Here is a 125,784-nt window from a genome sequence, read left to right as displayed (position 1 = left end):
TTTCGTGTGCATTTGCATTTTCCTGTGAATATCTTTCAAGCTGTTTTTTTACGAATAAAAATAAAATAAGTAGTGGGAAATTTGTAAATCTGTAAAAATTGTGACTTCACGAAAGTAATTCAACTCTGTAAGGAGCCTTAAAAAACACATCTTTTATTTACAAAAATAAACCAAAGATATAAACAGATTGTAAATGATTCGCATAGAAAGAAAATGCATGCATGGAGCGGCATAATTAATAGAATATCGATCTTCATAAAAGTATTGATAACGAGTACTTTGTTCAGCACTTTATTTAAAGGAGATGTCTTCTTAAGAAATAAAAAATTAGTGCTAAGTATGGAGTCTCATGCATTTATTAGAATGCTTAGAATACCAATAAATATAGTAATAAAATGTCACTCATTCAGTCCACTAGAATAAATTTTATAGCAGACTAACAGAATGGGTTTCCGTTTTCGTGTATAAATAATTGGCTAGGCTCAGAAGAACCGTCGACTTACTAAAGATACACATACCTGCCAATAAAATAGACGAAATAGTTTCATTTTAATTTTGAATTTTGTGATATAAAGTGCAGTAAGTGTCTTGAGTTGACTAATTGCTTGATAGTTTCATACGAATATTCCTTTTGCCCCTGACAGTACTAGGTCATAAACAGAAATAGCATGGGGAAACTGCAATACACAAAACGTATTTATGGCCCTTACTTTTATTATTATAATTACAAACAATTAAAACAAAAAGATAAGTGAAACGATATACATTTTTATTATCAGACGATTATAAATTTATCTGCTTTGCATGTAAGAGGTGGACAATTCCTAAATAGGTTAACGGAAAATCAAATTTCAAATGACAAATAAGTAACCAGCTTGACTGTACTATTTTAGGAGTAAAACTTATTATTTGGGAAATTTAAAATCGAAGATGCATAGATAAAGCGTTGCCTGAATATTTGTTGAATTTGAAGTACTTACTAATGACTACTTAGACTGAAAATAGGAACACTCATAATTAAAACAAAGCATAGCGGTGTGTTTAATTACAAAGACTTAATATTGACCAGAACTGAAGTAGTCCAGGAGATTTATGGGCTTACAGGCTTGATTTTCTCTACCAGGAATAAATATCTACATGATTGGTTTGACTATTTCCGTAAGTCTTGTCTTGGTCAGCGTTAATTGGGAGCTAATGAAGTTCCCGATTGTCACCAATGTTTCTAAGCACTTCTGTTCTACATCTGTAATTTAGAGTCTGTATTCTATCTTAATCTAATAATAAATAATGAAGTAGAAACGAAAGTAATATTTATGTCTTGTATATTGTAGAAGCTTCAACTCACCAATATTTATAAGTCAAGTGATTAAGTCTTAAGTATACTCTACGCGACTGGCCATCGAGTATGAATTACATTTAATGAATTGAAAAAAAAAGATTTACATACATCAATTTTAGGCTAACATTTTCAATTTGGCTGCCTAAAGTAATGTACTTTCTATCGAATCTTATATAAATCTTTTAAGCGATACTAGATATATTAAACCTAAGTAATAGATCTTTCATTGTGTCAAAAATGAATTGATAAAATAAAATAATTTGAAAGTAATGAAGGAGGCAAGAACTATATGCATGTGCCATGAGTAACGGTAATTCTTTGTCTTTACTCATCCCGAATGTAAAACAAATGATCTGACGAAGATATCCATAACGAACAGGTCTGTTCAACCTTCATTTGGTAAATCAAACACTTTAAAATTACTAGATGGTACCCTTTTGGAAAACTTTGGAGTTATCTCTTGATTGTACCCTAAACGATAGTCTGCTCGAAACATCAAACCCCTTTCAAGCAGAGATACATTGTTAGCCGGAAATCTCCATTCAGCATATTTCTAAATTAGACCCAATTAAAATCCATCACCGAGAAGATGATTTTTCTCTATATACATACATTTGTATCACAATCAGAGGTTGGTGACATTTTGAACTAAATTATTTTTAAACTTAAGGTTAATTCGTTCGCCTTTAAGTTGTGGTCACAGTTGGAGATAACACTTGTGTCATTTATCAAAGACAATTAAAGTGTACATTTCTAAGCATTTAACTCACGGGGACAATATTACTCGTGCTAATGTGAAACAATAGGATAATAGCATGGCGTTTTCCTTAATCGTACAATCAATACAGCCAATGAGATTTAAATTTGAAATCTCAGAACGTCCGTTGCTGTTGTTAGATTGTTCTATTGTCCCACTGGTTTATAGATAGGACCATCCATCGATAATCAATGACTGCATTGCGATGAATGGTGTCGTCTAGTTTATTACATGGTGTTAACATACAACTTTAAGAATTCACATCGTTTCTCATACATAAAATAATGTAGATAATCTGTTTAATGATTAGCTGTTTTGTTTGTTTTGATTTGGTTCTCTGCTAATGGATCTCTTTTTAATTATTAAAACGCTCTCTATTTTTTTCCTTGATACATTTATTTACTTTTTCTATATCTTAAGTCCAAGCAAAGTCAGTTAGTGCAAGACAAAGAATTTGAAATCGCATTGAAATATTAAGTAATATGTTTAAATGTGCGTATAACATTGTTTGTTTTTAACTTGGAAATACATGCATAGATAAGTGTTAAATAGAAAAAATCAATATGTAAAATTCTTTGATAATGGGTTTTTTATTAACAGCTACCACCTGCAAGTTAAGCCAAATATAAGTTCAAACATTTTCAATCGGATTATAATAGTCAGAAATAAAATCAAAAGTACAGCAAATTGTTGATTTTGGCATTTTTTTATTACAGCGCCGAATCCAACCTACCAAGATAGAGCAGGATTTCAGCCGCATTTCGACACATCACCAGTGAATATGACTGTTATTCAAGGAAAAACCGCCTATCTTAATTGTTCTGTCTATTTAGACGATATGTTTATGGTGAGGAAGAATAATCAAGAATACCAAGAATCTAGCGGAAATCATAAAAATGTAATCCAGGGACAAACACCAGACTTGAAAAAAGACACATACAACAAAGAACATAAAATAACAAAAATAAATGAGCAACTTGGACTCCATTAAAAGCTGGGTGCATGAACCAGGTGCACCGGTAGCGTAAGCGTCCTCTGCTTTTCTAGTAACACTCGCCGATAGGCTCATAAAAACTTAAGTCCTGGGTAGATGAAAGAGGAAAGGAGATCTATGACACGTTGAACAAATCAGTATCTATGATGCAAATGGATACATCGTTGCGATCTACGAGTTCATGATGACGACCTTTAAACTTCTGTAGTGATGAAACTCTGATCCAGAAGCCTTATTTTAAGAGTCTAGCGCGATACAAAAGTCTGCGTAGTTACGCATATTTAACATCCCACCTTCAATAACGGTTTATGCTAGCAGAGTTATTATATGGGATGATGGACCCTTGATAATCCAACAATTTAGTTCCAAGCGTTGTGAAACGCACACTTTAGAATACTTATACTTAGCCGTTATAATCAAAGATCCTATTTAAAAACCTTGATTTTTATTTTCTCTTATAATCCTGGAGCACAAAATTGAAAACCTTTAAAAGAGCTTTGCATGAGGACCTTGAAACTTTTTCACGCCTCTGTTTCTGTTGCCATGTCGAGGCATTTACCCAGTTGAACAGGTGAAATGTATTTTACATTTCAAGAAAGAATGCGGATCAGAACTAATAATTTCCGCATCCAACAAAAAATGACAAATTAGTTTTTACATAATTTCTATATCAAAACTTAACATTTTCTTTTGTTTTCTACGGTTACGACGACTTGATCAGATATTCTTATGACATCCTAGATAATAAGGATAATGTTTCATTTAAAATTTAATGAACTACAGAACAAATAAAAAAATAAAAACAGTATGCAATTAAAAAGTCCTGGTCAGGCAGAGAGCTGAGTCTCTTTGATTTTGTCTTATATCTTTACAAGTCTTCGTGGTAATTAAGTTTAATTACAGAGAAAACAAACATTTGCAACGAAAGAAATTTCAATTTAACGAAATTTACTTTTTCTACTTTCGTATATTTATGGTATAAATACCAATGTTCTTTCTCACGTTTTTACCATTCAGTAAGTCCAAAATTAAAACGATAGGTTACACACAATACAAACATCTAAGAGTTACTGAGGTAGTTTCTCTCAGATTTGTGATGTTTTATTAATGTGCTCTGTTAATCGGGGTCATTAGAAGAAAAAAATGCATTTTTCGTTTGAGTACGACAAAGCTGGACAAGGTTTCATTCACTTTCAATATACAAACAAATATGCCACGATGAGTACTGAACAGATTTCTCGATAATTTTTTTTAAATACGATCAAAAAAGAGACTCAACTTGGTTCAAATGGCTTTACAGTAAACATTCGCTGATGATATAACGCGAATACCATCGTCCTCGCTAATCTAAACATGATTAGAACTTGTCATTTATAATCCAAAAGATGATATGCATTTCTCTTACATAATCCTTTACAATGTTAATATGCATTCAACATAACAAAGGCAATGAAAACCTTAAATGGGGATTAAAGAAAACCCATTATTTTCTTATGTTTATATCATGCACATAATATGATTTGAATTTAAATACTTACTTTTTATCAAAGGCTGTTTATTCTTACACAAAATTTAATTAAACAGATTTTAAAATTTCCCGATGATTTTGTGTGTATGTTTTTCCTTTTTTTTTTTGTAAATTGGCTCATCAAAAAAACTGTTTTGGTCTTAATTTTTTCGATATTTTCGATGGATCCAACCACCAATTTGTAAATTATCTTGTTAAACTGACACTGTGGGATGTTCATTATGTACTTTTATTGTATGCATGGAACCACTAAATAAAACAAAAGGAGTAGACCTTTCTTGTGCTTTAACTAAAAAGGTCATTAAACTTTTAGACGTTTTAATTCGCAAATTAGGAAAAGCAGTCAGGTTTCTAGTAATTCGTTTTATTACTGACAATATCTTTACACTTTTACATCCAAAAACATCAAATTTCCGTTCGCGATTGGATGCACAATGCGAAGAAATAACACGTCATATAAGACACAATCATATTAACTAATATTTCAAGGCACAAAATCGAAGCCTTTAGAATTATTTGTTTTTATTGCCCTTTTTGAAAGACACGTCCTTCTTAAGCAGTAACACCTAACATGAAACAATTATAGCAAGAAAAGACGTTTTATTATATTATAGCCAAACTTAATGGCCCATTTTAATTAACATTCACTGAATGTTTGAGAGTGCTCTATCAAAATTTTGTACGCTAGTTTTACATTTTGTAGGTGTTAACCCGTTTTACTTATTGAGCATGTTTGTCGAATGCAATTAAGAGATTGAGGGGAGACAGAATCCATGCAAGGAACATCCTAGTGGAAGGAAATCGCTTAGTACATAAAAAGCTAATTCAGTTAGGTTTTATTAGCATCCATGTGAAAGGATTTAATTGCGTAAAATACATTATTTAACAGACATAATAGCTAATGAACTTACTGAAAATTGCATGTCTTCAAGTCACAACAAAATAGATATTGTGTCTAATGTTGCATTTGTAACGGTTAGACAAAAATGTATTTTGTGACATTAGATGACCTATTGGACTTTCAACACCTGCGTATAGAGTTTTTATATCACAACTCATACCTTATGCAGAGCTTGCGGTAACTACGCAGACTTTTTGTATCGCGCAAAACTCTTTTCAATTAGGCTTCTAGGACAGGGTTATGTTGCTACAGAAATTTTATGGTCCTCATCATGAATTCGTGGATTGTTACGGTCTATCCATCTGCAACGTGAAAACTGATTTGTTCAACGTGATTACGAATTACGACTTAGTTACTGACGCTACTTTTACATAAAAGTGATTTATTATCTTATTTAAAATACCAAAAAGTATAGATTTGTACATTAAACAAACAGTTACACAAAATTTCTTATGTCTTTTGAATAAAAATATGATTTGTGTTTAAAAGTAAGAAAAAGTGTATTTGTCTTATAAACTTTTATGCACTAATGTATAGTTTATTAAGCTTACTTTAGATAAATGAATATTTTTACGTTGTGAACAGTCCACAAATGTATGATACAAAAACTACATGTATAGGAAAATTCAATAATTGTTATCATATTCAAGCTGCATTGTTGATCGGAATGATAAATATGAATTACATTGAAAATAGGGACCTTAAACCCTTAAAATCGTAAAAAAATATTTTTTAATTAATATTCTGTTTCATTTGTTTTGTGATATAAAGGTTCTAACATACATGTAAGAACTGGAAAGGGTTCTTACTCTTTTTACACATAATTACGACATATGCATTTTTACGTATAGAATCTAACAATAATTTAAATTGTTATACCAGACCGGATATAACAGTTCACCAAATACTTAAACTTCTGATAGTGAATTCTTCTTCTAATAGGATCATTCAAAAGTGACTCGTTTCCGTTCCTGAAAATAAATAGTTATACATATTTTAGGTTGCATGGTTAAATCCGGAATTTAAAGTACTGACTAATAATGAGAGAAGAATAATTGATGACATTCGAATAACAATGGACCACACAACATTAAGCGACTGGAACCTTCATATAAGAAATATCCAACACTTCGATGAAGGGATATACTCATGTTCAATTAATACAGAACCTGTTCAAACCAAAAAGGTGTACTTGAAAGTGTTAGGTACGTAGAAAATAATTTACTACCTATAAAGGACTAAATGATCTTATATAACTGATATAAGTAAAGGGGAAAAGTACTTATTAAACAAAACCTTTGCAGTATTTCAATTATTGGTGTATTCATATTTATTCAAGATATCACATTCATTGGGCAAAAAGTATGCATACAATAAACTTAAATTTAAATGTAGGATATAATAAAAGCCCTTACATTATAGTGGGCATATTTTTTTTCTACAGTGCCTGCGCGAATTATGAAAGAAGGAACCAGTGGTGATGTTGAAGCTACCGAGGGAACAACTGTTCAGTTAGTTTGTAATGTAACTGGTATTCCTCCACCTACTGTTCAATGGTTCCGCTATTTTTCTAAAATAGATCACAATAAATCGACCAAAGAAGGTAAAGGTAAATTTGTTGCCATTAGAACATTCCCGTATTCCGACATCACTTCAACAATCAAATCTGCATTACGTTTATCAAATTTCAATTTAATTCGAATTTAATTGTTGTTTGGTGAATCGGAACCTTATACACGGTTAATTGTTAATTACTTGAGAACATGTCCACTATCTTAAACAGTAGAATTAACATGTTCACAAAACCATGAATATAAGTATGTTGTTTAACTTTAAATTAAATGTTTAAAATTTAATTTAAAAATTGAAAGAAAACAAATAAAACATGATTTACCATAAACGAGTTTATTAACTTACGCAGTTCTACTTATGTACCATCTTCATGAAAAATTACGAATTTATGCAAATTAATAGAAAACAGATACGTAGAATAACTTATATGGTACGCTGAACCTTCCAATAATATTTTTTTTTTATTTCAGCTGTTGTAGAGCCTGGAGAAGTACTGATTATCCACAATATATCCAGATATTGTGGAGGAACATATGAGTGTGTAGCATTCAATAGAGTAGATAAAGCTGATTCACACATGATTGATGTCGAAGTTGTTTGTAAGTTGTATGTTAGCAAAATATTCAGGATACTGCTGAATGTTAAGGGAACTGAAACAATGTTAAATTTCACAGCTATTCTAGTGTAACAAAAGAAAATATACGGGAAATACCACCACCCCCCTCCAAAACAGTAACTAACCGACGAAGTAAAGGAATCAAAGTACCCTACTTTAAGACAAAGACAAAAAACAAGAAAAAAACACAGAAAAGGTTCTCAATTTAGTAGATAACATTCCCAGTGAACAATACCCAAGTTATAAAATTAATAGTTTGTGTGTGTATTCATCATATTTTAATTTCATTAAAGAAATGCTTCTTTTGTTTAAGCGTTATGAAAGAATTCATAGTAGTTTATAGTGCAAGTGTTTTTTAATAAAGGGTGGGTTTAATTTCATTGTACATATGTATGTCCTTATTCAGATTTCAGTAATTATACGATCGAAGAACCGTTATTGTCACGTAAATGTTAAGTTTATAGACGGATAATCCACAAAGTGGCCACAAAATTTGAAAACGCATATTATTTTTTCTATAAAATGACATGATCCTACATCCCTGGTTTTACAAATGATTGTTTGATACTCCTATTTTATATTGCAGTATCTTGAGAGTGGCATATAACCGAGTGCAAACATATTTGCCGCAGTTAAACTTAGAACATGTGTGTTAATGTCATTACAAACAATCATAAAATGGCATTATCGTCACACTAAAACAATTCTATTTCCCAGGAAAATAAAACTGCAATAACTAATATGACGGGCGTGCAATTAATGTCCAACCATTTATGGCATATATCCAAATTTTCCTTTAAATTTTTGCAAGCTGTAAGAAACAGTAAAACGCACTTTTCACTCGAGAACATAATGCCTTCCATTTTTAATATGGTCAAGTTGGTATATTAAAGTAATAAATAAAAACATAGCTCTGTATTTTGATTTTATTCAAATCAAATTAGATTCTAGGTTTGCAGATTTTTTTCACTATATATATCTACTTTTTCTGCAAGCGCGCAAGTGAAATATATGTTTTACAAAGCTTAAAATACTATTTCTCAATCTTGATAAAACGCCTTTCTGTTTTGTTGAACAAAGAACAAAAAAAGATGTTTCTGTATCTGTAACGATAAGAATAGTAAACCAAATACACTTAATTTACAGAAAAAACAAGAAAAACTGATATTGCTAAATTCTGAAATAAATTTTAATCAAAATCTAGAAATTCGTTTCAATATACACGCACAATATCAAAATAACCAATTGAAACATAAATATTTTGGAAGTCAATGATTTATTTGTACATTTTTAAAAAATTTTAGTTAGACCAGAAATTGAGTTACCAACAAAGCGAATAGCGCAGTATCTGCATAAAGAAACGATCCTACAATGCATCATTCGAGCAAACCCACTACTATCAATGGAATGGCAAAAGAAAGGAATCCCGATAAAAGATCAGTATGGGAAATATCAAATAGATTTTTATAAAGAAAATGAAGAATACACAAATGTTCTTAATCTCCATATATTCTTAGTTGAGAGGGCTGACTATGGCAACTACACCTGTGTTGCATCAAATAGTCTTGGACAAGATGAAGAAACGATGACTTTATATGGTATGCGTATAGTTACTTTTTAAAATTGTTTTATACTATCTATTTTAATGTAAAATTAAAGATGTGGGTATCTCAGACATTAAATTTGTGTGACTCAATATAATATTGATGTATAGTGATTTACTATCTAATGTCTGCGTAATATCCTTTCTAAAGGTTCCAAGTATCGTGAACCACGCTTCATAAATTGGAATTATAACTTTAAAGTTCTTATGGATGCCGTCAATGCAAGACTATGCAAGAAAATGGATAAAACGAGAACAAAAAGACATTGATTCTCTGTCAGAGTGGTTAAAGGCCGTGAGGTCTTTAATTTTGAAACGAACGAAAATTTTTAAGTAAGTCAATAAGTGCCAAGGCTAAATCGGTTTTCAAAGACCCCAATGTAGCAAAAACATTGTCTACTATGCATGAAAAAATATGTTGTCGTATCAGCAGACAAAGCCCAAGACAACATTGTTTTTGTCTGCAAAAAGTTTTACATCCAATGTTTATTATCAGCAGTGATAAGACCTATACTGCTACCACACTCTCCATAGAAGAGATTGTGGAAAACCATAAATCTGTGATATCCTCTTTTGGTCTTTCTACCAAGGACGATGATTGTGATTTACCGTCTATGTACTGGATTCCTAAACTCCACAAGAATCTATACAAACAACCTTTCATGGCTGGATCTGCAAATTGTACCACCAAACCTCTTTCAAAACTTTTAACTTCTATACTCACAACTGTCAAAGAGGGTCTACAGTCCTACCACAATACTTGTTACTCCCGTAGTGGTATTAATTCAATGTGGATACTGAAAAATTCGAAAAATCTTTTGGAGACAATCAGTTCAAGACTATTATCTGAATATAATAGCATTAAAACCTATGATTGTTCAACACTGTATACTTCTATTCCCCATACTCAGTTAGAATCCCGACTTAAAAACATTATACATCGTTGTTTTTCCAAAAAAAGATGGTACATCTAGATACAAATATATAGTTCTTGGTAGAGATTCCTCATACTTTGAAATAATTCCAAATTATCTTCCAAATATACAGAGGAAGATGTTTACAAAATGCTCGAACTTTTAATCGACAACATATTTGTCCAGTGTGGTCGACGTGTTTTTCAACAAACGGTCGGCATTCCAATGGGAACAAATTGTGCTCCTTTACTTGCTGACCTTTTCCTTCACTCTTATGAGGCCGACTTTATAGCTGATCTGATCCGAAAAAATGGATATCGTTTGGCTAGATCCTTTAGTCTCAGTTTCCGCTATATAGATGACGTATTATCTTTATACAATCCTAATTTTGAGGATTTGATACATCGCATCTACCCCAAAGAACTTGAGATATTGGATACTACAGACACTGTGAAGGCAGCCTCATATCTTGACCTACACTTAGAAATCGATGGTAAAGGAAAAAATATTGACCAAACTTTACGACAAACGTGATGACTTTTTATTCAGAATTGTCAACTTTCCTTTTATCTGTGGTAACATTCCTTCAGCACCTGCATATGGAGTGTTCATATCACAACTCATACGTTATGCCAGAGCTTGCCGAAACTATGCAGACTTTTTTGTATCGCGCTAGAAGAACTCTAACAAATAGGCTTCTGAAACAGAGTTATGTTGTTACAAGATTGAAGTCATTACTACAGAAATTTGATGGTCGTCTTCATGAGCTCGTGGGTTGTTAAGGTGTATCCATCTGAACCATGAAAACTGATTTATTCAACAGGTCATAGTTTTCCTTTCCTCGTTTGTCTATCCCGGACTTGACTTTTATGAGCAACTCGGCGGGTGTTTCTAGAAAAGCAGAGGACGCTTACCTTACCGGTGCACCTGGTTCATGCTCCCAGTTTTTAGTGGAGTCCGAGTTGCTCCTTTCCTCGTTTGTCTATCCCGGACTTGACTTTTTATGAGCAACTCGGTGGGTATTTCTAGAAAAGCAGAGGACGCTTACCCTACCGGTGCACCTGGTTCATGCTCCCAGTTTTTAGTGGAGTCCGAGTTGCTCATTTACTTTTGTTACCTTGTATGTATGATATTTTAGTTACTTTATGTTTTTTGTTGTGTATGTCTGTTTTCCATGTCTGGTCTTTGTTCCTGGATTGTATTCTTTTGATTACCGCTATAACCTTGGTTCCTTGATTACCCTTTAAGTTAAATTAATTAACAAATTTCTATTTTTGAGAAAAATCAACATATAATATTCAATATTTAAGTTGAGAGAATAAAGATATGTCTGAGTTTATGATAATCTCATTGACTATTGGTTTGATATAAAATGTAGAGTTCTTTCCCTTCGCGTACGTTTCTAATCGTAAGTGACATTTGGTTGAAGAAGTGTTTTACCAATATCTCAACATACGTTTTGCATGTTTATTAAGTTGAACTATACCTTAAAAAATAATCAATTGCTTGTTTTATAATTAATATCCTTAATTAATGAATTGATTAATAATAAACATCGATTAATAAAAAAACATTTACTTGAACTTTTCCTTTAGAATTGCTTGAGGTCACGAAACCGCAACCAACAGTAAAGACAATCAAACCCTCAACACCTAGACCATCTGACAACAGACCGCCTTATACAATTCACGAACCCAGAAAACGACCGCTACGCCCTAACAACGTTGATGGAAATAGAGGTATGACGTACATACATGAAAGTCGAAACTTAAGGTCATGTAAACATATTTGAATAAATGGAAACAATAATATTTGTCCAATTTTTACACAATTAGTTAAAAAAAAGTATTTTTTTATGCCATATAAAAACATTTAGGATAAGCGCCGGATCAATGATCGTTGGAGACTATACGATTCAGTGTATAACTGTAAACAACTTCAATGGTATATAGAAATTTTATTTTAAGTAAAATGCCAAAATATTTCGTATACTTTTGTAGCATATTAGAATATGATTTTATTTTTTGGCTATTTAAGATTATGTTCATGTATGTACCTGTATATGGATCTGTTTCAGGAACTTACAGACCACGTAATATCGGGAAAAGAACAACTATGAACTATGTAGCAATGATCTTTATCTTTATTGTCTTGTCATCGTGCATATCGAAGTAAAATGAAGTACATGTATTACCCGTTGAGTGGATTATACATGGACATGTATTTAAACTGAATATCGGTTTCTCCTGTAGAAGAGGAGACATATAAGTGATACTTTTTGTACATTGTGATAGATTTAAGTACTTTAAATACCAAAGATCATATAAAGGGCGTGAGATAACAAATACTTCCTTGTAATACACTGAAAGGCACAAAAAGGTATCAGTATGCATAAGAAATAACTTTGAATCTGAAAAAAAAGATACAATGAACGTGCTTGTAACTGATTTAATATAATAACCGAATCCTTTAACGGAGTTATGGATTATAGTTAGGAAGGAGAATATGAAAATTTTTTTACGTTTGTCCAGATAGCCTATATATCAGAGTTGTGACGGATGGTTAAAAGTCTATTTATCAAGAAAATAATGGAACACATTGTTTTTAATTGCAAAGGTTTGAGACGGAATTAAGTATTAGACAATGTCATTTACATGTAGTTTTAATATGATATCACATTATCTTCTCTCTGACTTGTACTGCTATGAACATTGCAATTCATGATCTGAGATACAGGCAACCCTTATCGGCTAATTATTTTATCCCATGTATTGCTTATTTGCGCCATCGAGATATGGACATTGATATAAAGTCTTATTTATTATATAGGAATTTTTATATGTCCTAGGGCAGATTATATGAACCATCAGAAAACATATGTTGAGTTCTGTAAATTGAAGGTTATTCCCACCTTTGAGTAGATGATAATCACAATTTTAGACTAGATGTTCTCATCTCACCCAAACTCGAATATTGGCATGTGATGCATTGATTAAAGCTTGCTGTTTGCCAATAATAAGTATATATTAAATATATTATACTTCATACAAAAATCAGAAATTTCTATTGGGTAAGGATTTTGTGTATTTTAGGCTATTCCTTTCTTGCTCCGCCCCCTAAAAATTCATTGGTAGTTACGGTATATAACCACGATATATCACCCTCATCACGACATATCTCCCTGTGTATTATCTTTAAATAATCCTAATTTCGGGGATTTGATACATCGCATCTACCCCAAAGAACTTGAGATAAAGGATACTACAGACAATGTAAGATCAGCCTCATATCTTGACCTACACTTAGAAATCGATGGTAAAGGAAAACTGTTGACCAAACTTTACGACAAACGTGATGACTTTTCATTCAGAATTGTCAGCTTTCCTTTCATCTGTGGCAACATCCCTTCAGCACCTGCATATGGAGTGTTCATATCACAACTCATACGTTATGTCAGAGCTTGCCGAAACTACGCAGACTTTTTGTATCGCGCTAAAACTCTAACAAATAGGCTTCTGGAACAGGGGTATGTTGCTACAAGACTGAAGTCATCACTACAGAAGTTTTATGGTCGTCATCATGAGCTCGTGGGTTGTTAAGGTGTATCCATCTGAACCATGAAAACTGATTTATTCAACGGTTCATAATTTTCATTTCCTCGTTTGTCTATCCCGGACTTGACTTTTATGAGCAACTCGGCGGTTGTTTCTAGAAAAGCAGAGGACGCTTACCCTACCGGTGCACCTGGTTCATGCTCCTATTTTTTAGTGGAGTCCGAGTTGCTCATTTGCTTTTGTTACTTTGTATGTGTGATTTTAGTTACTTTATGTTCTTTGTTGTGTATGTCTGTTTCCCATGTCTGGTCTTTGTCATTGGATTGTCACTTGGTTCCCTTGATTACTCCTTGACAGGAAATACCTTTCCTTGTCCGTACGCGCATCCTTTTCGTTTTCATTTCAGATTCCTTTAATAAGAAAGTGTTTGTTTTTATTATTTTACTATTGTTGATTCATTTAAATGTTAATATACTTGTAAATTTCATTCTAGTTATTTGAGGTATTGCAACAATTACATTTGAGTTTCTTAAAGGTTAAGCACATGTGCATAAAAGTTGGATGTGTCAATAAGGGTATTCAGTATAATATAACACATATTGCCTGAAGCAGAGGGTGATACATCGATTAACACACTCAGAAAATATATCATCCTCGACTACGTCTGGGATGACATATCTACTTCGTGAGGTATGTGTATAATAGCTCATGATATTTTGAACTCTATATTATAGTACTGTAACTATGCTAATTTGAAACAAAACTTTATCTCACTTAATTTGTTTTCAGCTTAATTCAACTAATGCATATAGGAAATGGGTAAGATTGATATGAAATATATGCAATATGTTTTTGGTTTCTTCCTGATATATTGCATTTTAAACGTAAAGACAGTTCGTATAGGTTTCATCAACGACCGATTTTTTTTTTTTTTTTTTGCAATATTTTTAAAGATATTTTAGGGGGGTCTAGAAAACAATGATTTCACACGTTATTATCAAAAAAGCTTTACAAGTCCATCGTGAAGTTCTTTTTGTTTCACACAAACATTTATAAATATACTTTTTTTTATTTATTGCATTAATATCGATTGGTTGCTGCGTCATTGATTACTGTCATTAGAAAGGCAATTTGTAGTTTCAATGCAATTTTTTTTCTCTGTACACTTAATGTCTGTAAAATTTATAGTTTTATGATTGATGTTTCCAGTTTCGGACAATATAACATTCCTTTGTTGTCATATTCATAAGATAAAAACTGTCATTTTAAAACTGTTCAATAACTGTGGGTGAAATACATTATGTTATGTTAGAACCAGTTAGCTGTCTGTGTTCTTGGCTAAAATTAAAAGACGGCAGATAAAAATCAGCTATGTATTAAAAGGTAAATAATATGATATAAAATGTTGCATTATAATTAAACATTTTAAATAATCGGTGGTCATCAAGATTAATTTAAATACGTATGAAATGGTATCTGGATATATTCTGATACATGAGATTTGTATTTATTGTTTAGAAATAATCAAAATAATTTGAAATGTATATCAAGTTTTGTTTGAAATGTTGTTGAATGGGTGTGTTTTGATACAGTAAGAATTGTTTGAGATTGATTACCAGGGATATACAGAATTGTTTGGTGCAAATTTCTACAATGTAAAAAGGTATGCTGTTATGTATTGTTAAAATAATTTATATTGCACATATTTCTAATGATTTTTTGTTAACTTTGTCAACATGAGTGACTATTTTCAAGTTTCATATATTTTTACCATCGCTATCTCGTATATGTATGTCGTTCTATTACTAAAAATCTTTGAAACGGCGTATCGTTTTAATTCACCGATTCAATACTGTTAAAAAAATCTTTTGCGGGTTGATTTTTCTTAGTGTTGGTGACGGTTGACTTAGGCCCATCCTGAAACACAACACAAAATGACCCGCACTAAAGAAACTGTACATGTATAGAAACTCATTTAAATTATATTACATTGTAAACTGTGTAAAGGTCTAACTATTATTTGGAAATAAAAACTTCATTTTATTTAGACCTATTTCAATGATACATTTGAAACTAGACAATATCTTATTGACAAATAAAAAAAGCAGAACTCAATGACTACTAACGTGGTGAAGTAGTTCAACCGTTTTGGGCAAAGTTTTATTATTTATAATTTTAACATTTTTTTTACGGTAACCTGGGTCTGCTATCCTTTCATCATAATTGTGCTTAATACATTAATTAAATTACATCTAGTTTGAAAGTTCATTTAAATATATATATATATATATATATATATATAGGTCTGAAAAATTCCCAACGATGTTAGAACTGTCAAATTTGTGATGCAAATTTTTGGTCCTTCCCTCCGCGGGACTCGAACTCCTGTGAAATCTATGGCAACACCGCCTGCACTAAGTCCAGCGCTCTAGACCACTCAGCCAGCTAGGCTTTATAAAAATATAGCTTTCTCTGGCCGGGTCATTCCTCCTCGTAGGATTAATCTAGGGCTGTAACTTAGTACACGATGTATGGTAGTACGGGACAGTTCATCTAGGTGTTATTATGTAGGATAGAGGATCAAATTAATAATGCATGTCACAACAAGTGGTCTAGGGCGCTGGACTGTATCAATTTGATCCAATGGAGCAGTGTAGCAAATAGAGTCGTCACATTCTGAGACGTTTGTATGTATATATATATATATATATATATACAATAAATTAAATAAACGTCTAAATACGTTTAACATCACCAGAAGATGTATCCTTCTTCGGCATAAAACTCATATATATAGTAAGGATTTGATTTTGGTTGAAACCCGTTTTTGTAGCGAAATGCATTCATTTTAGTGCTCTTGACTCAATACCCTGTCTGACCAAAACTGGTTTATATTTTTAATCTGGACCAAAGTCAAGGTCGTTTGGTCAGATTGTTTTTACACTTTTTTATTGAGCACTCAAAATACATATAGCTTATTTTTTACCTACTAAAGTATTCTTTATTTGCATATAAACACTGTTACCTACTATGTTTCCCTTAATTAATTTGTTTTATCCTTGACCTTTCGAGTTTCGATTACGTTCAATATGCCGTAACCTGTTACATCCTAAACTAAAATATTTCAGATAGTATTCCTTTAGCCTTCAAATGTTGAAGAGACGTTCTCAGTTGAATGTGGGCATTAGGTGTAGCCACAAGTGGCACTCATGTATGATTACAAGCATGCAATAAAGTGCACACATTATACACAAACGATGACTTTAAGTCTTATTTTTACAATACTGTCTTCATTAGGCCACTTCCAGTGCCCCATGCTAGGTGCAAACTTCAGATATTGATGACGTCATTGCAATGACCATTCGAGAAGTCGGGAAACGCAATAATTTGCGGGATATTTCTCCGTTGTTATTAATATGCTTTCAAAAACGATTCTTGTTACAAAAGTAAAAGTACAAAAAAAATCAAATTAAAGATATTATAAATGTTGCAATTGTAATAAGATGACAAACGACAATGAAACTTGTGTCGCACAATTTTCGTAATTTACGGAATACTTTTTACCTAATACCAAATTGACCATCATTGAAAAAAAAATGCATCACGGATATCTCGGATTTTAGGCGCTTATATCCATTTTTCTGAAGATAATTCTCTTTGCAGTAACGCATTTCTCTGAATTGTCGGGAATTAATCCTTTATAACTAAAAAAATAGACATTTCATAGAGCAATGTAATTTACGTCACAAAATCCTGTGAAATAGTGTTTTACTCAATTTTTTTTTTATCATCGATATATGTTAAAAAATCTCAAGTTTAAATTTACCAGATTGAATCGCACGTGAAAAAAGAAAATGACAAAACACAATAACGATTCGACAGCATCTGTGTAATTTGTTCCTGTTCGAAGTTGATTCTGACCTGTAACAGGACGAACGAAAGGGAAGCATGATCATTTTACACCTTCCTCTTGGCATGCGAGGAATAAACAAACTTCGTGTACTCAAACAAACGATGTAGTTTTGAACTTATTTTCGTTAGGCGATTGGATAAGGTCACTGGAAGGCATGAGAAATCAGCCCCCCCTTTTTTTCTTTTTTTTTCATGAAATCTTGATTTCCCCCAATATTACTTCAATTGAATTCACCTCATTTCACCAGGCCTTTAAGTCGCCCCCCACTGCATAACCGGAAAAATCTGGATACGCCACTTAAACTAATCGGCCACTAGATCGATGAAACTTGTTTCTTTTTTAATCTGCTGGTAAACTAGAAATATACTTAAATGGCCAACTGCTCAAGATAAACAGAAATTGTCGATTTAGAATTTCCTTTGCATTCGTCTATAAGTAAATATTTAAATTAACATTTTTATTAATGAATGACACTTCGTTGTTTGAAACAGTCAGGATACGGTGTTATCGTCAATGAGACAGTTAAAGCCTTTGACAACTATCTATGATCTCAATGTTAGTGCACTCAATCTACTTATTATTTCGTCTATTCGGAACCATAATCAGTTCTCTAGCGCATGTATATATTTCTCAAGTTATGAAAATGTATACAGAGTATGCAACTTGAGAAAACTAAAAAAAAAATAATAAAACACTTTTTTAAATTTCGCTGAAATATTGCTGATAACGTTGCAATTTCTTTATTTTTCACGGCATTTACCATAAGAAAATTAATAACAAAATTGTCACATATGTTCATTTTTTTATTTGGGTTGATTTTAAATGGTTGATTTATTGCCAATATTTCTGTTTTGATTGAAATTTGTTCAGGGTGACGATAATGTGCTGATATTTGGCACGATTAGATATATTAATAAATAGACATGTTGTTGTATTAACCTTCCAGCACTTGCCAGTAAGATTATTATATCAAGTGTAAAACAAATATAATTGGAAAATGTTTTGAAGAGATTAGATATCTATGAGGTAAGTAAAGTGAGTATCAAATGATCGAACCATCATAATATAAACGGTAACCTAGAATTAACGAACAAGAAAAAAAGAGCATAGGAAATAAGAAGATTAAACTTTTTGCATTGATAAGAGAATAGTAAAATGATATTATGACCAAAATAATACTGCAAATTTCTATAAAAGTATTAGTATGGACTACCTTGATTTTCAGTTTCTTGATTAAGTCATTCCATTAAAATATCATATTAATAAAAATTATTACTGTAATGCAATCAAAACGAATTATTTGTATATCACCAAGTCGTATTCATGAACGAACTCTACTAAAAACTTGAAGTATAGACCAGATGCACCGGTCGGGTAAGAATCACTGTTTTGCGAAAATAACCACCGATTTACTAATATTTATAAATCATGTTAAAACGAGGGAGGAAAACTACTACATTGTGAATAAATCTATTTAGACGAAAGTTTTGCACTGTAAAAATGCGGTGTATCTCCTGCATGATGTTAATCCCTATCGCGATTCGGCGATGAATTTTTTTTACCACCACCGTCCATCGCAAAAAGGATTAGCAAAAAAGTACGAGTTGTAATATAAAAACTCCATACGCAGGGTCGAAGAAATATGTTGTGTTTTTTTCTTTTTCTTCTTCAATCTTCACTTTCTAAGACTGCAATAATCTGTATTGGATGTGCAATGGCTGCATATGTTGCATGCTTATCAATTTCACAATTCGTGTTCCAACAAAAAAAAAATGAAAAAAATGATATACAAGTTGTGTATCATGACACGTTTGATACCTGATTCTGATTTTAAAAGACTTTTTAAATTGTGTTAGTTCTGATTACCACTGAGCAAATCATACACACACACACATACATATATATATAAGGTCTGAAAAATTCCCAACGATGTTACAACTGTCAAATTTGCTATGCAAATTTTTGGTCGTTCCCACCGCGGGACTCGAACTCGTACCGCTGTGACATCAATGGCGACACCGCTTGCACAAAGTCCAGCGCCATAGACCACTCGGCCAGCTCGGCTATAAAAATATAGCTTTCACTGGCAGTTCATCTGGGTGTTATCATGTAGGATAGAGGATAAAATTAATGATGTATGTCACAACAAATCAATATTTATCTGAATTTATCAGGTCAAACTATATAATTACGTATTATAAAGAAAATCAAATGATTCGTCATCGACATGGATGTCGAATTTAAAAACAGTTTTAAAACAAGAAACGAAACTATTATTTCGTAAAGCTTGAAAAATAATGGGTATTACTACTTTTTAAACATGCTTGCCGATCTTGAACTTCAGATTAAAAGGGTTATCTTTCTAGATAACGTAAGAACAGCATGTGCAAGACTTAAGGAAATCTATGATCTTATTTATACACAGGCAGTCTACTGCAATGAACCATTTAAATAAATAGAATTTAATTGTGAATAACGATCGACGGTTTGATTAAGAGAGTCTGCATACAAGTCATTTCAATAAACCATGAAACTATTATGTTTCCATTGTTGGAATTTTTTTTAAAATACGTTTAATTGATTTCATAACAGTTGTATAACCTTAGAATACTTGACATTTTAAATCATGATATATGCATGCTTCTTTCTTGCTCTTTCATCTTAAAATCTATAATCACTTGATTGACAGTTTAAAATATAAGATTTACAGAAGGGTGTCAAAATATAAACAAATCTGACTGTAATAACAAACAAACCAAATATTTCTAAATTCGAATAACCTGTTACATTTTAATCTACAGTATTTAGTAAGGGCAAACATTTACAGTCATCTGCCGTGTTAGTTTACTTTGAAAAAATACAAGAAGTAATAATAGCTACTACGATTATTTATCATTTATAGTACCATATAACTCTGTTGGGGATGTATGTGTCATATAGTGTAGTATTACGAGACATTAAATATTTCTTAAGGAGAGAATATATGGTTATTGCATTTTTATTGGTGAATGTAGGCCCGAGTAGATGTCACATTGCCCTTTGCGTGGAATAAAGTTTGCCATTGTTAAATAATGAATATTTCGGACAACCTTACGTGTTTGTAGATACAATGCATTTTTCTTTTACAAGTTTATTTGATATTGAACTTGTTCTAATATCGTTCAAAACTTCATATTTTAACAACCGGTAGGTAACTATATTTTTGACAAGCCACTAATTCCAAAAGTACTTTTGCTCGACATCAATCTCATCTATTTTATATCCACTTGCACTTTCAACATTAAAAAATCATTTTGGATTGACAACGGCATTTTGAATGTAATTTCAATTCAATTTCGAAACGCACTTCGGTTCTTTCCCGAAGATAACATTGATATTACTGCAAGGGTTTTTGACTTATAATCCAAAAACATAAAATCACTTCATTTTAAAACCATTTAAGTACCATAATTCAAAAACAAAAAACCAAAATTTATAAACAACGAAAGAGAACGCACATCATGTGAAAGAAATTCACAAATGTTTCACAAAAAATAGTATCAGCAATATCAGGTTATTGTGCGAAGTTCAAACGAACAGACTGGCAGATACCTGTGAACCACCATAATATGCATCATTTTTAAATAGACGGGCGTATAAAAAGTGGCCACACACACACACACACATATATATATATATATATATATATATACAACGTCTCAGAATGTGACGACTCTATTCGCTACACTGCTCCATCGGATCAAATTGATACAGGGAAGATATATAAACGTATAGAAAGGTCTGAAAAATTCCCAACGATGTTAGAACTGTCAAATTTGCGATGCAAATTTTTGGTCGTTCCCTCCGCGGGACTCGAACTCGTACTGCTGTGACATCTATGGCAACACCGCCTGCACAAAGTCCAGCGCCCTAGACCACTCGGACAGCTAGGCTTCTAAGACTCTATTTGCTTCACTGCTCCATCGGATCAAGTTGATACAAAGAAGATAACTACCATATAAGTTACAACATTTGATTTATGGTACTGAATTTGATAATTGCCTTAACCATAAGTCTTTCCTGCACACATAACACTGCTGGACACATCACTTGGAAGTGTTATATAATGTAGTATTATGTATATGAGTGATGATCAATTGCAGTCATAAGTGGTAATAAACGGAATGTATAGATCTGAAAGCAACTCATATCTTTCACACGTCCTTCAAACAAAACAATATTATAATAAGAATATATAAACAGGAATGGCAGTGTTGCTTTTTCTGGTTCTGGCTACGACAACTTCTGAAAAAAACCGTAAAATTTCTATTTAAATTTGATGATCCGAATAAATGTTCACCGAATCGAATTTCCATGAAGTTATGTATATGTACGATTCACGAAAATTGGTATTTAAATAAAAATATGAATTCACAAAACAAGAACAAACGCCGTTGCAGAATGTTATCGTTAATTGATGAAAAGTAAACATGATACATATAAAATATTAGATGTTTCATAGGACAAAAGATGGAGGCAAACACATTATTTTAAACCAGTTTATTTTTATGTTACTTTTAGTAATACAATATTCGCAGTATTTGCTATACTTTCGGTGAAATAAAATCATTTTATACAACCTAACTTGACGTAAAATGAACAATCTGAATAAAAGCCAAACAGATTTTGGCAATATAGAAAAAAAGGTGTATTCTTAATATCTTTCACGTTATTTAGTATTCTCATTAAATTGCAGCAACTGTGTTTTATATTAACACGGAAGTAATATCACAGTAATGGGTGGAAGTAATTCTAAGAAACCAAAAACAGAAGAGGAGGACAGTTCTGATTTCGTTGATATTGAACAAGAAAATGGCAGTGATGAGGTATATACACCGATTAGAATTTAAACAGGGATTAATTTATCGATGTCGCATGTTATATTCAAACATTTTATTTTTTACGTTTACGTTTTACAATTTAACGAAAGAATAGCAATTACTATAGATTATTTCTAAAGAACCAGAAAAAAACATTTCTTGGAATGTCGCTTAACACCTCTACTTTTGATTGGTTGGTTTGGACTACTTAAGTACATATTTATGAAGTTTGCAAATTCCATTATAAATTTATGTTTACACTTATATAATTCATGACTACAGACGAACATTCAACAGCTTGGTTTTCTTGATGCTATCAATTACACAGTATATATAGTATATGTATGTAATGAAAAGATGAATACAGAACAATTCAGATTTCGGATCACAAATATCATAGACATATTTTTAAAGCATTCATAGAGTTTCCTAACTGTAAAAGATTTATTGATATAATGTAAATGCGTTGTATATCTACAACCACGTAAGTCTGTTTCGGAATTTTTTGCAGTTGGAGATTGAGTCTGAAGAGGACAACTACCCGCCAGCACCTTGCGAAACTTCTACACGAAACGGTTTTATCACCAAAAAAGGAGCACAGGCACCAAAGTCAAGGAAACCCTCAATTAAATCTGACGTCACGGCTAGAAGTACTCAGTCACTTCAAATTCACAGAAAAAAGCCAGCAGTTAACTTTGCAAACGCAATAGCTGCAGCAATGACAGTAAATATCAAATGATTCCATTATCTCATCAGTTTTTAAAGCATGTCATTTGAAAATGGTTTTAAACTTCATAATTGTTTAGATTTCTTTTAGTGCTATTATTTCTGAGATAACTGACATGTTATCATTTGAAAAAAAACTAGGAAGCGAAACCTATGAGAAATAAATATTTTCAAGGAATTTTAAAGATAAGAAAATAACCAAACAAAGCATCGCTATTCACGAATTAAGTTGTCCCAACGTATTTTAATAAACAGAAATAAGCTTATAAGCTTACCATATTTTGACATTGTTTATTTTCAGAATATTACACATAAAGCGGATACATACGAGTCGTTACTCGACGATCTCCTGAGTAGTCTAGAGACCGAAAAAGAAAAGGTATATGCAATAACACTTTGGTTGAGTCAACAAGACATAGAAACAGGTGATTTCAAAAAGCATAAAGCGGACACGCCACGTGGCTATATGCACCTTATTCAGAATCATCGTGGAACATTCCCATCATTTTTTGCCCAGTTATGCAGACAGGCAGGAATGCCATGTGTCATTGTTCAGGGATATTCAAAAAGTGCTTCTTATGATGTTGGTGAAATGGATGATTCAGTTCTTAAACAGAATACAAATTCTTGGAACGTTGCTTATGCTGACAAGGAATGGCACATAGTTCATCCATTTTGGGTTTGTCGCGGGCTGGTAGGACACCGTTTAGGTGGATATGTAAAAATTGAAAAAGGTGGACAATCTGTAATGCAAAAAGAAACTGCCAGTGCTGGGCAGTTGACGAAGTGTTTCAATGAATATTACATTTTTACTGACCCGAACGAGTTCGTCTATCGAAATGTTCCGATAGAGGATCAGTCAAGATGGCAGTTATTGCATGAACCACTCACTTTCGATGATTACAAACATAAACCATATTTTCGTCCAGAATTTTTCAAGCAAAAATTGAAACTTAAAAGTACAAATGACTGCATCCTTAATGCTGAAAATGGTATATGCATTATTGATTTTGAAATTTCGAACAAGGAAACTTCAAATTTTAACTTTACATACGAGTTAGATATGAAAATTGAAGAGCCACCGGAAGTAAAAGGTTCCCAAAGTTCTTTAAAAGATGCAAATCAGAACACAAGCGGTCAAAATCAGACACCACGAGGGACAGACACCCAACAAAATCAAAACAACACAGGAGGTGACGAAAATGTTCAGAACGGATTGAGTTCATCACAAAAACAGCTACAAGACATGAATAATAATATTAGAGCAAACATTGCCCGGTATGTCATAATGATGAGGAGTGGAATGAGACAAGAAAAAGTGTCATATGAAGTTCGTTTACCAAAAGAAGGAATTTACAAAATCACTATTTTTGCGGGAAGAGAGGATGACTGGGGAAATGATCCTCCACTAGTGGCTTCGTTTCGATTACTTTGTAATAACTTGCTTCCAGATGTCATACCTGAAATGGCTCCTATAGACCCTGGAATAGTAGGGTGGGGACCAGGACCAAAAACGATGAAATCCGGCCTTCATTTGCCGTCTCATGAGGAAGGAAAGATTGTTGCCTCAGTAAAAGAGGAGGTTGTGATACAATTTCAGGTTGTCACAACCAAAAAGATCACAGTCAGTATGGTTCACAATTCATTTTCTCCTGAAGAATTAAGGCAATATTATTCATACGAAGAAGTTCATTCTCAACATACTGAGACACGCGAGTTGAATATAAGAGCATGCGTGCCTAATGTGGACGAATATGCCATCCGCATTGGAACCCATGATAAAAAGACAAAGAACAACCCAGATTATATTTGTAATTATCTTCTTACAACAAAGGATTCATCGAAAGAAGAAAAGCGCATAAGAGCTAGGAGAGAGGTAAGTATTAATCTTTCAATTGATACACTAATTTTGCTCGATTGCATTGTATATATTCGGCTTCATTAAACAGATCAATATCACTCGGTTTGTTATTACGAATTGTGCTTAACTATAAACAATTCTTTAAATACACATTTTCTTTATTTTCACAAACAAAAAGAAAATTTCTGCAAAGATTTCAGTACTTTGTAGTAAGCTTGTTTTTTAGTTTTTTTTTTGTTTTTTTTGTTTTTTTTTTGTTTTTGTTTTTGTTTTTGTTTTTTGTTTTTGTTTTTGTTTTTGTTTTTGTTTTTGTTTTTGGTTTACTTTCATTACTAAATATTTAAAAGAAAACTAAAAAATGTTGCATTAATTAGCTTTACTAACAGATCATAAAACTCTTTGTACGGTTTCCATTTTTTTCCATGTGTCTTTTTAAAAATACGTTTCATAAAACTATTTGCATAGATCCGTATCCATCCTAATAAATAAAGAAAACAACTATAGCACCAATTCATTCTTTTCCTCATATAATATTTCTGTAGGTGCTATCAAGTACCATCCAAACTACTCATTAACAATCATCCAAGTTTCTTAAAGGAAAGTATAACCAACTGACATTCATAGTTCTAAACAAATTATTTGTAAACGCTTGGATATTATATGATTATCTTCTTTCGTGTTAAAAGGCTCCCGTAGTCAAGGATCTGAGAAAACAAATTCAACAAAGTGTCACAAGTAACAGTTTGGAGGAGGTGAATTATTTATTGTCGAGAGCAGAGAAGTTCCATCTTCATGCAGAAGAGGAAGTCACCGTGCGGAGACTGCTGAAAAGAAGGGAGTTTCTTGAGATGAAGAAGAGTAAGTTGTCTTAAGAAAAAGATTCACATCTAAAACACAGGGAGAGACAAAGCAAATTATTACACAGAAACAACAAGCAACATACAGAAACCAACAGCAAACACTTTAAATTATGTGGCATCCACAATAATCTTTTTTTTTTAATTTCAAAGATGCTTTTTTTTTATTTTGCAAGAAAAGGTATTTGCAAACAAGGAGTTTATACTGCAACCTATAAAAATCAAAACAATGTTCATGGAACACATTTAATCAAGCTCCAACTTGGAGGAAAAAACAATAATCATTAAAAAAAAACATTGATTCTCGAGTTGGTTTGGGTGGGGGTGTAAACAAACATAAAACAAAGACAATATTTTCGTAACTTATACAGATTTACACATACATGTAAATCCAACTGTATTAGAACGCAATAGAAAACTGTTGATGAGCTTGATGATGAATTTTCAGTGCATTATGATCATTTTTTGTACTATAGTATTGAATAAAAAAAAAAACAGTTCATGTAGCATTAATCACTATTTAAATTTATTCAGTGTTTCACGACACCCACCAACGTAATAATATCGATGCATGTGAAAGGGCAATCGACAAGGCAGAAGGATCTCAATATTCCATAGTGTTCAAGAACGACATTAGTAAAGTCAGAAGACTGATGGAAAAACTGCAGTCCAATAACAGATGGCCGCATGACATACCCGATAAAAATAGATGTACTTTGACTGAAATTAGCCATTTACAATCTCCTCCAAAACAGGCACAGGACGTTATGAAAGCAATTTGTTTCTTGGTGTTCAATTTTGACGACGAATATACGGTACGCAATCTACTTTTAGAGTCTTTACTCTGATTTTCTCACTTTAAACAGGTTTTTTTGCGATCTTGATTCTTATGAATGGTCGGCTGCACAAAATGCGTCTACTTCAAATGATATGTAATATGTAGTTCTGGTATCACATGTCAAACAATTCGGTATGCTGTACATATGTTTCAGAGAGTCAGCATCAAAACCAAATACAAAATTTAAAAATATAATACAAGGAGTACTCAAGACTAAATGTATCGAAATGGGAAGCCAAAATCAAGCACCGAGAGGTTCTATCATGTGTAAAATAAGGAATAAAGTCTCAAACGAACTTTATAGTTTGTTCATTCGATGTGACGGTGTGTGGTTTATATCGCATTTCGTGGCTTTGATTGGACTTTCTCAGTGAGTAATTCACTGTTGACTTCATAGACGACAAAATACTGTAAATAGTTATTTCAATACACTAAGAAAACAAATTATTATGCAGAGATGTATCTTATTAAATAACACTATAACAATACAGTTGAAAACGATAGCACTTTCCGTATATCCGTTACATCCTTCATTTCGCGCATTATAAAGCTAAGACATCGTTGCTTATAGCAGATAATTCGACTGTCTTTGTGGATATAAACCACTAAAATCCCAAAAATCTTTCGTAATACAGTGTTAGCCAATCATTTGCACGATACGAGTGACGCTGACCATCAGCTGACTGTTCCTATATTTGGTTTAATTTTGGTTTTCGTGCTAACATATATACTCAATACTGATAGATCCGGTTTGCACTTATATGTAGTGTTTGTCATACATTGTAATGAGGGGTTTCTTAATGCCCTTGGCTGTCATTTGGGGTCTCTCACGGACGGTGTAAAGTATCGAAGCGTTTATACAGTCCCCGGCATAGTCATGCCCGTGAATGTGGGTCATGGTGTATTCGGGGAAATAAGTTGTTATGTGACCACATTCATTCATTAAATTCATTACATGCATTGTCATGACATTTAATGTCGATCCGTGACCTAGTGATCCAATTTGTGATCTGCATGTTATATGTTGTACAGCCTACAGCATTAGCTGAATGTTTGACCCAGCAAAATACTTTTCGGATAAAGTCAACACTTTCCGGTGCATGCAAGACAGAGATAGCTACGTCAACTTATTTGTGCGTGCCAGTCAATTGAAGAGAAATCTCCAAGGCCGAAAAAATAATGTTATGTTTCAGATCACCATTCTCAAATTTTATAGGGTCTGTAGGCAGGGATTTATTTTTATTTAAAATTTTTGAAATGAAATAAGTCATAGTGACGCCAAACTCAGAACACAATAAAAACCAAATATGCAAAGACTAAACATGTAATAGACTAAGTCCATGGCCTAATCCCCTTTGGAATTCGGAGCTTGAGATATTTTTTTTCTTTTGATATAGTTATAATAAACTCAAAATTCAAATAAAAAACGACGGAAGCACTAAAATCAATGATTGATTGAGAAATAGTCATTTTCGTATCAAAGCATGATATGTGAAATATGAATTGATGTCTCTTTTCAGTATAATTCCCTTATGAGAATAGACTTACATACCAAAATATAGTTGTTGTATTATCCATCGTTGTTAATCCTATTTATTGTCCAGAAATCCTCTTCTGTGGTCGTCATCTCCAGGACCGACAAATGGTATCGTAATCAATCTAAATAAAGATGTAATAAAGAATTTAACAAAAATTAAAATTAATAATAGTTCTAATTGAGTGCGTCACCAAAAAGATCGAATATGTAAATCGTGTAAGTTAGATGTTGAAAATGAGTTCTTTCTCTCAATTATTTGTTAAAAATATAAGATAAAAAAAATGAAATGAAGAGATCCATGGTATTATTCTGAAATTCCAAAATTTGAAAAATGAAGACAAGTTTATTTTTGTTTTGTACAGTTGAAGAAACAGACTTTTGTTGTTGAAAATTACAGTTAAAAAGGATGAATGAAATGTACCTACATCAGGAAACTGATATCACCCGCTTACTTTTTGATAATACCTAATTTACCTTATCATTCTAGCATTACCAGTACACATAGTTGATGCCGATGTGAAATTAAATGCAAACATCCTTTTTGCAAATAATTTATAAAAGCGTTATGCTTGATTTGGAATAGTATGTTTGTGTGTAATAAATTATATCGGTAATAATAAAAAATCTGTTCTGTTCAGGACAATACATTATTCCATGTTCAGCATATGCGACTTTTTCTAACAACCAAGTTCGTAATAATACTTTAAACGAGTGCCCCCTGTACTTTCTCGCTTCATTATGTTTTTTTTTCCATTTTTGTAAGAGAAACGGATTACCTTTTAGCCAATTCTCAATTTACATGTTTCCACTTTCGATAGGAATATTTGATTTTTAAATAGTCTACCTGACAACCCATGAAAAAATATTGTCAAGTAACACATTTTTATTATGATTCTAATTTCTGTTCATTTATACAAGCTTACAAAAGTTGCAATTTATTACCATTGTATAGTTGTAGTCTCTTTTGCATTGTACTTTAGAAGTTCCTCTAAGGTATAACTGCTTGCAGTACCAATTATATGGTTACAGGCTCGTCCCTTCTGATTTTCTTTCCAACATACAGTGTCTTCATCCAACATGTATTATTACAGGACTGGACAGACACAAAAGCATATCTGAAAAACAAACAAAAGATTCTCAGACGAATGAAAGAAATTCAAGAGGACGAAACAAAATTGCCAAACAGAAAAACATTGCTCACTGTTAAGAAATTGATGGAGAGTATATCAGAAGAAATGGTTCGGAATATAGATAATTCATTGACTCCCTTCTATTTGTGGGTTGGTATTTTGTGTGTTTAAAAAAAACGATGTTTATATATAAGTGTAGAGAAGAAATTGGGAACGGGAAATCTTTCAAAGGAACAACACTACACAACAACAAAAACAAACAACACTGTAAATTTCCGTATCACATGCACTTGTTTCAATACTTTTTACCAAATATACTATTTGGCATTTTCGTTCCGGTGGAGTTGTTGTCACTTTGACATATACATCATACCTATTCCAGTTATATTTATACATTAAGTAAATCGTAAATCTTAAATCTGTATAACAAAATCAAATTGCACAGAACTTAAAAAAGAGACTCCGAGAGGCCTTAATCGCTCACCTGGTTAAATTTTTGCCTTTCAGGGGCAATAACTTTCAAGGAGTTCGACAATTTTGACTCAAAGGAGACTTCGTAACATGTATCATTTTAAGGATCATTTCATCAATTGAAAGTTTTATTCTGTCAATTATATTTTTTTCAAGACATTTGGCTGAAAACTGCTAAAAACGTATTTTTTTGCCTTTCAAGTGCAATGACTCTAACACGGAGTCGTTCAAAAACTTTGATACCCATAAAGTACTGTGGGCCTTATTATAAGGATAATGTCAGTAATTGACGGTTTCATTCTATATATCATAGTTTTCAAGATATTGGCTGAAAACTGTAAAAAAAAGTCATTTTCACATTTCAAGGACAATAACTCTTACATGGAGTCGTCAAACAATTTTGATCCCTTGGATATTTCTGTGGGCCTTATAATAATGACAATTTCAGTAATTGAAAGAAATTGGCTAAACCATAACGCTTTTGGAGATATATACGAATAATTTCTGACTGATCCCTTTGTTTTAATTTTAGTAACAGCAGCCGTGTTTTTCCACGGATAAAAAATCCCTACGTCAGTTCTATGAAAAATACCCTAAGAAACATTCTTACCAAATTTGGTTCTAATTTGTCAAGTAGTGTCAGAGGAGATTTTTGAAAGAAATAACATAAAAAATAACATAAAAAAAACAATAAAACAGGAGGAAAAAAACGTTGAAAAAGGGCACTAACTCCAACAATGCTTCACACGTGAAAACAAAAATTATAACGCAGATTGTTCTCATTATGCTGAATTTAACACATTACTCCCTTATCAGAATTGGCTGAACCTTACGGTTTCGGAGATATATGCGAAAGAATACTGTCTAACCCCTATGTTCTATTTTTAGTAACGGTGGCCATGTTTTTTTTTTTTTTGGAGGATCAAAAATTGGTTCCAACAGCAAAAAAAAAAACTTCGAAAAAGAGCAATAACTCCAACATGGCTTAACAGAGTAAAGGGAAAATTTCACCACTGATTAATCTCGTCATACTAAATACTTTTACAGCTGTCAAAATTTGGCTAAACCTAACGGTTTTTCGAGATATTTGGGGAAAACTACTGTCTATTTTTAGTTACGGTGGTCATGTTTTTTGGCGGATCAAAAATGTTCACATCTGTTCTATCCAAGGAACATTCATACCAATTTGGTTCCAATTGGTCTAGTATTGTCAGAAGAGAAGAGTTTTGAAAATTTGTTAACGACGATGGGCGACGACGACGGACGCCAAGTGATGGCAATAGCTCACCTGGCCTTCGGCTTATTGCTGTAAGAACGGTTTTTTTCGCAAACAAATATGTATGTGACATTGTATGAAAAGATTTAAATCTAACCTAAGATAAAATCCTTTCGCACCCTAGTTTGAACAGTCAATGTTTTTCACTCGGTCTGTTAACTACTTAAATATTAAGTGAAAGCGCCTTTAAAAATCTTTTTTTTTAAATTCTTCTTTCTATTTTAGGTCAAAAACATACTAGATATGAACGATGACATTGAATCAAGGAAGTCCATGAGAACCAGTGTAGTATCAAACCCAGCTATAACACAGTAGAGTTAATAGTCATACTCCAGTAATATTCTGAAGAGATATTACATTGTAGTTTTTCAAAGTCATTGCTATTGCGGAATATAACTTCATCTGGCGCTGATCAAGTTAGAACATTGACATGAAATATGTATTTCGCTAAAACATAATTCTGTGCAACATCGTGTCTTTTTTTTACATTTGTACATGATACGTATTTTTTATGATTATTCAGTCTATTTTTTTTTTTTTTTTTTTTTTTTTTGCAGATTTGATATTAGAAGTGAAAGCAGACATTCCTGTGATGGCAATAATAGAACATTTGTTTATATTTATCATTGTAATAAAAATATGGACGTAAATCAAGTCAATGTTTCGTTATTTAAACCTAGTAATTGATTAAAGCGAACATCTGAGTGGACTATAATGCATTACTTAGTACAAAATATGTAACAGTTTAACACTTTAAAAGATTTAGTAACCTTTACTTACATTGTCCGAGATAAGGAGCAATATATATAAAAAACTGTTTCAAATATAAATCAGGCATATTTGTTTAAAGAAGCAAACATCTTACCATTGAATTTATTCAAATAGAAAAAAAACACAATCTCTCTTGATGATATAGTCGTCATCAACTTTAGTTAGAAGTACATTATTGAGTGAATGTGGGAAATTTTACTAGCCATCTAGATTAATGACTGAGTGAAACATTAGCATATCCTTTCTTGAAGCTCTTGTCTTCACTTTACTACTGAATTAAACAGTACACATTATGTTTGCCGACTAAGTACGTCATATACATCATCATTTGAAATTGTGTATGTCTGCAACCAAACACCAACCTACGCTTACTGGACCTCCAAACGTAACTCTTGTGACATCCAGATCTATAATTCTCCATGTCCATGGCTAACTGGAATGGTATAGCCAATATTATTACATGCATTTCATATTTAAACGTTTAATCAATTGAACTGGCTCAGCTCTGTATTGATTTAACAATACAACTTTGGCTTTACTCTTCTTGCATAAAGGGTATTAACTGAAAACTTGATCAAGCAAAAATTTATATCTATTGAACGTATCCAAAGGCTCTATCCAATGGCACTTTCAATATCAGATTTAAGTGTGCTTGCTCACAAGAGCACCAATCCGACAAAAGGCATATAATTTCACTCAGTCCCACTATCAAATATGCAGTACTGCTCGCTCCAACTCATTTTTTTTTTTCAAATCACTTGACAAGTGATGACTTTAATAAATAAATACAAGTATCACCATCAAATACTTCTAATCAAATCAATACAAGGATTTGTACATCCAAACTCCATATTTCTACAATCGCTTGGACCGAACGTGAAACTACTGCGACCTTTGACATCGCTAGACAAACCGGGTTTGCCTGGTACTAACCTTGTGATATACAATGACGCTAGAAAGTGTGGGAAAATTTAATTGAGTGTGTACCTAGTGTTATGAGAAGTGCCAAGTATCCATTTTAATTGATACAAAAAATTGAGTTGAAGCGCGGCACCCCCACATCTGGGATCACCCTTCTAGTCGGGCTGCATATTTGATAGTGGGAGCAAGTACCTGTGGTCTATCAATCGATTCATATATGCTACGTGCTTGGTGAAACAGCAGTGACTACATTTTTCAAATATTTCAGGTGACCCGGCAAAGGTCGAACCGATTACATCCTACACTTCGCGATGGAGACAATGGAGACGATGGCTGATTTTTAAGTTTTCGAATCTAGGGACTTTTTAATTTAGAAATGGTGTGTCCAGATTTATATTCCTTTGTATAGGATTCCACTACGTACACCAAATTAAACTTACTTTTTTAAAAAGAAGTCTTTTTTCGATCTTTTATTATAATCAATCCGAATTAAGTTCAGCCCAATAGGCATGATTAAATGAGCAAGAGCCTTGAATTATTGCTTAAGTTATAAGGTATGACAACGGTGCATGCTCTTTGGGAAAATGATAAAAGGAGCAAATGTTCGATCAAAATACAAAAATTCAACGATTTTATCAGAAAGAACTGAACTAAAAGCCCACTACAGAACAGCCACCGTACAAAAACTGCTAGTTATATGACAGACACAGTCTGTAGACAAAGTAGGAAAAGAAGTAGATTTAAATTCGTCTACGTGATTCTTATCGTGTGAAATAAAAGTGTCTACTAAGCGATTTTATTGTAAATATTACATGAGACCAAAATAATGAGGAAATATTATTGAAGTCTTACATAAATAATATGTGAATTGTTAATATTTGCATACGAAATGTAAAATTATATTTTTAAAAAGAGTGTTTTGTTGCAGCAGTATGAATTTTAAAAGTTATCTGTACAAGTCGAAATTATTATTGACTTACTCACTGTGAAAAAAAAAATTACAACCGAAAATCGTTTATTTCCTGTCGGAAAGTACACATTTTATTCTTCAAATTATAATAGATGATTATTTTCTCTAAACTTTACGTTAGAAATCAAATACAGAATAATAATACAGTTTCTCTCTTTTATACTATCTAAATTATATTATTGTTAACATAGAGCTCCCCGACCATTTTAGAGTTGCAGTCATGGAAGATCTGCAAACTTACTTGCTGTCTGTTATACCAATTTTTCTGGTTATTTGTTGGTACCGTTCACGACGACCAACCAAGTACCCACCAGGACCATTGAAGCTTCCCTTGATTGGAAATCTGTACAACGTCGCTGGCAGCGATCTACTCCAAACTTTTAGAGATCTTCGTCAACGTTACGGCGACGTTTTCTCCTTGTATTTAGGAAGTCATTTTGTCATAGTTGCAAATGGAGCGTCCACCTTGAGGGAAATTTTGACCAAGAATGCGGAATTTACGTCGGACAGACCCGATATTTCGCTCTTTCGTATTTTTAAAAAGCGAGGTAAATAATTTAAATAATTTCACTGCTTAAATATAAATTTTATTGTTTTTACGGATGACTTCATTTCTACAAAACTATGTGTGTTATATGTAGATTGATGTCCTCTAGAAATTCACTTGTACTGCAAACAAAAAAATATTGCATCATGTCTTTACTGCATTACTTTAGAACTATTTTGCTTAAGTATATCCACCAGATATAACTATATCTCCTCACCGTTTTACCATGCGTTGATTGATCCACAATGAATATGTGACCATTAAAGTACTCATTTGCCGTTTATATATATTAATTACTTGTATGTACTGTGTATCGTTCATCTAACCCAGTTCGCCAATGCTTTGTATATGTTATTGTCTGCCTCTTGTGCAGCGTGTGCTGTTTGAGTGTAAATAAAAATCTTGAACTCTTGTCCCATACTTGTGCGTATGTGTTTGGTTGTTGGTCTTCTAAATTTCAAAGTAAGATAGTACTTGAAAGTTGGAATCAAGTCCCATATATCGTTATAGGTAATATTTTTAGGTAGCATTTAACAAAACTCAATTTTGACTGTGCTCATTTCTGTTTTATTATAAGGTATAATTTCAACCAACGGTGTAACTTGGCATAACCAAAGGAACTTAATATCGTCAAAGTTACAGGAGCCAGGGTTCGGAAAAAGGACTTTCGAAGATACTATTCAAGGGGAGATTGTTGAATTGATTAAATACCTGGGGAGCAACACAGACAATGTGGATTTAGGTTCATCATTGTATGCAAGTCTATCCAACACAGTATTATCTCTGATAATCGGTAGGCGATTTGAGTACGACGATTCGGAGCTGAAATATCTCACGGATCGTGCAAGTGAGAATGCCAAACAGTTTTCTATTATCGGTGCTTGCGATTTTCTCCCATTTTCCGAATATCTACCAGGAGATATGCTTGGTACACAACGATTTAAGAAGAATGCTGGTCAAAGCATGGATTTTTTCCGAAGAAAGATTGCTGAACATAGGCGATCATTTGATGAAGCTAATTTACGAGACTTTATTGATATTTACCTCAGTGAAGTAAGAAAGCATGATGACGATGACTACAAACCATACACAGGTAAGTTGATAGAGAGGACAGCAAGGGCAGCTTAATAATCCATAGTAACGATATAGGATGGACAACATGGACAGCTTATTCGGTCACGATACACAGGTAAGCAGACAGGGGGCAACAGGGGGGTAGGCTTATCCGGTCACGGTACACAGGTTTGCGTATATGATGGACAGCAGGGACAGCTTATCTGATCACAGTTCACAGGTAAGCACATATGATGGACAACAAGGGCAGCTCTTCCGGTCACGATCAACACTAATTAATTATGCTGTTTTTAGGGTAAAGATGTATTTTGTGTTAAGTTGATAGGCATGCTCAGTGTATACTTCCGCGAGGTATGGCTTAGGTAGAACACAAGAATTTGTGTACATTGAGCATGCTCAACGCATTCTCATCGACTATCCCACAGTTAGCACAAAGGGCTCTATCAGAACTAATAATTTCATTAATAAATTTAGTTAACTAACACACTTTTATAATTTGTTCAATTTGAATCTATTTCTTCTTCTCAATATTTTAAATTTATTGCGTAAATAACTAGAGAAATTTATTTTGTAAACAATTCGTTACAATAGTATTTGAAGAAAAGATGGTATATAACTTCATTTTACTGGTAATGACCTGATACTGTTTTCACATTAATTTTGACGTTTTTTTTTCGAAACTACTTTTAGAGGAACATTTGAACTCCCTGTTGTTTGAACTGTTTACTGCTGGAAATCAAACCATTTCTACAACACTGAAATGGGCAATATTGTTTTTGGTGAAGAAGGTGGAAGCTCAGAAAAAGATGCGAAGAGAAGTCCTTATGGTGGTGGGCAAAGACCGATTGCCTTCTATGGATGATAGGTCACAGATGCCCTACTCGGAAGCCATCATTTTAGAGTCTCTCAGGCTAGGTAACACAGTTGCTTTAGGTATGCCCCATGTCATTACTGAAGACTTTGAGTTCAGAGGATTAACGATGCCAAAGGATGCTATTTTGATTCCCAATCTCGACTCGGTCATGCAAGACGAGTATGACTTTCCGGACAGTAACGTTTTCAACCCAGACAGATTTATTGGTACTGAAAATAAAATTGTTGATGATGAAAATGTTCTGGTGTTTTCAATGGGCAAGTATCATTTTGCTCCAGTGCAGACAGAATCATTATTTCAATATGTGCGTTTTTTAATATTTAAATTCAAATTCATTATTGGCTCTTGCATAATCATAATAATGGGCCCAAGTTTCATTAAATTATCACTGAAGGACATTACTAATACAAAATATACAATCATACGACAATGTAGTAAATTGTACTACAGTTAAGGTATTACAGTATTTCTAATAGTAAGGCAATCATTAATATAAGAACAGGTCAATTCATCTTATATTTCGGCACTAGAGTTAAAAATCTTGGAAAATTTTGTTCGACTCTTTTCAATTTCTAAGTTATGAACACTAATTCGAATTTCAGTATGGATCTCTCAGGTTTTCCCTGTATAAATTGATAAAAAAATTCGCTTGATACAAGATAAAAGTGGTTTGAAGGAGCACTCATATAAATATAGTGAAAGAGATGAGTACGAATCAAGTATCAAGTTTCTGTTTTTGTTTTGCTTACCTTATACATTCATACATATAAATATGAAAATCGTAGACATGTAGACTAAAGACGAAAGGATTCATCACGTTATCGATGCGTCATGATACTTTGGACACCATATATACGATACGATGCATTTGACTGAAGTTTTGATACGATACGATACAGGTCAAAATAAACAATCGTTAAAATTACTATGCAAATAGTATAGTAGGACATGTCTTGTTAGGAAAAATCCATTAGTCTTTGTTAAGATCAAAGTTATAGACTCTAAGAATGAAAGCTGACTTCAACAGAATTCGTCATTTTTATTTTTTTAAATACTTTTTTATTCCAAATTGAACAACATGTTGTGCATTGTATTGAAATGTATCGTATCGTCACCCTTGTATACGTATCGTGAGGTGTATTGTTACAGCTATAGACTGTAGACATATTTCAAATTAAATGGCCGCGCTGAAATTCCGTATTTGAGAGAGTTATATCAAAAATAGTAAAAAATTAGACAGAAACAGCAACCACACAAAACAAGACATTAAGATTTTTTTCTTTTCGCTTGTACTTTTCTTAAAAGACAAATGTGAAATTTTCTGTTTTGCAGGGAAACGTGGCTGTCCGGGGGAGGAACTGGTCAGGATGGAGCTGTTCCTTTACCTAACATCACTGGTCCAACGATTTGAGTTTTGCCCTGCAGATGGAAGATATTCGCCTTCACTGAAAGCAAAGTTTGGCTTGAATAATAGCCCTGCTGACTTCAAAGTAAAAATAAAGAAACTATGAGACTAAAATAAAAGTCCTTATTTTCACTTTTCAGTGCCATTATGTAGATGAAAAAGGTTTCTAAACATCAAATTCTGTAAGAGTTGTAAAATGATATTCAATATTATAGTTAATCAATGGAACAATTTGATAGCAATACATAATGTAGAACATGACTTGTCTGTATTGTAATTTGACTACTAGCATTAAAATAAATTGTTAATTTCACCGTTTTTCATGATGTAGGGAGTATTTCTATCATACAAACATAAAAACAAGAACAAAATAGAATAAAAGAAGAAAAACTTTAAAGGAACAATTAATCCACTCACTAAATACGCACATGTACGTCTCCGATTGTGACAACTCTATTCGCTATATACTGGTCATGCTGATCATGGTCGTAACAGAGAAGACAACGTAAGAAATTCAGGGTCTGAAAATGTCAAACGATGTTAGATTAGCTCATTTAGGTGGTGTTATGTAGGGTAATCAATTGTGCTTAAATGGTATAATGTACACGCAAATTACACGGGAAATGTAATTAAAGAATAATCAAGGGAACTAAGATTCTAGCAGTAATCAAAAGAATGTAATCCAGGGACAAACACAAGACATACACAGCAAAAAACATTAAGTAACTAAAATCATACATACAAAGTAACAAAAGCAAATGAGCAACTCGGACTCCACTAAAAACTGGAAGCATGGACTAGGTGCACCGGTAGGGTAAGCGTCCTCTGCATTTCTAGAAACACCCGCCGAGTTGCTGATAAAAAAGTAAAGTCCGTGGTAGACGAAAGAGGAAAGGAAAACCACGACACGTTGAACAAATCAGTTTTCATGGGCCAGATGGATACACCGTAAGGATCCACGAGTTCATGATGACGACCGTAAAACTTCTTTAGTGATGACTTCAATCTTGTAGCAACATAATCCTATTCCAGAAGCCTATTTGTTAGAATTCTAGCACGATACAAAAAGTCTGCGTAGTTTCGGCAAGTTCTGGCATAACGCATGAGTTGTGATATGAACACTCCATACGCAGGTGCTGAAGGGATATTGCCACAGATGAAAGGAAAGTTGACAATTCTGAATGAAAAGTCATCACGTTTGTCGTAAAGTGTGGTCAATAGTTTTCCTTTACTATCGATTTCTAAGTGTAGGTCAAGATATTAGGCTGACTTCACAGTGTCTGTAGTATCCTTTATCTCCAGTTCTTTGGGGTAGATGCGATGTATCAAATCCACAAAATTAGGATTGTTTGAAGATAATACGTTATCTAAACAGCGGATACTGAGATTAAAGGATCTAGCTAAACGAGACTCTTTCTTTCGCATCAGATCAGCTATAAAGTCAGTCTCATAAGAGTGAAGGAATAGGTCATCAAGTAGAGAAGCACAATTTGATCCCATTGGAATGCCGATCATTTGTTGAAAAACGCGTCCATCACACTGGACAAATATGTTGTCGATTAAAACTTCCAGCATTTTGTAAAACATTTTCTTCTGTATATCTGGAAGATGATTTGGAATTATTTCTTACAAAGTTTGAGGAATCTCTACCAAAATCATACACACTGAATAATTAACAAGAAACTGAGGAAATCAAATCAAACTGATAAAACGAAAGAAACGTTAAAATTACAAATGCGATATGCTCTAAAATCGTGTGACTTCCGCTAAAATTTTGGTTCCCTTGATATAATTATTGCGTACTCTTTCGTAACCGTTATGACCCGAATGTTTTCAATAATCCGGAACAAAATTAAACAACTGGCAATGGCTATATATATATATGCCTGAATATAATCAATTATATCGGACGCCTGTGTTTGAATCGAAAACTGGGAAATATTATATAAATTCAATGCTAACCAATCATTTTATTTTTTAATGTAAACTCCCTGTCCTAATACAAGCAAAAAACACGTATAGACATGTACATATGATATGTTTTAAAACGGGTACGTTGTACGTTGTAGCAATCTTTTGGTCGCTTATAATATTGACCAAGGAACCAGTTAAGGAACCGGATTAAGCAGCTGGCAATGAATATTCATAAAAATTGGGGCGTGCTGATGTATATGACCTATATAATCTTGTAACGAGTCTCAGTGCCTGAATCGGAAACTGGTTAATGTTCAAAGCTAACCAATCACTTCGTGTAAACTTCCCGTTCTCGTACAAGAAACACACGTAGAACACACGTGTTTGATATTTATGAGGTACATTTTTTATCGTATGAAGCTAGAACTGTGACGCTATGGCGGTAAAGACGGCTATGATCTGCAGCATTACGTGGCGCATAACTACATATTTATGCAAATCATATGCGAATATCAAGTACTGAAATTACGAGTGCGAGAAGTCGCTAACAATATTAGCGACCTAAAAACGTTCTAAATGAATTGGTAGAGTGAATAAACCAAACCGGAGCAGCACGTTATACTTCATTTTCTATTCTTGTGATCGTGAAGATCTTTCATTAACAACTTTATTCAAATTGGGAAATTAAAATTTTTTCCTCAAAGAAGAGTCTCAATTCATTGAAATACAAATAAATAAAAAAATACTTGAGATACTTTAGTTGGAATAATAACAAAACGTTTTATAATTACAAGTGTCAAAAAATAGTCCATATCCCGAAGCGTCCTATATTTAAATAGATTACGATAATAAATGTTTCGTAACAAGCCAATACTTGCAAATAATTAACTCGGAATTTAAAAAAAAAACATTTGTTCAATATCTCTACGTCCTAGCTAAAACCATGCCAAATCTTTCGATTTCGAAGCTTTCCACGCATATGTTTGGAGTGACATTAAACCTGTTGTGTGCTTCAGTGAACACCTATTCATCTATTGTGTTATACCACCCAAGATTTACGAATCAATTTGTCGCCAAAAAATAAACTGATGCATTTTTATATACTTTGGTCTCATTTTTAACTTCGTCGAGGCAAAAATCCATTTATTGTTTGTTGGTTTTTTTTTATTCATCAACACTTTGTTTTAAAAAAAATTACTGGTATCAATAAATTCTGGTTTTGTGTTAAATGTAAAATGTGTTTCTCTACCCAAACGAAAATTCGCTTAGCCGACCAATTTTATCCTGGGGATTTTTTTTTTCACTCCCCCTCCACTATTAAAATAGTCTGTGCCTTAAATTTATTACGCATTTTTTTCAATGGCTTAACTCTAGATATGTTCATGCTCCAGTTAACCGTGAATATGTTTGGGGGTCCTTCCGGTGACTTAAATTTTCCATAAATTGTCGCAAAAAGACAACTCTATAAGTTATTGCACGTTCGACCATACGTTTGCTCGATTTTCGTTTTAGGGTTAGATGTTATATAATCATAAATTAAGGGAGATTTTAGGATTTCAGATTATCAGCAATTTACACGCTATCATCAGTTCTCTTTTAAATATCATACTTAAATCAAACTTATGTGTAATATGGTTCATTTATAAATAGTACGAGTCCAAGTATAAATATTTGAACCATTTCGTGCCTATTTCGCTGAAAAATTGGCACATATTTTGCATAGAACTCAAAATGGCAACTGTCTTGATACCATTAGAAAGCTGAGACATTGGGTTAAAGGATAATACATATACATTATGTTGATTTACTTCATTTTGGATTCCTCAGGACGACATACACATTTGAACAATTGAGTGACAAAAATCTAGGTTTTCTTACCTAGTAAGGTACAAATATAGGCTTATACTGAAAAAGAATTCAGATTCAGATATTATACACCCAGGCAGTACAGGACTGTAACAAGAAGCAGTCAACTATATAACATATAATACTATAGTGAACATGACAGAAGTGGAACGAACATATATCCGAGTAATTAAAATTCTAACACAATCAATACAAATTTACTAGCTGCAATACATGTATACAAGTTTGCCAATGCTGTCAGTAAATAAGGCAATGTTATATAGAACGGTGACATTACATCACGAAAATATGCCTTGCATCTTCGACAGAGGATTGTTATGCTAGTAGGTCAATATAAGCTTCACGCGCATTTTGTGTATTGCAGCGTCATTTGTACATACAAATAGGTTGTTAAATTCGCCGCCGACCAATCTATCATTACAAAGATGACAGAAATGCTTTCCACGGGGAATGTTATTCCTTCGTCCAATTTCTATAGGAAATCGTATATTGCTGCATGGAAATTTCGCCTAACTCTGACGTCTCTTTTTCTTTAACTTCTTTAAGTAATTTTCTAATTGAACTCGGTTTTAAATTAATTATAGAACTGAACTTTTGAACTAATTAATATATCAGAAAACCAACTCTGAATAAATTGGTCGTTTAGAAGAATTTGTTGTATACATGATTTTATTTCAAGTGATTCCAATGCACATTGACCGTCCCAAATATATCTCAAACCTGCGTCATCTAAAATCGATTTAATAAAATCGATCCATTTTGAATTCACAAGATTTGTTGAGAGCAGCTTGAAAAGTAATTGATTCAAAATACCTGATAGTTTTGATAACATTCTATTCTTAACCTTTATTGCTAGCGGATAGGCACCTGTCTCATACAATTTGCTGTTATGGAGTGTATATGTACCCCTAGCACTCTTTACAAAAACTGTTAATATATCTTTTCCAAAAATCTGCAGATCCTCAAATTCCCACACTTCACAAGAACAAATACTCCTACAATTTAAGAGGTTGGAATTCCGTTCCTCTATAGCACTACGTTAGGATGGCAACAAGTAAGATAATAGCTTGCTAGGCAACCTCTAGCACTGGAGTAAAGAATAAAGTTACATGGGTAAAACAAGGGAATCAAACAAAGTTGAAGATATACATTGACTGGAATGAGTAATCAAGGGAACCAAGATTCTAGCGGAAATCAAAAGAATGTAATCCAGGGACAAAGACCAGGCATGGAAAACAGACACACACAACAAAGATCAAAATAATACATACAAAGTAACAAAAGTAAATGAGCAACTCGGACTCCACTAAAAACTGGGAGCATTGATCAGGTGTACCGGTAGGGTAAGCGTCCTCTGCTTTGCTAGAAACACCCGCCGAGCTGCTCATAAAAGGTCAAGTCCGGGGTAGACGAAAGAGGAAAGGAAAACTAAGAGACGTTGAACAAAGCAGTTTTCATAATACACCGTTACGATCCACGAGTTCGATCATGATGACAATCATAAAACTTCTGTAGTGATGACAAAAAAGTCTGCGTAGTTACGGAAAGCTTTGGTATAACCTATGAGTTATGATATGAAAACTCCATACGCAGGTGCTGAAGGGATGTTGCCACAGATGAAAGGAAAATTGACATTATGGAATGAAAAGTCACTACATTTGTCGTTTTAGTATAGTTTGGTCAATAGTTTCCTTTTACCATCTATCTCTAAGTGTATGTCAAGATATGAAACTGGCGTCTTCGGGGGTATATCAATGCAATGTATCAAATCCCCGAAACTAGGATTGATTAACGATAATACGTCATCTATATAGCGGAAACTGAGATTAAAGTATCTAGCTAAACGAAGTTATTTCTTTCGCATCAGATCAGCTATAAAGTCAACCTTATTAGAGTGAAGGAATAGGTCAGCAAGTAAAGGAACACAATTTATTCCCATAGGAATGCCGATCGTTTTTTAAAAACGCGTCCACCACACAGGATAAATATGTTGTCGATAGCACAGATTTATGGTTTTTCACTATCTTTTCTTTGGAGAGTGTAGCGGCAGTATAGGTCTCTATTACTGCTATTATTTTCTACGTCTACCTCTGAGAATAAACACTGGATGTAATACGTTTTGCAGACAAAAACAATGTTGTTTTGGGCTTTGTCTGCTGGTACGACAAAATATTTGTCATGTATAGTTGACAATGTTTTAGCTACATCGGGGTTTATGAAAACTGATGTAGCATTTACACTCATTGTTCTACTTAAAACTTTCATACCTTTCAAAATTAAAGACCTCACAGCCTTCATCCACTTTGACAGAGAATCAATGTCTTCCGTTGTTCTCGGTTTATCAACTTTCTTGCGTATAGTCTTCCACGGCATTCCAATTTATGTAACGTGGTTCATGTTACTTAGGACCTTTAGAAAGGACCTTACGGAGGGATTCGTTTTCGACGATGCTTAAATCTCTCGTAATGACGTAACTGGGAAGACCATATGGAGGGTTTTTGCAGGAACAGTTAAGTGGTTTACGCAATTTAGTATACAAGGCAAACAGATCCTTCTGTGCCTGCTTTACTAACTTATTTTTGCAACAGTGTATTTTAGGTTTGTAAACTGGAAACAGGATTCATAATTAAAACAACTATTTTAATATAAACCTAAATTTTGAATATGAAAAGTGTTGTAGACAAAAAACATAAGACGTTGCTTTGAAGGTTCTACAGAAATCGAAAAAAGCATTTGTTATTGCTGACTGCACTTTAAGGTTTGTAAACTGAGAACAATATTCTTCATTGTAACGACTATTTCTAAATATAAAACTGAATTTCTAAATTACGGAAAGTGTTATTCACTATCCGTTAGTGCTCCGGATACTATAGTCTTGGTGTATCGTTCGGAACTACCGATACCCGAGGAACCCGAAAAGATGTAAACAATAAATACACGAAAAACATGACGTTGCTTTGTAGGCTCTACCACTACAGAAATCGAAAAAAGCACTTTCTATTGCTGACTGCACTTGTTTTCAACATTGTACTATTTATTTACTTTGCCTTCATTCAAAGCGGATTGCCAATTGAGGATTTACATTGGAATAGTAATGACAATTTTCGGGTGACATTAATCATGAACGAATTTGAAAACTTTGAAAACGACCTTCAAGGAGATTTATTGCACTTCAAGTCGATATTTGGACGTTCTTTACAGCTATTTATTGTCACTGAAAAGTTGCCGTATCCCCCGCTTAAAATAAAACTAAGTGATAACCTTAAATTATTTAATCTTGACTTCGACCTCAATCGTCCTGCTGGTTCAGAAATGGTACAAGAGAAAATAAATACAGAATTTGTTTTATTTGTACCAGGTGGTGCAAGGATAAGAAATGTGTCGAATTTGTATTCTGCAGTAGAAGAACTAAAGACAAACAAACTTGTTAGGGCGGTTGCAATTCAAACAGGTACGAACAAACTGACCTGTCCAGGCTTCCGGCTTGAGCTGAAACGATGGACTGTTAAGTTTGAAGATTTTTCTGGAACAGCAGGCCATTGTGATTTTATTGATGGCAATCAAGCAATTCTTTTAAGAACAAGTGATTTGAGACGGCTAGCAAGTCCATTCACAAGACCAACTCATTATTCAATTTACTTCCAACTGGCACTGAAAAGATGGAAAAGTTATGTTTTTCACAAACCTGTTTTCTCTCTACAAGACAGACAGTTTGACACAATGAATCTATATAGACACAAACAATTAGAAAAATCAAGATTGCATAAAACTTACAAAAAGTTTGGAATTCACCAAATAGTCTTCAACAGAAACAATCATGAACTTTTTGGATGCAATAAAGACACGGAGAGGTGTTTTGCTTCAGTAATTAATGATGTTCCTGATTATATTTATTCTAATAAATGGACACCTCCTTGTTGCTTGAAAGCTATTAAAGAAACAGCTATTCATGTCTTTAATACTCTAGAGAAGAACTCTGTAAGGTTTTGGCTTGAAGGGGGAAGTTTATTGGGAGCAGCCAGACATCAAGACATTATTCCTTGGGATTATGATGTTGATATTGGAATATATGATGAAGACATTCCAAAGTGCAAGGAAATCCTCAAAGCAAAAGAGCAGCAATATTTAGATGAAGAGGGATTCCTTTGGGAGAAAGCAGTTGAAGGAGACTTCTTTCGTGTTCATTATAGTGATTTAAATAGAAATCATGTTGATATTTTTCCATTTTATTCCAAAAATGGAGTAATGACCAAAAATACTTGGTTTAAGACTCATCCTCAGGATACTGAATTTCCTGAGCATTATCTCAAACCATTGACTAATATCTCTTTTATTGGAAGAAACGTGTCGGCACCAAACAGTGTGAAGGAATTTCTTGAATTCAAGTTTGGAAAAGGTGTCATTGAAAATCCCAGATATCCAAATGCACGAAATGTCTTCTAATAAATTGGTAATTACTAGTATCTGTTTTTACTCTGGAATGAGATATAGGTAAATGGTACAATCAATTTCAGTCTTCTACATGATTACAGTTCAAATTTACTATAAAGGGAGAAAGTATTTAGAAAGCAAAATCCTGTAAAGATACAGATACACATGTACAAGCAGCACTTAATCTTATACCTGGTTGTAATAACATGTATTCTTAACTCTTTTTACTACTGTAAAAAAGAACGGATATGTTGAAATGCAACAAACATACATGTACTGGTCAGCGAATAAACTAAATGATTGAATATAAAAAAAATTCCCTCAACAAGCATAAACATACCTTTAAGTAAGCTCTGAAAGGCCCAAACAACAAAAGTAATAATAAAATCCATGGTAACAGAATGATGACACTTCTTTGAAATAAAACTAATAAAAGGCGTTGTGGAGTACAGCAAGCTGCATGATACGACTGCAGTGGTCAAACCCTGAACAGTTGGGGCAAGTGGACACAATATTAGTTTTTGACACACTTAAGCATAGGAACTAACAATTTCAAAAGAAACACAACTGATTTGGACATTGTACTGCACAAAATTTTAAATTCAGTTAAAAGTTTTCAAAATCCGACCAACTTTCTTTCAACTCAATTGCCTCAGAAAGATGGCAAAAAAAAAAACATGGAACTCTCTGCAATGAACTTGTGATCTTGTGCTTCCTGTATGCTTTTATTTGATATAAATCTAACATAGCCAGCTAAGTACACATAAATAAACCTAATGTGTTTGGAGGGCTGATTTGGCTGGATGCATGATAAATTAGAATTTAGCAACTACTTTTTAATGGGTCTATAATTTTTCAAACATACATTTACTTGGAGTTCATATGCCTTTATAATGTACATGTAACACTACTGATGATTTTTTCCACATGTATATTGAGTGTGGGAATAATTTAAAGTAAGTCTTGATAACTATGATTGTCTCCAAGTTAAGAGTGATTGACTGATATACTGTAGTTAATGTCCTTCAACAGATATTTCAGCATAAGAACATTTTAACATATTGAACAGAACCTGTTTTGTACCAGTCTGACAAGGTGAGTCAGATATTTAATGTGCTAGTTAGCACACAGACACAACAGACTGCAGGACATTATGTCAACCCATTTGGACACATTAAAATAAGTCAAAGGTTTGTCTTAGGAAGTAATAAGTCATATGATTCTAAATGCTGGTTAAGTTAAACTGATATTTTATTATTGAGCTGGGCAGCTGTATTGTACAGTACTTCATCATATGGATATACAATTTTGTGTAATGATAATAAATGTACACAGCAAGTAGATTATCAGGTTTAATTAATTTCCACAATTTAGTACAAGTATAAGAACATAATGTGTAAACATATTGTAAATTCAAAAACCTTAAAAAATGCATCAATAAAATATTCATTTATAAATAATCTCAAACAGTCCCAAACAGCTCATTCATTCACCTTTCAAAACAAATGTCAAAATAACAGTAAATAGATAACTTGGGATTGTATAAAATAAGTCTGCTTTGGACGGATGTCAATATTTTTCCAGATCATTTCATGTTGAAGGTCATAGTTTTTCTATTTTTTGCCAGAATCTACAGCTGGTTCTCGTACCATTGACAGAAGTTTTTCTAATTTGGCAATCTCATTTTGTTCCCTCTGGGCTGGGTCTATTGGTGGTGCTCCCTTCTTTTCCTGAAAAAAAAAATATATATACAATTACTACCCTTGTTGATATGCAACATAACAGGTGCGTGAATAGTAAGGTTGACTAGATTTATGAAGTGAGATCATTCTGAGCATCTTTTGAAAATCATGTAGATTATCATGTTGTACATTGATTATGACAGACATATTTTAAGATCCATACAGATTTTTTTGTGAACTAACAAATCTCACAACTAAATTTATTATAATAGTATTATTGTGACACTAATTTTAATGAGACTTGGATAAATGGTACCAGTACTTTATATTTAGGACTAACAAATGAACAGATTTCAAAAAACAAAAAACAAATAACATATTTTTTTAATTAGGAAAAATATGTATTTTCAATGAGCAAGAAGTATTTGATGTGATGTTAAAACCTAATTGTTAAACAATATAAAAAAAAAATGACATATTATTACATTACTATCGATAATATTTTTCTATTGCTAAAAGTTTTCTATAGAAATCTAATGGGATTCTTAACTTTGATGACCCCTGATTTTCTATCTAAAATATGAAAGAATGTCACATAAGTGTCCTCTTTACAAATTTTTGGAAATACTAAAGACCTGTATTTTAGTTTGCAAATTTCCTATATAATCTAAAAGTGCACTAAGGTATGAATATTGCCTAAAATATCAACTTTGTTGTAATAGAATAAAAATTGTTCATAACAGTAAAATACCTACATGTAAATAAAAGGAAAAATGTTTTGTGGCATTAGTTCATTTTTATGTCGTCAAAATGGTGCCACATTTATACGTGATTTCAAAAAATACTACTGAAAATGGTAAATTTTGTTGTTTTTCTTAATATATTTACATCCAGAAAACTATGTCCACTTTATATTTTCACATATGACAGACTATGTAATAATGAATGTGTTGACTAAATATCTTTTTTCCTGGTAGTGGACACCATTTCCTTGCCAAAAAAAATCCCAAAATGTACAAAGTCTGACTATTAATTTTGCCCTTTTAATGGAAGAATTACCAGAAGTCTTTATGTTTTCTCATTTGTGATAAAATCATGTCACTAAATTTGCATTTAATTCTTTCAACACTTTTTATTTATTTTTATTGGTATTTTAGGTCAATGAGAGCCCTTAATTCCCCTTCCCTTTTGGGACATTAAGGCCCAGCAATATTTCAAAATCAAGTTCAAAGACATATTATTTATTTTTCAAATTCTATAGTAACTTCATTAAACTTCTATGACACATTAAACAAATAATTGGACAAAAAATTAAGATATGACCTATCTTCAATGCCAGAAAAAGATTGTTTACTCGTAAAATGAGGGAATGCACTGTGACTTGTGCCAGCGATGTTCTAGCTAGGATTTGAAAATAAAGGGGTGCAGGGAAGAGGACACTTTATAGTGTAGCATCTTTTTTTTTCAACCAAAAAGGGACATTTACCTTAGTCTTTTTAAAGATGTATGTTTGCCCCCGAGTCGGAAATATCTTCCTTTATTGTTTTCTTCTTTTTCTTTTCTTGAATGTTTGTATTCTTATTGCATACTTGGCAACTTTTGAAAATGTGTGAATGGACAAGTGTCCAATCATATTTTGCAAACTGAGTAAGTTTTACTGTATTAATGTATGCATGACACCTTTGTTGTATAAAAACTAGTTGCCCAAGTGCATTATTAAAACATATGCATGTTATTTAATAAATAGAATTAACTTAGCCCTTTTTGTGATGCTTTCATCTAAACCTGAATGAAATACTGAAGTCTAAAGTTCTACCCCCATAAAAATTTGAGATCACATTCTGCAGTTTATCTGAATGCTGTATTGATGATTATTAATTTTTTTTCTCTTGGGGACACAATTTTATCAAATATAATGTGTATTCTGTACAAATTTGTAAACTGGGGCAAGTGATTCTTATTATTTATCACATACTATGAGGTGAAATGTTGCATGAAATTTAACAAATATTCAATACAGCTGCAATTCAATTTCAAAAACTTAATTATTGCAAACACAACTTTTAGTAAATGTACTGTACTGTTGAATAATTAGAAAATTTTTGAAATATTGAAATTATAAGGGAGGTAACTGACATTTTAAATAAACAAACGTGCAGCATGCAAATGTTTACACACTTGGTTCTACAAAACTTAGCCCTGTTAAATTGACAGTATTTGTGAAATTAATAGTGCAGTAGATATTAATTATTAATAAATGATATGCTGTTCATAAAATGGTGATAAACAGGATCCATTTTCTACTTGTCAATCATCATCCGATAACCCTGATCAGCTGATTGTTCACTGATAATTACCTAGGGATTAATTACGACAGGATGTAGTTAATGAAGGTGAAACTTCTAAATCGGCTTGGGGTAATTAACAAGAGAGTAATCAAAAAGGGACATTCAGATAAGTGTAATAGGGCAATAATTATGGGGGTACTTAAAAGGGCCAAAGGGCCGCAGGTGTGATATGGGGCAGGATGCAGCAACCCTCCATATTGCCCTAGCTAGAACACTGGCCAGGTTATCCAGGTATGCATAGAAAAAGAATTCCTGATATTTAGGATCATACATATTAATTTTAGCTGATTCTTACCTTAGGCATTTTTCTCAAGTTAGGTGACAATTTTAGACTGGTAATATTTCCCCTGGAAAAATTCAATAGAGATCATTATACAGACTACATACATGGTTCTATGATGTCAAAAACTCAAGTACAAACAATCAAATAAAATATCTTCACTTTAAATCTGGTGCACCTGGTCCATGCTCCCAGTTTTTAGTGGAGTCTGAATGGCTCATTTACTTTCGTTGATTTACATGTATTATTTTGGTTATTTTATGTTCTTTGTTGTGTCTGTTTTCCATGTACTGATCTTTGCCCCTGTATTACATTCTTTTGATTTCTGCTATAATCTTGGTTCCCTTGATTACTATTTCAATTGAAAACAAATAATGTCTGTTTAATAAATGATTGAGCATGTTATTTAAACAAAATGAAGACCAGATATAAATTTTTGCCTTTATAATTCTACTAACACACTATGACTATTTTGGTCAAAATTTATCCTAAATTTATCTTACCTATCATCTCCAACGATCACCATTGGATAAACTGGATTAAATTCTATATGTGTAAGTTTTGTCTTCTTTTTCTGTGCTACCATTTGTTCACATAAAGGTTCATATTTATTGACATGTAAATCATACACAAATACCTGAAAAAGAGGAAAAAGTTTCACCACAAATAACATTAAAAGAAAAATAATATGAGGCAATATGTGTTGTGCACACAAGGTCAATATTTTTTTCAAAATTGTCCTTAAAAGTGTGAGTTATCTCCCATTCAACATCAGGCTGATAATTTAGATACAATAGTTCTTTCCAACTTACTTTGCCATCAGCAGTTACAGCAGCAAAAACAGTAGAGGAATAAGGTGCCCAGGCCACATCTCCAACAGAGTTATTCAAATCAAATGTGAACAAGGGTTTCCTGGAAAAAAATGGGGTTTTAGTCGAAAATCCAATAAGTCGATGAGGACAGAAGTTTTGTATTGATTTTTTAATGAAATAAAACTAGACCTTTTTAAATCTAAATTATAAGAACATAAAAATGACACTTCATTTCACAAGGACAGAAAACAAAAAAAAAGCAAATTAGCAAGAAATATTACACCAGAAGGAATGTTTTTGCAACAAATTTTCCATGTATTCTTATAAATAGAAAAGAATCATTTGCATAAAAAAAAATTATGATCAGACCAAATCTCACATACTTTGAGTTAGCATCATTTGTTAGATCTGCTTTATCTATATTTGTTTTACTGCTCATTTCCCAGATTTTAACAGTCCAGTCAGCACTGCATGTTACGTAAATATTAGGATGATAAGGATTCCATCGCACTTTGTATACAGCCATGTTATGAGCATCTACTGAGTCCAGGAACTGGCTTGTATAGGCTTTAGAACACATGTGAATTTTGCCTTCTTCTGTGCCAACCAAAAATAAATAGTCCATCTTTCTATGGAAGTCAAAAGCAGTTCCACATCCTGCAAACACGATAAAAATATAGGAAAGATATTGGTATTAGAACTTTTGTAAATTCTTATATTTTTAATACTGCTTAGAACTACAGCACAAGGCAGGAAAGCTAGATTTATATTGAAATCAAGACTACAACAGCTTCAGAATAAACTCATCATATTTAAATAGAAGGATTCTTTTTTCCCATAATGTATAATTTAAGAATGTGTAGTATAAGATCAATCCAATGCTGTCAGGAAAGCAAACTGAAAGTCACAGTGTTTAGTACAATTTATTAAATATCAGTGAACTTAATAAAAAAAAATGCAATATAAGTTAGACCACTTCCTTTGATCTGACATACTTTGAAATAAAAATTTAATGAACACAATAAAGAAACATAACAACCTACCAACTGTGTTGACCTTTGTACCATCAGGACCCTCTGCTGATGTCTCAGGTAATGTCAAACGTATCACATCTTGGTAAGTTAACTCATTCTTAAAAACAAAACAGCAATAAGTTTTAATAATGGTTAAAAGGAAAAACATATCTCTAAGTTGCATTCTGATAACATTTCATATTCTGAAATCGTTTTGTTGTTACAATGCAGTCACTTCAAAAATTTGTTTTGATTAACATAGTAAGAAAACCTGGAATAAATCATTATAGTATTTCAGTTATTCTCCATTCCTATACTTCAAAAATTTGTTTTGATTAACATAGTAAGAAAACCTGGAATAAATCATTATAGTATTTCAGTTACTGTCCATTCCTATTCTTTTGATACAAAATTTACAGAGAAATGGATATGCACCTTTATTATAGTCCAATGAACAATTCTTCCATCTGATGATACTGAATAAAAGTTGTGGTTGTTTTCCAAGTCGTCTGCTTGCCAGCGCACCTACAAGGAACAAAACGATAACCATTAAAACAAAAAATGTCAATAGCACACTGATCTCCTTATTGAATCTTTTAAATTAGAATTAGGAAAATTGCAATCATTTTAAAATTCTTTTTGTGGAGTATTAGTAGAAATTTCTAAGTTTCATGATTATGCAATGAAGTGACCTTCAACACAAAATTAAAGGCACAGTAAAGATTGGAGACATATCAAGTGACAATGTTTTGCTCACAAAAATATGAGAAGCATGAAATGGTGGAATGTCAAATCTATTGAGGAGCATGAAACAGGGTGGAATGTCAAATCTATTGAGGAACATGAAAACAGGGTGGAATGTCAAATCTATTGAGGAGCATGAAAACAGGCTGGAATGTCAAATCTATTGAGGAGCTTGAAAACAGGGTACAATATCAAATCTGTTGTGGAGCATGAAAACAAGGTGGATGTTAAATCTATTAAGGAGTATCAAAACAGGGTGGAATGACAAATCTATTGAACAGATTTCTTAAAATTCTAGTGAGAATTTAATAGAAGTCAGCTTAATCATTGGAAAAGAATAATAAGACAATAAATTCTGCCATCTTCTCAAAACATTTGTTTCAAACATTTATTTTGCTGAATATTGCTCTTGAAAAATATGATTTTGCCTAGTTTTTGATGAAAACCAAACACATTTATCATATCTTTTTTGTTCATAATCTTGGAACTTACCTGCCAAACAGGATCTGTATGTTTACCATTCTGTGCAGTACATCGATGGACAGGTTCTCTCTTATTAACATGGTATATTCCAACACTACCATCATAAAACCCTACTGCTATCAAGTATGGGTGTTCAGGGTGCAAATCTAAACACATGACACCACTATCTGTTTCATAGACATATTCTGGGAAAGAAGGGTTCTTCATGCTGTTAAATAGGATCATTCCACTTCCCTGTTTCATGAAATCATCTGAAATAATTTTGACAAGTTTTAATTGAATCATGTCAAAAAGATATATTATGCCATTAAAGACAATAAAACTAACTTTGTACCAAAGCAAATATCAATTTCATAAAATATATCACATAAAAATGATTTAAAAATGTAGTTTTAACTGTATCTTAAATAATTTTAAGACAACAGTTATCCAGTGGACAAAAATGAAGTTATCTCCCTTCCTGAATTTTTTTTTTAACTTCATTTTACTTTGTTGTGTTTGTCTGTTTTCCATGTCTGGTCTTTGTCCCTAAATAAAATTCTTTTGATTTCCACTAGAATCCCTTGATTACTCTTTCTACATTAAAGTTAAACTGGAAAGGAACTTACAAGAGCCAAAAGATACAGCAAACAAGTCCTTGTATTTTGGGTTCCAGCAAAGTGAGGTGACAGCCAATTTTTTAGCCTTTTCGTAGGTGAAACGCCACAATGGTAAAAGAGTACCATCATTTTCTCTGTATTCATCAGAAGGATCTTCCCAATATTTAAAATCTGTAAAAAACAAGTAACAGATATGACTAAATGATCAAATTTACTTATACATGCATATCGTTTAATCTGTATTCATTACTAATGGGCAGTTATTGAAGTTAAATTATGAATGTTTCAAAAATATATTATTCAAAGAGATTTCAAACTTCAAATGATGATTTGAGTAAAATTAAACGTGGGTACTTTTTTCAAAAATGTCTTCTTTTTGCTAAGGGAAATACAAAAATGAACAAAATAAAAACAACTCAATTTATAAAATACCTTGTGCAATGTCATCAAACGTATTTTGATTGACCATTCTTTCCACAATTTTAGATGCTTTGGACAATCTAGAAATGTCTTCTCCCTGTAAAACAAAACAGTTTAAAATCAATAACTGTCAAATAGAATTTACATTTTTAATTCAAGATACTTTTATGAACATTGCATTTTAAGTTGGAGCAGAATTAGTAAACAGGAGTATGATTAAAACAAAAAGTATTCCTTAGCTTAAAGAAAAAACATCTACCATTAATCTTACGCTTATAAATATTTGTAGTGATTGCCTCTCAAATGCTATTTTTGCCTATATATTGATAATGACAGTAAGTACTACTTATAGGGCACAGAAAACTAGTCACAAAATTATTATATAATAATTTTGTGACTAGTTTTCTGTGCCCTATAAGTTGTACTTACTGTCAAATTCAAAATACAATTTCAAATTGAATGCTTACATCTTTTTTCTACTTACTTGAGAATTAAATTTATGGCTATAACATAACAAAATACAATTAAAATTAAACTGAAGATTAACAATTATTTGATTTTAATACCTGGGTTTCTGTAATTGTTAGTTTCTTCCTTGTTTTCTCTTCTTCTCTCCTCCCAGGAATAACTTTCTTTTCTTTACTCTTTTCCTTAAATGAATACAAAAAGTCATAAATTAAATATACAGAAAAAAGTCATAACCTAGTGTTCTCTGAAAAAAAAAAGGTATTAAAACATTGTGTTATGGAAGTACTAGTATATATAGAGAAAAATTTTTAAAAAATCATTGAGAAAAATATTGTGTTTGTAAAGCCAATATGTTTCCATTATAAATCTTCAAAGTTGTACACAAAAAAGGGGAAGAAAGCAGAAATCATAACAAAGAATTTACAGGGAGTAGAAATGAAATTATTGTGCTAATTCTCTACTTGAAATACTTTGTACTTTGAAATCATTTTTACTCGCTTAACACAGCTATAGAAGTATGTTCCTACATATCAAATAAAACAAAAGATTCTAACAAGTACATCAAAACATCAATTTAGTTCTAGGACTATATGAAATACTAAATTAAGATCTATCCATTCTTGGCTATTCAAAAACAAAAACACTAAAACCAATAAGATCATGCACATATCAAACTAGTGCTAGATTACCTAGTATCATCCATACCTAATTGTGAACTTGTACAATCTATCTTATACTATCAATTGACATGCAGTTAAAATGTTAATTTTTATTTTAAGAATATGCTAGTTAGTATTAATTTGTCACTGTCCTGCATGCAATACAAAATTATTTCCTATATAACTGTACTTCATATGCACATAACTAGATGTATTAGGCTGAAGGCCAGTGTCTATAAGGCTTTGGGATGCTACATTTACTTAAATATATATATGTCATCTATTTTATTTGCAAATCAAATTATCAAGTTACTTGTGCAAATTGTTGGAAAGCAGTGAGGGGCTTATACTCCTGCTTAGCTCTTATGGTTTCCATCTAAAACACACATTTTATTATGAAGTATAACTGCATGATGATATACTGAGGAAAAAAACTGTTTTGTATAAGGAGACTGAGTTTTTTGGCAATCAAATCACAAGTCTAGAACTATTTATCTACCTACAAACAATGTATCATAAAAGTAAAAAAAAAAAAGAAAACAATTTTGTTGAAAGAACTAATGTTCAGAGTTTTGTTTTTTTTTTCAGACAAGTCAGAGAAAGTTAAATTTTCTATTGGACACACCTGAAAGAGATGTGATAATCAGGAAATTAACATTGCTGCAACTGTAGAAATTCTAGAAATTTACCTGCTTTTCAAAGTCTTCCTGGTAAGCATCAAATATTTCCCATTGTGTGACATTACCAGAGAAGGTTGCTCTTGGAGGTGGCTCAGTTGCTGTTCCTCTTTCCTATTTACGATTAAAGGAAAGTGCTTTATTCATGATCAAGAAGAGTGTAAATTAAAAAATCAAAGTAAAAAGATTTACTAACAGCCTTATATTTTAAGTCAATTAAGCTACACATGTACAAGTGAAAAAAACATAATTATGACTGATATCAAAAGTATAACAACTAAGATCTTGAAGTTCAACAACATAAATATTGTCTTATACAAATGCAGAATTATGATGTTATTGCTATGTTCGTATACAAATAATAGTTTTATTATACTGTTATAGTTTACCCTGTATGGATTGTTGTATGTCTGAGAAGCTCTCTCGCTGAAATTGAACTGGTTGGTCAATTTTTTTCCTGCTTTATTATCTTCTTCTGCTGGGGCTGGTGTTGCAGCTCCTTCTTTAGCTTCCCCTTCACCTGCCTACCATTGTCAATAATAAAAAAATATATGTTGATGTTCATGCGAAGTTATTTGGACATTTTCAGTAATAGTACAGTAGCTTTATTTATGAAGTTTATTCCTAAATCATTGCCAATATTTTACCTCATCTTTTGCTTGTTCTTCTCCCTCTGCAGCACCAGCAGCAGGAGTCTCCCCTCCTTCACTACCAGCATGTTCACTTGGCACAGCTGTAAAATAAATTTATTGATTAAAATAGGAACTAACTAAAATGTTATACCATGTATGCATTTGTTTTTCATTTTTCCCAAATTAAATCTTCATCCTTCACAAGACCAAAATTTTAACATGCCAAAAAAGGTACTATCTGTAGATACAGAAAAAAGTGGAAACAAGAATGTGTCAAAGAGACAACACCACTACCCAACTGTGGGAAAAAAAGCAGCTAAAGGCAATCTATCAGTCTTCAATGAATTGTGATGTTTCTTCATATATAAATGTATTCAGCTAAAAGGTTACAGCCCATGTCGGTCATTTTATCTGACTTCAGACTTGAAGTTGGATGTTTGTGCTGGTCTTTTGCAAGCTCAGATTGAGAATAAAGTTTAAAAAACTTATTTTTTGTAGTCATTTAAAGATAAATATTGGAATTGTGTCATTTCATCACATACTAGTCTGCTACAAAACATCTGAAGGTGCCAAAAAATAAACAAGGTTGGTTTTGACCACAAGTCCAAGGAGCATAGGACATTCTAACAAGTAATCAAAACATTGTAACTCTCTGACTTTTTCTTCATATAAAAAAACAGTGAAGAAGTTCCGAGTATTAAACATGGTGGTAAATAATAGAAAATCGTGAATATATTGTTTCAAATGGTGTGTTAACTTCTGTATTAAAAGCATTCAGTTGAAAAATAATTACAAACTCTGACTAATTCATAACACTGGACAGACAGTTTCAGCACCACATGCTTTTGTTACCAATGAAAGATCAGTGGGAAAATGATGAGGATTGTATAATTTTTAAATTTCAAGTAATAAATGTATGGAAATTCTCTGAGTCACTTCAATTCATTCGTAGATCCAGTGAGGCTTGGTGAAGGCATGTGTACCGTAATATAATTATGCAATAAACTAATCAGTTAGAGGTAAATCAGGACTACGTACACCTATCAATTAATTTCCAATATTTCCAATAAACAATTGGGAAACAGGTAGATAGGAAGTTTAGACACTAATAAAACCATCCAGACTATAATGGTTGACAATTTTTTTTGGTCAGAGATTGGAAAATGGTCATCAGTCATTAGCAAAATTTGTCATCAATGACTGGCATTTTTTACTGTTTCCGGAGCCTTGTCACATATGTACATAGATGTCCTGGCTTCATAAGTCTAAGGAAACATAAGAAATCACCAGGCATATCATTTATGTTAGTTTTTTGGTGCTGGTTGCATGTAAATGCTTTTTTGTAAATCAAACTATACTTTCATATATGAAAAGGGAAAAATTAAGAAATTTTAAGGCATCTTATATCCTCCACTTACATTCAGGAATACCAAGTCTAGCCCTTTGTCTTTTAGCTTCATCAGATTCCTTGTGGATCATGTTACCATCAAGAGCAAAGTGTATAGCCAGCTGGTCAACACTTGAAGTCTGTTTATATTGCCTCTCCTATTTTACAATGCATAAGTTTTTTTTATCATTCACCTAATTAAATGAATTGTTCTGAGCATGAACATGTGTGCATTTTTATTGCAAAGAAAACCAAAATGTTGTCAATGACTAAATATATACTTTAGCCAGAAGACACAGGAACAATGCTGTTAAGATAATATACATCTAGTTGTCCAAGAAGAAGATAAAAAATCAGAGAAATAAAGTTATCTTTCTTGGGCATTTCAATGGCAATGAATAACTACAAAATCTTAGAATACATGAAGTAAAGTAAATGATAATTTGTCAAACATTTAAAACAAATATTAAAATACTTGTAGAAAACTATGAAAAATGTACCTTAAAGCTATATCTAACAATATTCTGTGGAGCATGGGGGTTGTTGGCCGTCAAAATTCTTGTAAATTCCTCTTTAAGTTGCTGAAAAATCATTAAAATCTCACTACTGTAGTATTAACGAAAAAATATAATAAATTATATGCATAAAATAAACAATTATCTCCCTTTAATTTACTACTACAAATATTATTATCGATCTATTCCTTGAAAAAGATTTTTATTGTTGTTTTCTTAATGGAGCAATGCTGATGTTTCAACCAAGTCATACAGTTATTTTAATTTTTCAGTCTCTTGAAAGTGTAAGTACAGGCTCATTAAATAAAATGCTAGGATTGTTCAAGATACAAAATACCAAAAGACTTCCATCATTTCAACTGAAACATAAATTTAACTTACTTGTTCATTGAGATCTAGCTGGTCATCTGGCTTTACTAGATTCTTATGCTACAATGTTAAATGACAATATAAATAAATACAATTGTTTCCACATATCACTATAAAATTTTTATTTGGACAAATGTACAGTCTGAATCTTTAAAAAACTGTAAGAAAAATATTGGGAGTTGAAATATTCTTTAAATTTTTATCGTTCATAAAATATGATTTCATCAGAAGAGTCTATAGAGTTAATTACAATACCAGTAATTATGATTTGATTACCTGCATCCAGTCATCAGCTTCAGTTCCGTCTCCAATATCTGTCATGTCATCTCCATCCTAAACCACACAGAAATAATTATTATGTATACAACAACACAGATAAAGTAAAAACTTCTCATTTTTGTATCACAGATAGATATTTTCAAGTCTATTTAAATAATTAATGATCTGAATGGTTACAATTTAAGCCAATTTCTCGTTATTAATATTATATACTCTGCACTATATATTACTGAAGTTTTTTTCCATTTACTATACGTGCAGATGCCAAAGATTAATATTGCAATAGTTTTACATCATAATACATTACACATAGTCTGTTAACCAACACTTTTAAACAAGTTTAATAAGTAAAATAACAACATATTTATATGTATTATACAATAGTTCGTATGATATCTCTTTCATTACAAGATAATACTTCATAACTAGCCTAAGCAAATATTCTCCATATGTCAATAAAGCACTGTGTTTTTCATTCCTATACTTTAATTTTTTGTAAAAATGCACTACTGGTTCTATACAATTCATTACAGAAAAAAAATAATGAGCTTTTCCATGTCTGTAAGCACTGTGCTTTTTTCTTTTGAGGAGAATATTGAGCCTTTACTTTATTATCTTAACTGTAAAGAGCACTTAATTTCATTGCACCAACACCCAAACAAACCAACATCAAACTTTAACAGCTGTACACCCATAATTTGTGCAAATCAAGATAGATTTGATTCAGAATATAGCATATTTTTTTCCTTATTTGTTGAAATGAATTAACTTGAGCTAAATATGTGATTTTTTTTTGGAGCAAATCAAAAATAGGATAATTAATTTGCAAGAGTGAATTACCAAAATATGATCATGAGTGCTGAAGAACGCCAAATTGCTTGGACGAGTAAAATCCAAGAGTGTTCTCAGTACGAGTGATCATATTTTGGTTTTACACAATAATTAACAAATAGATTATCATTTTTATCATGTAGATTTTCTCTATAATAAATTCTAATATTTTCAAATAAATGTTTAAAATTTGTGAAAGGAGGATTGACATTACAAATCATCAGTAAAATCAAGTTAATATAACATATACATTTCAGTGGGAGAAGGTCACACAGTGAAATAACAGAATTTAACTCAAATGTGATTCATCACAATTTATTACACAGGGAACATTCATTACTTGTAATTCACTGATATATAATAATCATACATAATAATGCATTAACTTAAACAAATCTATCTTCCAAAATACAATATATTCACGACTAGAACACTAAGAATAACAACAAACAATAGATAAATCAATTCACAAGAAATATTCCATATATTCCCACCTCAGTGAATACAATGACAACACTTTATGAGTACTTAAGCTAGAAACAATGTTTTATTTTTACATGTCAATTCAAAGAGAAAGGTATCCATTTTGAGGGTGAAAATTTTGCAGAAGTCCTAGAGGATCAAAGAGGTGCACCCTGTGAACGGCTCTCAAGATTTGAGAAGCTACACAGGTATTAGATTCCACAAAGATTTGAATGAGAAATTGAATTTTTTTTCTTTACTTAATTAATATTATCATACTTAATAGCTGAGTAATTGATTTTTCCAGAACACTGAATTAATGTATTCATATAATTATCAATATTTGTCAAATAATCAAACAAATGAATGATTCTAGTTTTCAATGCAAGTGGATGCATACATCACTAATGTAAGTCATATACAGGAAATATCTTATTTTGGCCAAGCAATTTTTTTTCTTTATCAACATCAATATAAAACATTTCCTATTTACTTCATAGTTAGTTAGACTGAATTATAAAACATCATACATCTAGCTCAATCACTCATATATGTGTGCATCAACAATGACTATATTTACAAAACACCAAACAAATTTTACCTTTTTATGCAGAATACCTGCCCCTTTTGTTGACTTGGCCTTTGCAGCAGCCTACAGAATTCAAATTTATCAATTTAATGATGTAGATAATTATTAACATAAATTAACTGCTCAACTCACCTTAATTCTTGTGCGTCTACGAGCCATGATATCACTCAACCCACCAGCCTGTATAGAAAATGGATTTGTAAACAAATAAACATGATATGCCTTCATAGTTGATTTTTTTATTAGACATGTAGTTTGAATTAATTAGATAATGGAGTAGTGACTTTAAACTTTCTTTATCTTTTGCTTGACCTTTGAATAATATGGACTAGATCATGACACATTCATTAGTTCTTGTTATGTGGCGAAATGCATCCTATCATGATTTAACAAAAATGCTATCACAGCTAAAATAAATTTAAGATTTCTAAATATTTAAAATAAATTTCAGATTAGCTACACATTTTTAGGCACATAAACAAAAACTGGAAAGAGACAAGTAGTTGTCAAAATTATAAATTAAGAAAGATGTTATACAGTACATATCAATATGTAATTCATGCTTATTTACAAAATGTTTGTAAGAATCAGATGCATATCTGTTCCACTAAGGTGCCTAATTTCACAAGCAGGTCTGATCATATTATGACATCAATTTTAAAAACATCTTACATGAACCAGGTCACTATCTGTTTCACAAACGTGAATTTGATCACACAAACATGTCAGATTAACAAGTACATTGTATCAAATTTTTTGTTCGTTTTATAAATACTTTGGAGCTTATAGAGAAGGTATTTCCTTGACAGTATGTAACCAGTACAATGCATGGTTCATATTCACCATTTTTTAACTACCTCATTTTGTTTTTGGTATTGCATTGTCGTCGTCTTCAGTTAACTTTCCTTTATTTACGATAGCACAAGTAAAACTTATCCAATATTTTAGAAATTTCAACATACATTTCTACGACATTACACAGATGTTGTCCCAACACCTTTTGAAAATAAGGGATAAAATGGGAAAGTAGTTGTTATCATTAAAAAAATCCAAACCAGTTGTTGTATCTATAACAAATTGTAAATATCTATGCTTAAGTGTGTCAGCAATTGCTCCAAGTAAACAGAGTTCAATGCACTGCAGTCATATCAAATTGTGCCTGGGGAAACTCTTTATTCATTCCTGAGATATGTTCTAAGGTTGTAAATGTCCAAGCATCTGAGTTGTATTCCAATCTTTTTTTTATCACAACATTTACACATTGAATTCAACAATTGATTGCTTGATTTTTTTATATGTTCAATTGTTTCTTGGTTGGTTCATGCCCTTAGAACTCATATCAGGATTACTTGTTAGCTGAAATATTTTGCTCTCTCTCATTTTATTAAATTTTACGCTGTAATGCAGAAACAACTAATGGACCATTATGTAGTCTTTCAGGATAACCCTATATTCGAGAAGCTAATAACACTGACGGAATGTTTCAACATCCGCACAGCATCACTAAACTTTTGTGCCATCATCTGGAACACTATACTCCACCACCTGTCTGAAAATTTGACATTGTTTATTTTTCACGATAATGAAGTCAACGTTTCTGGTTAGGTGACACATTATTGGACACGTTTGTGAAATCGTACATGCTTATGGAACCGGGCACGTTTGTGAGTCCTACATATATGTACATGTATAAAGGTTTAAAACAAGCTTATCTACATGTACTATAAATATGCTATTAAAATAAAACTAACATAAAAAATAGTGGGGTAAGAGAAAGGAAGAAGGTGATTAATAATCAGATTATTTACATTAAAAAAGTCATAAACAAAAACTTAAGTAATACAATTTAGCATGCAAGTAAAATCAATATTGTGCTTATAGTTTAAAATGAGCAAATGAAAAGTAATACTCATGCAAATGATATACTTGTACATTGTATATGAAAGCAAATAACACATTCATCATCATTTTAATCAGTGTGCAAAATACAGATTGAAGGCATATAATGTATATCATTTAAGCAAAATCACATGCAGAAAAGGGAGCTATCAACTGAGTATAGATTATTGTTTCCTGCTGCCTGAGTATTTTTTCCATCAAAAATTTAACATACATGTATGTTTAATAGACCAATAAATTTCCCAACTGAAAGTTTAACATGTAAGTACACGTAAGTACACGTAATGTACTGTCAGGAAGCAGTAAACAAGAGGAACATTTAAACAATGTTCTCTAATTTATTTTCATCTATAAATACATAGCAGAAAGGATAAAAGAGTAATGGTGAGTTGAGTGGAACAGCTGAAGCATTCTTTATATATATAACATGCAAGATCTACACCAGTAAATCAGTCAATACACTTTCTTTATCTAAGGCAAAAACAAATATGTCTGTTTCCTGCTACCTTACCTACATTTTTGTGCCTACATTAAAGATTTTATGGCTATTTTGGCTCAAGCACTGTTAAGGTCTAGATTGCTTCCCCATTAACTCAATGTAAAACATGTTTGAAAATTAAAATAAATTCTTTATTTACCCTATTTTTTTCTTGCTGGCACCAGGAAACAAGACTATTATTTCTTTTGACCAAACAGTGCAATAAATTCTGAACTTTCTCATAGCAATTAAGTTTTTTCATGTTTTCATTTATAGTGCACACCTATTTCTCAGACAAATCTGTGCCAATTATATGCTCTACCAGAACCATACATCCTTTACAAATTACAACTTTTCTGTATGTTGATACCATAAGGCCATAATAAAACAAAATCCTAGATTCTCATCCATCTTTCTGGAAAAAAAATTGGGCATGGAGACAAATTTTATTTTTTATTTTTCCTACAGTAACTGTCACTTTGCCAAAAAACAAGCATCATCTTTGTGTGCTTGGTGACAGATTTTACCAGTACAAATTTATTGAAAAAGCTCTATCAAAATACATGCTACACCCATACTAGTGTTTATAAATGTGGAACCATTTTTCAAAGAAATAACAGCCAAACACTATGATTTACAAATGGGAAGTTACCAATTGACTACTATTATAAATCAGGTCTGGACAAGACACAAAATATTTCTGTAAATTTGAGTAGGGTATTATTTTTCTAAACATATTAGGAAAATAAAAAATAATTGAGGCGGGCGTGAAAAATCAGGTCAGACAGGGATGAGAATCTAGGATTAATTTTTATGGCCTAATCTACATATACACAAAAATTTCATTCTTATTGAAGTTTTCACCATTTTACACGATGAACCCTGATTTGTTGATATTTTGAACCATTAACAAGTGAAATCATGCAAGATGAGAGTGAGGGTGGAGCTTCTTACCTTTGAAGTGGAGCGGTAGCACTAAGCACACGTAATTTTCCAACAAGAATGATTAAAAATTCTATCAGATTTGGATCTTAAAAAAAACATATCTGCTCCGCTCCATTCTAAAGTAACAAGCCCAGACCACACTCTCGTATCACACAATTTCTTAAGTAAATAGTTCGAGATGTCAACTAAACACAGTATCTTTCATTGAAGACCCAGTGGTGACCTGTACAAGTAGGCAATCATACCACATGTCCTATTTTTATACATGTATCCTTATGTTTGAATGTAAAATGGTCAACACTTCAATAATCAAATTGTTTTTTGTAAAAAATATTGTATTACCATACAGAATTGAAAGAAGCAGGTGTGCAATGTATGATTTCTACTTGAACGTCATAAGGAAGTTTAAAGTGCAGAATTAAGTCTGTGGTACCACTAATTCTCCAACTTCTTGTATGGCACACCATTCTGACACCCAACCCAACATATCAATATCCAAATAAAAATGAGCAGGGTTGTTGGGTCAGTGGAAACTAATTGAATTACATAAAACTACAGAAATGTATTTATCAATGTTTGAAAATTGAAAATAAAACAAAAACAAAAGAATACACTGATCAGTAAATAGTTGAGCAAGTAGTTAAGCAATGAGTGTCAGCAATACAGAAAAAAACAGGTCATAAAATATTTGAAGTGGAAAATAAGTTGAAAAGTTTTTCATATTTCGCGACACAACGAATATTATCGTGATGGCAAACCTGTTTTCCCTTCGCCATTGGTTTAGGTGGCATGTTGATTTTTGTCTACGCCAGTAAACTGTTAGATAAACGTTTACACTGCCACAAATAGACGTGCAACAGGAGCAATGGCGTTGCTGTTGCTAAGGCAGTTGCGCCGGCGTACGAGATTCGCGTTTTTTCTGAGACTTCCGGTTGAAGAAAAAGATGTCAACACTTCACGCTGAGCTGTCTGAACATATTTAGGAAGAAAATGGGCCTTTCTTCTCTTAGTAAAGCGTAGTTTTAGAATGGATAGTATGGAAGACAGCGGATTTGATAGCGACCAAAAACCAACACATCTTAATGACACTGAGCAATCTTTGGTTATTACTTTTACTGGAAATTATTTCTATCTTAGTTGAGCTTGTTGACAGTGTCATTGTCGTGAATACATGTACATGTAGATTAAATATATTTTTCCTTACATTAAAATTGCACTGTCGAACTGTGCTTTGCAAGAATTGATTAATTCTAATCATCTCACTTGAAGTATTTATGCTTGTCCCTCTTGCCTAGGCAGTTTAACTCGTTAGCTCAGTCTGCTAATGAGTAATGTTGTACTTTAACTACTTATAGCACAGACTATAGCCTATAGAGCTAGAGGTCCCAGGTTTGATTCCCACAGCAATCAGCTGGTGACTTTCTGTAATATTTGTGCTAAGAGTAACTCTGCTGTAGCAGGAATTTTAAATCGGGATTCATTAAAGGCATACATGTTAAACCTCACAATTTCTGCTTGTGACTCCTGCAAAACAGACCTTTCTTCTTCAATTAGTCAGTCTTCCCAACGGGAGACATAAAACCTCTGTTTCTGTGGATGTCTGCTGCAAGACCTCCCGTGATTTTATTTTCACTTTTATCTTACACTATTGTTGTTGTTTAGACCTATACATGTACCATTGGTCTTATATATTGTTTGTGCTTGGATAATTTAATGGTTTGAACAGCAGATTTATGCTTGGATGCTCTCTTGACTTTTCATGAACAATAAGGATACCCTGCATAGTTTACGATTTCAAATGGATAGTTACATTGTAGGTTTGCCATTTAATTCAATTCTGGCTGTTTCTTAAGGCCCTTCATGGTCTTACCGCTTTTATTCTTTTTATGACAAAGCATATATCCATAGAATCCCAAAATTACAGGTGAAACACTGTTTTGTAATTGTCCTCAGGGCCTAATTTAAAGGGAGAAATGAGCATAAAATTCATCAATGTCTAGAATAGGCCCTGAACTTACCGTTTTTGTATAATATTATTTCCCAGGACTGGTACAAGATGATTCCAGATAGAAATTTCTTTTTTATTCAGAGAAATTTCTTACCTAACCAGGCTTTGCTTCTGAGATTCCTTTTTCGTTTTGTATTTTTTTGGTAAAAACTGAATAAAATATTAAACCCCTTCATACAGATATATACTGACTTGTATATACAGTTGATATATACATTTACAAAATATTTGTTGAAAATGTCATCACATGAATTCTCCTGCAATTCATTTTCAAATTGCAGGAGATCTCCCACAGTAAGGATCCAGAACTCAAAAAAAAATAAAAAGAATTATTTATTTTGAAAACCTTTATTTATAAACTTTCCTAACTATCCAAGATATCTGTTCTGATCACATTTGCCATTGTTAAAATGAGTCAAAAGTTATAAAATCAAAAATCATGGCAATTGCGACAATTCGAGTCTCTAAAAAATTTTAAAAGAAAAATTTAACAAAATTTTTTTTAGAAATGAATTTCCCCTTTTCAAAACATACATAGAAAATGGGCTTGGGCAAATATAAATATACGATCTATTTTTGAAATTGTAATGAACTTCCTTGTTGACAATACATGTACATACAAAAAACAATTGGTGGGAGTATAAATCTTTATTATCATAAAACATGAAACCTTTATTACCGAGCATTGTCGTTATTCATGAAGAAAGAATTTATAGATTGGTTGGTCTTGACAACTTTCTTCTCTCATCAACCTACTGTAGAGTTTTAACAGGGGAGTAATTATTTTCCTCCATTCTGTCTCCACCATATTTAAAATTGTGACTTAATTGCTTTATTCCAATACTTTCATACAAAGATGCTTAGAGTTCACATTCTGACTCAGCAGGGATGATTCTACTCTAAGGCTGCCTCATTAAATTTCACATTCTGACTCAGCAGGGATGATTCTACTCTTAAGGCCGTTCATGGGTCTCAAAAATTGGATGTATCGATCAAAATAAAAAGCTGTGGACAAAAATATAAAAGTCACTATTTCCAGAAATAACCCAATTGTCAACTGCATGTATTATCTAGTCTATTGTCACTAAAGCGTTTTAGATAACAGATCTTCAACTCAGCAAATTTTATGCTTTTATTAATTTATTAACGATAATTAAACTAACAACGATCAGGTGTGTGCAACCCTACTGTAATACCTCTGCAATGATAAAACAACGTGGACAAGGTCTGGTGACCTCAATTAGATCATTTTGAGCGGAGACAAATAGTTTAGAATAGAATAGAACAGTAATAGATAACTTCAATTTTATTGCAGTTGATCACAAAAGTTATCATTTGTTTATTCTTTCCAAGTCTTGCAAATATTATTCTTTGATGGCATAAAAAAGCAGACCTGACGAAGTGAATATGTTTCAAGGCATAATGATCTCATCATGGCAGATTGCCAAACAACTTCATAGATGAAACTTGTTTTCTACTGAAATATTTCTTGCAGATATTGACTGAAAGGTTATAGTAATTAACTGGTGAAACAGAATTGTAAATTGAGTGCTGAAGCTCATAAAAGAAGATTCCCCGTCCCGTTTAGGTGATGATGAACTTCATTGTAGAAAGATAAAAGGATTTGTAGTGATGGTTTTGTGAGATAACAGGGATGTCATGCATTCCCTGGAAATGAACTACTAATTTTGTCAAACTCCTGAATATGAAGCAATGATTTTCATACAATAATTGTTTATTAAAAAAAATAAAATAAATATACAAAGATTTTTTGTGAAAAAAGCATACAGTATATATTAACCAACTTATAAATAAGGAAGAAACCTTTGATTTGGAAGTGCTCAGGAGAAGTGACAAACGAATTTTACTTACCAAAAGAACTGAAACAAAATATCTTCTATACTTGGAAGCCATGTTCCTTTACAACCAAGATTCTAATGCAAAGTTTTTCCGCATTAAAAAATTCCAAATTTGATGTTAAAGGGACCCATTTGGAAAAGGCAGGAATCATCACTGTTGACTAAGACAATCTACATTTACATTTTGTATCTGAGTTTATATTCATTGTCTGATTTTTTGCTCACCTGGCCAAAGGCCATGTGAGCTGTTGCAATCACTTGTGTCCATCATCATTCACAATTTTTCAAAATTCTCCCCTCTGACACTACTTGATCTATTGGAACCAAACTTGATATGAATGTTTCTTGGGGTATCCTGCATATGCATGTAATAGATGAGGGATTTTTTGATCTGTCAAAAAACATGGCTGCCTTTACTGAAAAAAAAGAACATAGAGGTCAGACAGTAGTTTTCCCATATATCTCCAAAACTGTTCGGTTCAGCCAAATTCTGATATGAGATTAATGTGTTCAGCAGTATGATATTTATCTGCATTAAAATTTTGGTTTTAATCTATGTAGCCATTTTGGAGTTATTGCCTTTTTTCAATGGTTTTTTCCCTATTTTTAATGTTATTGCTTTCAAAAATCTTCTCCTATGACACCACTTATCCAATTGGAACCAAACTTGGTATGAATATTCTTTAGGGTATTTTTCATAGAACTTTTGTAGGGATTTTTGATCTGTGGAAAAAACATGGTTGCTGCTACTAAAAATAGAACAAATTGGTCAATCAGAATTGTTTTCCTATATCTCCAAAACTGTTTAGTTTAGCCAAATTCTTTCAGTTGCTGAAAGAAGCCTTATTGTGAGGCCCACAAAAGTTTCTAAGGGATCAAAGTTGTCTGACAACTCCATGTAAGAGTTATTGCCCTTGAAAGGTGAAAAATTAAGTTTTTCTTTACAGTTCAGCCATCATCTTGAAAATATGATAGATAGAATGAAACTTTCAGTTGCTGAAATGATCCTTATGATAAGGCCTACAAATGTTTCTGGGAATCAAAGTTTTTAGACGACTCCTTGTTAAGAGTTATTGCCATAGAAGGGCAAAAATTATGTTTATTGCTGTTTTCAGCCAGTATCTTGAAAACTATAATAGATAAAATGAAACTTTGAATTGATGAAATGATCCTTATGATAATTCCTACCAAAGTCTTCTTGAGTCAAAATTGTTGGACAACTCTGTATCAGAGTTATTGCTCTTGAAAGGCAAAACTTTAACCAGGTTAGCGATTCAGGTTCCTTGTAGCCTTGAACTTACTGGTAATCAGACTCTCAGATATTCAAGTGTCATTTGTTAAACTGTAATTCAGTAACAAATGTAGATTACTTACATGTACATTTATATTAGAACTTAGTCTTTGTTTATTCATTTTGTATCAATTGCTGTTGCCTTTCATATTGATGTTTTAATAATATTGGCACTGAAATTGTTTAAGTAGTGGAGTGAATGACAACTCTATGGTATAAAACATAATTATACTGTTCTTTTGTCAGATAAGAAATTCAGCAAGTCAGTCTAATGGTATACAGTCTCAGAAAAGGGCACTTGATTTACAGAAAAAGATAAGTAAGTTAGAAACTTGCTTTAACATTACAAAATATTTATAAGCTTATTCATGGATTTTGGTGTAATAATTTTGCTATTTCCAAGTGGACAGGAAAGTGCGAAAAATAGTATTTGTGAAATTGATTATTAATACATGTACTTTACAATGTTTGTAATTTTTTAAAGTCGCAAAAAATGATACCAAAAAATATATTCACTTGGCAATAAGTTGGCAGTGATGTACTCATATAAGTAATTTTATTAGCCGATGTTCTAGGTTTCCACTTTCCCATCCTCCAGGGCATGTGTAATTTTAGTGAGATTAAGTTGTTTATTAAGCTCCAGTTTCCCTTTGGCAGGTAGAAAACTTTAAGTTTTGAAAAGATTAAGTTTAGAAAGCTAGGTTAATGTGTTGGAGAGTTAATATTCATTTTCCATGTGGAAACCTTAAGTTTTGAAAAAATTGTAGATCATTGTTAGAGCAAGTTAAAAATATTGCAAAAATCAATCACCATCAATTGTAATGCAATACATGTACATGTTACACAAAATTTTAGTCATAACAATAAATAGAAGAGAAATCATATTGATTTTCTGTAAAATAAGTATCCACTAAATATAGTAGTTAACAGTAACTGAATATGTTAATTAATTGTTGTAGATAAACATAAAGAAAAGGCTGCCAGTAAAAATAAAGTTGTGAATCAACAACCAAAGAAATATTTTATGTCAAGAAATAGGTGAGTATGAGCATGCAATGTTTATGTTAGGGCATGTTACAGACAGAATGTTTTCCAGGAACACCAAGGGTGCTTTCTATGATATGGTTCATTTCCACATGAACCACAGATTTCTGTTCTATTCTTGGTCTCAGACAACATACCAGACGAACCAAAAGTAGAATTAGAGAAAATTAAATTAGGTTGTACCAGTTAATGGAAAACATGCTAGGTGTGTCAAATGTGAATTCTCTGCAGTACTTACCAGCTTTGTCAGGATATGACCTATTTCAATAAAGTTTTCAGTTAGTAGGAAATTGTTTTATCACAGACTTGTATCAACAACTGAAGTGTATATACATGTATATTTATTCTGATGTGAACATTTTATTTTCAGATTAAATGTACCTAGTAAGCAGGATATAGCAGCTGACCTCCAGGACAATCAACCACTGGTTGCTATTATGTCAGATGACAGGTTTGTTTATTGTTTATTATGTCAGATGACAGATTTGTTTATTGTTTATTATATAAGATGACAGGTTTGTTTATTGTTTAGAAGATAGTTTAAGAACTAAATACCCTTTGTTATCATATATTTCTTTTGAGGCATTCCTATATTGTCTTATGAATATTTCTCTTATATGTTTTTATAACCATACAGCTTTTTTTAAATATATTTTAAACAGTGTTATAAGAATAATTTACTTATAAGATTGGAGGATTTATAATGTGATATCATTCTTCATAGCTTTTTATTTGACACTAGATAACTGTTATTTTTTTAATAGAAATTGTTAACATTTATCACCACATTTTCATTATTTACAAAACCCACAAAAATACTTACCTTCAATAATCTTTTCTTTTGAGACTTATGGTACATCTCCATGCCTTCTTATGTTCACATGAAAATTCAAATCATTTCATCTATTTTGAATTTGTGGCCACAATGTGGTGGATATGATAGGTTTTCATCATTGAAAATTTGGCTATTTTTTTACAAATATTGAGGAAGAAATACAACTGTCATATATTCAATTGTAAGTCAACAACATGGAAGTAAACATAAGTTGTTCTTGTGTTGTTTTTCATTGATAGATATTGAAAGTTGAGTTAATATTTCTGTTGTAGTGAAGATGATGATTTTGAATCTCCTATGTTTGCTAAGGCTGCTACAAAAGAAATAGCACAACAGTTGATAAAAGATGGCTACAACTTAGATTTAGAACCTGATGATGAAGACCTGGATCTGATACCCCCACGGCCATTGAATGAGAGATGTATTTGTTGTCCCAACTATACAGGATCATGTGTAATGCAGTAATGTAAGATATAATGTAACCACATCTTGTCTTGTTCTGAAGTTTTTATGAACATTATATATGTTCCTGTTTTTAATGTCGTGATATTTAGGTTAAATGTGAACTGTTTTATTTGGACTGAAAAGTATTGCACATATACCGATAAAATGTGACTATGGTATAAGCCTGATAAGTTTAGGTCAATGTAATTTAATTGGAACAGTTCATGGTATGGCAAACCTGAAATACTGTTGATGCTAAGTATAGATTTATAAAAAAAATATTAATAAGATGGCATTGATAAACAAAATCAAAAGTTCAAATTGTTGTACAAGTAATGGCTCAGTTAAAGGTATACTCAAGTGGACATCTTTTTAAGAAGCTTGACTCAGGATCTTTTATATATGAATGTGCTTTTCAAATATGTATAAAGATAGTATATTTTTAAAAAAGAAAGTATTAATTTGAGGAAAAAGTCATTGCAAAATTTGTCTGACTAAAGGCCATGTCAGACAAACTTTCATTGATCTGTCAGAACATATAGGGAAAAATGTCAAATATGCCATTCATTTAGGCCAATCAAATGTCTGCCAAGTCTTGGGAAATATGGCCAATGAGATGATGGTGCATTGCTTTTGTCTTTTAATAACAGTTTCTAAATTGATCTACGCAACTACATGTATTTTTGCAGGAAGTTACATGTCATTCGTTTTAATATATCTATTCTATTACAGATTACTTCTTGTAATCCTAAATCAGTTTATTTTTATTCAAATATTTCTTGTCAAACTTGACTACCAATTTATTGTTTGTTCCACTTAAAAATTCAGTCATCTTTATTGAAGATAAAGATGATAAATGAAAGACGCATCTGTGCTGCTAGGGTCCTTTTAGGGACTTCTTACTACTGTTGTTATTTAATTTATGATAATAAATCAGAGCTGTTTACCTGTGAGGAAAGAGAACTATAGATAGTAAAGACGATTGTGATATTATGTATTGTCATAATAACATTTATATCAGATAAACTAAACAATTTTAATTGAAATTTGAAATAGATTACAGTTGCTTGGTATAGAACTAGGGTAGAACGTAAAGACTATAAACAGACAGAAGGATTAATGTATTGTACAGGTCCAACTAAGAATCTGGCAAAGAGTTATAAATCCTTTATATTTGTCAACTTTCTAAGTAGTGTAAATGAATTTAGTAACCATATGTCCTGATGATGATTTAAGGAATACTCAAAATAAAGAAGGATTTTGAAAAAGTATGAAGAAAAAATGTATACCAAGTTAACTGTACTAAAATCAGTGTTTTCACTTAATTTTGGAATAGAGGGGAATTTTTTAGAAATAAGTGGAAAAGACACCATAGGCCTGGGGAAAGCAGAAAAATTACACCAATAGCCCGTGATTTCTGTGATCTGAAGGAAAACATTGAAAATATATATGACAGCTGTTTGTTTTCAAGTGAACTATTTTGACTGATCTTGTTTAAGAAGTGTGAGGGATAAATTGAAGAAAACAATGTTGTTGTTGTTTTTTAAGATTTCTAGTTCATGGAAAGAATTGAAATAAAGACTCTTTGCTTCAACCTATTTTGTTGTTAGAAAAATGGCTGGTACTTTTTTTTTGGCTGTTATAATATGTCTTGTGACAGATACACTGTACCTTACTTAAAACATCATAATGTATCAGTAAATAATGAGATCTCAGTAATGTCTGTTATATAGTGTAAATGTGAGGATATTTGTTGATGTCATATTATATTTGTCTTGTTTCATGTATCTAAAGAAAATATTGTATCACCGTGGCAGTACTTTAATTCATGGATACCAATTTTCGTGGATTCGGGAAGAAATTCAAGTTCATGGGTTTGTAAATTCATGGTTTTGAGGTTTTCAGTATACTCATCAGTTGAAATCTCCTTTTCATTGGACCCCAAATTTTGTGGTTTGGCCTATCCATCAAAACCACAAAAATTGGTACCCCATGAACAATAGTACTTTCACAGTATGTTGGTTGGTGCTCATAATTTTTACTGTAATCAAAACATGGAATATAACTGATAAATGAGTTTTGTTATAATTTTTCCTTTCAGTTCTTTGTATCTCATTGCTCTTAAATGACAATTTTTGATAAATTGAGTGTTATTGTACAATAAGGACAATAACATGATAATACTCTTAGAAATTATGTGCTTCCATACTGCATATTGTAGAGTTTATTGCTTGTTGAATGTACTAATGATTAATTGTAAGTGGCAGAAGCTGGAGCAAAAAGTAAACAGTTTGAAGTTTGGGACTGTTTTGATGTCTTTTTTATTTTAGATATTGAGAATTACATTGTGTAAACATATTTTGAAAAATAACTCTTTAAATTGAATTCATAGAATACATTAATAATTGTACTTTTTAATTAAAAATCTCATTAGAGATAGCTGCATTTTTAAATAACGTGAACCGATTTAAATTATGATTTACTATAAATCCATTAATAACTTATATAAATGTCATATAGTTAAGTAGTAGGTTTTCAAACATGTGAACAGTGTTGTGTTCCATTGTTGTTGGTAGAGAAGGTTTTAAGGAACATTAATAATCTAATACATTTCTGTTAAATATTGATGCAATTAATAAAAAAAAATAAGACTTGCGTAAAAATGTACTTACTTCCTGCATTACTCTTTACAGAATTTGAATGTAGTTATAGCATGGCTGTCTTTGATCATTTCTATGCAAATTTTTTTCTTAATCTTAGGAAAAGTTTTACTGATTGTGTTCTCTATAATATTTTTTAAGATGATAATCTCTGTACATTGAAACCTGCCCTATCAACACCTGAGATGTTCAAAATCTTGTACAATCTGTCAAGTTTTGTCTATCCTTATATGGATATGGTTGAATTTGCTGTTTGTAGGTCTATATATTCCAACAGACTTGTTTGATCTGATATAATTACGTTATTTTACATGTGTATTTGTTTGCTTAGTTGCAATATCCAACATTTTGTGTTGACTGTATTGAAATCCAAGTATAAAAAAATTTCTTTATTTTTACTTTTTGTGCAATTATTGGCATAATTCATGCTTTTCTACATGCAGGGTATTTGGAGATAGAATGGCTTTAGCAATATATTTTCTTGTACAGTCAAGAAATGTCTGATAAAAGTAAGGCCTAAGTCATGTTTTTAGGGCACCTTATCTATTTTGCAAGAACATAAATCATTACGGGATCATTTTTGAAATTATCCACTCTATACAAACTGTTCTTTTGAATGTATTTGTACAAAAACTCACCTCTTACTTACATTCAGTGAAATCTTTATTTAGATATTGCACTACACCTGAGTTTAAGCTGATTTTATTTTCTGAGATTCACAACTGCACTGTACAGTGTTTTGACATATTGTACAACATGTACAAATGCATGTTTCTATTAATGTTTAGTGGTATGTTGATGCTGTTATATTCTGGTAACTGGGAATTATATACAAGTTAGAGTGCACTTTTGTATCTTTGTTTTGAAAAAAAGAAAGATTGTATTTAGAAATAACTGAAAATCAGAAGGTACACAATAAAAATTAAACAGTGTGGTTCTTCATGTTTTAGTAATGTTTAACTGTTATAAGGGTTTTTAATACACACACATATATATATAGAAAGGATTTAAAGTTTGTTAATGGCACACTTGTATTATTATGACATTAAGTATGATATATTCTGAATGATTTATGTCATAATGTTTAAGGTAGATTTAGGTCAAAGTTCATGTGTGAGGTCAAGAGCTTAAAGTTCGATGAAAACCTCTGTGTTATTGTGAAGTATGTGTAACTTGAAGCACATGAAAAATGAATATTGAAGTGGTAAAGTGAGAAGAAATTTTTTTATGGATGAAAGGTTGCTGAATGTATGAAATTGTCAGTTATTTATGATTATGTGCAATTAGTATGAATTATTTTAATATAAAATTGTAATATTTTAGGTTTTAATTGTGAAATAGGCTTAAAGCCTTTATTAAATCATGTATATTTGAGAAATCCATTATTTTTGTAGATAAAGTTTTGTTTAAAGGTGTACATTCATTTATTTTGTTTTATTTTTTTTGTTATAATTGTTATATTCTATTAGTTTTGTTCACAGAAGCATTTATTTTATTTTTCTGTATATGCCTTTACTCCACCTAATGTACATTCCAAGGATGATTAGCAGTGTAATAGTTGTTCTAATAATTCCTAAAATTTAAGAAGAAATATACTACAAATGATTTGTATGATTAGTTGTGAATAGATTCGAACTTTTTATTTTTTTGTTATTTATTTCCTTTGATTTTAGTCCCATAGAACAGTTTAGTTAATGAGAGATAGATGAAGAAATTGTATTGTAAAAACCTTTCTTATGTTTTTTAAACTACATTCATGCAGACCAAATTGAAATAAAAATAACCTCTTAGTGATGTTATTATGAATCGGTTCTTTCTGTGTATTGATGTAAGTATGTTACTTGGCATTAACTGATACTATGATAAGATGTTTGTCCTCTGTAAAATATTTCTTTGACAAAAAATGCTTCTTTAATACATCAAATTTCTTATTCATATATGTTTAGTTTACTTTCAAACATAATTGGTGCTATGGGTTTCTTATTGTTTCTTAGGTTATCTCCCTTACATCAAAGTTGTTTCAAGACTGCTATGTTATTGTAATCAAGAAATGAAAAATTGTCATCTGTTACATTTATTAAGCTTCTATGACCAAATGTTTTATGGTTACAGTTTTTATTCAAATATCTGATAAAGTGACAATACTAGGTTAAGCTACATTGAACATCTCTTATTGAAAAACAAATTCAAACTCTTAACAAAACTATTTTATTGTTAGTATTCTTTTGGAACTTGAGAAAAGATTTTATCTTTGTGTGAAAAGTGAAATGAATCTTTTAACTCCTGCAAATGAAGCTCAGGGGTATATTGGCTTCACCCTGTCTGTCTGTCTGTCCTTTCTAAGCAGCTTGGAACATTGTTATGAGACTTTGTGGGGTGTTATATAACTCATGGATATGTGCATACTGTCAGAAATTTATGTTTATACAAAAATTGTTGAAATGACGGTTGTTAGAGCTAAGGCATTTTTCAGCAAATCTTGGTCTGATGCCTCGTCCCCAACTCCCCCTCAACAATTTGCAGGATTGTTATGAAACTGAATGGGTTGTTATATTACTATATGGAGATATGCATGTTGTCAGGAACTTATGTTTGAACAAAAATTGCAGAAATGATGACCATTTGAACTTAGAAATTTTTCAGCAAAACTTGGTCTGATGTGTCGTCCACAACTCCCCTTTTAGGACTTGCAGGATTGTTATGAAACTCATAATGTGGTGTGTGTACTGTCAGGAACTAGTCATATTCTGTTATTGTGTTGTCAACAAAATATAGCACTGATTGCTATTTGGAGTTGTGTGTTTTAGAAACAGCAGTAAATTGTGTCCAATATGAATGGTATGTCAACATTGGTCTCCTAAATGTACAGATAGGTGGTGGGGGTATTAGTTACGATAGGGACAATTTTTCCTGTTAATCTATTCTGATCTTTTCAGTTTAAACAGTACACATTACTAACTTGTGTCTGATATTTATTGTTATTCTCATATATATACTTATGTTTATAACTGTTCTTTTGTTAATTTTTGTTACAGTCCTTTTTACTCATGTATAATCATTGCTAAATGAAATAAAAATGAAGGATTTTTTTTTTTGTTATTTACAGCATAGACTTAAATATGTGTATTATATGTCTCTGTTTACAGCAATATACATATACTATTAACGATTTTGTCAAATAAAGGAACCAGTACCCAAATCATATCTTTATTCAATATTAAACGACAATGATTTCTGAAACATAAGTTAAATGATTTGACGTACATGTCATCTTGTTCAGTCAGAAAAAAAAATCATTTCAAGCTTTCCTGGGTAATGGTTGGAACTTTTTTCTTTTGAAGTGAAAAGGAGATTATATATAAAAAAAAAAAACAACATTCAACTTTGAAAAAAAAGGAAATGTTTAAAACGTTTTATGCACTAGAAGAAAATTAGAAGGAATAAAACAGAATTCTCAATAGGCAAAAATACAAAGTCATGAGTGTGACAGTTGTGTACTTAGATTGAAGAACTTAAAGTACAAAAACTTTGGTGTTTAATTAAGATATTGTATTAATTATAATAATTCTTTTCCACCTTTTCATTATTCTCAGAATAACTTTGTGTTTTTCTGCATTCTATAAAATTATCATAATAATTAAAAAAAACAGCAGCAAAAGAAACAATATACAACTTTGACCCCACCAAGGAAGAAAATTGTTAATGATTGTAACAGTGATATTAATCCACTTATATTGAGTGCTTAACTGTCATACAATGTTAAGTCAGTCTTCGTATCATAACACTTTTTATATTAAAACACATTCCAACTGTTGGAACTGGCTTTACAAATTGATTTTTTAGCTCACCTTGCCATAGGTCATGTGAGCTATTGCTATCACTTGGCATCCTTCGTCTTCGTCGTCGTTAATTTCTTCAAGCATTTTCTTCTCTGAAACTACTGAATGGATTTGGATGAAGCTTAAGATGATTGTTCCTTAGAGTATCCTGCACAAAATGAGGGTTTGGATTTTTTTGGTCAGTTGAAAAACATGACCGCCTTTACTAAAAATAGAACATAGTGGTCAGACAGCAGATTTTTGCACATATCTCCAAAACCGTTAAGTTCAGCCAAATTCTGATATGGATAAAAGTTTTCAGCATGATGGGATTTATCTTTGGTCAAATTTTGGTGAAAATCTGTTGACCCATGTTGGAGTTACTGTCCTTTTTGGGCGTTTTTTGGGTCAGCAGATTTTTGCATATAATTTTAACCGAATTTGGACATAGGTAAAAGGATGCAGCATGTTGAGATCTATCTGTGGTCAAGTTTTTGAAAATCTGTTTACCCATGCTAGAGTTATTGCCCTTTGTGGACGTTTTTTTGCTGTTTTTGATGTTATTACTTTCAAAAATCTTCTCAGAAACAACTGTATAGAATTCAATGAAAGTCGGTATTTTTGTTTTTAGGGTATTCTGAACAAAATGACCGTTTGGATTTTAGATTGGTGAAAAAGATGGCACCTGTTAATAAAAAAAGAACGTAAGGGTGATACAGTAGTTTTTTGCATACATTTCCAAAGCAGTTAGGTTTAGCCAATTTCTTTCTATTGCGGAAATTATCCTTATTATAAGGCCTAAAAATGTCTCCAAGCGATCAAAGTTGTCAGACGACTCCATTTAAGAGTTATTGCCCTTGAAAGGTGTAAAATGACTTACAGTTTTCAGTCAATATCTTGAAAACTATTAATAGATAGAATGAAACTTTCAATTGATGAATGATAAGTCCTACCAAAGTCCTCCTGGAGTCAAAATTGTCGGACAACTCCTTGTAAGAGTTATTGCCCTTGAAAGGCAAACGTTTAACCAGGTGAGCGATTCGGACTCCTGGGAGCCTCTTGTTTGGTTGTGATGTGACCTTAATTCAAAACTAAGTTTGGCTATAGCAGTCCTTGCATTGATATTTAAGTATCACATTTTTTAAAGTGCCTTTCATAATCATATCGTAAATGTTAAAAGATAAAACAAGTAATATTTAATAACTAAAACCGAACAAACGGGCAATATGGACTGGGACAACCTTTAATATCGAGTTTATTCCCTTTCATAAAGTATGATTTATTTTCAAAGTTATCTGGTTCATGTAAGTTAAAATGGGAAATCATTGTTATCTTTTAGTTAAACAAAATAAATTATTCACAGAAATTAATACCACAATTTTTTTTTTTTGTGTGTGTCCTTACTTTTAAGTTTTTAAGCGTCGTTGTCATTTTTTAGCGGACATTTTAGCGTGGCATGTTTAATAATAATGAATAAGAAAAATAACAGCTAATAATAGAGTCTTTGCTTGACATGTCGTATTTTACAAATATATTATACTTGCTGTTAAGATATCCAAAGAGTTATATATGAGTCAACACCTTTTTACCTATAATCAATAATGTTTATTATCTAGATTCTTTACCAATCTGTATTCTTTGTACTACATTGCAATATAAACTGATAAACTCTTGCAAATAACTACATGTAGGAATTTTCCTTACATAAGCCACTATAACATGTATTGATCTGGTTTTGTAGAGTGCATTAACAGTTTTTTAGCATTAGTTACCTTGAATTTTTCGAAACAAATGTTCAAAAAATAAATTACAAATGCACTTTCGGTGGCGATTACTGGATAACTGTCAGATAAACAGTACATTTAGTTACATGATGTCTATAGAAGTGATGGCATATTGGTTAACTTTTGCTGAGTATAAAACTTATTTTTAACCAGTTTGATATTCAGTTAACAATCTGACACCATAGCTTTGTTCTAATTTATTTATTCTAATTTAGTTATTACGAGGGCGTGTTTTGAGAGAAAAATAAGAAGCTAACCATGATTTGTTGAAACCATGAAATGCAAATGTAATCAAGGGAACCAAGATTATAGCGGTAATAAAAAAGAATGTAATCCAGGGACAAAGACCAGACATAGAAAACATACATAACAAAGAACATAAAGTAACTAAAATCATACATACACAAGTAACAAAAGCAAATGAGCAAATCGGACTTCACTAAAAACTGGGAGCGTGGACCAGGTGCACCGGTAGGGTAAGCTGTTCATTTCAAATTTAACCTTCAAGGCATAAATTTATACGTCCCTACAAATTTTGCATTTTATGTATAACTCAATTACAAAAATGAAATGTACATAGTTACCTTGTAACTACGCAATAAAATTATTTCGTTGTACCTTCCAGAAGTTAATGATAACGGATGCCATCAATGTTATGTTTCCTTGTTCTTACTTCCGTTTTTAAATCATATTTATGCTTTGGTATTTCAACATTGTATAGTTCTCTAGAAGGTATGCATTTATAGCTATTCGCTTTTATTATTACTTTTTTATTGTATTTACCGTTACCTGATGTCCGTGTCTTATATATTACTTGTATTTCTTGCACAGTGTTTCTTCGTCATTTTTGTCCAATTAATTCATTATGGTCTTATATCTAGTCCATATGAAATTACATTGATTACTGAACATAGAGAAGGTCCAGATTATATCCATTCTGGCCAATGTGCTTACTGACATATTGGTTTTAATTGGAATTTTCGTGTGATACCTCATTTTGAAAGAAAATTGTAGTAAATCATTGGATTTTCTGAATTAGTACTTTTAGTACGGGAGAAGAAGAAAGGTGGGATTACTTTCAAATGAAAACTACTTTCACTAGGCCACTAAATTTAGTACACCACTGCAATCACTGACGAATGGTTTCGTTTAAAAACTGTAAAATGTGCACGTATTTAAAATGAGAAGTAGATTGTGTGTAGCTTGCACGAGTTTTGGTGACAGAGCAAATTGATCCTTAGGTAATATAATGCGTCATTATTGAATTTTTAATGTATATGAAACCTTGATTTAATAAATAATAGCAATTATTGATAGATTAGTATTCATCATATTATCAAGTTGCATTATTGATAATATGGGTAACATTTACACAATATTGATTAAGTTGGTGTAGCCTCTATTTCATTTTTAAATGAGCAAAATATGGTTTTTGAACTGTAGACGAGCACAGACACATATTGCGTTGTTTTAATGTAAACGCAATGAATTTGGTCAAAATATTTCCCAAAATTCCATTTTTTAGCTTTATATAAGCTTGCGGAAAGTCATGTGCAAAGAAAAGATGGCATTAAACATTTTACATAGGTAAATGAAGGGGTTATACAGTCATTAAAGAAATTACTTTGTCACGAGATGTATGTGTGTTAGTGTTAGTTTGTGTGCGGCTTAACATTTCTACATAGAAAGGGATTGTTAACGATAGGGAAATCATAATCTTCATGTTTGTCATGAGTACAGTTGGTGAGCATCAATTTATCGCGAATTGCAAAATAAAGACCCACTTCAACGTGTCTGCAAAACCAACATCATCTATATATACAGTGGTAACTGACTTTAAAGAACTGTATTATATTCGTTTATTAGGCTAGATTGAGGTTCGGATTAATCCTGTCCCCTAACATTATAGAAAAGATCTGCAAGCAGACTTGCAGTGTCCGTCAATACTAAATTCAAAGTCAATTTCAACGCGTCATAGTTTTCCTTTCCTCTTTCGTCTACCCCGGACTTGACTTTTTATGAGCAACTCGGCGGGTGTTTCTAGAAAAGTAAGAGGACGCCTACCCTACCGGTGCACTTGGTCCATGCTCCCAGTTTTTGGTGGAGTTTGAGTTGCTCATTTGCTTTTGTTACAATGTATGTATGATTTTAGTTACTCTGTGTTCTTTGTTGTGTATGTCTGTTTTCCATGTCTGGTCGTTGTCCCTGGATTACATTCTTTTGATTACCCTATAACCTTGGTTCCTTTGATGACTCTTTCAGAAATTCGTGTCTAAATTCACATTATTAATGTATTCCCTTATAAAAAGAATTAAAACTCTGGACATTTAAATTTGAAATCCTCAATAAAGTATTTATTGGTCAGATGCAAATAAAAGTAGTAGTTATTAAAGAGAGTAAACCTTTATTAGTTTCATTTCAAAAAAGCCTTTAAACATCGTGTTTGCTCTTCAGACATAAGCCCATCATAATCATATCGAGTCAACATTTTTCAGAAAAGAGTATCATTTTGAAAATCCTTTTTGATTTTTTTCAATAATTTTGAACTAAACAAAAATAAAAGATTGCACATGATTCCTTCATATTGATATAGAAATATGAGAAGATAGTATTTGTATTAAATTTAATTTTTCATCAAGTACTGCAGTAACATAGGAGATGATTATTTACTTCCTTTTATTGAAATGAACATGCCTAGGCATGAGGTATAAATCTTTTTTTTTTAAGCATGTGATATTGGCCCTTAAGTCTCAAAGATATTTAAATGAGGAGAAACACTATGTGTAGGTTTCTCAAGTAGTCTGTATTTATTCTGGCTTACCTCCAATAAAACAACTAAGCTGCAAGACATTACGTGACACAATCTGGTTGCAAAAAATAATTTCGTTGTTATTTGTCAACCAAAAAATGTGCATGAACTTTTGTCAATAAAATCGTAATTAATAAAGATAAGGTCTCTACAATGTCATTCTTTGCTTAGGTAACACAAGTTGACTCATTACTTGTAAAATCACAGATTATATGTCGAATGTTGTTAAATACAATAAAGGTATCTGCTTCATTCATGTAAGAGTAATCAAGGGAACCAAGGTTCTAGTGGTAATCAAAAGAATGTTGAACAAAGACCAGACATGGAAAACACAACAAAGAATATAAAGTAACTAAAATAATGCATATAAAGTAACAAAAGCAAACGAGCAACTCGGACTCCATTAAAAACTGGGAGCATGGACAAGCGTCCTCTACTTTTCTAGAAACACCTGTAAAAGAATAATCAAGGGAACCAAGATTCTATCAAAAGAATATAATCCACGGACAAAGCCAGATATGAAAAACAAATACAACAAAGAACATAAAATAACTAAAATAATACATACAAAGAAACAAAAGTAAATAAGCAATCGGACTCCACTAAAAACTGGGAGCATGGACCAAGTTCACCAGTAGGGTAAGCGTCCTCTGCTTTTCTAGAAACACCCGCCGAGTTGCTCATAAAAAGTCAAGTCAGGGTAGACGAAAGAGGATAGGAAAACTATGACGTTGCATAAATCAGTTTTCATGGTGCAGATGGACACACCGTAACGATCCACGAGTTCATGATGACGACCATAAATCTTCTGTAGTGATGACTTTAATCTTGTAGCAATATAACTTTGTTCCAGAAGCCTAATTGTAAGAAGTCTAGCGCGATACAGAAATTCTGCGTAGATACGGCAAGCTCTGGCATAACGTATGAGTTCAGAAATGTTGAAAAAAGATGTTTTATCATATTTCTGTAAAATGGATTGCTTACAGTGTCTGAAGAAAGATTGCAATTGCATATAGTCAAGGAATGTTGGGGTACTTTACCTGTTATGTAAAGTTATATTGTATTTCTTTAAAAAAAAAACTTATTCTTGCGTGACCAACGTTCCATTAAAAATCCATTTTATATTTTTGCATTTAACAGTGGTACATTTTAGTGATCGGTCAGTATAACTCAGGATACTACAAAATGTCGACACCAATGCCTATTAGTAAACCCGATATCAAATACACAAAGGTAAGTTTGCATTTTTATATCCCGCTTGAAAAGTGGGGGTGTGTACGTCCGTAATTCCGTCCGCAATAATATTTCCGCACAATGACTTGTACCATGTCTTCCCTTTCCAGCTTTCTGGGTCTTGTATTTCCTGTTTTCCAAGTGACTAAGAATTTTTACATGTGAGGTATTGGGGAATGTCCGTTGCGGATTTCTTAGACACCCTTGAAGGAATGCTTGTATTTCTTTTTTTTTTTTTGGGGGGGGGGTGGTTAAGTCTTTAGCATGATAACTTGTATCGTCTCTCCCCTTTCCAGCTTTTTAGGTCACCTATTTCCTATTTTCCGAACAACTTAGAATTTTTGCATGTGCGGTATTGGGAAATTTTCCGACAGAAATTTCTCACCACCAATCTGAATATTATTATTTAATTTATTTAACACTTGTGTTATTATCCAGAAACTACGAAGCCATGAAGGACATTCACTGAACCATTTTACACTCCAGAGGTTTCATATACATAGCACTTTTGATGATTACAAGAATGGATTTTGAGAATATGTCAAAGAGACAATGATCCAACGAAAAAAATATCAGAATTTCATTGACACCTTTCATCCCCAAAAATCTTTTTTTTCTGGTTCTGTACCTAACCTATAATAATGATTTCCGTGTATATGGTCATTTCTAGGGGAGCGGGGTACAAATTGTTGAGCATTGCTCACAGTTTTTTTTCTACTTTTCTAATATGACCATCCATTTAATTTGTCACCTCACTTTTCCCTTCATACATTGTAGTTTTCAGAAATTGTACTTTTCTTTGCATGATATTAATTAGGAGGATGAATATTTCATATGTACACCGCGCACTGTCATGGTAAGGACGGGAAATATCAGTTACTACTTACTATGGTTGCAATCGCTTTTACAGTACGGAAGGTCATTTTTAAGCAGTCTGAAGTAATAGATTTTTTACTATTCCTATTACCTCAGTTACGTCCTTGACCTACAGAGAGATGGTTAAGTAACTGACTCCATTGACTAATTTTTACAATAGATTAAACCTTTTTATGACTGTTTTCAAATATTCTAAATGGACATTATTTTATATTGTATAACTTGATATCAGGTTTAAATACACAAATTAAGTTACAAATACATACATCTGTCTTTCGTGTCATACAGTTTCAACATGGTGTATTTGGATGAAATTCGGCATAACAGACCGAAACCAAAGCCAGAATAAACATCATGTGTCGGGACAAAATCACTTTTGTTGTTTCATGTATTGGTAAAAAGAATACCGAAGCGTCAGCAATAAGATAATTCATATATGCCAAAATCCAAAAACATGGCCTAAACACAGGAAATTAAGACGATCTACATACAAAATGTAACAGGAAACCCAAAAATATTCCATCTGAACAGTTACTCGGCAGTATTTATCCCATATTAAAATAATTATAACCAAGGAATTTCTAAAAAAAAAAAACTCGGTTGAAGCAACTATCACTTTAAAGTTATATGTATGTATGGCATAGAATGAAATTTCAATAAGTTAACCCGAATTAAAAAAAAAACAACTCTACTCATAGTATCGTTCTGAAATATTCATCTACGGAAATTGGAAATACCTTTCAAACAATTTACTTACCCAGTCTTTGCTAACAAAAACTGATATGTATATTTATTCATTTTGCGTATAAAAAATAAATCGATTAACTGGAAAGTAAGGTAACATCAATTCTCTTTATAAGCTTTAAAAGATACATTGGCTTTTACTAATTAAGCCTGTTTTAGTGTACTTATATTTCCTTTTCTTTCTTTCTTTTTTTCTTTTACTAAAATATTGAAAACTATACTATTTTTATGTAGTTAACAAAAATTGAATTCATTCAATCTTAATCTAAGTCATATTTTGTAACAGATTTTTATCAACAATGAGTGGGTAAATTCAGCTAGCGGAAAGACGTTCCCCGTTGTCAACCCATCAACTGGAGACAAAATAGCTGACGTTCAAGAAGGTGATAAGGTTTGTTTTTATGGAAGGATTAAATTGCAGGTCGCACTTTATGTAGTGACAGACTCACTTGCCGTTTCAGTCCGGCCTTTAGAAATTCTCAAATTATATTCAATAAGGTGTCGTATAACAATCAAATAACATCGCATAAACTCAAACACTATTACAAATGGATTGTCTGCAGCCTCTAGGGCGATTTTGAAACGAACGTTTTGATTTGACAAAGTAAATCAACCAGTTGTTTTAAACATTATCAACATTTGCGTGTAAATTATTCTGTGTCGATTTGTACCTTTCTTGCCCTTTGCCTTTAGTTATTTGAAATATGAGTTTTGAACATTTTATAACATCGCACATCAAACTATACGACAAACGCGATGACTTATCATTTCGTATTGTCAATTTTCCTGTCATCTGTGGCGACATCCCTTTAGCATCTGCGTGTTGACTTTTCATGTCACAACTTGTACGTTGGGCCAGAGCTTGCCGTAACTACGCTGACTTTTTGTACCGTGACAGGTTTCCTGCAACTAGACAGAAATATGTTGCTACAAGATTAAAGACATCACTACATAAGATTTATGATCGTCATCATGAACTCGCACGATCGTACTGGTGTATCCATCTGCACAATGAGAACATTTCCTCTTTCTTCTATACTCCAGTGGTGACATTTATGATCATCTCGTGTTTTTTGGAATTGCAGAGGACACTTAACCTACCGGTGCACCTGTTCCATGTTTCCAGTTATTAGTCTAGTCCGGGTTGCTCATTTACTTTTGTTTCTGTTTGTATGTATTATTTTGGTTATTTCAATGTTTCGTTGTGTGTGTCTGTTTTCTCTGTTTAGTCTTTAAACTTGGTATATATTCATTAGTTATCCACTCGAATCTCGGTTTCCTTGATTACTCTTTCAAGGTATTGAAAACAATTTCGTTTGCAACTTTCAAAAGTGTTGCTGTTACTATTGTTTAAACGATCACAGGCTGATGTTGACGATGCAGTTAAGGCAGCACAGACAGCATTCAAACCAGATTCAGTATGGCGATCTATGGATGAAAGCTCCCGTGGAGAACTCATCTATAAACTGGCCAATTTAATTGAGAGAGATGCTGTGTATATTGCTGTAAGTTGAACTACTGTATCATATCAACATTTTTATAATTTTCTCTATATGGGCTATCAAATCACCAAGTTAATTACAAAGTTTAAGAAAATAATGTCATCATTTTGGGAACAGTTTGTTTGGTTGTCAATTTTTGTATTTATTTAAATTCAGCTTTTTGTAAATTTACCATATTCTAGTAGAAGCAAAGTATTGTTAAAAAGCAGGCTACCATAAACTTCTGGTACAAATTTCAGAGCTTGGAGACACTGGATAATGGTAAACCATTTAAGGATTCTTACTTTATTGATGTGCCGTACACCGTCAAATGTCTCCGGTACTTTGCAGGATGGGCAGACAAAGTCCACGGAAAGACCATACCTATTGGTAATCAAGATATGATTTCACAATGTATGGGCAGTTGCCTGTCCCTATATGAATTAATCTTATAGTGAACTAGTCACAAATCTGCCTAGACCTAGGGAATTTTCTGCCAGGACCTAGGACATTATCTGTTCACACTCTATTGAAAAGGCATCTCTAGCTTGTAACATCTCTAATGTTACACCTATCTCATTTTATCATACACGTACTGATATGACATTTCGTACATGTATAATCTTATAACTATAAAGCAACCATTCGTATTCATTTTCATGGTGAAAGTGGTCAGAATGTTATGACCAGCTTTGAATTACTCTAATGGTGGATATAAAAATAGAAATACGAAGAGTTGTTACAGTATATGTATCACAAAAGAACAAATTTGCGTGTTTAAAAAAGGAAGTGTCTTACCACAACAAACTAGTATAAAGTTATGTAAAAAATACATTTAACTGTGCATTTGTATATCATATTTGATTTAATTTTCATCTTTTTATCACAAATAGTTTCATTTATATTTTGTAATTTTTCCGTGTACACACAAAATGCAGACCAAAACTTTATTTATCCTTAAATATCCTCATTTATATATTATATATACTGCATATATATATATATGGTGCACTTCGTTTTTATCTGATATAGCCCGATATATGCTATTATGTTGTGTATGTTTATCTAATTAAGTTTGTCGTATTTTTGTCTCTCGTAATTAGTATAACTGTGATGCTCGTGTATTTGATTATCCTTTCAACTTTTTTACTATGATGTTCACCATAGTGTCACTTGCAGGTTGTATTTTTTACAAGATAATAATTCTTATTCTCTACGTTGAGTATTTCAAATTCTCGCTTCACTTTATTTTGTCAATTCAACTTTACAATGTTTACATGTTTGTAACAACCAACTGGGATTATAAACAGTTTTGTCAAAGGCATTTATAATTTATCATCATAAACTTCCAATAATCAAGCTGATAAGAAATTATGCAACTAAACTTTTTTGCAATCTTTATTAACCATTTAATCTTACACCACACCATTAAACAGGAAATCATACTTTGTTTTTATTTGTCGGTTGTTCTAGATATAATTTAGGTTATGTTATCGAACATGCACAGCTTTTTTGAGTCCTAGAAAAACATTTCTACAAATTTTATATGCAGACACATCTCATAATAAAAGGATCATGTAAGTTCTTTAATGTAAAATATAACTAAGAGTATCACGATGTGAAACGAAGGGGTATATCAAAAGACAGAAAAAAATACACAAAGCTTTAAAATAGATTAAAATACGAGACGATCGAAGGACTTACTACAAATAACACTATGTACGATCCTCACTCCGAGGCTTGCATCGCCTATACTTCTTGCAAGTCATATCATGCTGTATATTGAAGATCCTGCTCAGTGAATATCTAAACAAAGTAAGGATCTTACTAGTTTCACATCTTTAACCAAATAAACGTTTATAGCTCCCACTTAAAGCCATGAGGAAAAATCCATGTAACTGTAGAAGGCACAATCATTTTTAAAAATGCCAATATATCCAACTTCGTCCTCTTACAGGTTATTCCTGAATCATATTATTCACAATGAAATTACCTTTCTTATAATTATTAGATGGTAACTTTTTCTGTTATACCAAGCATGAGCCTGTTGGAATATGTGGACAGATTATTCCTGTAAGTTGTCTATTACCTAAATAGATATTAGAATCCACCAAAAGATTTTCTTTGCAAGTAATTTATAAAAAAAAATACCAGTTATATAGCATCATAATTGTTATTAATTATTAATTAATGGGTATTAAGACAAATATTACTGCAAACATGATTGTATACGTTACTTTAATCATTGTCATAATTAGCTTGTATTTATTAATGCATATAACACCATAATAAATTATTTTTCAGCTTTAATTTAAATGTCATTCTCTTTTTAGTGGAACTTTCCTTTATTGATGATGGCTTGGAAAATTGGGCCAGCTCTCTGTTGTGGAAATGTTGTCGTGTTAAAACCTGCTGAACAAACTCCCCTTACCGCTCTGTATACTGCTCAACTTGCAAAAGAGGTAGAGTACAATAGTATATACAAAGGCATATTATAGCAGAAAATCAATAGTTCTTTCTTTTGTACCAAAGATGAAATTAACGATTTTAGAAAGTCTTATTTGATAGGCTCGTTTCAAATGATCTTTTATCAATTTAAGCCATATCCCCGTTTGATATCATTAATTTCGTCAGTAATATGTTATTAAGTCAACATGTTCTATATAATTTTATCACTATAAATCTTACAAAGACAAACACACATTAAAAATATCTATGTAACAGCAAATATTAAAAGAAAACTTCCTGTTTTTACAAACTGTTAATCATGGTGTCTAACCCTCTTCTTTTCTCAAGAGTCGAAAATTATCAAATAATTTTAAGATGAGTTAACCTAGCGGTATGATATATGCATACACCGTATAACGCTCACATTATTCTTTGGGTGAAATATATTTGTTTTCAATTGTACAAGAATCAGTAAAATCTTGACATATTACCTGTAAATTCTTCATTATTCTATAAACATAGGCTGGATTTCCACCTGGAGTTCTGAATGTCGTACCTGGGTATGGACCAACCGCAGGAGCAGCTATTTCAAACCATCAAGATATCGATAAAGTAGCGTTTACTGGATCAACTGAGGTATAACCCGTCTAAAAGTGTTGTAAATTCTTTATTGAATACTAAGTAAAATACTTTAGGGCTTTCTCCACAACAAAGTTTGCCTACGAATTAAAACACGGAGAATGATATCAATAACATGGGTTCTTAGCTGAATTTCTACAACAGCTGCAAGGTTACTACTATATTTATAGTACTATCAAAAACCCGTCGTCTGTATTTTTTTTAATAAAATATGACTTAAGTTATTACTTCCGAAGTTCACAGTTTCGTATTAGCAGTAAATATGTTGTTGTCCGATGTTTCTCTCGGTGTATGAAATAGACCGCAGTACTTGGCGTTTTTTTTTCTTACCAAAAAAAATAATTAAAATGTTATTAATATTTATTACAAGGAACATTAGTGTCATCATCACATTAAACATTCGATTTGTTATAATAGGTAGGACAAATAGTCATGGAAGCAGCAGCCAAATCTAATCTAAAGCGGGTGACTCTAGAACTAGGAGGGAAGAGTCCAAATGTTGTCTTTGCTGATGCTGATTGTAAGTCTAACTTTCTTTGTTACAAAGTAAAACCATTTCATTGGCTTATAAGAAATATTTGACACCAAAACTTATAGTACAATTTATGCAACTACTGAAATAACTAATTTGACAATGTTTACTTCTTTTAGCCTTCAGTTACTATCTGATTTACAAATCTGATAAAAGTACACATGATACAAAACAACGTACCTCCTATTAAAATAATTCCCCTATTTAATTCGTTGGTAAGTCACTGTTTGAGTTATTTTCTTTTGACCTGATTCTGTTGAAAAAAAACTACGCATTCATTGACCTATACTTGAGGACATTGTTCGGTTTTGATGAAATGGTAAAACATTAAACCACACACCCTGATATCCTTTGACATAGTATAAAGTTCCATAAAAATGTAATGATATAATAATCTGACTTTGTTGTATGTTCATAATAAGGTCACCCATATACGTAGATCTTTCAATTTTGTATGCTATTTTGTATATAGGTCAATATTTTCACTACGTTTTTGAAGTTTGAATAATTTATAACCTCGTACTATGTCAATAATGTGACACTCTATAATAACTCATCAAAATTTACAAAACCTTTCCAACATTTTATTCATAATTGATACAAAAGGTTGGATGGTACGCTAAAAACATGACTATACTTTTTTTTTGTTGAATCTAAGGCACCTTTCCGCCCCTTTAGTTTATTTAATCTACGATTCATCATCACATAAACATTGAAATAAGGTAATTATACTTTATAGAAAAGGGTATGTTTTAAACCAAAATATGACTATGTAGAAATGATTAGCGTAGCTGAATTTTTTTTTTAAAACAAGAAATTACTTTATATCAATCATTTATACTCCTGCTAAGGAGGCGTTTCTGTTTTCAATACAAAATAAATCCTGACAATGAAAGGGTTTTTTAGTTCTAGTGGGGCGTTTTTGTTCTTATATTGAGTGCAGTACACTGACCTGAGTGAATTTAAATATATAATTAATTGTGTTTTAACTACATTTGTTCATTGTATTTTTGGGAGGGGCGTGGGTGTTATTTAAAGTCGTTTTCATTTAAACCTTGTGTTAATATCAAACGATTGTCTTTTATTATAGTGGATCTTGCAGCAGACATGTCTCACTTTGGATTATTCTTTAACATGGGACAGTGTTGTTGCGCAGGATCGAGAACATACGTTCAAGAAGAGATATATGAAGATTTTAAGAAGAAACTGGTAGAGAAAGCAAAGAAAAGACCAGTGGGAGATCCATTTGACGCTAAAAATGACTCGGGTCCTCAGGTTATTAACCTATTAATCTCAAACGTGCTAGGTTTTGTCGATTTATCCAACTATGACATGCTTTGTAAAGTATTTTGTTTTGGGATATTTTAACTTATTGAAAATTGTCGGTTTGCACTAACAATTACTATAAAAAAAATGATCCAGCTTGAACTGTCAATTTCGATCTTCGATCGACGTTACTATTGGCAGCGTATGATGAATGTAAAGAATACCCCAAATAACAGTTTTTTTGTATGTAAAACAGAAGCATACGTTTTAGCTTACCTTCACCTTATTTCTATGTTATTGCTTGGATAATCATAATTTATACTGTATTTAGTTCTTTAAAGGCTAATGGCAATTTTATACCCACTACTTGTGTTGGAATATACCGGAAATAATTATCCGTTAGTCACCGACCATTTTTATATTGAGGGGGGCCTGGGATATTTTTGAAAAAAAAATTCAACATGTCAAATTATGTATAAAGAAGTATGTAACAAATGTCTTTAATATTAACATTTTACGGTATATAGTCGAAAAATTCATAATATTATAATGAGCAACTAAATGGATATCAATATCCAGTGACCTTTGTGTTATATTAACCCAGTTTGTTAAACAAACTATTAGAAAGATTAAAAAAATACACGAACTACCACTAAACATTATAACCAATTTAGGTTTTATCTTCAATATAGAAAAAATAAGAATACCATGCCGTCCGATTATTCCCCATCGTAAAAATTGCGTAGACTTCTTGACTATTTTATTTGCTACCTATAGCGTATGTACGCATGTATACAAGCATGTTCAGTAATGAACTAATTAAGGTGGCTGAAAACTTTGAAATGAAAAAAGAAGACTATACTATACTTTTAAGCAATGAGAACTTACTTCTAATATTTTAATTTGTTCTATTAGAATCAGTTCTTAATGCGATGTGCAATGAAGACAGTCCCTAGCCCTGACATATGCGACTTACAAGCGTAAGAATTATTAACTTTATGGTTGAAAAGTTACCGAAACAAGCAAAACATAATTTGCTCTGAGATGATGGCTGGGTCTTTTGATCGACTTCAAATGTTATTTAATATTGCTAATAAAAACCTGAACTACTCAAATTTACTTATATGTTATCTAAGTCCTCAGTAAATTTCTTTTAGGAAAGTGCAATTAAATCGAAATGGAATAGAGTGACACTTTACGACACTGAAGACTTTTAAAATAGTAGTCCAGTGTGCTTAATGCACAATCTCAAACGTTTTAGTTCATTAAAAAGTTACCGGACTGCAAAATATACAGCTTGTGCTACCTACTAGCAGAGCGTGTGCTCTCAGACTTAAATTAATAAAAAAAAATAATAGAAAGTTATTAACATTTGTAACAAAATACCATCCAACAATACACACAATCTCGTATTTGTTGCGAAAGCACTGGTCTTATATAATTAATGACCACGAAAGCTTTCAACTATTAGAACCACCACTAAAGCAGACCCTGGTCAAACCTTTATAATGCACGTCTTTCATGAACAGTTAAACTATAAATATTACTCCATAACACTTTTTATCTGTTGAAGATAAAATTATCACATGTACATACCGTTCTTTATATATGCATTTTTCACATAATACATTTAATCACGAAACTAATTAATATATTCACTATATAATCTGAAGCCAATGCAACATTCCTGAAATATTCTTGAGATATGTGTATATATATTACAAAACACATTCGATTTCACTTAACTATAGTTTTTCATCTGCCGACGAAAATTTTCTCCCTTAAGACTGCCTCAATGAATGCAAGCTGGAGCGCGAAGACATTATACGAAACTGGAAAAGCTGCCCAGGCTGCAATCAAAATGGAGCATTACATCCCAGAAGTTAGATGGACATCATCTGGAGCGGTCATACTATCTTCAGGGCAAACTCTACTGTACTCTGGACCACAAAACGAGGATGGCAACCATCAACATGGAGTAGAAATTTCAATCAACATGAAGGCCAAATTATCATGCATCGAATGGAATCCTGTGAGTGACATGACAGCCGTTAGAGCTTATCGAGGTGCTGATATAGCATCCGATCATCAACCTATGGTGGCTAAATTTAAGATCAAGATAACCATGGCAACCAGACAAGATCAGATTAGAAGGCGAAAGTATAACATGAGGAAGAGGCGCAGTAGACAAACAATTGGAAAGAGTAAAATCCACATATAACACCACATTCTAAGAAGAACTTAGATTCTCAAAAAAGGAATACAAGCGACGGTTACCTGACGATACAATCGAGACAACTGAGAAGCGTAGGTCGGTTAAGATATAATTTGACCAGGTCAAGACAAGATTGCTGAAAGAATGGATGACGAGCAAATATATAGGCATCAGGAAAGAAGTAAAGAGAAAGGAACAGACAGAATACAAGAACCTACATCTCGCTTCAAAAGCAAAGAATGCAATGGGCAGAAATGACACAAAAACTGAATACAACATCACATGCCAACTGAAAGTTAGGAAGACATCCAAACCAGTGAAAGACAAAGATGGCAATGTGATGACAAACCTAGATCGACCACTTTTAAATGGAGAAGATATATCAGGTGCTCCTGATCTACCTCTTGGAGAAGACCTTGATGTTGACACTGGCCCAATCTCGTAGGATAAAATCATAAAAGCCCTATGAATAAAGACTGGAAAAGCCCCAGGACCGAACCAAATTTCCACCTGAGGTCTTGAAGATCAACCCGGAAAAAAACCTACAACATTTCGATTAATTGGTTGATTAATTGTTGGGGTTTAACGCTCGAGCAGCAGTATTTCACCTGTTCTGTTGACACTCGGACCTGCACGGGCCCCTACATATCCTTGCATGACCTGTTTGAAAACATCTGGGAAACAGTCGAAATCCCAGAAGAGTGGAGTTTAAGCTACATCATTATGCTTCCAAAGAAGTGCGACCTGAGCAGCCGCAAAAAAACTGAAGAGGAATTCGGCTACTCTCCAGATTCCTATGCGGTCGATCATGTATTGACCAAATTGTCACATTACGGGTTATCATGGAGGAGTAAAGAGAATGGCAATCAGCCCTCTACATAACATTCGTGGACTTCAAGAAGGCCTTAGCACAGTCAACAGAAATGCACTTTGGAAGGTACTAAGACACTGTGGAATCCCTGTCAAATTATAAGATTATCCAAGGACTCTACAAAAACTACAAATGCCAAGTCATCCACAATTCAACACTCTTACCATCCTTCGATGAACATACAAGAAATACTCCAAGGTTGTCTCCTGTCACTTTATTTTCTATATAAGTGTGAAAGAATTTTAATTAGATATAATATACAATCATGAATTTAATCATAGATTGCTTTTTGCCTAATTGATATATTTTGGGGTGCTAAAGGGCTGTAGACTCTTGGCCATGCATAATTGGTTCTGACCTGAGATGCTTCCCTGCACAAATCCCAGACTTTCTCGTGCTATTGCAGGGGAAAATTTTTCGGCCTGAACGAGTCTCAGACTTTCTTGTGCTATCGCAGGTGAAGCTAATCCCGGCTTGCTCGAGTCCCAGACTTTCTCGTGCTTTGTATGGTTTCATCCAACCCTCACCATAAATATGGGGTGGTTGGGAGGATTTTATTTTTTTATTTTTCACTCCTTACGAGATATTTGCTGACCTTATTTTGTCTTTTTAGTGTATAGACATGTTATAAATCCATAGCAACATCAGTTTCAGAGAAGAAACATTATTTTGGTCACCAAGAATTGAAAGATTTGTATATTAGAGTGCCTAAATACAAGAAACTAAAATGAAAAATCCTGATTTTGAAATTCCCGTCCAATTTTTTTAAGTAATTTTTAGCAGCGGGAGGGGATGTTAACCTTATTTTATTTGGTCTTAACAAGAATACAATATCTTATTATCTGAGTCTTTACTTTCATATGTCATCCCTTGATATTTATATAATATTTTATATTTATTGTTTATCGTAAATTTGACTAGCAAAAAAAGACCATATCCCTGAAAAAAAATATAATTCAATTGCTATTGAAAAACAAATAAAAAAATTTAAGAAGTGCAGAAAAAAATTATTTAGCAACATTGAAAATCTAAATACTGTCTAGATTTTATCGGTTCGGTTAGTATCCTTCATGTATTATAATCATAACTGTAATATAATAATCGAAATATAGGTTGATAAAGATCAATTTGACAAGATATTGAATCTGATTGAGAGTGGAAAGAAGGAAGGAGCTAAGTTGGAATGTGGTGGTAAGAGGCTTGGAAGTAAAGGTTTCTTTATAGAACCAACGGTTTTCTCTGATGTTAACGAGGACATGAAGATTGGGAAAGAAGAGGTGCGTGTTGTCAATAGAATTAATTAGTTTTTCGCCCGCTGATACAGGTTTTATTCCATGAAAGGCTTCAATACAAACAAAAGAAAACGAGAAGAGAAACAAAAAACAGGACTTATTCAACCATTAATTATCCCCACTATTTTAAAATTAAATCAAGCTATTTTATGCAGAGGCGCAACGGCTTGTTTAAAGTCTGGCAACATGTTAAATGTTTGATACTCATTTTCTTATTGAGTATGAAAACTTTGTTTTTAAAAGCAAAAAAAATATAAGGCAAATATAAATATATATACATAAAAGAAACAGAATTATTGGACGTTTATGAATACTTATATATTTTTCGCACTGATATTTTGCATAGGGTCATTAAGATTAATCATATACGCATATAAATAATATATACTTGTAGTTTTATCAAAATAAAACGCCACACATTAATATGATACTTTATTCAATTAGATATTTGGACCGGTCATGCAGATCATAAAATTCAAAACAATGGATGAAGTGATTGAGAAGGCTAACAAAACATCTTACGGTTTAGCTGCTGCTGTTTTTACAAAAGATATTAACAAAATCATGACATATAGCAGTAGGGTCAAAGCTGGTACTGTTTGGTGAGTTTGTAAATAAGTCGAAGAACTAACATGCATTGCTTAGTTGGTTTTTATTTTGTTTTGTTGTTTTTTAATAACGTTTAATTTGATTTATAGGATTTCTGAAAAGACGTTTACTCTGAGGATTAAAATGCATTTTCTAGCAGAATTAATTTAAACAAAATTTAATAAATAGAAATATATTAAAATGTGTAAATCATTGATTTCCTGCAAAAAGGGAGGAAATACAGTCAGCGTTATATTTATTTCATTTTCTAGGGTTAATTGTTATAATATACTTCGAACGACATGTCCGTTTGGTGGATTTAAGAAATCTGGTATTGGACGAGAGCTGTAAGTATTTCATTGGTTGTGCATTCTTACTCTATAATGTCAAAGAGTTTAATATCGTAGAGGTAATGAAGATTTGTGTTGAAACAAGGAAATGTCTTTATTTACTTACAGTTATATCTTTAATATTCCAAGAAGTACTTCATGTCGCGAATGCAAGAAATTAAATGTATGTGCAGTGTCCACATTGCATATAGGATACACCTAAAGTTGTGTTTATTATTTTTAAATAATAAAAGTCCAAAATCATTTATATCTATGGTAGTAGACTGTTGATATTACTCAAAAGTGACAATTAAAAGACAAAAAAAGAAGGAAGCTACATGTATCTGTTAAATGTTTATAACAAGAAAGTTTCTGTTTGCAACAAAAAAATGTTAAAACACAATTAGTTTATGTAAATACAAATTATGTCGACAATTCTGCGATTAGTTGCATTTGTTGTTTAATTACATTTCTTCCATTATAAATTGGTGATTAAAATGGACGTGACTTTTACCGCCATTTTACATTTTCTAGGTTTTCTATAGATTTGATGGAAGAAACCGTTTCTCTTTCACCCCATAGTTGATTTAATTACTTTTCCACCTCGGTTTTTTAGTATGATTTTACTATTTCGAGAAATAATTTAAACCACTCATTACTGAAGAAAAATCTGTCAAGATCTGAAGGAAAAAAGTGATTAAACCGTTAAGTTATTCAAAATAATTCATGTGCTAACCTGAATCAATTGTATAGTATATTTTCATTGATCTTGGGGGTTCAAAATGTAATTGCCATAGTATGGTTTAATCTTAAATCAGTTAATACTTTGAAGCCCGATTCACGTTCAGTTGCTACCCGCGCATAAAAAATAGTACTAGTACAATATAATGTACATATATACATATTAATTTGCTTATCATGTTTGATATGTTGTGTGTAAGGTAATATTTAAAAAAAAATTTCATGAATAATCTTTTCAAATTGAATTCCATTAACACCATTCTATAAGTGTGGCAGATCTACCCGATGATCTCCTATTTATATTTTTGCAATGAAGATGAACCATCAAATCAGGTCATATAGGAACGTTTGGAAGCAAGAATAAATCACTGTTTTAAATAATATTTTCCAAGATGGAATAAATGATAATAAGCAAACTTTTTTCACTAAAGCTGCATTAGCTGCCAAATTTGTTCAGTTTTGATTCTACTTTGGTTAAAAATACTTTAATCTTTGTAAAAAAATAACAATAAGGGATATACAGGTAAGCACTTGTCTTGTTTTCATTTCATTGCATCTACTTCTTGATTAGTTATCAAATAAAAAATGACCATATTATGCCACATTATGTCACAATAGGTAAATTTCCTTGCGTTATATTCGAACTTTTTTCTTTTACGGCTTGAGTCCGTCGGTCTTACCGTTGAATAACCACTTTCGCTTTGCAATCAGATTTGTCATTTAAGAAGCGACCCTTACGGCACATGCGCGGATTAAGGTCACAAGAAGTCACATGCATATGGATTTATCTAGGTCGATTTTTTGTCTAGCAAGACAATAAATATATAGACACCTATTTCATTTATTTAATGTATTTTATTTGTGGATATCAAGTGAAGTTATATAGGGGAAGTACAATTTAGTAGAAATAATTCAAAGTTAAGGTATATTTCAACAGAAACAAAAATTTACGAAAATGACAGCTATTGCAGATTTTTTAGCCCCGTGCAGGTCCGGGTGTTAAAAGAATAGGCCTGCAGCAGCGCTAAGCTTGTCGTAAAAGGCGACTAAATAGTGCTCAGAACCCTAGCCGGGGGCTAGGACGCTCTGCCCAGAGCAACTGGGATGTGTGCCCCAGGTGGTGGAATGGGGTTCCCCTGGCGTGTTACATGCTGGGGTTGTCAGGCTATAATACGGAAAACCTGACCGCAAACCATAGTGGTGCACCGTGTTGGGAAAGATGCCACGTTCTTCGCACGTTAAAGAACCCTACTGTGGTATTCTCCCGGAGTAGGAACCATAGGGCTCCACCACAGGAGGCTACACTGTCCGACCCTACCTACCTCTCCCTATTTCCAGTGGCAATCAAAATTTGTCGACCCCATTGTCCTTGTGTCCCATCCTTTTTTCATTTCATCATCATTTCATGTTAATTTTATCATCAATTTCATGTTCATCGTCTGAATATAGCTGAAATATTGCTGCTCGGACGTTAAACCCCAACAGACATTGCAGATTTAAATGGTTTTAAATTTGTGGCCAATTCCTATGCAGCCATAAATATGAAAGGTTTCATTAAGAAACTTACAATAATTGATATATTGATATAAATATCTGTATACTTGCAGCGGAGAGTATGGTCTACACCAATACTCGGAAGTGAAAACGGTATGTATTGTGAACTAGTATTAATTTATTATTGTTTTGTTTATTTTTGAAGTATTTTATTCATGACTTACCCATACAATTATAAATACGTGCAGTGCAATTATAGTACGTTTGATTTTAAATCGCTTTCAAAAATGCAATGACTATACAGTATAGCAAACAAAAAGTTAAATGTGTGTGTGTGTGTGTGTGTGTGTGCTACAATTGGTCAAATGACGTTGGTTTATAAAATATACATTGTTACATTTCGTTCAAATATATACTCAAGTGGGTGTTTATGGGTTGTATAAACTAGCAATTTCACTTAACTTATCTGTACTACAACAACAATAATGTTTGCATGCCCCTTTTATAGAAGCCCTACTGCGTGATACGAGTGGTGTGGTGGTTTAAGTTTCGATTTCTTTTTCAGGTTATTGTCAATACTCCAACAAAGGTGTGAAACCATAGAACAAGATTCAACACTTGATCATTTGGTAGACAAGATATATATAACATATTGTATGGCATAGACAATCAACATTAAAACAGATTTTCATTATCTTCTATTACTTTGCTTTAAGTTTGGCAATGGAAAAGGATTTTTTAGTAGCAATTAAGTTTTAGTTCGAATTTCCGTTCGAATTCAACATGTTCAAAATGTACTAGATAAGAAATTGTATCTGTTGATATACAAACATTGACATAGTTGTTTTTTAAGTCTTTTATTCCCTGGTATTACTATAGTAAGTTTTCTCTTTAAGAGTACATAGAATATAAAAAAATGTATCCTATAAATTATATTTTCGAGTATAATTACTTTGTATTCAATTTTTGTTTTTAGTATAATTAACAAATATATACATTAAATATTTCACTGCAGCGATCCTTGTTTCAATATTAGTGTTTGTCAAGAAATGTGTTAATACACATTATAAAAAGTTTGCAAAAAAACAACTTCTAATTTAATTCCGCATAAAATAAGAAGCTTTGTACAAATATGCGTTTTCTGCTTCTCGTGCACCGATAAAGATTTATTTCAGTGCCGGTTAAAGGCGGGTTGAGATACAAGCGTTCTGGTCCTTAGCGAAATGTTTCTTTTTTCAGCTGAAATATCAAAGTTACATAAGAAACAAAATTGTCTCTATAAAATGCAATTTCAGGCCTACATATGTAGTTTAAGTTGTTTAAGTACCAAACATACAGTCAATCTTGCTAGAGTATTATTTTATTATTAAAACGTAAAGAACATTAATCAATATATTGTATCATAGCTATTGTCAAATATAGCTTCTACAAATGGAATAAATGGCGAAATTCCTACTTAGTTCATAGAGAGAGAAAAAATTATACATTTGTCGGACTGTTCTTTATGACTTAAGATTATTTAACTTATGTACACACCGTTTAAGTTTAATGTTTAGTCAAATGCATTCGGCATCGACATATTTCAACCATATATTTTTGTAAACAATTTATATCACTCTTAAATATTGTATAAAATGGTTTTGGCATTTATTATACTATGATTTAAAACATTTAAAACATATATAAAAATAAATCGTAACAATCACACCAAGTTTCTATATGTAAATGTACAAAATTAAAAGCACCATTCACCATGTTTATAAGCAATATGTGAAGAATCATTTCAGCATTTACCTTTGCATATTTCAAATTTTATATTATCCAGTATTTCATGTACTTGTATTGTGTTATCCACAGTGTAAATACAAGTCCTGTTTGCATTACATAATTTATCATCCTCTTGTTGGCTGTGAACGTAAGGAGTCAGTTTTACAACATACATGTAAGCTTTTTCAGAGAGCCGTGCCAACTGGTGATGGATTTTTCTACTTCTAAGCCGTTTTCCAGGAAGAAACACAACCATTAAATGTCTTCTATTTTTAGATACTGATTCAATCATCTTCACACTTTCCTTAAGCAGTTTTGAAAGTCTTAAATATTGTATTTGATCTCGTTTTAGATCCTTTAAAAAGTATCGTTTGCTTCTGGCCCTCACTCGAGGAACATGAGTAAGACGAACGAATTCGATCTTTTGTCTTCTGGTGTCAAACTGTTTTACCATTGAAATTAAACTCTTTCTAAGTATTCTGGTAGTGCCTTCTGTCAAGGACTGTTCATCATACACAAACGTTATTTGCATTTTTTCGTATGAATCTATTTCTGAAACGAACGAACTCATCACTTTATGTTTTGCTATAATAATGGGTAACGTTTTGATTTATTTTTCAACAAGTAGTTATTTTATAACACAGGACCCATCTGTTTTTTATTGCTTTGTAAATATAATTTCATAAGAAATTGAAAAAAATAAACGTTACATAAATGATAACAGTAAAAAATAACTACACATGAACATGTAATTCATTTCCGTCAAAGTTTTATTTTTGCTATTCAGAACTTTTCTTGATGTATCATCAGATTTTTGTAAAATACGGATACTTTCGACCTTAAAATGTTGTATGGGTAAACGATCATCTATAGTACAATTTTACATAACATTCCTATCGTATTCTCTAATTACTAAACATCTATTTATGTTTAGAAGGTCACACGTGTTGAAATGTTTGCAAAAACGTATATAGGTTACAGACCACCAATTCAACCAATGAGCATTTGGAACGTACGCAAAAATAGTCCTACGCAGAAATTACCCCTGTTCCTCATAGTGCTGTGAAAAAAAGTTCTCACCTTATTTAAAAAATTTAAACAGTTTCTGAAAGGAAAAACATTTCTGTACATTTTATAGGTGCATTTTGCTTCTTGTGATGTGAAGCCTAATCTCCATAATGATTTTTAAATATACCCCTATCTTGTGAAAACACTGGGATTTCCCATGCTATTTATAGACCCTTCACTTCCGGTGACTAGTACTGCACTGCAAGTCTGCTAACCCCACATGCCATTCTGAGGATTGTGAGCTGACATATGTAGAATCATGCTGATATATAGTCCTCTGCAGGTTAAAGTTAAGGTAAAGTCCAGAGAAGCCATTGAATATTGTGAAATTAGCATAGAAGCCTATGGAAAGTGGAATTAGTGGTTTTTAGCCTATAGTCGGCTTAGCTGGAAAATTTTGACGATTTTCGTAGTCAGAATTTATCCAAAAATGCAAATGGGATTTCGAATTTTCCGTAAAAGTCAGATAAATTCTACTATACAAGTTATTGCTCAAATGAAACGTCCCAAATTGGGTATCATTCGACAGATGATTTTATTTTCTAAATAAACAAACCACAAAAAAATAATTTTCAAGAATAATTTTTTCAAAAAATGGTAAAAATATTACCCCTACCCCTAGAAAACTGGTCACAGTATCAAACAGAATTATCATTCACATCATACCAAGAGTGTAGAACTCATATTTTAAGCATTCATAATAAAGATAAAGATGTATAGAATATATCTGATCAATTCAGGCGCTTAGTGTTTCCTTTTAGAGTGACAATTACTATAAAATCGGAAAAATGGGAAATTTCTGAAAAAAGACAATAACGAGTGATATAGAAGATAATATATATAAGATTGGCTGTATCATGTATATAGTCAGCTTAGCTGGTCATGTCGTTAGATGGTCTGTACCATGTATACATTCAGTTTAGCTAGTCATTGCGATATATTGGCTGTATCATGTATAAAGTCAGCTTAGCTGGTCATATCGTTAGATCGTCTGTACCATGTATATAATCAGCTTAGCTGGTCATATCGTTAGATGGTCTGTACCATGTATACATTCAGTTTAGCTAGTCATTGCGATAGATTGGCTGTATCATGTATACAGTCAGCTTAGCTGGTCATATCGTTAGATGGTCTGTACCATGTATACATTCAGTTTAGCTAGTCATTGCGATATATTGGCTGTATCATGTATAAAGTCAGCTTAGCTGGTCATATCGTTAGATCGTCTGTACCATGTATATAATCAGCTTAGCTGGTCATATCGTTAGATGGTCTGTACCATGTATACATTCAGTTTAGCTAGTCATTGCGATAGATTGGCTGTATCATGTATATAGTCAGCTTAGCTGGTCATATCGTTAGATGGTCTGTACCATGTATACATTCAGTTTAGCTAGTCATTGCGATAGATTGGCTGTATCATGTATATAGTCAGCTTAGCTGGTCGTTTTGTTAGATGGGCTGTATCATGAATATAGTCAGTGAAGCTGGTTAGTTCGTTAAACGGATTGTATGATGTATACATTAGCCAAGCTGGTCATTTCTTTACATGGACTGTGTCATGCATGTAGTAAGCTTAGCTGGGTATTTCGTTATATGCGCTATATTATGTATATAGTCAGTTTAGCTGGTCATTGCGATGGATGGGCTGTATCATATAGATAGTCAGCTTAGATGGTCGTGAGCCGTATCATATATATAGTCAACTTAGCTGGTCGTTTTGTTAGATAGGCTTTACCATGTATATAGTCGGTAATATATGTAGATAAAAATTGCAACAAACCTTCTTTTTTAAGACTTGACGTTCTTTTTTTTGATACTGAAATAATCAATAATAATACAAAAGATTAAAATTTTGTTTGTAATTTCCAACTTGAGTAATAAGGATGTATGATTTTTTTATCAGGTAATTTAAAAGTGATTGAACAAATAAATCGGTCTTTATTGATAGTTGACACGAGTTCTTAAAGAATAAGTGTTACAAAAAGATCAATTGTCCATTGAGATCTCAAAAAGACTAAGACATTTTAGGTGATGCTTTATTTTTACCGTACATGTTTTGACCGAGTCAAAACGAGGCACATGTTTGAAAAGTAAATCAAGTGAACTAGGATTCGAACTGTTATCAAAAGAATAACCCAAAGATAGTGACTAAGCAAGGTAAATAGACATAGCTAACACAGAAAACATAACAAGAATTACACGTACAAAGAAACAAAAGTTAATGAGCAACCTGGACTCATTTATTACTAGAGGACGCATTATCTAGCGGTGCACCTGGTCCATGGTCTCAGTTTTGGTGGCGTCTAGGTTGCTCATTTACCCCCACCGAGTAGCTCACCAAATGTCAAGTGTATGGTAGATATTGATAGTCTAAAGTGGGGGGAATATAACTTGATATAATAAGGAGTTTTCTTTGAGAAACAGCGACCTTGTACAATGTAACTTATTACAGCTAAACCCTGTGAGTACAGTAGAGTAACATTAAGCCAGATTACCATCAAATTTCTACGACTAATCTTTTAAACTTTTTGACCGACATATTATTTCAATGTCCAGATTGAAATTCTACGTTTTTCGTCGGTTTTATTTTCATCTTATATTAATGAAATTAGCATATGCACATCGAAAGATCGATAAAAAAAACTTTAACCCTACCGGTTTACTTCAAGTATAACCATTGTTTGTGTTTGGGTTTGAGTTGCTGAGTTTCATGAAGTCTTGAGTGCATATATTTAATTCCACTTTTTTTTATTTTCTTTGTTTTCCTTACATGTATGTACATGTCTCTCCATTGACCATGATTTTAAATGTGTCTTTTTACATATATGGCTGTGTCAATACATACACGGACTAGTGTTTTTCATATTTGTTGTTGAAAAAAGAACAATGAGCATTAATGAAAAATCATACCTTTACACTTTCTGTTAGACAGCACGCGTATTATCTTTTTCAGTTCTGCAAAGCTATCAATATTTAGTAGAAACTTTGATGTCGGACTATTTGCTATCATTTCAAGTTCTCGTCTGTCCACAAAATTGCCAATGCCAACAACTATTATATTAATCCCTTTCGCCTTAGCATGTTTTGCCTGAATTTTTGTTCTCATAATGTTGTCTGACGTTCCATCAGTAATTAGTATCAATATTTTGGGCACTGACCTGCGTCCGGAGTGTTGAGCAGAGAGAATGACGTCACTTGCGTAGGCAATAGCTTTATCTGTATGTGTTCCTTCCTGACCATAATGTGCTTGTTGTACTGCTCTGTGAATTGCAGAATCCGTTGAAAATGAAGAAAGATCAAAAACAGGATAAACGTGATAGCTGTATGTAAGAAGCCCAACTCGAATGTCATTTGCTGGACGTAAAAATGACTGCATAACATTCTCAACTAAACTTAGTTGTCTATTGAACTGATCTATATCAATACTAGCTGAGGTATCTAATGCAAACACAATATCAGCTACAAATTTAGCTCCACACCTCTGATTAAGAGGTTCTGACAAGACTGAAAAAAGAAGCAGATATATTTCTCTGAATGAAAATATAAGAACTTATTATAATAACCACTTACCTAAATAAAACGTAAATATGTTTGATCGAAACTGTTTTTAAAAAAGTCAAAACAATGTCATCAATGATGCTTTTTACAATTCAATTTTTTTTTTTTTTTTCAATTAAACCTTATCTAAGGTTAATGTTAGAGGTATAGTATATGGCAAAATCCAATTAGGCAAATACGTATATATGTAAGTATAAATAACTTACCAGATGATAAAAAAGCGGGAAGCTGAAAATAAAATAAATTTAAAAGCTGCACTGCATCCATTTGTTTAAGAAAACAAAATAAACTATTTTGTGGTAATTCAAAGTGATTTGGACACTTTTTACTTCTTCGATTATCATTTGTAGATTCTAAAACTTTGTAAACTAAGAGATAATATGTTTTGAATGGCTTTGTTGTTCACTTTTAAATTACTTTTTATGACTATCTTACCTATTTGTTTATTTTAGACCTGTGTTTTGTGTTATGCAGAATATCACGGACCTCAGATTAAAAATAAATGTAAATGACAGGTGTTCAAGTAAAAATTTGAGTACCCATGATAACAAATTGTGCACCACGCTTAACTAATCTGTTCCTATATTCTTATGTAGGGCATATCTTTTACAATGACTACTGCAGAAAAAAGTGTAGCTCCGTCCTTCAATTTCAGTTTCCGTTATATTTCTAAATAATCCTTTCAGGAATTACCTACATTAAATCTATCCGAATGAACTTGATATTAAAGAGACACTAAATAAATACACATTCTTCTTCTTTATACATAAACCTTAATTGTACATAGAGAAATCAAACGTGATAATATTGATTTTCTAATGGTAAACTCTCCCTTTCATAATGACAATACAGCACAATCTACAACCTTTGCAGTATATATTTCATAATTGATGTCATGCTTGTGGTTTGTACATCCTTTGTAGAGCGAGGATACTATTAAATAAGTTTCTAAATCTAGCATATGGCACTCTTTTATATAAAAACTACCGACGTTTTAGGTCGTCATCACTTATTTATTGATCGTAAGTACTTTCTCACAGGTGAGACAAAATATATTTAGTTATATGTCTTATCTGATTAACAACCCACCGAAATTGACAATTACTGGATTTTGCTCATATACCATATGGCGGGTGCCGCTTTCGGGGCAGGACATCTTTACTCCTGGAGAACATCATGTCATTGATGTTTTTAGTTGATGGTCATTTTTTTCAGCGCTTTAGTTTGGTCATGAGGTATAGTTTTCTTATTTTGGTATCTACAATTTGCTAGTATTTAGATCGTGTCTATTTCCTGTTTTCACTTTTATGACATTTATTTCTATGAATTTCCCTTCTGTTTATTGTGCTTCTGAATATTTTTGCGGATATTCACTGTTAATTATCACAATGACTGATGAACAAATTATATTTTATATCATTTGCTGACATCTTTTTACCGGTATCTTTCGAAAATCAATGTGTTAGTTCATTTATATTCAAGTTTTGAACGTACTAAATTGTCGGTTGTATAAATATTTTGACACCAACCTTTTCATTCTCAGCCCTGCCTATAGGTTTATGGAGAAAAAATACCTAAATTGCTTCCGTAAAGTATTGACTCGTTAAGATATTGTATTTTCAACACAGTTACCCTGTTATGCATAATTACTTTGCAGGGTATACTATCATACACATACATACCACACAATTGAATAAATATACATATTGTACATATGCACACTCACAGTTGTAATGTAAAACTTAAGTTGACTTTGATATTGAACCGTTATCCTATTATGATGCTAGTTGTCATGGTTGATTTAAACATGTTTGAGGAAGTGTGAATATCAATGTGTGTGCATATCATACATTCCGTGTACCTTTTCACATTTTTATTTTCCTGTTAAATTACACTGTTTATATTGAAAATTTATAATCAATGCTTAATTGGAAATATTAATAATAAAAGTTACCTGTTGTGTCAAATAAAGATATTTAAAAGCAAAACAACTCGAGATATTTCTTACTTTGTAAACTGATTTAAGTTCCAGTACGTACCAATATGATGCAAAAGCGAAAGTAAAAAGACGAATACATAATCCTCAGCTTTCTCAAATCCTTTTTTGTTTGAAGAAAGTTGAAGGTCTTACTGGTTTATGGCACTCCATAAATAAGTTGTTTTTAGAAACCTTACCTTTAACTTTTATCAGTAGTTCCTTAAAATCGGAAATATTTTATATTTATGTCGCACGCTTATAATAGCCGATCTTAATTCGTTATTGATTTTTCTTTCTAAAGAAATCGAAAAATAATTAGGTGAAACTAAAAAGATCAATCTAATATTGAAAAGAAAAGTTCCAAGCTAATATGACAATTTAAATTCAAATAAAATAGATCAATATCACAAACCTTGTATTTATTTGTCTTGCAATACCAGTGTATAAACTTTACATTTGTTTCCTTAAAGTATCAACGTTAATGTATAATTTATCTATAAGCCCAGATATTATTTCGTTCCACCATATGATATTATCGGACCATGATAAATCTAAGAATGAATTCTTCAACGTCACAAATGGTAAAATATTAATAAATTAAAATCGAACAAACCCAGTTAATATATATTAAATTACAAAATATACTTGTAAATGATACCATTTCCAGTCTGTCCAACCCTTAGCGAACCATTCTCATAAACAGAGCTCAATTAGTGAAGCAGTGACAAAAATTTGCCATCTGCGGCAACCAATGAATCATTTATGTGGTCTTACAATGCCTATCAGTTAACTTTAACCTCCGTTTTTGCAGATTCATTGTTACACAATCAGATTACAATAATAAGATGCTGGTTATTTAAGCACTTTGTGCATCTTTCAACTTTCTATCATTTATATCTGCACCACGCACACTATTAAAACATAGAGATTCCTTTGATATAAAAAGATGTTTTGACGTATCTGGCAGCATTTATTTAGATTATAAATTCAATCATTTCCAATCAATGGTCCGATATATATGGTTAAAATTCGATGTAAAATCAATATTTGCATTGTCTCTCAATTGTTACAAAGTCACTGGTTACCGCAGATTGCAATTCAATTGGCAACCATCAAAAAATGATTCAAGGTTGTCAATATTTGGAATAAAAACATCCTGGGTAACACTGATGCTTGGAAAGCAAACTTAGGATTATGGTGGGAACACACACATGATGATTCCGAAAGGGGGTCAATATGAAAGTGCACTTAATATAACGAGTAAATGATGATGTGCAGCAAAATATGCCAATTGACAGGGAAAGTTAATTATCGCATAATTGTCAACCACCATAAAATGGGGGGGGGGGCGAGTTTGCTGCACAACTGTGAACTCAGATAACCTAACTACTATCAATACATGTACATGTAATTTAACTCTCTTCAATATTTTGAGGAGTTTTGCCCCAACGCATTCAAACTTTAAAAACTGGCAAATGCTTGAATGAACTATCCACATTACTCAACAAGATTTCTCCTTTGATACAATGTCCAAACAGATACACCTATACTTTAATATTTAAATCTGGATGAGCACACACTTATCATTCAATATAACGTCTCGGTAAAGATTAAGTACACCAGGTCTGGTTCCAGCAGCAAAGTAAGCATCCCGTATAATTGAGGATCCTACCACCCAGACGGATAAACAGCTACCTGCATTTTTAGATTTATTATTGACTGTAAAAACATGGGTTAATTGGAACAAGTTACATGGTTCGGTTGCTGCTACATTGATGAGTTTAAGATCTTTATATAGTCTTTGTAAACATTTGATTTCCAGCTACACGCCTTCATCCGAGATACCTTGTTGAGACATGGATGTAGACCTACCACATCGAAAAGAGTGGGATCTGTAATATTAGTCGTCAATGCCCAAAATTTGTATTGACTTCTTAGTAACTGACCTTACTTGAAAACGACTGAGTCGCTAACCGACCATATGACATAAAAGGGGGCCTTGAAAATTGGGTCTTTCAAGAATTTATCCACTAAACCAACTGGACAAATCAGTTGACCCACTTGCCTCGGAATTAACCATTTGGTCAGATTTTGAAGAACTTCTTTTCACTTTTAAACCTTAGCTGAACAAGAGATGTCTTCTAAAGACAAAATATGACGATATTGACCGCTACTAATGGCAAATTCTGACATCCGTAAAAGGGCGTGAAAGGCCAACGAAAACACTGTTTTGAAAAACAGTGTTTCATAAGTATCAAAACATATATTTGAAATAACAGCAACAATATTGTGCAATGATTCAGAAGTTATCGCAAGCACTGTTCGAACCAATAGATCTTTTTATTCCTTCTAGTACTTTTCGTACAATGATTTTTTGTGTCACATCTTCAATATCATTGATTTTACAATAAAAGCCCACTCCAGACAAGTAGTGTGAAATTGATGCATATGAAAGTTTATCATTGTTTAAATAAGCTTTAAACAGTAAAATTTCATTCACACTGGAAATTGTGTTACTATTTAACCCATATCTTTCTTTGTAAACTTTTGAAATTCATCAAAACCTCTCTAATATATAGCAAATTAGCGTATTTGAGACGAAGAATTTTTAAGATGACTCGCTATATCTGATCTAAAACCATCCAGAATTCCTCGGGTATTTGGGTAGGAAATGGGTCTGCTACGGTGGTAAGGTTCTGAATCTGAGCATCTGAAATCGAGAAAGGGCGTCCGCGATTTCATTTTCGGACGATTCAATATGAAAAGCCTTGAAATGATTTTTTTTAGCATAGCGATCAGAACAAATCGGCGGACTAATTTCATAATAGATTTATCTTTAGGGAAAATCTGTTTGAAATGGGGGCTAAAGCCAAGTTATCAATTCGGAGGATTATTTTTTCGTTATGTTTTAAATGATCACCCATAAGTACAATGCTTATAAAACTGGTACAAGCTCGAGAAAGGCAAAATTTCTAGTAAGTCGTGAATAAACAATTTTATCCGGCCAAAACATTTGGCACCAACGGTTGCAAAAGAACGCACCACAACCTAAATCTGCGAATCCACTACTATCTGCAAACTATTACAGAGTAACATTTGATACCCACCAATAAGCGTTCCGGAAAATAACAGTGACCATGGAATTCCCCCAAAAACTCAATTAGGACAACAACGTCTGACCTAACTACATTGTTTAATCTAACCTTGTAATAAGGTTTCTTATTTTTAATCGCCTCTAATAGGTCATAAAATCTTCTAATGAAAGCCCAAGAACAAGGTATTGACCGACAACAGAATGACAAGAGACCAGTTACTGATTGAAGATCTCTAACGGTAATTGACATTTTCTTAAAACTGAACATTGGAACCAATTGTGCTCGTAATTTAAGTAACTTCTCCTGAGGTATGAATATAATACCTAATTCTGTATTTATAACAAAAGCCAGAAAGAGCAAAATTGTTGTATGACTAAATGTTTTATCTTCGACTATTGGTACACCTAATTCTTGACTCATTTTCATGAAGATATCTATTGATACTGTACAGTCATTGGAGTTTTCAGACCCAAAAAATATGAAATCATCTAAATAATGGCCGACAGAATGCAAACCCGATTGAACTTCAACTTGATACTGGAGAAATCGTGAAAAAGTTTCCAATAAATTGCATGACTGGGCTAACCCGATAGGAAGATTTTTATCCATAATATAACAACCTTGAAATCAAAATCAGCAGGATTTAATATAAGCAAACGAAAGGCTGATTTAATATCAATATTTCTTAAGAGGGCTCTTTGTACCAATATCATATTTTTTTTCGAAATGGAATCAAATGAAGTATATGTAACTTTGCAATATTTACCCTCAATAAAAGAATTAATGCTATAATCATGGGGATATGACAAAATTGTGATCAAGTGCCAAGAACCATCCGTTTTAAGCACCAAACCTATTGGAGAAATTTGCAAAGTTGAAAAGGGTAACTCAACAAATGGACCTAGCATTCTGTCCATCTTAACCTCTTTAACTTGGCTATTGTCTCGTTAACATGTTTGTTGACCGAAATCAAGTTCTGGGTTGTCCTATGAAACCTTGGCTCCATATAAGCGTAAGCCGGTTTTAAATAAGTTCTAGCATTTTAAACATATCGGAAGTGGCTGTCCATGAATACTTTTGGATTTCTAGCGTACATGTAAGAAACACAATCAAGTTTATTTCACAGTATTTTAGTTTTAATGATACATAAAATATTAATCAAACGCAATGTACTTTTTTAAATAAATAAACGGATGTCCTTGTACATTGCGTATACTATTAGTTTCATGTCATATATACATGAATGTGGATGAAAAAATATACAATGGTGGCATTTTTCATTATTGTTTTCTCTTTGAGAGGTATTAACTATTGATGTGCATGTAATTACATTTTAAAATATTGTGTGTCCAAAAAGATATTGATAAACCAAGTCAAGAAAACAGTATGATATTTGGTTACAAACTATCAGCGAACAAAAAATGAATTTTCAGAGACGTAAAGAGGGTAGAGTACCATAATGTTCAAAATAAGGCATGTTTAAAGTACAAACTATGTGGCTGGTTTATTCGTAGACACTTAAGTAAGTTTTTTTTGGACGACTGGTTTTTAACCAGTAACCGTTTTCTAGATTACGGGTGCAAGTGAAAAGGGAGGCGAGTGTGTAAGTCTTCCATGCCAGCACTTACTCACTATATTATTAAGACTCCATACATTGTCCCCTTGCGGCATCACATGTACTGGGATTCATTCCAGGCAGTATCTGCATTGGGGTCTCGATGCAGCAAAGGTACAAAAGATACACAATGTAGACCCATCGGTATGCGGAAACACACCAACACTCATTAACCTTACCTTAGCTATAAGTAAAAACATGGCATGACACGAGTCCTTCGTAAAAACCATGGCATGACACGAGTTTTTAAGTAAAAACCATGGCGTGAAACGAGGGCGTGATACGATTCCTTAGTGAAAACCATGGCGGGACACGAGTCCTTAGTAAAACTCATGGCTTGACACGAGACCTTAACCCAGTAGGGCATCCAATCTATGTTAGACAACTCTAGTAAAACAGATCATAGTAAAACCGGGCAGATCATAGTAAAACCGGACAGATCATAGTGAAACCGGACAGATCATAGTAAACGTTGGATGGTTACTGGTCTGGAGGACTGTAACCGTGGTCTAGAGGACTGTAACCTTTGTCTAGAGGACTGTAATCTTGGTCTAGAGGACTGTAACCTTTGTCTAGAGGACTGTAACCTTGGTCTAGAGGGCTGTAACCTTAGTCTAGAGGACTGTAACCTTGAGAACAAATTAATTATTCTTTCAAAACAAACTATCTCCTCAAGACAAGGAAAATTGACAATCGAGCTCTGTTATGCAAAAAACAACAAAAACAAACAAACAAACAAATCAGGCAGGTGAGGACAAAGCGTATTTTTATTAAGCTTTACAATCTCAGGTAAAAAAGATTTTCAAAACATGATAGTGGTAGGCACTTCTGGGTTTCTAAAAAATCAGAAATCTAAAAATACCATTTAAATCTAAATGCTGAGTTTTTAAGGCAGATCCAGTTCTAGCAACAAATATTTTATACCCGAGTATTCCACAGTATATGGTAGAAAACAAAACAAATAAGTGGTCTGGTCTATTCCACCTCTACCTTTCCCGAACCAGCTTGTTCTTTCCGATTTTTCTCATCTGGTGCTTCTTTATTCTTTGTTATAAAATTAAATTGTGCATAATATCTTAGTTTGAATGGTGGAATAGAAGTACGATGATTCCCCTTCAGCTGTTACAGTTGTTACCACCTCCTGAATTTTGTATGATGTTAACCGTAGACAAACTTTTTGTCCTGAATAAAAACTGTCATAGGATTATAGCAAAATATTCTGACCGAAACCAACCCCTAATGAATGTAGACTTGAACAAAACAACAAAAACAATGGCATGAAGATTTGATTGATATAAAGTGATGGATAAAGCTCGGACATGGTTTTCCCAGACCATCTGAAGACATAATAAAGGTGGACCTAAGAGGAACACCTAATGAAAAAAGGAAAAAAGAAAAAAACAATGTTTTAACAGACTATTGAGGAAAAAATAGTGAAAAAAAATTGATATACCTAAGTAGTATAGATGCACGTTTGGGTTATTATTTTTCGGGTGGTGCAGGATGGTGCACCCCAATGCACATGCGCATGACGTCACATCCAGTGGCCATGGACCGGAAGTGACCGGTAGAGGGAGGGGACCGGAAGTGGACCTTGGGTAGAAAAGAAAGATAACCCTTATCATAATACACTCCCTTTTTTATACTTACCTGTTTATAGTATACTACATAATGACACTAATTAGGATACTTAATGAGGATACCTATTGAGGTCATTTCCTCCCTGCTAAACTGTAAGCCCCCCTTCCTACATCAAAAGGTCCCCATGTTCCCCTTTTGCCTCCTCATCGAAATCCACTTCCGGTCATCCAAGGTCCACTTCCGATCATACCCAAGGTCCATTCCCTGTCCCCCTCCCTCTACCGGTCCCTTCCGGTCCATGGCCACCGGATATGACGTCATGTGCATGCGCATCGGGGTGCACCACCTGTACCACCCGAAATTAATAACCTAAACGTACATCTATACTACTCACCTATGGTACCTTTGAAAGGCCATCAACAGAGAAGAGTGGAGTAAGCTAGTCCTTGTCCCATGTACCAATAGGCATGGAAAGGACAAATTAAGTAAGTAAATAAAGTACGAATATCATGTAGTACACCGTTGATATTATATATATTCATATACTGACAGAATGTTTTATAAAGGAAATTTCAAGTTAACAGCGTTGAATGCGAACTAATTAGTTCATTTGCATAAAACCCCAATTTTTTAAAATATTTTTGAATTAGTTTTTTTGTTATTTATAAGTGTATATAATATAAGTATGTTTGCATTTGCTCCAGAACAAGATACAAATTTCTCTTTAAACAGTTTTTATCACATCATAGTCTTTTGAATACCTGGTGTCAGGGTAAGTTTCTTTAATCCTCGTCTTGACTGGATTTTTACAAATTCTGATGAAACTTTAAAGAAAGTTCTTATATAAAATATTTTGAAATTAATTTTTATCATTGCCAACCCATTAAAGCGTTCGCTTTTGCCCCCTTGAACTTCCGGTAGTTCAGCCCAGGGTTACTGCTGACTGTGCAAAAATGAGAGCTAAGTATTACCAAATTAAGGCTAACAAATAGACAAGGAATGGCACATATTAAAAGTTATAATCTTAAATCTATATATCTTTATAGCATTAATATACTTTCGGTTGTTTAACTCTATATAATACCATTTTGCATATGGTCCGCACCATATCCAGCTCATGATAAACACAGTTCTCATGTAATCATGAGTGCAACGCTGAGATAACCTCTCTTGGAAAGGTTATACATACGCTTTGAAAAACTTCATTTGATCATGTTTAAAGCGAAGGAGACGGTGTTTTGTCTTAGCTGTATGGTTAAAGCGAAGAAGGCAGTGTTCCGTCTCAGCTGTATCTGTATTCCTGTTGATCATGGTTAAAGCGAAGGAGACAGTGTTTTGTCACAGCTGTATCTGTATTTCTATAATGTAATAAAATACTTGAAAACTGCCTTCGGATTAAGTTTGTATACGCTGTCTGTGTAATTTTTAAAGGTGAAGTTGCGTTTAATTCATTTTTTTAAAACCAGTAATAGAATGAATCTTTCGGACAATATATATTTTATATTATTGAGCGTAAGTTACTAGAAAAAAAGTCATAAGTCTTGGCTATTAAAGCGGTTTTACTCATAAAACAAAACAAGACATATAAAATTATAAATAAAAATGTACAAATAAAAAAACAAGGACGCTTGTAATAATGCTAGTTTGTATCTTTGGTCTGCACAAATAGCATGGAATGTTTTCATAAGAGACATCACGTAACTGAAGCAATTCGGTGTTTATGAATTAAAAAAGGGATTCCATGTGATCCACCACTACATATATTTCTGTCACGTGGTACAGATTGATCTAAACATTTCATGCATCTTGTACGGTAGTTCACTATAGTGTCCAGTATGAAACAGATAATGACTAGGTTCAACACAAAGCTTCTCTGCGTGATGTTTACTGATATTCTCACCTACAGACATAACAAATACGTCACTCTTAAAAGCTACTCTCTTGCTTTCTTTGGAAGCAGTCTCAAGAAACGTCAAATCTCCATCAATAAACACAACAACTATTGATCGATGATGCCTACTGTTTTTTGGTAATTTCTTTTGATATTTCAATCTGTATTTTCGCAGCAGATGCGACAGGCCGTCTGATTCTTTTTCATTTAATGCCTTGATGAACTCGGACTTCTGCTTATAGTCTTTCAAAAATATATTTTTTTGTTTTGAACAGGTCTTTGATAGAATTCCAATCCTGATTTTTTTGCTGCTAAAGTCGATTGTTTTGATAATTCCACCGATACTTTTCCTTATTATTTTAGATCTATATACTCCTATAGTACTGGAGTCATAGATAAATGTCACATCAGTTGAATTAGGAAATGAGCAAACTGAAAGTAAAAATGTTAAATAAGTTTTCTTCTAATCTATAGACTTATATGTGTGCTACGAATATTGTCATTGTGTGCATTTTAACCAATATAAATTTATAAGAATAAATGATTAATAAAATGATTTAGATAGTCCATATTCATTAATATGAATTTTATTAAAGAAAGTTAGCTCAGATATTGTATAACGTTGTCGCCAAATTCAGCGGTCCTCTAAAGACAAATTCATAGACGTTTCGCGCGATGTTCGTACTTCATTGAATAATCAGCGTATATGGCTAAAATCATGTCCAATAATCGTCATTTTCGTGCGAAAAAAAAAGAAATCACTTTCTTCTGTATTTAATTTGAATTATAAGGACATAAAAGAATAATAACAAAATATCATGTGTAAGCGACGCGCTTAACGGTTTTTTTCTTTTGAATTCGACTTTGTCCCAGAAAACATTTTTTTATTAATGATATATACTATTTACAAGTACATAACAAATGATTGTAAAACATATCATTGCATTATCAAACAAGGAAGTTCTGGTAGTCATCTTGGTAAGTTTCTATATAATGTTCTTGTGGTGTCACGTAAAAATAATTTGTCCCATATGGCAAAAGGAAGTGGGTTCCGTTTGAAAAATGAAAACGACAAACTGATTATAAAAGCAAAGAACGAAGATTTAAAGAAAGGGTGATAATTTATTTCTAAATAAATGTTATTTTGCTAAAATTTATAATTGTTCAGCAAAACTACACTCAAGACGTTATGTATTGATATATATGAGTAATTTTACTGAGCCTTGCAGGATTGTCGCATATTCAAATTTGGTCACAAATACGAGACTGACTAAAGTTATCAGCTATGGTTTGTTTTGAGTTTAATTTAATTAATTTTCATAATATTATTTTGCTATGCTTGAATAAATTCAATATTTTACCATTTTCCGTTGTATCGTCACTTATTCAGAACCTTACAAGATTGTCCCATTAGGCTAATACCGACGTCGATTTCCCATAATAGTTTGCGTACGTCATAAACTTCATATAGAGAAGTTGGCTAAGCTAAGACAGACCGAAGTTTAGAAGTACTTTTGTTTCACAATCTTTTACTTTCGCATGTGTGTTTTACAAATAACGATAATTTCAGTATGTATCCAACTTTACAACCGCCAATGGCTACATTATTGTACAATGAAAAGTATAACGCCGACTGTTCTTGTATAATGAACATACTGCACGTTAATAGTACAAGTTTCATGTCGTATAAACACTTACCTTCCTTTTCTGTCTTTCTGTATGCGTCCTCTCCTTGAACTTTAAAAGAAACAAAGAGAGAACCATGATTAATGCATTTTAACTCGATTTATTTCCCCTTTCATACAATGACAAAAATCGAAATAAATAACATGTATTCAACTAGTCCATAAAAGTAGTATTAATTGCAAATATTATGTAATATAGAAAAAAATTATTGTTAAAGTTTCAAGTAATAAATTTTGATGGCGACGCTACTTTACTTGTGCTTGTAATCTGATAACCACTATCACTTACCTTGACATGCTTTTTGTGCAAGGCCGCTTTTGATTGAATCAAGTGCATCGAAGTTTTTCACATGAAACATGAATTTGTCCGTAGGTTTACTTGCTATTTCTTTCAATTCCTTAAAATCTGATTCCTTCTCTATACCAATAGATATAAGATGAATGCCCTTTTTCTTAGCTTCTGAAGCTGCTTTAACAGTCTCAATAGGATGTCTTGATTTACCATCTGAAAATAATAGAGCAACTCTAGCAGCTTCTGGTCTCTCTTTGCTTTCGGAAAACCCATAAGAACTGAGGTATCGAATGGCCTTGCCAGTTTCAGTTCCTCCTGTGAGCTGTTTCATATTCGTCACGTGATCTCGTAGTTCTATTAAACTCATCTTATTGTCTAATGACAACATTAGATGTATATCATCGCTGTATGATATGATACCAACTCTGGTGGACGTCAAATCAAACTTAGAAATTATGTCCATGATGAATTCAAGCATTTTCTTGAAATTAACCGACCATATACTGTTTGAGTTGTCAAGAAGAAAAAACACATCCAATGGTCTATCCTTGCATTCTGAAATGTCAAATATCAATATTCTTGATGATAACGTGCGACTAGTAATAAAATTGCATTTATCAATGCAAGAGTAATCAGGGGAACCAAGGTTATAGCGGTAATCAAAAGAATGTAATCCAGGGACAAAGACCAGACATAGAAAAGAGACATACACAACAAAGAACATATAGTAACTAAAATCATACATACAAAGTAACAAAAGCAAATGAGCAACTCGGACTCCACTAAAAACTGGGAGCATGGACCAGGTACACCGGTAAGGGTAAGCGTAAGATATTCTGTTAATTGCATTCTGCAATATTTACGCATTAAACAATTAATATATTATAAAATACGTTCATATGATAGCTGCAGGATAGCCAAAGTATAGTGTGCTGATTCAGAAGTCCGCAACAAAGATTGTTTGCTCTCTCTATCCCTATCAACTCTAAGCAAACATCTTTCTTCAACAAGCATATACACTCACCATTTTCAGTCGGATTATTTTGGTAGTCCATTTCATCTGAAAATTGAAACTATAAATATAGGATTCTGTATGAACATGTTATCATATTGTGAATTGAAAAAACTCCATATAATGCCTTTAAGTGATATATATATATATATATATATATATATATATATAAAGTCTAAACTACACCCCAACTCTCGAATCGATGCGAGGTTGCAAATTTGCGATGCAAATTTGGTCGCTCCCTCAGCGGGATTCGAACCCCTTCTCTTCTCTGACATCTATGGCAACACGGCCTGCACCAAGTCCAACGCTCTAGACCACTCGGCCATATAAAAATATAGTTTTCGTTAACCGAGTGATACTTCCTGGTAAGTAAATCTAGAGCGCTGAATAGGACAACCTCTGATGGTATCTAGTAAGACAATAGAGGATCTGTAACAGTATACAATTACAGCCACACCAAGTATATAATACATATAAGAAGTCTAATGGAGTGAGGCAACTCTACCATCTTACTTGCTAGTACATTACTAGTTCTTACTAGTTTGCTTAAATCGAGTATGAATCATGATCATAAAGCGTCGATGTATTTGTGAATATAAGCCAGACAAATCAAGAAATATAGCCATTTTTTTGTAGTCATTTACAAGTTTCAAATTAAATTTGCTTAATGGTTTACAGTCCTAATCTGTTAATTGGACAATGTCTTTTCGAGAATTCGTATATTGAAAGCACATTCTGCAGTCGAACACATGCATAATCTAAATTTAAATACTGAATACAGTGTACATTACCTTCTATTGAGATTGTATGGAATATCAACCATATATGAACGCTAAGTTAAACAATAACTCACACCGAATGTGCACTCATTACAATTGTTGGACGCAAGCGTACTCATCTGATGCGAATTTCATATTGCGAATCAAAAGCACACTGCGTGTGAGCGAAGCAGTTTCAAAAGTTAAAAAAAAATCATCTGAGAGAAAGTCGTTAAAACTTACCTCTGCATGTTTCTTTACTGAGTTTTTCAACAATTGTTGGAAGCAAGTCAAACGAGTCGACCCTAAATACAGAATCGTCATTACTTGCTATCAATTTAAGGTCTTTGCTATTTGGTGCGTTCCCAACACCAACAGCAATGACATGAATTTCTGAAAGTTTTGCCAACCTGGCTTCTGATTCCGTTTTTGTTGGATTTGAAAATATTCCGTCCGTAAATACCACAATTACTTTATTCGCTTTTTTCCTACCACCATATTCTTCTTTAAACATGTGAGTACGTCCATAACGGATAGCTTCCCCTGTGTCAGTTCCGCCTTTGACGTAAGGTATTTTCAGAATGGCGTCTTCAAGTTCGTTTCTATTTGAAAATGAGTTGAAATATATAATCAGATTTTCGTTCACCTTGTGATTATACGTCAAGACACTAACTTGAATGTTATCAGCACCAATGTGAAAATGTTCTATCACATTTGTCACGAACTGCAGTTGTTGCCTGAATTGCTTTTCGTACATACTAAATGAAGAATCGAGTAAAAATAACATATCTGTCGTTTCGTGTTTGCAAATCACAGCTGAAAAATTACAAGAATGTGAAAACTTAAAGGAGACCATCGTATTTAGTACAATACTATCAAACATACAGTAAATAATTTGCGCATTTGTAGATAATAAGTCAAAATTAATCCCGCGAATGTGATGTTATTTTAGATAACATTAAAGCTCTGCATTTCACTTTTGAAACTTAAAGACGCATATTCGTACACAAACGCGTGAAGGGAATGAAAAAAAATGTTTTGTTTTTTTTTTGTTTTTGTTTTTGTTTTTTACTTGGATTTCAGACTATGCCAAAATAGCATGTTATATCTCTTTAATTGCACAGTTTGCTTTTATCATTTTTAAATGATACATTTATGTTCTGTTACTTTATTTCCGGTTGTTATGACATAATTTTTTAATTTTTGACATAAAAATAAAAGACATTGTTTTGCTCTAAACGTATACCGCTTAATGCTTCGTAAATGTCTGTCTCGAGGCTTCCGTCCGTAAATGTCTGTCTCGAGGCTTCCGTCCGAACATATTTTTACAAAAACAAAGTTTTTATGCACAATAGATACAAATGCAACTTGAAATACATACATAAACGGAAAACTTAACTCGTAACATTTGTGAACATATTAAAATTGTTGCCCTATTGAACTTAAACTGAATATTAAATGTATTATCTAGATTGTCGTATATTCAAAAGTATTAAATTGGCATTGTTCACGCTTATTGTCATACAAGACACTGTTCATTACATCAACATGTCTTATTTATATAAAATAAGACGAAGTAAACAAAGTAGAAAAAGACTTTATTCTTTGTTGTAGCATTTATTTTGTAACGTTCGATTCCGAGAAATCATATTTTGCAAGGCGCGTCTCAAGCTCTAAACATCGTCTGACGTTCGAAAAGCTGTAGACAGCCCTCTCAGAAAATGCAAGAATCTTATAGAGTCAGGAAAGGTATGATTTTACGTGACGTTATTCTATTGGCGATCGACTATAGTCCGAATATCGTTAGCCTATATGCAGCGGTTGAAATTTTAATTCTAAATCTGATTATTTGATAATATCAGACACATGCGAGATCCACGCAGCGGCAGATGTTCCCTTCATTTAATTTCACTGGTTAAGTTTTACGTGTGTTTTCTTTTTTTTTCTCAAGAAGTGGATGTTTTTTATCTATATTGTTTTCTTCGGTAATATATTGTTGTACAAGAAAGTGAATAAGGCATTATTCTGTCTGCCCGGATACCCGCGTATGCTATCATAGCCATTCGAGTATTTTTTTTAGTTCGGGCAATTATTCGAAATATACCTGCATACTTAGAAATCGTTTCATTTCTGAAAACATTTTAACTTTGCAACAGTAATGTTATTTACTATGTAACCTTAAATTGTTTTGTTTCCGCGTTTATGATATTATTTATGTCAATAGTAAGGTTACTGCAAGTCATACCCTAGTTGACTTGTGGTTTTAACATTAACGGATCATCTGACTCAGACCCGTATTAAATTTATGTCAAAACAATACTGTGGTCGCCTTGTCGCATGCCTTTGTCAAATATATATCTATTTCAATGTGTTTCATTTAGAAACAGAATGTTTACATTGTTGACACTTACCTTTCATTCCTCGAAGAAAGAAAATCTACAAAATAGGGGAGAAGATTAATAAGTTAAATTATTTTTGCAATAGTAAAAATAGCTTTATCAAATTGAAATGATCTATTTATGGAAAAATCGAAAAATCCCAGTTTGATGTTTGAACAAGGAGATAAAAAATAGAGTAAACATTCTTTAAGAACAGTCTGTATCTACGGGTTAAAATGATAACCTCTGAATTTATGTAAATATTTTAGAGCGTCTGGTGTGAACAGTTTGTGGATTTCTCTGACGATGAAAAGAAACATATACATGTATGAGCCATTTGTTTTAACTTATGAAAAGAAGATGGAAAGCTTTTCCAATTGTAGATTAGTCAGTGATTCGTAAGTGCTGATGACACAAAATACGGAAAAAGTCTATACAAAATCTTATTTTAGGGCTAAACGTCAAGGCGATCAAGTCAATATAAATAGCTAACTAGGTCAATATTTAGAGAGCATGTATTGGTCAAACAAAAACACCGAGGGTTTTGTCATACCTGTTTTAATTTGCATATTTCAATATAGATAGAACAATTAGGTCAAACAGAAATTGACGTTATAGTCACCATACAATGTTAAGACCTATGCGCAATGACTGTATCCTGTGTCAGGCAGTAAAAATAAAAATTATTAAAAATATAAACGCAACCAAGGTTTGAGAGAACGTGAATAATATTGAATTACTTTTTCTTATAATATGCCATACAAGAGGAAAACGAAATTATGACTTAAATATTCTGATATTCAAAATATGTGAACAAATGCAATTACATATTTAGTAATATTTAGTATTCCTTTTGTCTATTACTTAAAGCACAATATTCATATTATAATGATTATTTAGACTTACATTTACATCGGTATATACTTGGCATGACCTGCACTTTGGTAACTTATTTCATATGAATTTTTTTTTGTAACATTCATGTAACAGTCAGTTAATGGTATGTCTAAATGATTAGCTGTATAGTTTTACTTGAGTTTCAGTTGTTTTCATTCAATAAAAATCCAGTAGAAACCAAACATAAAAAGTTGACACTACAATATAAATCATATTTCTGATACATGTTTAAATTTCAAACTAAATAGTCAAAAGTAAAATAGTTTGTATATAATTTGTATGTAAAAATTTAAACTTACATTTAAGTAAAGAACTGTGTTAAAAATAAACAAGCGGTATTCCATTTTGTCTCATTTAACGGATTTATGAAGTTTTTGATAACGTTCCACCATATATTTATACCCACGTGGGGGCAGATCAGTGTTGATATGACATGATATAAACGACCCCCAATACATTCGGAACCAACCATTTTCGGAAGAGTTTTGTTATGATAATATTTTTGACATATTAAATGAGCTGGGAAGTGACTCTTCTATCAAGGAACATGATTATATGTATTGACATTACGTAGGAATGTCAAATGTAGGTTTTTGTTATGATGATGTAATTATTAGCTGTTAACACTGCATTTCAATTGTGTGACCTTTACTACCGAATTACCTGCAGACTTGTAGTAGGTAATATTTATATTATGCAAGGTACATGGCATATGATAATTCATTCTCTTCTACTCATCTACTGTGACCGTGTCTGTAAAATAAGTTTTTGGATGCAAGGGAATATTAATTTTTAAGCGTGTTTGTAAGGTCTATCGATGCGAAACAATAAGAATTATGTTCAACTTAGGTGCAATATGATTAACTGTTTTTGTCCCTGTTTTTGTTTTTATTTCCTTTATTTGTTTTTTTTACTGATATGATATTTCATATTGTGTTGAAAGCCGACGACAGTTCGAGAATAATGCGTAAACCTAAACAAATAACTAGTTAAGATATTTTAGATTTTGTGTCGAGTTGAACGTTAACTCCCAGTTATATCGTCTTAAAGTCTGAATTCAATGTACGACAGTTGATAGCAATGTTCTCTTATCTTCAAACAAATATTTGGAAAAAACAATGAAACAGCGGATAAGTATGTTTCTTTATTGAGTCACTTTCATACTAGCTAACATGAATCATTTGAATCTGCTTATACATCAATAGATAGTAAAAGTGATTAGGTGTAATTCATGTGTATTTCGAACCTTAAAAAAAACATTTGTCTCCACCTAGTAAGTTTCTGAAAGTTTTGTTTCCAATGCAATCAACCATATTGTTAGCGAACCCATGAAAAGTGCAGACATAGAGAAACACATGGACCAGAACAACTTAAGACAATATCAATTCTCTTGTTACGCTCATTACGATTATTAGCTTTTAAAATTACACAATACTTTATGACTGTGTCATAATAACTTTTACACAATAAACTTTGACGATATTAATGTATTAAAATGTACAATGTTTATAGCAAAAAAAATTGTATCAGTTACTGAAAATCTTAACCTTGGGTATTAAGTGCGAAGGTTTTCAGAAGAAACATACACGTACATGTGAACCGAGAGATACGTGTACCAGGGCAATTTTGGGGAAAGGCATGTATATTACAGCAAACACTTCCTGTCATATGATTTCGCCAACCCTAGGTGTAACGAACATAGGAGCTGCCGACCACGTCAAAATGAACTCAAAAAGCACATATAACATTTGAAGGAAAGGCATACATGTAAAACCAGATTTCCATCCATAAAACTGTTCACATTAACTCGTAATTGATGATTGATGACCATTTTGCATTTATACATTCATCCCATGCTGTATAAACCATGGATATCACTTAAATGAATAATTGTTTTAGATGCACCTAAATCATGTATTATCAACTTGTGCATTTTACTATAATCATTTTGATAGAATCATATTAGACAACATGACAACTGAATTCAGATAAACGTTCACAATAGTGCTGCTGTTATAGTGGAAAAAAAAACTGCAGCAATGAACTTAGACACACAAAACCTAAAAATTAAGATCTGCAATTTATTGACGTAAAAAGTTTTGTCATAAGGTCAATGTGACCAGTACATATTACGACGAATTCATCTTTTATAATATACTAGTCCGATCATGCCTGAGATGTTTATAGAAGAGTACAGGGTAACTACCTAGCAAAAACAGTTGATCCAAAATCTTTTTCTTTTTTATTGTTTGGTTGGTTATTTCCATCAAAAAATTTGCACTTTCTACATGGTATGACTAGTCTCCTGAATA

The 125,784-nt window shown here is 32.4% G+C and overlaps 9 protein-coding genes across 16 annotated transcripts in view; 6 read left to right on the top strand and 3 right to left on the bottom strand.

The window, feature by feature from the left end:
- LOC148622448 (opioid-binding protein/cell adhesion molecule-like) overlaps nt 1–12,440 on the top strand; it is a 23,761-nt gene extending 11,321 nt beyond the window's left edge. The window contains exons 2-8 of one of the 2 annotated variants that reach the window (XM_088572356.1): nt 2,813–2,943; nt 6,520–6,724; nt 6,964–7,122; nt 7,562–7,690; nt 9,012–9,305; nt 11,820–11,963; nt 12,302–12,440. In XM_088572356.1, the coding sequence (XP_088428482.1) occupies nt 2,813–2,943; nt 6,520–6,724; nt 6,964–7,122; nt 7,562–7,690; nt 9,012–9,305; nt 11,820–11,963; nt 12,302–12,399 (1,160 nt within the window). In that variant the 3' untranslated portion in view covers nt 12,400–12,440. Of the gene's footprint in view, nt 1–2,812; nt 2,944–6,519; nt 6,725–6,963; nt 7,129–7,561; nt 7,691–9,011; nt 9,306–11,819; nt 11,964–12,301 lie in introns of both variants that reach the window. The other variant, XM_088572355.1, reaches the window with a different exon arrangement.
- Nucleotides 12,441–14,337: 1,897 nt separating this feature from the next.
- Nucleotides 14,338–31,900, top strand: LOC148622447 (uncharacterized). Of its 4 annotated transcripts, none has more exons than XM_088572354.1 (8): nt 14,338–14,468; nt 22,427–22,556; nt 23,062–23,274; nt 23,578–25,152; nt 25,824–25,995; nt 26,529–26,809; nt 29,461–29,649; nt 31,472–31,900. In XM_088572354.1, exons 2-8 carry the CDS (start codon nt 22,467–22,469, stop codon nt 31,559–31,561), a joined length of 2,610 nt encoding a protein of 869 aa, XP_088428480.1. In that variant the 5' UTR covers nt 14,338–14,468; nt 22,427–22,466; the 3' UTR covers nt 31,562–31,900. The 4 variants fall into 4 exon arrangements, with proteins under 4 accessions (XP_088428480.1, XP_088428478.1, XP_088428477.1 ...); XM_088572352.1 differs by lacking the exon at nt 14,338–14,468 and adding an exon at nt 14,493–15,161; XM_088572351.1 differs by lacking the exon at nt 14,338–14,468 and adding an exon at nt 15,182–15,441.
- A 2,212-nt stretch (nt 31,901–34,112) lies between these two features.
- LOC148622446 (cytochrome P450 2H2-like) lies at nt 34,113–38,116 on the top strand. Its single transcript, XM_088574046.1, has 4 exons — nt 34,113–34,456; nt 35,033–35,548; nt 36,220–36,660; nt 37,736–38,116. Exons 1-4 carry the CDS (start codon nt 34,129–34,131, stop codon nt 37,912–37,914), a joined length of 1,464 nt encoding a protein of 487 aa, XP_088430172.1. The 5' UTR covers nt 34,113–34,128; the 3' UTR covers nt 37,915–38,116.
- A 6,363-nt stretch (nt 38,117–44,479) lies between these two features.
- Nucleotides 44,480–46,048, top strand: LOC148622445 (ribitol 5-phosphate transferase FKRP-like). Its single transcript, XM_088572347.1, has one exon. It carries the CDS (start codon nt 44,535–44,537, stop codon nt 46,029–46,031), a length of 1,497 nt encoding a protein of 498 aa, XP_088428473.1. The 5' UTR covers nt 44,480–44,534; the 3' UTR covers nt 46,032–46,048.
- Nucleotides 46,049–47,358: 1,310 nt separating this feature from the next.
- Nucleotides 47,359–65,490, bottom strand: LOC148622444 (dynein intermediate chain 2, ciliary-like). 4 transcript variants are annotated; one of them, XM_088572344.1, is made up of 21 exons: nt 65,349–65,490; nt 61,401–61,448; nt 59,384–59,440; nt 59,120–59,167; nt 58,724–58,804; nt 58,255–58,381; nt 56,852–56,937; nt 56,594–56,728; nt 56,217–56,318; nt 55,841–55,903; nt 54,967–55,050; nt 54,413–54,497; nt 53,990–54,151; nt 53,391–53,632; nt 52,590–52,679; nt 52,185–52,272; nt 51,525–51,798; nt 51,142–51,241; nt 50,833–50,966; nt 50,345–50,396; nt 47,359–47,749 (listed from the first exon to the last, which is right to left on the bottom strand). In XM_088572344.1, the coding sequence occupies exons 1-21, from the start codon at nt 65,379–65,381 to the stop codon at nt 47,633–47,635; spliced, it is 2,208 nt and encodes a 735-aa protein (XP_088428470.1). In that variant the 5' UTR covers nt 65,382–65,490; the 3' UTR covers nt 47,359–47,632. The 4 variants fall into 4 exon arrangements, with proteins under 4 accessions (XP_088428470.1, XP_088428469.1, XP_088428472.1 ...); XM_088572343.1 differs by lacking the exon at nt 61,401–61,448 and adding an exon at nt 61,281–61,331; XM_088572346.1 differs by lacking the exon at nt 55,841–55,903.
- A 12-nt stretch (nt 65,491–65,502) lies between these two features.
- Nucleotides 65,503–77,817, top strand: LOC148622443 (protein FAM219A-like). The gene is made up of 5 exons (XM_088572350.1): nt 65,503–65,692; nt 69,995–70,067; nt 70,708–70,786; nt 71,163–71,243; nt 71,900–77,817. Exons 1-5 carry the CDS (start codon nt 65,618–65,620, stop codon nt 72,090–72,092), a joined length of 501 nt encoding a protein of 166 aa, XP_088428476.1. The 5' UTR covers nt 65,503–65,617; the 3' UTR covers nt 72,093–77,817.
- A 3,119-nt stretch (nt 77,818–80,936) lies between these two features.
- On the top strand, nt 80,937–100,905 carry LOC148622442 (retinal dehydrogenase 2-like). Its single transcript, XM_088572348.1, has 15 exons — nt 80,937–81,065; nt 84,283–84,375; nt 86,282–86,386; nt 87,360–87,500; nt 87,737–87,866; nt 89,488–89,549; nt 89,810–89,938; nt 90,447–90,560; nt 90,981–91,083; nt 92,186–92,370; nt 96,560–96,724; nt 97,184–97,341; nt 97,600–97,674; nt 100,005–100,044; nt 100,457–100,905. Exons 2-15 carry the CDS (start codon nt 84,328–84,330, stop codon nt 100,484–100,486), a joined length of 1,485 nt encoding a protein of 494 aa, XP_088428474.1. The 5' UTR covers nt 80,937–81,065; nt 84,283–84,327; the 3' UTR covers nt 100,487–100,905.
- A 330-nt stretch (nt 100,906–101,235) lies between these two features.
- On the bottom strand, nt 101,236–114,877 carry LOC148622441 (collagen alpha-5(VI) chain-like). Its single transcript, XM_088574127.1, has 8 exons — nt 114,807–114,877; nt 113,460–113,604; nt 111,469–111,663; nt 107,970–108,008; nt 106,494–106,515; nt 105,640–106,233; nt 104,510–104,545; nt 101,236–102,210 (listed from the first exon to the last, which is right to left on the bottom strand). The coding sequence occupies exons 1-8, from the start codon at nt 114,875–114,877 to the stop codon at nt 101,675–101,677; spliced, it is 1,638 nt and encodes a 545-aa protein (XP_088430253.1). The 3' UTR covers nt 101,236–101,674.
- A 1,218-nt stretch (nt 114,878–116,095) lies between these two features.
- LOC148622440 (matrilin-1-like) lies at nt 116,096–123,916 on the bottom strand. The gene is made up of 7 exons (XM_088572342.1): nt 123,772–123,916; nt 122,609–122,633; nt 120,441–121,013; nt 119,449–119,484; nt 118,422–118,979; nt 118,146–118,184; nt 116,096–116,879 (listed from the first exon to the last, which is right to left on the bottom strand). Exons 1-7 carry the CDS (start codon nt 123,814–123,816, stop codon nt 116,326–116,328), a joined length of 1,830 nt encoding a protein of 609 aa, XP_088428468.1. The 5' UTR covers nt 123,817–123,916; the 3' UTR covers nt 116,096–116,325.
- Between the last annotated feature and the right edge of the window lie 1,868 nt (nt 123,917–125,784).

Source organism: Perna viridis, chromosome 3 (assembly GCF_037379345.1).
Source record: "Perna viridis isolate PV_CMFRI_1.1 ecotype Kerala chromosome 3, ASM3737934v1, whole genome shotgun sequence".
NCBI classification, from domain to species: Eukaryota; Metazoa; Mollusca; class Bivalvia; order Mytilida; family Mytilidae; genus Perna; species Perna viridis.
This window is presented reverse-complemented; position numbering and strand designations above follow the sequence as displayed.

Bases quoted from the DNA above. Each gene is read 5' to 3' on its own strand.
- LOC148622442 (XM_088572348.1), top strand. From the start codon at position 84,328: ATGTCGACACCAATGCCTATTAGTAAACCCGATATCAAATACACAAAG. The intron at 87,867-89,487 runs GTAATCAAGATA...TATAATTATTAG, and splicing joins CGGAAAGACCATACCTATTG to ATGGTAACTTTTTCTGTTAT. The intron at 89,550-89,809 runs GTAAGTTGTCTA...TTCTCTTTTTAG, and splicing joins TATGTGGACAGATTATTCCT to TGGAACTTTCCTTTATTGAT.
- LOC148622445 (XM_088572347.1), top strand. From the start codon at position 44,535: ATGACGTTGCTTTGTAGGCTCTACCACTACAGAAATCGAAAAAAGCAC.
- LOC148622446 (XM_088574046.1), top strand. From the start codon at position 34,129: ATGGAAGATCTGCAAACTTACTTGCTGTCTGTTATACCAATTTTTCTG. The intron at 34,457-35,032 runs GTAAATAATTTA...TTTTATTATAAG, and splicing joins TCGTATTTTTAAAAAGCGAG to GTATAATTTCAACCAACGGT. The intron at 36,661-37,735 runs GCAAGTATCATT...TCTGTTTTGCAG, and splicing joins TGTTCTGGTGTTTTCAATGG to GGAAACGTGGCTGTCCGGGG.
- LOC148622441 (XM_088574127.1), bottom strand. From the start codon at position 114,877: ATGACGTCATATCCGGTGGCCATGGACCGGAAGGGACCGGTAGAGGGA. The intron at 113,605-114,806 runs GTATGATCGGAA...TTTGTTCTCAAG, and splicing joins GGACAGGGAATGGACCTTGG to GTTACAGTCCTCTAGACTAA. The intron at 102,211-104,509 runs GTTTGTTGCAAT...CGTTCGTTTCAG, and splicing joins GTCAAGTCTTAAAAAAGAAG to AAATAGATTCATACGAAAAA.
- LOC148622447 (XM_088572354.1), top strand. From the start codon at position 22,467: ATGGGTGGAAGTAATTCTAAGAAACCAAAAACAGAAGAGGAGGACAGT. The intron at 25,153-25,823 runs GTAAGTATTAAT...TCGTGTTAAAAG, and splicing joins GCATAAGAGCTAGGAGAGAG to GCTCCCGTAGTCAAGGATCT. The intron at 29,650-31,471 runs GTTGGTATTTTG...TTTCTATTTTAG, and splicing joins TGACTCCCTTCTATTTGTGG to GTCAAAAACATACTAGATAT.
- LOC148622440 (XM_088572342.1), bottom strand. From the start codon at position 123,816: ATGGAATACCGCTTGTTTATTTTTAACACAGTTCTTTACTTAAAT. The intron at 118,980-119,448 runs GTGAGTGTATAT...TTGACATTTCAG, and splicing joins AAATAATCCGACTGAAAATG to AATGCAAGGATAGACCATTG. The intron at 116,880-118,145 runs GTAAGTGTTTAT...TTTTACTTTCAG, and splicing joins CAGAAAGACAGAAAAGGAAG to TTTGCTCATTTCCTAATTCA.
- LOC148622443 (XM_088572350.1), top strand. From the start codon at position 65,618: ATGGATAGTATGGAAGACAGCGGATTTGATAGCGACCAAAAACCAACA. The intron at 70,787-71,162 runs GTGAGTATGAGC...TTTTATTTTCAG, and splicing joins TATTTTATGTCAAGAAATAG to ATTAAATGTACCTAGTAAGC. The intron at 71,244-71,899 runs GTTTGTTTATTG...TTTCTGTTGTAG, and splicing joins GCTATTATGTCAGATGACAG to TGAAGATGATGATTTTGAAT.
- LOC148622444 (XM_088572343.1), bottom strand. From the start codon at position 65,381: ATGCCACCTAAACCAATGGCGAAGGGAAAACAG. The intron at 56,729-56,851 runs GTAAAATATTGG...TGACAATGGTAG, and splicing joins AAGAACAAGCAAAAGATGAG to GCAGGTGAAGGGGAAGCTAA. The intron at 54,498-54,966 runs GTATTAAAATCA...TTTGTTTTACAG, and splicing joins TAACAATTACAGAAACCCAG to GGAGAAGACATTTCTAGATT.